Here is a 121,896-nt window from a genome sequence, read left to right on the forward strand (position 1 = left end):
TAACACAGGTAGTCATAACCTTTAGTTTAAGGAAGGTTAACACAGGTAGTCATAACCTTTAGTTTAAGGAAGGGTAAAACAGGTAGTCTTAACCTTTAGTTTAAGGAAGGTTAACACAGGTAGTCATAACCTTTAGTTTAAGGAAGGTTAACACAAGTAGTCTTAACCTTTAGTTTAAAGAAGGTTAACACAGGTAGTCTTAACCTTTAGTTTAAGGAAGGTTAACACAGGTAGTCTTAACCTTTAGTTTAAGGAAGGTTAACACAGGTAGTCTTAACCTTTAGTTTAAGGAAGGTTAACACAGGTAGTCATAACCTTTAGTTTAAGGAAGGTTAACACAGGTAGTCTTAACCTTTAGTTTAAGGAAGGTTAACACAGGTAGTCTTAACCTTTAGTTTAAGGAAGGTTAACACAGGTAGTCATAACCTTTAGTTTAAGGAAGGGTAAAACAGGTAGTCTTAACCTTTAGTTTAAGGAAGGTTAACACAGGTAGTCATAACCTTTAGTTTAAGGAAGGTTAACACAAGTAGTCTTAACCTTTAGTTTAAAGAAGGTTAACACAGGTAGTCTTAACCTTTAGTTTAAGGAAGGTTAACACAGGTAGTCTTAACCTTTAGTTTAAGGAAGGTTAACACAGGTAGTCTTAACCTTTAGTTTAAGGAAGGTTAACACAGGTAGTCATAACCTTTAGTTTAAGGAAGGTTAACACAGGTAGTCTTAACCTTTAGTTTAAGGAAGGTTAACACAGGTAGTCTTAACCTTTAGTTTAAGGAAGGTTAACACAGGTAGTCATAACCTTTAGTTTAAGGAAGGGTAAAACAGGTAGTCTTAACCTTTAGTTTAAGGAAGGTTAACACAGGTAGTCTTAACCTTTAGTTTAAGGAAGGTTAACACAGGTAATCTTAACCTTTAGTTTAAGGAAGGTTAACACAGGTAGTCATAACCTTTAGTTTAAGGAAGGTTAACACAGGTAGTCTTAACCTTTAGTTTAAGGAAGGTTAACACAGGTAGTCTTAACCTTTAGTTTAAGGAAGGTTAACACAGGTAGTCATAACCTTTAGTTTAAGGAAGGGTAAAACAGGTAGTCTTAACCTTTAGTTTAAGGAAGGTTAACACAGGTAGTCATAACCTTTAGTTTAAGGAAGGTTAACACAAGTAGTCTTAACCTTTAGTTTAAAGAAGGTTAACACAGGTAGTCTTAACCTTTAGTTTAAGGAAGGTTAACACAGGTAGTCTTAACCTTTAGTTTAAGGAAGGTTAACACAGGTAGTCTTAACCTTTAGTTTAAGGAAGGTTAACACAGGTAGTCATAACCTTTAGTTTAAGGAAGGTTAACACAGGTAGTCTTAACCTTTAGTTTAAGGAAGGTTAACACAGGTAGTCTTAACCTTTAGTTTAAGGAAGGTTAACACAGGTAGTCATAACCTTTAGTTTAAGGAAGGTTAACACAGGTAGTCTTAACCTTTAGTTTAAGGAAGGTTAACACAGGTAGTCATAACCTTTAGTTTAAGGAAGGTTAACACAGGTAGTCTTAACCTTTAGTTTAAGGAAGGGTAACACAGGTAGTCTTAACCTTCAGTTTAAGGAAGGGTAACACAGGTAGTCTTAACCTTCAGTTTAAGGAAGGGTAACACAGGTAGTCTTAACCTTTAGTTTAAGGAAGGGTAACACAGGTAGTCATAATTTTTAGTTTAAGGAAGGGTAACACAGGTAGTCTTAACCTTTAGTTTAAGGAAGGTTAACACAGGTAGTCATAATCTTTAGTTTAAGGAAGGTTAACACAGGTAGTCTTAACCTTTAGTTTAAGGAAGGTTAACACAGGTAGTCTTAACCTTTAGTTTAAGGAAGGTTAACACATGTAGTCTTAACCTTCAGTTAAGGAAGGTTAACACAGGTAGTCTTAACCTTTAGTTAAAAGGAAGGTTAGCATAGGTAGTCTTAACCTTTAGTTTAAAACGATTGATTATATTGGTTCAACCAATCTTAGTGTCGAAGCTTTCAATTAAATGGATTTTTTAAATATAAATTAGACAGTTCTGCAACAGTTAATCAATCGGGAAATAAGTAAGGGCATGTTTAGATGTAGAATCACGTGCAGTAGGACTAGCTGTCTACACACACTGCTGTATACAGGGGAAACTGGTAGACATTTAAGTACTAGAATAACAGAACATGAGATAAAAATAAAATGTTTAACATTATTTGTTAAGAACCTAATATTAATAAACATAAAATAAAAGAAGCTATTTTAATAAACGAATACAAACATCTTAATAAAATACCACAGAAGGAGTAGGTTCACACTCGCGCAAGCTCAAGGTTATATGGTTGACGTCACCAAAGTGTCGCATGCAATTGTATTGAACACCTCATGACGTCATGCTGTTGCGAAATGCTGTTTTTAAATGATGCATTTTTTCTATCCATTTGTAGCTGTTTTTGAATTTAAACTGTGAGTGTTGTCCAGTTAACTGATATACTATACTATGTACAGATTTATAACAACTAATTACTTAACGTATTTATAATTTGATTTTTCCTTAGTTAAGTTTGATACAATCTTATTTCACATTTAATCTTCATTAATAACTTAGAGTTATTATTATATACACTACTGTATATGTTATCTGTATACATACGCTACTGTATATGTTATCTGTATACATACACTGCTGGCCAAAATCTTAAGGCCAATGAACATAAAGAAAAAATATGCATTTTGTGTTGTTAGACTCAACCACTTATTTAAGTAGAGCTTCGAAAGATGAAAATAAGAAAAGGGAAACTAAAATTAAAAAAACATTTTTATCATTTAAATGGGAAAATGTGAACACTATGAAATTAGCCTAAATACTAGCTGGTCAAGAGTTTAAAACCATACTGAAACGAAGCGTTAATCGGTAAACACGCTACGAAATTTAGTCATTTGTGTTCAAGCATTAGCGTTGTCAACATCTCCCACTGACATCTCCTGTATTACATGACGTAAAACATGGCAAAGGCTAAAACGTTGACAGAGTTTGAACGTGGAAGAATTATCGAGCTGCAAAATCAAGGTCTCTCTCAACGTGCCATCGCTGGTGAGATTGGGCGTAGTATAACTGCTGTTGTAAATTTCTTAAAAGACCCTGAGGGATACGGAAGGATACTTTCAAATGGTCGGCCCAAGAAAATTTCGCCAGCGTTGAGCAGGAGGATTTGACGGGTTGTCCGGCAAGACATCAGCCGATCGTCGAACCATATTAAGGCCCTTACGGACGCAGAATGCAGCTTAAGAACAATAAGACGGCATATACGAGAGAAAGGCTTTAAAAACAGTAAACGTCTTCAAAGCCCACGCCTTTTTCCACAACACGAAACAACTTGATTAAACTTTGCTGAGGAGCACCAACAATGAGACGTGAAAAAATGGACGAAAGGTTTGTTTTCTGATGAGAAAAAATTTGGATGGTCCAAATGACTTCCAACGTTACTGGCACAATAAGGCTATCCCGGAGACATTTTCTACACGACACAGTGGAGGAGGTTCCATCATGATCTGGGGTGCTTTGTCCTTTCATGGGACAATGGCGCTTCGAGTTATACAGGGGCGTCATACAGCAGCTGACTACATTGGCATGTTGGAAAGAGTATTCTTACTGACTGAAGGCCCTCGCTTGTGTGGAAATAACTGGATCTTTTAGCAGGACAACGCTACAATCCACAATGCCCACAGGACAAAGGACTCTTTCATAGCAAATAACGTGATTCTTTAGGACCATCCAGCGTGTTCGTTCGAACTGAACCCCATTGAAAATGTTTGGGGGTGGATGGCAAAGGAATTCTATAGGAATGGACGCCAATTCCAAACAGTACATGATCTTCGTGAAGCCATCTTCACCACTTGGAATAACATTCCAGTCAGCTTTTTGCAAACGTTTATATCAACCATTCGAAAGCGAATGTTTGCAGTTATTCGCAATGATGGCCATGCAACTCACTACTGAGACCGCTTGTTGGGCATTTCCTACCCTGTTTAGGACTTCTTTTTGGTAAGGTCTTAAACTTTCGACCAGCTAGTATTCAGGCTAATTTCATAGTGTTCACAGTTTCACTATTAAATGCTGCAAAAGTTTTTTATTTTTAGTTTCCCTTTTCTTATTTTCATCTTTCGAAGCTCTACTTAAATAAGTGGTTGAGTCTAACAACACAAAATCCATATTTTTTCTTTATGTTCATTAGCCTTAAGATTTTGGCCAGCACTGTATGTATACAGATAACATATACAGTAGTGTATGTAAACACATAACATATACAGTAGCGTATGTATACAGATAACATATACAGCAGTGTATATAATAATAACTCTAAGTTATTAATGAAGATTAAATGTGAAATAAGATTGTATCAAACTTAACTAAGGAAAAATCAAATTATAAATACGTTAAGTAATTAGTTGTTATAAATCTGTACATAGTATAGTATATCAGTTAACTGGACAACACTCACAGTTTAAATTCAAAAACAGCTACAAATGGATAGAAAAAATGCATCATTTAAAAACAGCATTTCGCACAGCATGACGTCATGAGGTGTTCAATACAATTGCATGCGACACTTTGGTGACGTCAACCATATAACCTTGAGCTTGCGCAAGTGTGAACCTACTCCTGTGGTATTTTATTAAGATGTTTGTATTCGTTTATTAAAATAGCTTCTTTTATTTTATGTTTATTAATATTAGGTTCTTAACAAATAGTGTTAAAAATTTTATTTCTATCTCAGTGTTCTGTATCTTTAGAATCTTGGTATACATGTAACGGAGCGTGCTCGTGTTCTGTTATTCTAGTACTTAAATGTCTACTAGTTTCCCCTGTATACAGACTTACAATATACTACTTCCTTCTCAACAGTGATACTCTCTGCTGGGAGCGCGGCATGCACCCAACTCATAATATGAGGGTCGCGGGTCTGAGTCCCCGTCACATCAAACATGCTCGGCTCTTCAGCCGTGGGGGACATTGTAATGGGTCAATTTTACTCTTCGTTAGTAAAAGAGTAGCCCAAAAGCCCTCCCACTAGTCTTACACTGTTAAATTATGGACGGCTAGCGCAGATAACCCTCCAGATGCTTCGCGCGAAATTCAAAACAAACCAATTCTCTGTTGCAACAGCGTTAAGTCATCGCATTTATAACGCGTAAATCAGGCATTCGATCCCCCTCGGTGTACACAGCATACTGTTGTAGAAGAAAACAGACACGCTCAACAAGAGACGGTTTTATTTTTAAATATTACATTCCGCTTTTTTACCCCAATACAAAATACAAATCTTCCTACAACTGGAAGTTTACACATTATTTCGTATCGTATTTGACAGGCCTGGAATAACAAGATTATCTGATTTCTGTTAACTCGTCGTTTCTAATATATTTTTTAAGCACAGTAACTTTTCTCCACCAGCACATCTTGTTTTAAACTATTTTTAGCAATAGCTAATGACATTTGAGTAATCCATATATTTTATATATGTGATGAACTGACAAGTATAAATCAGTATACCAAATACTTTATAAAAACTATTAATAACCCAACTGATCATGACATTCAGAAAATACAACAGAACCTCATTCTTATGAGTAAATTAATACTATATTTTATATATGTGATGAACTGACAAGTATAAATCAGTATACCAAATACTTTATAAAAACTATTAATAACCCAACTGATCATGACATTGAGAAAATACAACAGAACCTCATTATTATGAGTAAATTGATACTATATTTTATATATGTGATGAACTGACAAGTATCAATCAGTATACCAAATACTTTATAAAAACTATTAATAACCCAACTGATCATGACATTGAGAAAATACAACAGAACCTCATTCTTATGAGTAAATTGATACTATATTTTATATATGTGATGAACTGACAAGTATCAATCAGTATACCAAATACTTTATAAAAACTATTAATAACCCAACTGATCATGACATTGAGAAAATACAACAGAACATCATTATTATGAGTAAATTGATACTATATTTTATACATGTGATGAACTGACAAGTATAAATCAGTATACCAAATACTTTATAAAAACTATTAATAACCCAACTGATCATGACATTGAGAAAATACAACAGAACATCATTATTATGAGTAAATTAATACTATATTTTATATATGTGATGAACTGACAAGTATAAATCAGTATACCAAATACTTTATAAAAACTATTAATAACCCAACTGATCATGACATTGAGAAAATACAACAGAACCTCATTCTTATGAGTAAATTGATACTATATTTTATATATGTGATGAGCTGACAAGTATAAATCAGTATACCAAATACTTTATAAAAACTATTAATAACCCAACTCATCATGACCTTGAGAAAATACAACAGAACATCATTATTATGAGTAAATTGATACTATATTTTATACATGTGATGAACTGACAAGTATAAATCAGTATACCAAATACTTTATAAAAACTATTAATAACCCAACTGATCATGACATTGAGAAAATACAACAGAACCTCATTCTTATGAGTAAATTAATACTATATTTTATATATGTGATGAACTGACAAGTATAAATCAGTATACCAAATACTTTATAAAAACTGTTAACAACCCAACTGATCATGACATTGAGAAAATACAACAGAACCTCATTCTCATGAGTAAATTAATACTATATTTTATATATGTGATGAACTGACAAGTATAAATCAGTATACCAAATACTTTATAAAAACTGTTAATAACCCAACTGATCATGACATTGAGAAAATACAACAGAACATCATTCTTATGAGTAAATTAATACTATATTTTATATATGTGATGAACTGACAAGTATAAATCAGTATACCAAATACTTTATAAAAACTATTAATAACCCAACTGATCATGACATTCAGAAAATACAACAGAACCTCATTCTTATGAGTAAATTAATACTATATTTTATATATGTGATGAACTGACAAGTATAAATCAGTATACCAAATACTTTATAAAAACTATTAATAACCCAACTGATCATGACATTGAGAAAATACAACAGAACCTCATTCTTATGAGTAAATTAATACTATATTTTATATATGTGATGAACTGACAAGTATAAATCAGTATACCAAATACTTTATAAAAACTATTAATAACCCAACTGATCATGACATTGAGAAAATACAACAGAACCTCATTCTTATGAGTAAATTGATACTATATTTTATATATGTGATGAACTGACAAGTATAAATCAGTATACCAAATACTTTATAAAAACTATTAATAACCCAACTGATCATGACATTAAGAAAATACAACAGAACCTCATTCTTATGAGAAAATTGATACTATATTTTATATATGTGATGAACTGACAAGTATAAATCAGTATACCAAATACTTTATAAAAACTATTAATAACCCAACTGATCATGACATTGAGAAAATACAACAGAACCTCATTCTTATGAGTAAATTGATACTATATTTTATATATGTGATGAACTGACAAGTATAAATCAGTATACCAAATACTTTATAAAAACTATTAATAACCCAACTGATCATGACATTGAGAAAATACAACAGAACCTCATTCTTATGAGTAAATTGATACTATATTTTATATATGTGATGAACTGACAAGTATAAATCAGTATACCAAATACTTTATAAAAACTATTAATAACCCAACTGATCATGACATTGAGAAAATACAACAGAACCTCATTCTTATGAGTAAATTAATACTATATTTTATATATGTGATGAACTGACAAGTATAAATCAGTATACCAAATACTTTATAAAAACTATTAATAACCCAACTGATCATGACATTGAGAAAATACAACAGAACCTCATTCTTATGAGTAAATTGATACTATATTTTATATATGTGATGAACTGACAAGTATAAATCAGTATACCAAATACTTTATAAAAACTATTAATAACCCAACTGATCATGACATTGAGAAAATACAACAGAACCTCATTCTTATGAGTAAATTGATACTATATTTTATATATGTGATGAACTGACAAGTATAAATCAGTATACCAAATACTTTATAAAAACTATTAATAACCCAACTGATCATGACATTGAGAAAATACAACAGAACCTCATTCTTATGAGTAAATTAATACTATATTTTATATATGTGATGAACTGACAAGTATAAATCAGTATACCAAATACTTTATAAAAACTATTAATAACCCAACTGATCATGACATTCAGAAAATACAACAGAACCTCATTCTTATGAGTAAATTAATACTATATTTTATATATGTGATGAACTGACAAGTATAAATCAGTATACCAAATACTTTATAAAAACTATTAATAACCCAACTGATCATGACATTGAGAAAATACAACAGAACCTCATTCTTATGAGTAAATTAATACTATATTTTATATATGTGATGAACTGACAAGTATAAATCAGTATACCAAATACTTTATAAAAACTATTAATAACCCAACTGATCATGACATTGAGAAAATACAACAGAACCTCATTCTTATGAGTAAATTAATACTATATTTTATATATGTGATGAACTGACAAGTATAAATCAGTATACCAAATACTTTATAAAAACTATTAATAACCCAACTGATCATGACATTGAGAAAATACAACAGAACCTCATTCTTATGAGTAAATTAATACTATATTTTATATATGTGATGAACTGACAAGTATAAATCAGTATACCAAATACTTTATAAAAACTATTAATAACCCAACTGATCATGACATTGAGAAAATACAACAGAACCTCATTCTTATGAGTAAATTGATACTATATTTTATATATGTGATGAACTGACAAGTATAAATCAGTATACCAAATACTTTATAAAAACTATTAATAACCCAACTGATCATGACATTGAGAAAATACAACAGAACCTCATTCTTATGAGTAAATTGATACTATATTTTATATATGTGATGAACTGACAAGTATAAATCAGTATACCAAATACTTTATAAAAACTATTAATAACCCAACTGATCATGACATTGAGAAAATACAACAGAACCTCATTCTTATGAGTAAATTAATACTATATTTTATATATGTGATGAACTGACAAGTATAAATCAGTATACCAAATACTTTATAAAAAACTATTAATAACCCAACTGATCATGACATTGAGAAAATACAACAGAACCTCATTCTTATGAGTAAATTGATACTATATTTTCTATATATGTGATGAGCTGACAAGTATAAATCAGTATACCAAATACTTTATAAAAACTATTAATAACCCAACTGATCATGACATTGAGAAAATACAACAGAACCTCATTCTTATGAGTAAATTGATACTATATTTTATATATGTGATGAACTGACAAGTATAAATCAGTATACCAAATACTTTATAAAAAACTATTAATAACCCAACTGATCATGACATTGAGAAAATACAACAGAACCTCATTCTTATGAGTAAATTAATACTATATTTTATATATGTGATGAACTGACAAGTATAAATCAGTATACCAAATACTTTATAAAAACTGTTAATAACCCAACTGATCATGACATTGAGAAAATACAACAGAACCTCATTCTTATGAGTAAATTAATACTATATTTTATATATGTGATGAACTGACAAGTATAAATCAGTATACCAAATACTTTATAAAAACTGTTAATAACCCAACTGATCATGACATTGAGAAAATACAACAGAACATCATTCTTATGAGTAAATTAATACTATATTTTATATATGTGATGAACTGACAAGTATAAATCAGTATACCAAATACTTTATAAAAACTATTAATAACCCAACTGATCATGACATTGAGAAAATACAACAGAACCTCATTCTTATGTGTAAATTAATACTATATTTTATATATGTGATGAACTGACAAGTATAAATCAGTATACCAAATACTTTATAAAAACTGTTAACAACCCAACTGATCATGACATTGAGAAAATACAACAGAACCTCATTCTCATGAGTAAATTAATACTATATTTTATATATGTGATGAACTGACAAGTATAAATCAGTATACCAAATACTTTATAAAAACTGTTAATAACCCAACTGATCATGACATTGAGAAAATACAACAGAACATCATTCTTATGAGTAAATTAATACTATATTTTATATATGTGATGAACTGACAAGTATAAATCAGTATACCAAATACTTTATAAAAACTGTTAATAACCCAACTGATCATGACATTGAGAAAATACAACAGAACCTCATTCTTATGAGTAAATTGATACTATATTTTCTATATATGTGATGAGCTGACAAGTATAAATCAGTATACCAAATACTTTATAAAAACTATTAATAACCCAACTGATCATGACATTGAGAAAATACAACAGAACCTCATTCTTATGAGTAAATTGATACTATATTTTATATATGTGATGAGCTGACAAGTATAAATCAGTATACCAAATACTTTATAAAACTATTAATAACCCAACTCATCATGACATTGAGAAAATACAACAGAACATCATTCTTATGAGTAAATTGATACTATATTTTATACATGTGATGAACTGACAAGTATAAATCAGTATACCAAATACTTTATAAAAACTATTAATAACCCAACTGATCATGACATTGAGAAAATACAACAGAACCTCATTCTTATGTGTAAATTAATACTATATTTTATATATGTGATGAACTGACAAGTATAAATCAGTATACCAAATACTTTATAAAAACTGTTAACAACCCAACTGATCATGACATTGAGAAAATACAACAGAACCTCATTCTTATGAGTAAATTAATACTATATTTTATATATGTGATGAACTGACAAGTATAAATCAGTATACCAAATACTTTATAAAAACTGTTAATAACCCAACTGATCATGACATTGAGAAAATACAACAGAACATCATTCTTATGAGTAAATTAATACTATATTTTATATATGTGATGAACTGACAAGTATAAATCAGTATACCAAATACTTTATAAAAACTATTAATAACCCAACTGATCATGACATTGAGAAAATACAACAGAACCTCATTCTTATGTGTAAATTAATACTATATTTTATATATGTGATGAACTGACAAGTATAAATCAGTATACCAAATACTTTATAAAACTGTTAACAACCCAACTGATCATGACATTGAGAAAATACAACAGAACCTCATTCTCATGAGTAAATTAATACTATATTTTATATATGTGATGAACTGACAAGTATAAATCAGTATACCAAATACTTTATAAAAACTGTTAATAACCCAACTGATCATGACATTGAGAAAATACAACAGAACATCATTCTTATGAGTAAATTAATACTATATTTTATATATGTGATGAACTGACAAGTATAAATCAGTATACCAAATACTTTATAAAACTATTAATAACCCAACTGATCATGACATTGAGAAAATACAACAGAACCTCATTCTTATGAGTAAATTAATACTATATTTTATATATGTGATGAACTGACAAGTATAAATCAGTATACCAAATACTTTATAAAAACTGTTAATAACCCAACTGATCATGACATTGAGAAAATACAACAGAACCTCATTCTTGTGAGTAAATTAATACTATATTTTATATATGTGATGAACTGACAAGTATAAATCAGTATACCAAATACTTTAGAAAAACTGTTAATAACCCAACTGATCATGACATTGAGAAAATACAACAGAACCTCATTCTTATGAGTAAATTGATACTATATTTTCTATATATGTGATGAGCTGACAAGTATAAATCAGTATACCAAATACTTTATAAAAACTATTAATAACCCAACTGATCATGACATTGAGAAAATACAACAGAACCTCATTTTTATGAGTAAATTAATACTATATTTTATATATGTGATGAATTGACAAGTATAAATCAGTATACCAAATACTTTATAAAAACTATTAATAACCCAACTGATCATGACATTGAGAAATTACAACAGAACATCATTCTTATGAGTAAATTAATACTATATTTTATATATGTGATGAACTGACAAGTATAAATCAGTATACCAAATACTTTATAAAAACTATTAATAACCCAACTGATCATGACATTGAGAAAATACAACAGAATCTCATTCTTATGAGTAAATTAATACTATATTTTATATGTGATGAACTGACAAGTATAAATCAGTATACCAAATACTTTATAAAAACTATTAATAACCCAACTGATCATGACATTGAGAAAATACAACAGAACATCATTCTTTTGAGTAAATTAATTAAGCAGTGAAATTAAAAATAGAAAAAACTGTTTAACAATTTGACTAGAAACAAACCCAACAAACGTATTGTGAACATATCTGACAAAAACATAATCTTAGTTTAACCATACTTTTCACTTTATAATCTGGCATATTCATAAAAATGTTATCTAGGACTGGTGCTAATGGACTGACCGTATTTATTCTATCAAACTGATCATGAAATTAACTTGAAATACATATATATGTAAAAACGAATCGTTTGGGTTGAGATTTATTTATTTTTTTTTTTACGTAGAGGAGTGAACAACATTTCGACTTTCTTCGGTCATCGTCAGGTTCACAAAGAAAGAAAGAGGTAACTGACCGGAACCTGACCACATGTTTGTAAGGGGTTGTGTAACTGAGCGTAGGAATGTAGAGGGCGTGCTTAGATGTTTGAATATATAATTTTATATTATTTTTATTTAAATTGTAATTGTAATTTAATTACAATCTAGGTAAATACATTAAAGGGGCATTCTCCAAATATGTAACATCAGCCAGCTCATTCATCAAAGCCTCTTTTAATTTCAAGTCTAATCTTAATCAACTTAATCATAAAGCCTTAATGGCCAGTTTCGATGTTATATCCCTCTTTACAGAAGTTCCAACCGCTGAAGCCTGCAAGATAGCCTTAGAACTCTATATCCGAGACCCTAACCCAACCATAGAAATTCCCAGCAACCAATTAGCAACCCTCATAGAATTCACCACTATGAAGACAAACTTCATGCTCAACAACGACAACTATATACAAACAAATGGCCTAAGCATGGGCAACCCAGTATCACCAGTTCTAGCCAATATTTTTATGACACAATTTGAAACACAAGCAATTAACACAGCATTACATCCACCACTATACTGGTACAGATATGTAGGTGACACGGTTGTGGGATTCACATCTACAGAACACACACTTAATTTTTTCAATCACATTAACTCTATACATCCCAACATTAACTTCACATGTGAACAGGAAGAAAGCAATCAAATATCATTTCTTAACCTCAAAATTACAAGAACCGATACACAATTCAAAACAGAAATCCACCGAAAAATCACCCATACTGGACTATACATTCCTTGGGTCTCAGCACATGAAACGAAACAAAAACTCAACATACTAAGAAACCAAATAAACACAGCCATAAAACTATGCTAACCGGATAAAATTAACGATGAATTAGACAAAATAAAACAATACTTCATCAACATAAATGAGTTTCCTCCACAAACCGTAGAAAACATTATACGTACACACTTAGAGAGAAAGCAAAATCAACCAACAAAAGTAAATATACCTCAAGAATAAAAAAAATCACGAAACCATATACTGCTGTATACCGTATATTCTCGACATCAGCAGAAAAATAACCAACAGTTGGCAAAAACTAGTAACAAAATATGACATTCCAGTTAATACCAAATTTATTCAAAAACCAGGCACAAAACTGAGGTCTATACTATGTAAAAACTACCCTGACAAACACCACACCAATATTATTTATAAAATACAATGTGATAACTGCCACGACTTCCATATTGAAGAAACAAGTAGAAAAATGGAAACCAGGTTCAAAGAACATAAAAAGTCACCTTCACACGTTTTCGAACACTACAAGTCAAATAAACACAACATAATCATAGAAAACACTCAAATACTAAATAAGGAAACAAACATAAACAAACGCAAAATTAAAGAAGCCTTACTTATACAACAACTAAAACCCAAAATAAACCGATACAAAGGAACACCTTTATACCTATATTAAAAATAATATAATAAATAATAATAATAAAATAAATAATATAAAATTATATATTCAAACATCTAAGCCCGGCCTCTACATTCCGACACTCAGTTACACAAGCCCTTTCAAACATGTGGTCAGCTTCCGGTCAGTTATCTCTTTCTTTCTTTGTGAACCTGACGATGACCGAAGAAGGTCGAAACGTTGTTCACTCCTCTACGTAAGAGTTTTCTCTATCCATGCTAGCCGTTTTTACATATATATTTTTCAATACAAGTGGGTTTTCTCGACATCACTGATAACTTGACATACAGTTTATGTTGTTATAAAAATTATCTTTCGTTTTTAACACTTCTGAAGAAAGTTGTGTTAGTGGATTTTTGTCTTGTATGAAACAAGAATCATTGATTGATGTAAATAATAAAAATAAAATCACAACAAAGAACAATAACTTCACAAAATGTATTTTTCATAATTCCTGTAATGTATTGTAATGTGTTATAATGTATTATAATGTATTGTAATGTATTATAATGTATTATAAGGTCTAAATATCCAGCTAAAAATATACCTAGGTTTTTTGTTAAACGTTCCTCTAGTGGATACGATAGGTCTGAGTCGTGTTTATATACCTTAGACAACCCCTAAATACAAGATGTTTTCATATTACTAGATCTCAAAAATATATAAAAAGAAACATTTAATAAGATTCTTTTTTTTAAACTAATAAAAACGGGTTCAGCTTATTTTCTCTGTTTTTGGTCGGGTTATTATTTAAAAATATATAATTATAAAAGTTTTAGTAATAAATATATGTATATATATATGTACGTGAGTCAATATTTATAAAGTTATTAAATACGGTAATGAACACATTTTTATCAGCACTGATGAAATTAATATAAGTTTAAACCTTTACAAAGACTCAAAAACAAACTTAATGTTTCCATTACCAGTCATTGTAGTCATCATCACAAAGACTCAAAAACAAACTTAACGTTTCCATTACCAGTCCTTGTAGTCATCATCACAAAGACTCAAAAATAAACTTAACGTTTCCATTACCAGTCCTTGTGGTCATCATCACAAAGACTCAAAAACAAACTTAATGTTTCCATTACCAGTCATTGTAGTCATCATCACAAAGACTCAAAAACAAACTTAACGTTTCCATTACCAGTCATTGTAGTCATCATCACAAAGACTCAAAAACAAACTTAACGTTTCCATTACCAGTCCTTGTAGTCATCATCACAAAGACTCAAAAATAAACTTAACGTTTCCATTACCAGTCCTTGTAGTCATCATCACAAAGACTCAAAAACAAACTTAATGTTTCCATTACCAGTCATTGTAGTCATCATCACAAAGACTCAAAAACAAACTTAATGTTTCCATTACCAGTCATTGTAGTCATCATCACAAAGACTCAAAAACAAACTTAACGTTTCCATTACCAGTCCTTGTAGTCATCATCACAAAGACTCAAAAATAAACTTAACGTTTCCATTACCAGTCCTTGTAGTCATCATCACAAGGACTCAAAAACAAACTTAACGTTTCCATTACCAGTCCTTGTGGTCATCATCACAAAGGCTCAAAAACAAACTTAACGTTTCCATTACCAGTTCTTGTAGTCATCATCACAAAGACTCAAAAACAAACTTAACGTTTCCATTACCAGTCCTTGTAGTCATCATCACAAAGACTCAAAAACAAACTTAACGTTTCCATTACCAGTCCTTGTAGTCATCATCACAAGGACTCAAAAACAAACTTAACGTTTCCATTACCAGTCCTTGTAGTCATCATCACAAAGACTCAAAAACAAACTTAACGTTTCCATTACCAGTCCTTGTAGTCATCATCACAAAGACTCAAAAACAAACTTAACGTTTCCATTACCAGTCCTTGTAGTCATCATCACAAGGACTCAAAAACAAACTTAACGTTTCCATTACCAGTCCTTGTAGTCATCATCACAAAGACTCAAAAACAAACTTAGCGTTTCCATTACCAGTCCTTGTAGTCATCATCACAAAGACTCAAAAACAAACTTAGCGTTTCCATTACCAGTCCTTGTAGTCATCATCAAAATTCATAACGGATAATGTCTGTAGTCATAACATATTTAAAGAATAAGAAACTGTGTCAGACTAGCGAGCGACTAAGAAAATTAGTTGAGGGTTACGAGATGGGTGCTTGAGCCCATGTGTCAACTTCTACAGCTTTTCGCTATCTGCAGCCAGTTATTGGAAGACAGTCACCCTTAAAAATTAGGTTCAACCACCCTTAGTTTCTACAACGTAAAACTCCCAAACCTCTCACTTTTAGTTAATAACTACAACAGTGTCCATGTACTTATATTTTTATAATCGTTAGAATAAAAAGTGTTCTTTTTATTCATTGTTGCAAAGTCCAGAGACTAGTTCCATAGGTATTTCTAACATTTGTTAATATTACGCTATTCGAGAGTGTTCACATAAATACCCTTTCACTGCTGTGGTAAAATAAAACTAACGTAGTTTTTCTTCTTCCGTCAGGTGGTCTTACCATATACTTACTCTAAACGTAAATATTAACTGGTGAGAAATACTTATTACGCACGGCATGGCCACGTGAGTTAAGGCGTTCGACTCGTAATCCGAGGGTCAAGGGTTCAAATCCCCGTCACACCAAACATGCTCGCCATTTCAGCCGTGGGGACGTTATAAGGATACGGTCAATCCCACTATTAGTTGGTAAAAAAGTAGCCCAAGAGCTGGCGGTGGGTGGTAATGACCAGCTGCCTTTCTACTAGTCTTATACTGCTAAATTAGGGACGTCTGGCATAGATAGCCCTGGTGTGGCTTTGTGCAAAATTCAAAACATTAACTGTTATAGCTACAAAATTGTTGTAGAAGTTAATAATAACAGTAATCAGTATCAGAGAACACTTAAGTTAAGTTGATTTATTAAGACGTTTCTAAAACTTGAAGAGTTGGGTTAATGTAACATTTAGCTTTTTACGTGTAATTATCTTGTGATGTTTGTTAAAACCTACCCTATAACTGATAACTAAACCCATTTACTGTTTGTTCTGTATGATTTTCCTGCATTAGTTATAGATGTATCATTTACTGTTTGTTCTGTATGATTTTCCTGCATTAGCTATAGATGTATCATTTACTGTTTGTTCTGTATGATTTTCCTGCATTAGCTATACATGTACCATTTACTGTTTGTTCTGTATGATTTTCCTGCATTAGTTATAGATGTATCATTTACTGTTTGTTCTGTATGATTTTCCTGCATTAGCTATACATGTACCATTTACTGTTTGTTCTGTATGATTTTCCTGCATTAGTTATAGATGTATCATTTACTGTTTGTTCTGTATGATTTTCCTGCATTAGCTATACATGTACCATTTACTGTTTGTTCTGTATGATTTTCCTGCATTAGTTATAGATGTACCATTTACTGTTTGTTCTGTATGATTTTCTTGCATTAGCTATACATGTACCATTTACTGTTTGTTCTGTATGATTTTCCTGCAATAGCTATACATGTACCATTTACTGTTTGTTCTGTATGATTTTCCTGCATTAGTTATAGACGTACCATTTACTGTTTGTTCTGTATGCTTTTCCTGCGTAAGCTATAGATGTACCATATACTGTTTGTTTTGTATGATTTTCCTGCATTAGCTATAGATGTACCATTTACTGTTTGTTCTTATGATTTTCCTGCATTAGCTATAGATGTACCATTTACTGTTTGTTCTGTATGATTTTCCTGCATTAGTTATAGATGTACCATTTACCGTTTGTTCTGTATAATTTTCCTGCATTAGTTATAGATGTATCATTTACTGTCTGTTCTGTATGATTTTCCTGCATTAGCTATAGATGTACCATTTACTGTTTGTTTTGTATGATTTTCCTGCATTAGCTATAGATGTACCATTTACTGTTTGTTCTGTATGATTTTCCTGCATTAGTTACAGATGTACCATTTACTGTTTGTTCTGTATGATTTTCCTGCATTAGTTATAGACGTACCATTTACTGTTTGTTCTGTATGATTTTCTTGCGTAAGCTATAGATGTACCATATGCTGTTTGTTTTGTATGATTTTCCTGCATTAGCTATAGATGTACCATTTACTGTTTGTTCTGTATGATTTTCCTGCATTAGCTATAGATGTACCATTTACTGTTTGTTATGTATGATTTTCCTGCAATAGCTATAGATGTACCATTTACTGTTTGTTCTGTATGATTTTCCTGCAATAGCTATAGATGTACCATTTACTGTTTGTTCTGTATGATTTTCCTGCAATAGCTATAGATGTACCATTTACTGTTTGTTCTGTATGATTTTCCTGCATTAGTTATAGACGTACCATTTACTGTTTGTTCTGTATGATTTTCCTGCGTAAGCTATAGATGTACCATATACTGTTTGTTTTGTATGATTTTCTTGCATTAGCTATAGATGTACCATTTATTGTTTGTTCTGTATGATTTTCCTGCATTAGCTATAGATGTACCATTTACTGTTTGTTCTGTATGATTTTCCTGCATTAGCTATAGATGTACCATTTACTGTTTGTTCTTATGATTTTCCTGCATTAGCTATAGATGTACCATTTGCTGTTTGTTCTGTATAATTTTCCTGCATTAGTTATAGATGTATCATTTACTGTTTGTTCTGTATGATTTTCTTGCATTAGCTATAGATGTACCATTTACTGTTTGTTCTTATGATTTTCCTGCATTAGTTATAGACGTACCATTTACTGTTTGTTCTGTATGCTTTTCCTGCGTAAGCTATAGATGTACCATATACTGTTTGTTTTGTATGATTTTCCTGCATTAGCTATAGATGTACCATTTACTGTTTGTTCTTATGATTTTCCTGCATTAGCTATAGATGTACCATTTACCGTTTGTTCTGTATAATTTTCCTGCATTAGTTATAGATGTATCATTTACTGTCTGTTCTGTATGATTTTCCTGCATTAGCTATAGATGTACCATTTACTGTTTGTTTTGTATGATTTTCCTGCATTAGCTATAGATGTACCATTTACTGTTTGTTCTGTATGATTTTCCTGCATTAGTTACAGATGTACCATTTACTGTTTGTTCTGTATGATTTTCCTGCATTAGTTATAGACGTACCATTTACTGTTTGTTCTGTATGATTTTCTTGCGTAAGCTATAGATGTACCATATGCTGTTTGTTTTGTATGATTTTCCTGCATTAGCTATAGATGTACCATTTACTGTTTGTTCTGTATGATTTTCCTGCATTAGTTATAGATGTACCATTTACTGTTTGTTATGTATGATTTTCCTGCAATAGCTATAGATGTACCATTTACTGTTTGTTCTGTATGATTTTCCTGCAATAGCTATAGATGTACCATTTACTGTTTGTTCTGTATGATTTTCCTGCAATAGCTATAGATGTACCATTTACTGTTTGTTCTGTATGATTTTCCTGCATTAGTTATAGACGTACCATTTACTGTTTGTTCTGTATGATTTTCCTGCGTAAGCTATAGATGTACCATATACTGTTTGTTTTGTATGATTTTCTTGCATTAGCTATAGATGTACCATTTATTGTTTGTTCTGTATGATTTTCCTGCATTAGCTATAGATGTACCATTTACTGTTTGTTCTGTATGATTTTCCTGCATTAGCTATAGATGTACCATTTACTGTTTGTTCTTATGATTTTCCTGCATTAGCTATAGATGTACCATTTGCTGTTTGTTCTGTATAATTTTCCTGCATTAGTTATAGATGTATCATTTACTGTTTGTTCTGTATGATTTTCTTGCATTAGCTATAGATGTACCATTTACTGTTTGTTCTTATGATTTTCCTGCATTAGCTATAGATGTATCATTTACTGTTTGTTCTGTATGATTTTCTTGCATTAGCTATAGATATACCATTTACTGTTTGTTCTTATGATTTTCCTGCATTAGCTATAGATGTATCATTTACTATTTGTTCTGTACGATTTTCCTGCAATAGCTATAGATCAGTGATGTCGAGAAACCCACTTGTTGAGAAATTTATATGCAAAAACGTTTGTTCTGTATGATTTTCCTGCATTAGTTATAGATGTACCATTTACTGTTTGTTCTGTATGATTTTCCTGCATTAGTTATAGATGTACCACTTCTTCCCCACGATTGCACGCTCGAACTAAAGAATCAAACATTGCTCGTTTTCATCAAAGAATAAACGTATTTTAAACTGTAAATTAACAGCAGCTGACGTACACATGGTAGAGACATGGGAATAGATTTTCAGGTCCTAAAGACAACAACCCTATTTAATTGTCAGGGATCTTTAGAGTTCGCTTGTTCAACGCTCAGGAAAACAGACATAAGGGCTCCCGAGGTGACATAGGGAGTTCTCATCAGAACTCTGCCCATCTGTATCCCTCCTCTTGGGGTCATAAAGGTACCTGATAAGTATGGTGACCATTGGTCTAGCAGTTTGTCAAGTAATGGTTTAGGTGCTAGAAATCTTATAATATTTGTGTATATTTCTCTGAATAAATAACTGTTGAAACGGCATTTAGATATATACTTCTCATTGTATTAGCAGTTATTTTGTTTTTACTAATTGTTTTTGTATGATAATGTAATAGATAAAATAAATTATTAGTTCCAAATCCATGATTCCTGTGTTGTTTTATAAATTTATCGTTAGAGAATGTGCATCTTGGTCTCTGAACATTAAAAATACATTTCGTACACTGGTTCCTTGTACATTTGGCTACAACACTTCGAATCTATCATCAACATTCTTTAGAAAAGTCTATTTGTTAAGACTGATCTGACTGGTGTAAGATGACTTTCCACATATTAATTACGTCATGAACAAACATATGTAACGTTTACATAGAAGGTCCATCCAAGTATTCCAGGACCTAAAGCAAACCACCTCCATCCTATGGATAATATTATCGAGACTTAGTAGGAAAAATGTTTCTCTATTTATGGCAAGTTTATATCAGCTGAATCCTGTAATAATTATCAAGGTTTGTATGACTCTATCACTAATCATCGAATTCACTATATGATTTTGTTTCTGTACTGTACATTCTCAGACCTGAACAAGATCTCTTGATTTACAAACCATTTATGACAAGAATACAATTTCAACTCCCATGTTAGTGACCAAATCCAACTTAAACCCCTTTACCTTTATGGAACAGAAGCTATAACTTGTCTTCAAACCTCCTGAACCCCTGTACACCCAGATATAACTGTACATATTACTTTAATACCCGTGATGGGTATAGAAAGTCCACCATGTAGGTTTGTGATTAATAACAAGCAACACAAAAACAACAAACTATTCTGTTAGCAGGTTGTTGTTTTAGATTCACAGTACTCGATGTATTATTGCATTCAACTTAGAAGGACCATTTCTTGTAAAGTCAGATATGATTTCTAGGGTTAGATGAGTCTTGACTGCTTTGGTCGACATGTTTTCTAGGGTTAGATGGGTCTTGACTGTTTTGGTCGACATGTTTTCTAGGGTTAGATGGGTCTTGACTGCTTTGGTCGACGTGTTTTCTAGGGTTAGATGGGTCTTGACTGCTTTGGTCGACATGTTTTCTAGGGTTAGATGGGTCTAGACTGCTTTGGTCGACATGTTTTCTAGGGTTAGATGGGTCTAGACTGCTTTGGTCGACATGTTTTCTAGGGTTAGATGGGTCTAGACTGCTTTGGTCGACATGTTTTCTAGGGTTAGATGGGTCTAGACTGCTTTGGTCGACATGTTTTCTAGGGTTAGATGGGTCTTGACTGCTTTGGTCGACACGGAAATGTTATTCACCATTCAACGGGTATAAATTTAAAATCTACAATCAGAGATCAAAAACAAGGGTGAGATAACCTTCCTTTAAAATAGGGCTATACATATTTAGTATTAATTCTGCTTTTAAAAATTGTCTAAAAATTTGTGTATGTTTGGGGTTTTAGTATTTTTTTTAAAGATAACTATTAGCAAAACTGTGCATCAAGATATCCGATGTGAATGAATAACTCAAAGTACTGCGTGATTTCCTTTATACAGTCATTGTTTCAAATTATATGTTCTGAAATCGAACCACGGATTTCTCAGACATTATGATTAATTTTGTTTATGATGATGATTGGGCCTAATATTTAATGTTTGATAACCCTAGATAGACGGTAAAACTATCCTCACGTGTACCCTCATTGATAACTCTTGATAGTCTGTAAAACTATCCTCACGTGTACCCTCATTGATAACCCTAGATAGACGGTAAAACTATTCTCACGTGTACCCTCATTGATAACCCTAGATAGACTGTTAAACTATCCTCACGTGTACCCTCATTGATAACCCTAGATAGTCTGTAAAACTATCCTCACGTGTACCCTCATTTATGTATGAAAGCAAAGGATAACTCATCGTCATATCCGTGTCATCTGGTCACTTTTATTCGTTTACTTTCTTTTGCGGCTTTCTCGGCCATTCTAAAAATTTATTTATTTTTTTGTACTGTTGGGTCAGACACCCATGTGCAAGTTTGAAGTTCACGGACATACAACACTAAACTGCAAGATTATATTCCCCAAGGTGGACAAAGCGCTGATAGCCAATTGCGTAGCTTTGTGTTAGAAACAGAGAAACTGAACTGTCGACGTTTGTTAACTTGTCCTTGTAAATAAAACAAAAGCAAAGAACGGTTGTTGTATGTAAAAATAAACTTGTGTTCATTAGTCATCGATATTCATCAGTGATGGTGTTACATCAGTGTTTCTGTTGCTTAGAAACGGAGACTTAGTTATTTTGAATTTCACGCAAAGCTACTCGAGGGCTATCTGTGCTAACCGTCCCTAATTTAGCAGTGTAAGACTAGAGGGAAGGCAGCTAGTCATTACTACCCACCGCCAACTCTTAGGCTATTCTTTTACCAGCGAGTAGTGGAATTGACCGTCATATAATAACGCCCTCACGGCTGGGAGGGCGAGCATGTTTGGTGCGATCGGGATTTGAACCCGCGACCCTCAGATTACGAGTCGAACGTCTTAACACACTTGGCCATGCCGGGCCTGAACGGAAACTTACATTTTTATACACCTGATTTAAAAGTACGGAGAAAATAAAACAAATCAGCAGACAAATTAAAACAAACAAATAAAAACTTCCCTATACCTTGGAATTTACTAGGACTAATAGTGGTACATTTAAGTAATAAGTTGTATTTGAACCTACAATATGATATATAACAATTCTTCACACAACCAGTTTGTAATACCGACAGTAAATACACCTCACTAGTCAGTATTTCAAACTGTATTAAACTGTTATGAACTCTTTGGTTCACAAATCAAAACACACGTTTATGAAAGTAAGATAATGTTATTCCCTGGTATATAACACTTTTGTGATGTCAAAATCAATCATTTAATATCATGATATCCTGATATATCAATATTTGAAGCTTCAGCCACTTATGAAGCAGTCTTTATGCCATAAATCACAACACAGGTCTTTAAAGTGTAGTAATCGATCTATCACGTGATAGAAAGTCTGTTTCACTGAAATCAGTCAATAGTGATCACGTGAACTTCATCAGTTAAAGTTTGTATTTCAATAGTGCCCAGTAGCTAGTACCATCCAGTATAGATCATCTGATATCTCTAAGTTAGAAACTATGTTTTGAAGTTATTGGATTTAGAGTTCTACTTTTATAGTTAGAAACAAAAACTAAACTTTGTACAAACATAGATTTTAGGTAGTTCAGAATTCTCCCCAAGACACATTATGTGATTCCAGCTTTAGATTCCCCTTCACAAACTGTGCTAGATGTTCACAGAAATTGTTTGTACAGCACAGTTTGAACGTTCATTGAATAAAGTTTATCAAAATAAAGGTAATAAATTAAAGTGTTTATTAGTGGGGGGTTTCCTTGAGATTCTTAATATTATCGATGTAATTCTCACAGTTTCTCCCTCTGGTGTTAGTAATCTGAAACAAACTTGATCGTTTATGTTCATAATAAATTTCAAAATGGTTAATAATTTTGTAGACCAGCGGTTCTCAAATTATTTTGGTCTCAGGACCCCTTCACATTCCTAAAAATAATTGAGGACTCCCCAAAGATATTTTTTACATGTGGATTGTATCTATCGATATTTATCTTATTAGTAATTAAAACTGAGAACTTTTTAAAGATTTATTTATTAATTCATTTTAAAATAACACTAATAAACCCATTACATGTTAAATATAACATATTTTTATGAAAAATAACTATATTTTCCAAAACAAAACAAAACATTTTCAGTGAGAAGAGTGGCATTGTTTTACATTTTTGCAAATCTCTTTAATGTCTGGTTTAATAGAAAACAGCTGGATTCTCATATCTGATGTATGGCTTAACAGAAGACAGCTGGATTCTCATATCTGATGTCTGGTTTAACAGAAGACAGCTGGATTCTCGTATTTGATGTCTGGCTTAACAAAAGACAGCTGGATTCTCGTATCTGATGTCTGGCTTAACAGAGGACAGCTGGATTCTCATGTCTGATGTCTGGCTTAACAGAAGACAGCTGGATTCTCATATCTGATGTCTGGCTTAACAGCAGACAGCTGGATTCTCATATCTGCTTTTGCATTCAATCTGTTGCGATATGTTGTTTTGGTTGAAGCATATGAAGAAAATCCAGCTTCACACAGATATGTATTTAGAAAAGTGAGGAGTATTTTAACAGTTTCTTCAGATAACTGTGGATATTCTTCTTTGATACTAAACCAAAACTAAACAAGTGATAGTTTCTTAAAGGTTAGTTGTAATGTGGAATCTGAAACCATATCAATAAACTTTTCGTACTCTGTTACATTAAAATTCATTGGTCTATCCTGCACTTTAAATGGATCTTTCACCCATGTATGATTTCGTAACACCACGCATTGGTCATTTGAAAAATGTTGTTTCATTGCAGATCTTCCAAATGTTAACAACTTTCATTATACAATATCAAAAAATTAAATCCGTCAATATCAGCACCAGTCATGTCAAAAAGCCTATAAGTATTGGAAAGCTGTCAAGCTCATGATGGCGGATGCAAGTTGTCCAAAATTTTAATTTTCGTTTAAAGGCTCGAAGTTTACCATTGGCAACAAATACTGTCAGTGGTTTTCCTTGAAGTGACAGGCTCACTTCGATCACTTTCGAGAAAATGTCTGCCAAACCTCACAACTCAAACAATCGCACGAGCTCTTTTTCTCGAGACAACAATCGATATGTAGCAGTATTACTTTATACGAACTTCCAATTTCATCACACAGAATATTAAAAAGGCGTGTACTCAAGTTTGGAGATTTAATAAAATTAATAATTTTTATTGCTTCATCAAAGACATTTTTAAATGAAATTAGCTGTTTTAAAAAATTTTACCGCGGTGCGTGGCTGCGAAGAATACAATAACTACTGGTACAGTTTGGTGCCTTGTTCGTGTCAAGGTGGCAGCAGTTTTACCCATCAGTGCTTGGTGCCACTGCCTGGTTCGTGCTAAGGCGCCAACAGTTTTACCCATCGGTGCTTGGTGCTACTGTCTTGTTCGTGCTAAGGCGCCAGCAGTTTTACCCATCGGTGCTTGGTGCTACTGCCTTGTTCGTGCTAAGGCGCCAACAGTTTTACCCATCAGTGCTTGGTGCTACTGCCTTGTTCGTGCTAAGGCGCCAACAGTTTTACCCATCAGTGCTTGGTGCCACTGTCTTGTTCGTGCTGAGGCGCCAGCAGTTCTACCCATCAGTGCTTGGTGCCACTGTCTTGTTCGTGCTGAGGCGCCAGCAGTTCTACCCATCAGTGCTTGGTGCCACTGTCTTGTTCGTGCTAAGGCGCCAGCAGTTCTACCCATCAGTGCACAAGTCAACACAGTTGTTCCATGAGATTCAGAAACGTTATTCAACATATTAAATATTCCAGCACCTGTTGTGTTTGTTGGCAAGATTTACATAAAAGATCTTCTTCGATGGTTAGTTGGTGATGATACCGGACGAAACAGCAAGTCCAACCACGTCTGTAGCTGCGTCCATTTGTAAGGCAAAAGTACAATTCTGTAGACGAGATACTAACTCAGTCTTCATGTTTGCAGCTAATTCTGTAATTCGATGAGTTACTTGTATCGATGGAAAGGTGGCGCTGCTGTTTCACTGAATTTTCATCCAGCAGGTATTCAACAATATCAATTGTACAAGGCTTTATTAGTATCAACTGTACACGGCTTTATTAGTATTAACTGTACACGGCTTTATTAGTATCAACTGTACACGGCTTTATTAGTATCAACTGTACAAGGCTTTATTAGTATCAACTGTACAAGGTTTTATTAGTATCAACTGTACACGGCTTTATTAGTATCAACTGTACACGGCTTTATTAGTATCAACTGTACACGGCTTTATTAGTATCAACTGTACAAGGCTTTATTAGTCTCTCAACTATTATGTGTGTTTCTCCAGCCTGTGAAATATGATAATTTACCCTGTAAGATGATACAGTGGTTTGTTTCATTTCTAGTTGGAAAAGCTGTAACAAATAATTTTTGGTTTTTAAATAGCTGATCACGTTTAAAATCTTCAGTCCATTTTCCCTTCAACTCTGAATGATTGGACTCAAAATGACGTCGCAACTTAACTGGCACCATAACACTATTTGAAAATGTTCTGTTTACAATACAATAAGGTAAATTACACTATGTAACAAAGTGTTTACTTTTTATTGTTCCTGAGCAGAAAGTGCTATTTCCCAATTGCTTATGCCTGAATTAAATGGAAAAGACCTATTTCTTTTCTTTTAGAATAAAATATAATTTAATTATAAAATAATAAAAGTTTTAGATAAAGTTTAAACATTTAGAAAAGTTTTGAAAACATAATTGTCTAATATTATTGTAAAATAAGACAACAAAGTGTGCTAACTTCTCAAACGTTTGAACAATTGTTTGCTGTCTGATTCCTCTCTGCACTTATACCTCCCCTTACAATTTTTTTTCTGTTAGAATGTTAGATTTCAAGTTATTCAAACTTAAGTATAATTTGTATTTATTTCTAGAATAGAGAAAAGTCCAAATTTATGGACCATACAGGTTAAAATTCATTTAAATCCTAAATAAATCCAATGAAAGTTTGATCCAAAATAATATCCTAACATACACGAAAGCCCCCCAGTGTCTCAGCGGTATGTCTGCGGACTTACAAAGCTAAAATCCGGGTTTTGATGCCCGTGGTGGGCAGAGCACAGATAGCTCATTGTGTAGCTTTGTGCTTAATTCAAAACAACTACATTCACAAAAATATGAGAACGAAATCCTAGGACACAACCTTCTTTCTCACAAAACGTACTAAGACATTATTTGCCTTTTTCTCTCTCATTCGCCCTCCGCTAGTACAACGGTAAGTTTGCTGATTTACAACGCTAAAATCAGGGGTTCGATTCCCCTCGGTGGGCTTAGCAGATAGCCCGATGTGGCTTTGCTGTAAAAAAGCGCACACTCATTCTCTCGTTCGGTTCAAAAAGTACAGAAACGTTTCATTGAAGAATTATATTATGAAATAGTTTTGACCTCGCGGACTCCCTGAAGAGGTCTTCAAGACCATCAAGGGTCCTCGGACGTCATTTTGAGAAACACTGTTGTGCACAATCCAAGCTCGAATAGGTTTTGACTGTGATATACCATAAGCAGAGTGACTACTTGTACACAGGATCAGTGTGTAGAAACAGACAAAAATGACACAATCAAGAGACGTTTTTAATGAGGAATGTTACTTGAAGCAAAAAAAGTAAAACTTCCACAGTCAGATACTGGTGAATGGATCTATACAGTAACACGTGCTCTAGAATCTAAGTAAACTATTGTTCTGATTCTTTTTTTAAATCACCACAAACAAAATCCAGAGACATGGTTTCACATTAGCTGGGAAGACAATAAGGTCACATTGAATGAAATTGTTTTCTACTTATTTAATAAAATACACTGTTTTCTGTCCACATTCAAGCCAATGTAAGTGACATAGAACTGATAAGTACTGACAACATTTTTATTACATTCAGTTGTACTGGACACGACAATAAGAAAAGTATCGATCAAAATATCAGTTATCCACTCTTCTGGTCAAAATGTATCCAAATCTTTAATGAAGACATCCATATTACAAACTACTGTAACAGGCTGTCAAGAACAAACACACAAAATATATTCTGTAAAAACCTCAGTATTTATATTTGGTTGAAAATAAGATAAAATATTGTCAATTTGATACTATTGAGAATATTCATACAGAAAATAGATAAATTTCGATAATTATTAATTCGACTGTATCAATCTAAAATAATGAATATGTTGTTATGGAATTATAAGTATATATATTTCATCTTTTCTATTTTGAAAATAATTTTATAACAAAATATACTCAGACTGTCTTAATCCATCGAAATAACATTCCTCATCGAAATAACATTCCTCATAACCTGGCCTGGCATGGCCAAGCGCGTAAAGCGTGCGACTCGTAATCCGAAGGTCGCGTGTTCGCGCCCGTGTCGCACTAAACATTCTCGCCCTCCCAGCCGTGGGGGTGTATAATGTTACGGTCAATCCCACTATTTGTTGGTAAAAGAATAGCCCAAGAGTTGGCAGTGGGTGGTGATGATTAGCTGCCTTCCCTCTAGTCTTACACTACTAAATTAGGGACGGCTAGCACAGATAGCCCTCGAGTAGCTTTGTGCGAAATACCAAAACAAACAAACAAACAAATCCTCATAACCTGAACGCTTTCGAAAGTACTGGAAAGATAGGTCAACCTCTTGAAGGCCCTACGGTTATGTAGTTTTGTTAACAATCGATTTTTTTTTTTTATTGTGTATCTTCCTAGTATGATAAACTGATATGTGGAAAGTAACATAGCGTGTCTTATAATTATGTTGTGAACGTGATGTTCTTGTATTCGTCATTTATTTAAAACAAGCACGTTCAACGAAAGAAGAGACTGAACAACTGAACTAGAAACACACAGATGATAAACAAATCATATTAGGTTATTGAACAGAACGTCAGCTTATTGTTGATCGTATTTGTTGTTTTACCTTATTATGTTAATCGGTGGTAGAGACTGGTTGTGTAGAGAAATGTTTCACATCATGAAAGACATCATTTAATGACCCAATTTGTGATGCGCGGAGTCGTATTAAAACTCACATTACAACGTATGAACTACAAGTTGCGAGCACCCAAACTACACACAAGTGATTATGTTAAAGGTACTTCATGTACGCTTTATTTATTAATACTTTTAAAACATACTCACTAGCATTCATTAAGAAGTTTTTAAATTCATGTTACTTGGGATAAGAAAATACGTTTTTTTTTTAAGTTATATTTATTAATATTTTTAAATCATATATTTATATGATAATAATTAGGTAAAATGCGACATCAAAAGTATGTTATAATGGCGCGTAGAAAATGGTTAAAATAAACAACGTTAATATTGCAGATTGGAAAAAAAAATGTAATTTTAACAAACCTTTCACTCATGTTGGTTATAGGAACATAACATTATAACACACTGATGTATTTTGAGATGTGCGTGGGTCTTCCGGTTCTATTGAGTGAATATATATCATTTTGAAAGGAAATACTTAACAATTATGAGTTTATATGTGTTTTTGTCCCAAATAGCATGTATTTAAAAACATCAGTCTGAACATTTGTGTTTCGATTTTAAAGATAGTACGAAGAAAGCTTATATATACAATTAACCACAGAAAGTGTTCGTACCCCTGCGTCCCGAGTGGTTTTTTGCTCATAACTTAAAAAGTATCACGATTAGGAAGAGAAGTAGATTACATTACAAATATTACACTAACACACATCTACATACATTTTTATGTAAATTAAACGACAAATAAACTATTTATAAACAAATAACCAAAAATAGGAGGAGCAGAAAGTGTTCGTACAGTTCAGAACGTGTGAAAAAACTGATATTCCCGTAAAAATTTTGTTTAGTTTGGTGAATAAACTACATTATACCATTACAGAACTAGACACTGGGTTTATAATTATTTGATAGCCAGCAAAATATGTACTTCCGGCAATTTAGCGACGTCTTCGTCTTTATCTGCTTGGTTATAATGGCGAACAGGAAACAACAGTCCAGTGATTTAAAAAACTGAATTATTGTAAAATACAAGTCTCGTGTATCTCTTTCCGGTATTGCTACATAATTTAATGTGCTGAAATCTACTGTTCAAACCATAATTGTCAAGTTTAAACTTACAGGATCAACTACTAATCTCCCTCGTTCCGGACGCCCCACTAACATTCCAGAGAGAACCAAGAGAAAGGTTCTCACACTAATATTCCAGAGAGAACCAAGAAAAAGGTTCTCAGAGAAGTTAGTAGGAGCCCTCGTTTAACACGTAATGACATACAGAAACTGGTAAGGGAAACTGGGGTTGAAGTAAGCACCTCTACAGTTACGAACATGTTTCGCTCTTCTGGGTTCAAAGCATGCCGTCCTTGTAGAACTCCATATATAAAGCCTGTTCATTTAGAAGCACGATTGAGGTATGCAAGAAAACATGTAGATAAACCCTTTACCTATTGGAAGAGTATTCTTTGGTCAGACGAGACTAAAATCGAGCTTTTCGGTTACAATAATGTTTACTATATTTTCCGTAAGAAGGAGGAACGAAATCTTCCAAAGAACACCGTCCCTACAGTTAAACACGGAGGTGGCTTGATCATGCTATGAGGTTCCTTCAGCTCTTCTGGTGTAGGCAGCCTTCACAGCATCAATGGAATCATGAAAAAAGAAGTGTACATTGATATATTAGGCACTTATATCAAGAATGATGCTCGGAACTTGCGGCTTGGGCGTCGTTGGATCTTCAAGCACGACAATGACCCTAAGCACACATCAAAACATGTGCAATCCTGGTTGCAGAGGAACCATATAAGCGTTTTGGAGTGGCCATCACAGTCACCCGATCTCAACCCAATTGAAAACGTTTGGCATGAGTTAAAGACCAAGGTTCATCAGTGTCATCCAAAAAACTTGCAAGAGTTGGAGGCCTTCTGTAAAGAAGAATGGAAGAAAATACCAGGCAAGTACTGTCAAACGATCATGGAGGGCTATGAGGAGAGATTGCGCCAAGTAATTCACCTGAAAGGCTTCACAACTGACCATTAAAGTCACGAACACTTTCTGCTCCTCCTATGTTTGGTTATTTGTTTATAAACAGTTTATTTGTCGTTCAATTTACATAAAAATTTATGTAGATGTGGGTTAGTATAATATTTATAACATAGCTTACTTTCATTATCCTAATTGTGATACTTTTTAAGTTATGAGGGAAAAACTACTCACGACGCAGGGGTAAAACACTTTCTGTTGTAACTGTATATACATTTGGAAGAGACTGGAAGACCTTTTCATACGCGCATCTCACAACACATCACTACCCAATAAACGTACGACCAACACCAACCACCCCAGCAGAACATCAAACACAGAAAACCGAAACCTGTATACATTTTCTGTTTTAAAGAGGTTGTTGTTTTGAATTAAGCACAAAATCTACACAATGGGCTATCTGTGCTCTGCCCACCACGGGCATCGAAACCCGGATTTTCGCGTGTAAGTCTACAGACATACTGCTGAGGTACTGGGGGGTCTTAAAGAGGTAAACAGACGTCACCTAAAACGTTGTGTCAAATTAAAGCTTCCTTAAATTTTATTACCTTATGTGTTAGTATAACTGTATAATCAGTGTTATAACTATATTAGAACAGTAACAATGATAGAAACAATGTCAAGGGTAATTTGTGGTGACGAAAAACCTACTTGAAGTAAAAATGAATCTCAAAACAGCTGGTATAGATGTTACAACTTTTATTAAAATAAAGTAGAGAAGAACATTTGGACCTTCTTAGGTCATTTTCAGGTTAACAAAGGGTGCAAACTCTCTCTGATACATTGTTTGGGGCACATTGCGGCAGATTGGAGACAAGTTTTTTAAAATATAACGAGCATTATAATATTAAACAGCAGCATGTAATATCATCACTGATGAAGGCAGAAAGTTATATATATATATATGTCATGTGGAGTTTAAAGTTTTTGTTTTTCCAGTCTCTTTTATCAAAATGTGTAAATACCTCCAGTATGCACTTCAAATGTTGGTCCCCCGCTGAGATAGCAGCTAGTCTAAGGATTTACAACGCTAAAATCAGGCGTTCGATTCCCCTCATTAGACACAGCAGATAGCCCAATGTGGCTTTGCTCTAAGAAGATACGCACACACATTTTTGGTTCGCCAGTATTGTTACATGTACAGATTATGAAAGACAACAATAAAGTTGAACGACAATTTGCAAAGTCTCACTACAGAGACGAGATATTAAAATAAAAACCGGACTGCGCGAAACAAGAATAAAAGTTTTTACCTAACGTTTCTCACCTTATATTCCACGGGTACTTCGATCAGTACAATTTGTAGTTAGGTATAAAGTATTGTATAAATATTTTAATTGTATATTCACATAAGGTCATTTTATAAATATGAAATACATTCTAGAAATTAGAAACACAAGTTAGACAACTAGTAAGTAACATTCACGTTACTTTAAAACCTGTGAGAGGCTTAGTAATTAGGGTCAGCAAACACTGGGCTGTTTGTGAGTAGTAATTACTAACTTTAGTACTGATTTGTTCTGGCAAAAAATCTGCAAGAAAAACATTACTATTGTGCTGATACAAATTGTTTTTATCTGATAAATGTGGCATCGCTTTATGAAAATACAACAATCGTTTAAGAGCTGTACTATTTTAAAACAATATTAACAAATTACACCAATAAAGATATAATGAAACCCTCAAGTGCAGTCATAGCGAGGCCCAGCATGGCCAGGTGGGTTAATGCATTCGACTCCTAATCTGAGGGTCGCGGGTTCGAGTCCCCGTCACACCAAACATGTTCGCCCTTTTAGCCGTGGGGGCGTTATAAAATGACGGTCAATCCCTACTATTCGTTGGCAAAAGAGTAGTCCAAGAGTTGGCGGTGAGTGGTGATGACTAGCTGCCTTCCCTCTAGTCTTACATTGCTAAATTAGGGACGGCTAGTGCAGATAGCCCTCGTGTAGCTTTGCGCGAAATCCCAAAACAAACAAACAAGCAGTCCTCGTGAAAGTTGCCTTCATTTTACGACAATAGTCCTTAAAATTCTCTTCTGTGGTAAACAAAGGATTGTTGCACGAATCATACGTATTTATTATTTCGGTCACATACATATATAGATGGATACAGATATACACACCACGTCCATTATATTAAGAATATATGATGTAATTACATTTTTATATTGGATTTACGAATAACGTTATCTTCAGCATTACACACCATATTGTTGTATTGTTAATTAACTTTGTTTTAGTTCGTTGTTTTAGTGAATGTTTGATAATTATATCTATATAACATACAGTAGCAACTTATATTGTGATGGTCTACCCGATGTCGTCTTATCACCAGTCAAATCTTTACGATACTTTTGTTTCTTAGTTTTTACTCACGTTAAATGGTAATCAACTTACCTGTTTTTTTAACTTTAAGTAAAAAACTAATTCTAAATATCTGTGAAGAGTTTCACTCAGGAATATTTTATAATTTATCACTTTGTAACATTTATTCGGTGTAAGTCACAAGTAAGAATGGTATCCTATCCAGACTTTCATGTTTGTTTACGTGTGAACTCTGACGAGTTAACATACAAATTACTCGTCTTGTTTTTTATCCAATCCTCTTAGTGGTTTACTCACTACAACCTTTTTATATTACTATTTTATGATATTACAGACTTCGATCTGAACAATAACCAATGAAGACCGACTTTAAAAGTAGTTGTAGACAATATTTGAATGTGATTGGACATTACGTACTACTTGTTTTATACATATCATGAACCGTGATGTCTGTCCATCAGTTCATCTGTTTTCTGTTTATAACAGCTACATCTCATGTTGAGTGTGAAAAGCTACGGATTAGGTCAAAGTTCAACATTAACCTTTACATAACGGTAGAACAGGTATGGATAATGTTGACAACAAACAGAATATTCTACACTAACTTGTTATGAATTAATAACACTATCATTCACACATCAACATGTGTATGTTATTGTTGAGTGGTTCTTAGCAGAACACTTTCTATACAAGCATAGAACATGAAATATAGGAAAACCCATTTAAAGTTTCTATTTTTAGGAAAATGAAAGATCTGAAAGAGATTAAGTATAGGAAAGCTATACTCATTAATAAAAGAAATCCCCGAACAGAGACAATGGGCGGTACACGTAATTAAACTGACGTTAAAAAAACAATACAGCATAACAATACACTTTGTCATTATAAGTTTTTGTTTAACACTTCCTTACTCTAGAGCAGTGATGGCTAAACTATGTCACGCGGCATGTAGTTCTGTCTCTTGATTCTTGAAACCCTAACCTTAACCGATAATAAATAAATATATATATAATGATTATCATTACTGTCAAATACAGCAGTGAATTATTTTTTCCAACCCGGGAGCAGTGAGAAATGTTCACGATCTTTGCGCCAGCTTTGCGGTTGCGGGAACATGTGACATCGAATGATACGTTTTGAATTCCTTGCAGACCCAGTGTACACATCAGCATTTGAGTAAAAATAAAAGTAAACTGTTGGTATTGGCTTAGTTCTGCTTATATTTGTTTCTATTGTTTGTGAGTGAATACCGGATATCTAGTGATAATAACGGTAAATGTGCGTTTGTTTTATAACTGTAAATACATGAATTATACTGTTAAAATTGATATTTGGCGTGGTATGCATATATTTTTGATCAGTTAGTTAATTATAGATTTATTTTTATGTCAATGACATACATTTTCACTTGCTGTTATGTTTCGGTAAGTTAAATTATAGTATTGAAGTTAATTGGTAAGGTATTTTTAAATTGTTATATACCCTTTTCAGCTTATCAGAATGTCAGTTCAACCAGCAAAAAACAAAAACATTCAAATGAAAGGAGCAGCAGCAGAGATTTTCAAGAATCGTGGACTGAAAAATTTGTGATGATCAAAAAAGTTGATAAAGCATTATGTATCTTATGTTGTGAAACAGTGGTGTGCAGGACTTCCTCTGTAAAGCAGCATTATGAAACTGTTCATAAATGGCTTTGTGACAAGAGTGGGCAAGAACACGAGAAGGTAGTAAAAACAATATACAGTCAAATGTTTTGATGGAATTTGTTTCAGGTAGTTTAAACTCAGTTACTGATAGTTTTTGAGATTTCAAAGACTATTGGTCAACATGGAAAACCACTTAGGAATGGAGAGTATATTAAATAATCATTGCTAGAATATGTTCCTTTTCTTTCTGATGGTTTTCCAGAAAGAGGAACATACTTCAGTATATTAAGGAATTGCCAGTGAGTAGAAACACAGTAAAAGATAGAATATTAAAAAAAATGGAAACAAACACAGCAGAAGAACTAATAAAAGGTGTGGATTCAAGTAAATTCATTTCCATTTGTCTTGATGAGAGCACTGATGATACATCATCAGCTGGACTAGCTATTACTGCTCGATTTTGTAGGGTGATGAAACCTGGAAGAATTGGTAACATTACCTGAACATACCACAGGGGTTGAAATTTGTAAGGCAATAGTAAACGAATTATTCAATCGACAGGTTAACATTTCAAAAATTGTTTCCATGACAACTGATGGTACACCCAGGATGATTGGTTAAGAAGCAGGTTTTGTAAATCTGATTGTAAAATATGTTGGACATATACTGGTAGGCTTTTATTGTATTATACATGAGAGGCTTTGTGTGCAGAAGCTGGCCTTAAGAAACAATGATGTAAATTGTAACCAAGGTAGTTAATTGTATTTCTATGCAAGCTTTGAAAAAAAAAAACAATTTTAGAATTTACTGAGAGAGGCGAATTTGGTGTACACAGGACTTTCTTTGTCCAACAATGTTCGTGAGCTAAGTAGAAGTTCTGTCCTTAAACAATTTGTTGAGTGTTTTGACGAAATTCATCTGTTTTTGACAAATGAAAAAAAAATTCTTGTCAAGAATTATCTGATGTTGTGTGGATCTGTAGATTGATGTTTTCTGCAGATATTTCCTCACATTTAAATGACTTGAACACCAAATTGCAGGGATCTGGCAAAACATTTGATGTTATATTTGATGACATAAAAGCTTTTGAAATCAAACTCAAAATTTTTAAACGTAATGTATAGAATGACACTTTTAAATATTTCCTAAACCTAAAAAAAACACAGGACAGGTCTTGAAATTCATGTGAAAATAATCATTCGTAGCTTGCAAGTACAATTATCAAGCATCATTAATTCAACTATTGAACAATTTTCTTTAAGGTTTAATAAGTTCAGGTTATTTGGAGAAATTGAAAAATTCATAAAGTATACAAAGAGCGTAACGTTACACAAAGTGAATTTGGAAATGTTGCAGAGGATTGACTTGGATAATTTTGAGATGCAACTAATTGATTTTCAAAACAGCTCAATTTGGAGGCAAAAATTTGTCAACTTAAGAGATGAACTAGAAAATATTGAAAGAGATCAGTTAGTGACTTGAATAACGCAAAAAATGAGGTTTTTAAACTCTGGAATTCTATTACTGAAACTTTGGACTGTGTGAAAAATGTTCCAATGGCAGTATTAACAGTACTTTCAGTGACGAACTTTGTAAAATATAATTTTATTTCTTGTGAATTACTATAGTTATTAATAATATGCTAATCCTAAAGATGTTTTCACTTAAAATCTTCTACTAAACATTACCATGGGCACGCCAGAGAATTGTTTAGAAGATTATCCCCAGTTTGGGCATACACTCTCAAAAATCACTGCTATTAAATTGTGTATCTTTTCAACTTTAAAATACATAAATACATACTGCTAAAAACAATCTAATTATAATATATTTTGTGGTTTTCTTTGTTTTTATATTTCATATAATACAAACATATAAGGTTAAAGCTGTGTATACAGAATAAATCTACAGATGACCAGTATGACTTGTCACATATCAAACTTGTTACTCTGAGATATACACCAACAAACTGTTATACACGTGATCGCGAAGAACGACTCTTTATTTATACTCTAGATACAATTTGTTAATTAGGTTTAGAGAAGAAATTTACGTTTTCATAACTCAAGTTTGAACATCTTCCGACTTTTCCCAGCGTTAACCCTCACTTATCAGTTATATATTCATGTCTTTCATTTTCCTTCTCTTTCTCTTACGTCATTTCTTTACAACAATTGATTCTTCAGTACTTTTATAAACTGTGAAAGACAACAATAAAACGGGACCACAATATTAGTGAATACGTATTTGCTTACAGTAACTAAGAAGACCAGATATTAAAATAAAAGCCAAAATGTTGTGCTTTCTCCCCACCGTTTTAATTGTATGTTCACATAAGGTCATTTTATAAATCTGATTAAATTATTGAAATGAGAAACAAAAGTTACGCAATTAGTAAGTAACATTTACGTTACTCTAAAACCTACGAGAGGCTTAGTAATTAGTGCTAGCCAACACTGGACTGTTTTAGATAGCGTCGTACTGAAAAATTTAGAAACAAATAACATTTTCTGAAATAAAATATTTTCCTGGCAAGTACTGAAGAGAAAAAGTGTTCGGATTGTGCTGGTAAAAACTAATGTTTTTATCTAGTAAAAGTGGTACCTTTTATTGAAAAAACAAGTTTCATTCTAAAAACTCCATTTTTAAAATAAAACTATATCTACAAATGACATAAATAACGATATAATCAAACCTCAGGTTCAGTCACTCTGAAAATCGGGTTATTGTTACAAGGAGAGAACTTACCATACCGTAGTTATTTTTATAGTTATTTGAATCTCAAATACCTAAAGTGGGATTTTTTTTATTGTTTTTGTCTTCATCTTCTTCTGAAGACTGTGAAGAGCAGTCTTCGTCTTCTTCTGAAGACTGTGAAGCACAGTCTTCGTCTTCTTTTGAAGACTGTGAAGAGCAGTCTTCGTCTTCTTCTGAAGACTGTGAACAGCTGTCTTCGTCTTCTTCTACACCTATACTTCAACTGATCATACTCCATTCTTTTTCAGACAAATCTTAAGAGCAAATGTCTCCCTTTTTATTCACAAAGGATTAGAGAAGTTTGTCTGCTCTCCCAAGTCAGTCAAGAAACTAAGTTTTGGAAACACCTTGGTGGAAATATCCACAACAAAACACGATAAACTCATTTTGCATCTCCATTGAGGATATACTTATTGAAGACACTGATTAAAACAAGTCCAAGATTTGTGAGATGGAGAAAAGTATTCTAATTTTAACATAAAATTCACTTTGCATGGAGACTGTTCAAAACAAATACTTGATATAATCACGGGAAAATCTTTAGTAAAGTATTCTATTTAAAATACTGCAAAATTTTGAGAAGACACATATATTGTATTAAAAGTTATAATATTAAACCTATATACAAGTAAAAATGGTCCTGTGGTTGGTCTCTTGAATTGACACAGTATGGAGAGTTAACTTTACTGACACTGCATTTGCCCATCGGACCTAACTCGTAACCATTTGTACTTGTTACAGTTTACATACTGGTAACTTCTAATATATTCAATGTATCTTCACAAAATTTGGTACACTTAGTAAATATTACAAGGCTTTTGCACACGAAAAGCCAGGTTTTTAATAAAGATTTTTTTGTAAATATTTTTTTCATGAAATTGTAGATTATTTTAATTAGTACGAGAGTAAAATGATTTTCGTTTTGAGATTAAAATTACTTTTATTTCTCTCAAGAATCTCATATTTCATTTGTATAACCTCTTAATCACAAGATTTCAATCTATAAGAGGGCTATCTGCACTAGCCGTCCCTAATTTAGCAGTGTAAGACTACAGGAAAGCAGCTAGTCATTGTCACCCACCGTCATCTCTTGGGCTACTCTTTTACCAACGAATAGTGGGAGTGACCAGAACATACTAACGCCCCACGCTTGAATGGGCGAGCATGTTTAAGAGTCGTGCGCCTTAACCAACTGGCCCTAGTATATGCTAAGACTTAATATTAATAAATATTCTTCCTTTAATATACATTTATTTAAGAATTTTGTGAAAATATATTTCAAATTTACTAGTACCAATAAATTCAACTCTCTATCATACTTACATATATATAAAAGTTTGGACATAAACAGCAAATCAAATTCTGTTTCTAAGTAATACTCAAAACATTCATTAGATGGCACTAACAGTCTATTCGCAATATTATCAAGCATACAACAAATCACCTAATTAAAATTAGTTTATGTTGTAATAAAGTCATATGAGACATCAAATTTATTAAAAACATAAATGGATCAACCACGTTAACAAATTAAATAATTAGTTATATTTTTTTCTTCAGAAATTAAAATTATTAAAAGAAAGTTATTTTTATTTTCCCTTTTCTTATTTTCATTTTTCGAAGCTCTACTCAAATAAGTGGTTGAGTCAAACAACGCAAAATGCATATTTTTTCTTTATGTTCATTGGCCTTAAGATTTTGGCCGGCAGTGTACTATACTTTCTCTAAAATATTTATCTTCATATTATTTTCGATAGGATATCTTACAGATTCTCACATAATAGTTCTTTTCAATCAGAGCTGCCCTCTATATACGAGAATTTTTTGTTCTTTATTTACCTTGAAATTCCCACCCACCCGAATTTCAAAGTGGTTCAGCTCCGTTGTAGAATGTAAATAAGCATGAGATAACACTCCATTAAAAGGAGGATAACACATTACTGTCGCAGCTGGCTCCTTGTAAAACACAATAATAAATTCAGTCACAAATCTATCTCGTTTAAGTAGTTTCATTCACCTTGCACATTTTTAACTATAGAGTACTTCCTTCCACTTACCTGGGAATTTACTGTCTGCCGACCCATCATTATAAGGTGAACTGACTATTATTAGCTCGATCCAAATACGTTGCTCATCTCAGATATCTAATCAAATTGAAAATACGCCTTTCTTTCGCGACATAATACCCTTAACACCTAGGAGTATATTGCAACTTCATTCCCCATTTGCCTAATTTTCTCACCTTTGTATAAGGTTGATCCTCTCCTTACTCTGTTTGTAAGTGAGATATTTTCTTTCAGAAGTCGTGGGCTTCCATGGAAGCCTTTATATCCTTGGGTTGTACTCACATTCACATCTTTGTCTGAGTATAGCACATTCGATGGAACCTTGCTGAGGACTCCCTGAAATACTTTATCCATCTCTCTCACGTCTAGACTGTTTCATATTGTGTTTCACAAGAGACAACACAGGCGTGATTGTTTAACCTTCAGTTACAGATGCTGCTCTTATTGATTGTACAGCAAGTATAGATTTCCAAAACATCTTATGTCGTGGATAAAGGTGACAGTTGCCTGAAGGCTGGTTGCATGCAAAACTCTAAGGAAAACAAACAGGGAAGATAGCTTGCACGTGTGAATAGTTTTGTGTTGTTTCAGAAAGAGATCTCCCATCCAAAGAATATAGATGTCGCTGAGAAACTCACATCATACCATCTCTTACAAGTTGATTCCTGGGAGATCTGGTAGAAAACGTTGATGGACTAGTGTAGATACATTATACTGGCTAGGATACCTCATCCTACCATTGGAAAGAAGGTGAACAGAGCCAACATACCTACAGTTAAGGATACCATCCTCGTTTAACACCCTGTTTAGTGACACATACTTCCGAGATAAGTGAAGAGTGTGCCTGGTTCATGTATGTTGCGTTCTCCCACGAGTGTGTTTTTCTAACAAGAGAAGTTACACTCCATTGGCCTTCTTTAAACACTTTCCGAAGGTTGATTATCTTGGTAAATTATGCACTGTTTTTTCCATCAATTCAATGTGAGATTCCAGCTATTATATGATTTTATGTAATATTTTTCTACAATGTTACCTCTATTCACACTTTCTTACCTTTCTTCTTACTTCTGGTGCTTTTCTGGGAACCAACTGCGATACAAGAGTGCATCGCTGGAGTGTTGTCGAATTCTGAACCACGTTAAAACATGGGGTAGATGAATGTAGAAACATTTTTTAAATATAGAAAGTAGCATCAAATGACAAAACTATCATATGAGAAGAAGTACCTATCGGAAGTATATTTTCAGTTTATAAATATATATCTATATCAACTTTTCATACACTCACAATTCCCCTACTACAGGCTTTTGGGTCAGATTCGTCAGATTAAGAAACATAGACACCACAAATGCAAGGCAAAAACTGAAAATGGACGTTAACAAAATTGTATTCAAAATGTACTTTTATAATCGTGTAAGTATATAAAACTAAAGATAAACTGTATATATTGATCATTACGTATGTAAGTTCCAAAGTAGAATTATTTGGCTTTCTTTATGTAAAACATTTACCATCCTAACATTTCTGTACGTTTTTTTTTTTCTGTAATGGTAGATCACAGATATAATGACACAAATACATAATGATATCACAACAATATGTATTTCAAAACATTAATTACGCTAAAAGTATAGCTTAAACCTTTTCTTCAAAGGGATTTTAGTCACATGTTTAGATTATATACTTAATATGCATAACTGAAAATTTTTATATGTTATTTACCATAAGATTTTGGTAAAAGTTTACGTATGCTGTATGCAGAAATTGTAAAAAACAACAACAACTAAAGATCGATTTCTTTAAACAGTTAGCATAAATGTCAAGTAAAATATTTTCATTACAATGGTTCTTGACCAATCTAAAACCAAAATGAGAACTACATTTAACTTATTTCAATTTAATTGTATCTGTGTACTAAATGTATAAAGTACTAAATAAATTGTGTTTGATCGTCTTTTTCTACAGTTCTGTTTTTAGGAAGATGCTAACAAAAAAGCTTTTAAATCTTTATAATATGTGAGATTCTACCTGATTCGTCGAATTTTAAATTATGATTTCACAAAACGTAAGCAAGAAAACATTTTTAAATAAGCAAATCAACAAGCCGTATGCAATCACAGCTGACCTAAGGTTACAAAGGTACAGTATGCATCAAACCTGCATTTTAACATTATTTGGTATTTAGTATGTAGTTTGGTGCCACCAAGACTTTGTCACATTTGAGAAACTATTTAATACAAAAAGAATCATACAGTCAGATTATGAAGATATGTTCAGTTTAACGGTTTTTTATGTCCTTAAACTTAGTTGAATTGAGAAACAAAGGAACATTCATCGAGAAAAAGACGCATAGAACTCCACCCTAACCATGGTAAGTAAAGTGCGACACTTTCTAACATAGTATTTTTAAAGAAGATTCTTCAAATACTGAGATAATTAGACTTACGAGCATTGTAAGAATCAAAAATTGAAATCGAAATATAACAATTTCGTCTGTACATAATAATATACATTACACACTACTGAGTAAATCATGTTTTATGTATTTTGTTCTTTAATTCAGTGATACAGTAAGTCAAAATAAATCCTAATGTATTTTGTATGTTATTGAATAAATATTTAAAGCATATTTTACTTCAAGTTTTGTTCTTCAAATAACAAAATAAGAAGCTAAATAAACAAGCATTTTCAGAGCATTAACAGAACTTCCACAATTATTTATAGCAAATTTTTGTTGTAGATGAAATGTGCAGGATGCAATTGTTAATCAATCTTCAATGTTGCTAAGTTGTGTACAGAAGCTTACATCGTAAATATATTACATATTGAAAGTGTAATTAAAACTAATTAACTCATTATTATTTATGAGCATTATTTGTTCCACATCAAGAATAATTATTGAAATGTGTCATTTTCCGTTTTCACATTTAATAAAAACATTATTTTTCCTACAAACAACAAAATATAAAATACGGTGTTTATGTAAAATAGACTAATTCTCATTGTTGTTCGTTTTTTAGTATCAGAACAAACAGAGCGAGCGCTGATACATAATAGAAACCAGAATTGCTTCAAAACTACATTCAACTAGTAAGTGAGCTACGTAACCTTACGTGATATAAATTTTATTAGATTTAATAATTATTATTTTCTACGGTCCTGTTCTTATTCTTTCTGTTGTTGGTCGATTTTTTTATTATTCACTATGAAGAATAATAAAAAAGTTTATTTCATAAAGTTCGATCGTTCACGTTAGGCTTAACTTCACAGTTAAACTACGTCTAACATGTTCTACCTGCCAGTTTCGTAGCCGAAACATTTAGTAGTCATAACAACTAACCGATTAACCTAATGACAGTAACAGACAGTTAATTTTATAAATCAGACACAGATTACAATTTTAATATTAACTGACTAACGTACTATTAAGTTTAAACTATAATTCACTTTATTAGTGCCTAAGTCATTTTACTATAAACGGTTCAAGTTGCTTTCTAAAAGTAGAAAAAGATAGACAAAAAGAACAAGCATGTTACGTTATGTTAGAGACTTTCCATCTAAACAACAATACAAATTTCGAAAAAAAAATCTATGGCTTAACAACATAAGCTATAACAGTATAACTGTGAAAGAAAAGTTAATATATAAAAGGACGGCCAGCAGGATAATTTTGAACTGGCCTAACACTAAATACTATGCTGTCTGTACTTCAGTAAACCAACATTTTTCATGCAAGCCTCATAAAATAATACTTGACATTAAACAGACTAAACTCGTGACAGCTCTTAAAATGTTTTAAAATTTTGATTATTTAATATCATATACAACCTTTTGTAGTTTCCAAGCAAACTGGGTACTTCAACTGTTTTTACTTTTAAATTGCAATACAGTTTTTTCACAATTATCATACATTTAGGTGTATGCTGTCTTAACAGGAGAACGTTGGTCATAGAAACTGGAGTTGTTTTTGCCCTAGTTTTTACCTTTTGTTGCTTTTAGTCATTTGTCTGTACATCACTTTCACCTGGTGGGAAGTGTTTTGGAAAAGCTAAAGATATTTTTATAAGATATCTTTGTTATTGTAAGTTATTTGTTACAGAGATTTGACATGACTTTTAATATCAAACTCTTTTATAACGTAGGCCTAAGATGTTTAAATTTTTGTTATATTTTTAGTGAATCAGAGTAGGTCATAAATACGAGATTCAGCGACGTATCAGAACGATTATAAATGAACTGTTTCTAGTCAGTGCAATGAATCAGTCAGTGTTTTGGTTTTCTTTACTGTACCGATCAACTGTGAAGTTGAACGGCTAGGGTTATTGTAATGTTGACACAGTACAGTTTATGTTGCCGTAAACAAAACTTAACGGGCTACCACAATATTAAGTTTGTACAAATTTCAAAGGTAAAAATAAACTAATTTATTATTGTTGCGTCGACCACACATTGATTTATTTCAACTAGATAATTTGAAAGAAATCGGGAACCAAAACCTAACGTTACAAGAATTATAATAGAAGTGCGGGTAATTTGATGAAAATATAATAAAACTTTGAATATACTTGAAGTTGAACTTTGCCTACTGGAGATTACAGCCACTATGTCAAAGTTCAAGAGTGGATTGCTTCTTACGAGATCAGGAAGAGCGACAGAGAACTTGTAAAAGAAAGCCAAGAAAAAAATTACAAAAAAAACCAAATAGAACCAAGGAAAGAGAGGTAGAGATGTACATATAAACCATGAAAAATGAAGTAAAAATTAGAAGAAAGATATAAAACATTTAAAAAGGCCACGAAGAAGATGGCGACAATTTAAATCAGAGGAGACGAATGAAATTAATAAATAAAACAGCCTAATGTGTTACACCAGTGAGAAAACAGCCTAATATGTTACACCAGTGAGAAAACAGCCTAATGTGTTACACCAGTGAGAAAACAGCCTAATGTGTTACACCAGTGACAAAACAGCCTAATGTGTTACACCAGTGACAAAACAGTCTAATATGTTACACCAGTGAGAAAACAGTCTAATGTGTTACACTGGAGAAGACATTTAAATACATGTGCTCAGTCTAACGACAAACACTAACTTGAAACACCAATCGGTGAGAAAACAGCCTAATGTGTTACACCACAAAAGACATTTTAAGATATGTGCTCAGTCTAACGACAAACACTAACTTGAAACGTCATTCTTTCAGAATAAAAATATTAAAAACAAAGTTGGCGATTAGTGATGTCGAGAAATATATATGCAAAAACGGCTCGTTTGGGTTGAGAAAATATTTTACGTAGAAGAGCGAAAAACGTTTCAACCTTCTTCGGTCGTTTAACTTATTCTTTGAGTTTTATATTTATTTTGTTGTTTTTTTGTTTAGAAAAGAACTTTTTAGAAGTGTGTTGATGAAATGTTTCTGGGGCTTTAAAACCATTATTCTAACAGAAGAAAACATAATAACCATGTAACCTGGATGATCATTACAAAGTTTGTTGATAAACGTTTAGTGCTAGTCACGAACTTGTTAGGGAGTACTGGATCCTGCTGATTGATATAATGGTCGTTTCTTTATGTTACAACACTTCGATACGCCAACATATATTTGGAAAACAAAACATTCTTAACAATTTTATCACCTGTTTATTCTCAGAAAGCAGTTTGAACGGTTGTAAATAAGAAACACCTAAGCATATAAGTACCAAATTCATAAAATGCAATAAAATAATGCCATTTATTTGTCACGGAGGTTATAGTAATTTATAACTTTAACGCGTAATAATTAATAAGTTGGTTGGTAAAGGTTCAGTGTCAGTCATAACTTACTGGGACGGTTATACTACCTTATAACCCTACTGGATGATCAATACTAAGTTGATAAACGTTTAGTGTTAGTCATGAACTTGTCAGGAGGATTCTGTTAGTTTATAACTTATTATTGAGTAATCAGTCATGTTGGATGATAAAGTTTCAGGCCTAGCCATAATTTCTAAGTAGGGCTATATTAGCTATTAACTTATTGAGTAATGGATACGTGCTGGATGATAAAGTTTCAGGCCTAGCCATAATTACTAAGTAGTGCTGTACTAGTTGATAACTTATTGAGTATTGTACACTTAAGTTCGTTGAACCAGTGTAACGACTATTTTCGTTACACTTGCTTTGACTGTCAGAAGTGTAACATCAAATTCTGTGAGATATTACATCATATAGTTACCAAAACTTTCTGAAGAATATTATAACGATATTCTGTTGTTTGTTTCATAAGTTAATATTTAGAATAAACAAAAGAACATTGGTAACCATAAGTTATTATAAATACTTGAGACGTTAACCACTATATACTTAAAATATAAGAAGACGTGTAATAGTAAGACATTTTACTTTTTCAGATATTAATCAACTGAACAATATTGGTTACCATGAGGTGTTTCAGTTTTCTTATTCTTTTTGGTGACAACACTGGAAATAACTGGAGGTAAATTAATGTTTTTATAATCTAATTTAGGTTTCAAAGACTACAATTCAAACCGCACAAATTTTAATTTATCAGTAAACGAACGAAATCGTTTAGCTCAACACTGATACTTGTTTTCTCTACTGATTATAACATGACGTCATTACTGTAAGTGATCAAATATTATTCAATACATTCGTCACGTAAAGTCTGTAAAATTTGGCTTCATACTTCAAACAATATTTTGTATTTATGATTTATCAAGCGTAAAAAATTCAAACATGAATAAATTATTTTATAGAAGACTGTATTTGTTTTTTCCCCTGCAGTATTTATATAAAGAAAGTTAACACACCTCGTTACTAGGTAAAGATATTACGTTAATAACTCAAAGTTTGTTGACTTCAGTGAATTTAAGCTAATATAAAATTTTATTGTTATTAATATGTTTGCAGAATAAAACCAAAAAAAAAATGTTTTCAACTTGTTCATAATCTATAGTATCACACTGAATGTAAAATATATACAGTCACACCTGATCAACTGAAAAGAAGAAAAATCACTTATTGTCTACAAGTTAAAATAATATGCACCTTAAAGTAGAAGTGAAACACAACTTAATTTGCACCTACAAGGTTTTGTATTTATAAGAGACATTACTTCACTTTTGCTTGGGCAAAGATTGATTTAACTTTTATAATTATAATGTCATGGGAATTTTAATTTGTATTTACTAAAAATAATATATGTCATCGGACGCCATCATGTTAGGCATTTCCACAAATATTTAACACTAAACGTTTTACACAAAGTGTAAATATACATTTTATTTATCCAACGGTTGATCTATAATTATATATTTAAAAACGGCTGGTATGGATAGAGAAAGCACTAATAGAGGAGCGAACAACGTTTCGACCTTCTTCGGTCATCGTCAGGTTCACAAAGGTTCTATCAGTGCCTTCTCTTCCATTTCCAGCCGTTTTCAAATATATAATTTTCTCTACAAGTGTTTTTTTTTGTCATCACGGTTGATCTATAATGTTATTTTATCAAATTAATTTTGTACTTTGAATTCAAAATTTATGTTTTCAGTCTTGTTACACGTAATTTTACAGCAACAAATGAATAAGTAAATAATACTAATAGTAGCTACTATTCGTCTGTAGATGTCGCTAGAACTGAAAATATGAATGGCTACATCGACAAACTTCTGCTACACCTTAAACAAAGATCTGAATACATTTCAAGAATAGATCCACTTGTTATTGGAACTGTAGTTAATGAAGAAAAATTCCGAGTTACTGATGTTGTTGTCAGAGGTCTCTCAGGTATTGAACGGCGAGCTGACGTAACACTGACAAACGACGAAGCTAAAAGAGTGGTTTTGAATGCAAACATGGGAGTTGATGTGGTTAATGTTGCGGGCACGTACAGATATAGACATAATAGATTTATTAAGCTAAACGGAAGTTTCCAAGCAAGAATGAATGACATAGATGTACAAATCATTCTATCGGCTCCTTTAGACGGTGGTCACGTGACCTTGATTTCTGCAAAAGTTACGAAGTTTGGCGGATTTAAAATAACGAAGGTGTCTGGATCGTCTCTCTTTTTTCGACCAGATTCTAAAATGTGCTGCCAATACAATTTCACAGAAATCCAAAGATGAAATTATTTCTGGTACTGAGTGTTCCCTACAGAGGTATATTAAAGATACCTTAATGAAAATTACCTTTCCAGAAACTGTGTAACTCAATAGTTATTTTAAAACACATATTTGTTTCTGATTTTATGCACATATTAAATACAAATGAATTTATAGAGATTTTTGTACAAATTTAAACTAAAAATTTCACAATTGACTATGTAGCGTTTTACTTCCAAGTGACCTCTTTAAACGTTTTTGATTACTTCAGTGAAAGACCAAAGAATAAAATTATTCATAAAAAACTTTGTCTGAACTTACAAGTTTGTATGTTTCCATTTTTTAGTTCAAATGTAATTTTACAGAACGGTATTGTAAAGTTGTTTAAAATGGTTTAATTTTCTCAACAATTTTGAATCGATATCATAAGATAATGTATTCTTATTTACATCTGCGTACATAATAATATATTTGTGCTTATATTAATATCATCTCGTTTTATGATTTTCCATGACTAGCGTAAATATTCACACATATTCAGGTTCTCATGAAGGCTATGTGCACTTAATTAGCGTACTTACATTACACCAGAGGTACGAAGTCTATAAACATACTGTAATCTGTCGTAAGTAAAGGTAAAATACTACAGGGTGTTCGGAAAGTCACTGTGCACTTATATATTTATTAACAGACATGTTTCAATATAGAATACAAGAGGTAAATATGAATGACAATTATAAACAATGTTGAAAGTGAACCCCGTTGGCATCAATACAGGCCTGGATCCTTCTTATTTTGTTTCTAAACACCACTATCAGCTGTTGGCTTGAAATAGACTGAATGAAAGCTGTTATCACTGCTTTCAAAACTGCACAGTGACTTTCTCCTATAAGGAGATTGTATCACCTTGAACCTTTCTCTGTACCTATTTTCATATTAGGAGTTGGGGAAGCCGATTTCAAGACATGACATAGATATTTGTGGAAGTTAGCTTCAATTAGGACGTTCTCTCCTTCCAGTAAATTATTCTAAATAGTCTTTCATTTAGAGACTCTAAGAATTGTGGGATACCACACTAAGACCTCGACCTGACATAAAAGTGAGATATGTCTATGATTTTTCTGTCTCATCCCATACTGTGCTTTCCTCTTCTTCTGGTGAATAATTTCTCACCACTCCAGTAACTAGTTACAGCTGTATTGTAAGAACCAGATACAAATGTGTTACAGATGCGTGGCTTCATCTGTCAGGCACCAGTGTACCTGAATACCACATTTTTATATGAGCCACAGCTCCATCTGTCAGGCACCAGTGTACCTGAATACCACATTTTTATATGAGCCACACTGGATTTCAACACCTAGAAAACAAAACATAATTTAGGTAGTGTTTTCAACCCGCAGATTTCGGTTTGCATGAACTTCATCTGTTATTTTTATTAGTTTAGAAAAAAAAACATTTTGGTCTTCTTATGTGATGAGAGATTCGACATGGGCCTGAAACTTCTAAAAAATTCTGGAGTTCAAGAAAACTCATTTCAAAAGATCTCCAAGTTTGTTGAATTTATTGTTGTTTTGCAGTAATTATCCCTTTATTTTACCTTCATTACTCACTGTGGGTAAGTAGTTTTTTTAAAGACCTAAATTGTTAAACTCCGGGGTTCAATTTCTTGTGATGGACAGAGCATATATCACCTGTTGTGTAGCTTTGCACCAGAACTGTAGCAAGAACAAAGTCACTTCAGATCTTAAAATATACACCAGTTATTTTTATTTCTGGTACTTCTGTGTCAAGACCATTACCATTACTTAATATTGATAAAACATCCTGATCTGTGGCTGTTATCAAAGGTTTCTACTCACATACTTCTGGTCAAAACCTTAAGACTCTAATACCATTACTTAATATTGATAAAACATCCTGATCTGTGGGTGTTATCAAAGGTTTCTACTCACATACTTCTGGTCAAAACCTTAAGACTCTATTACCATTACTTAATATTGATAAAACATCCTGATCTGTGGCTGTTATCAAAGGTTTCTACTCACATACTTCTGGTCAAAACCTTAAGACTTTATTACCATTACTTAATATTGATAAAACATCCTGATCTGTGGCTGTTATCAAAGGTTTCTACTCACATACTTCTGGTCAAAACCTTAAGACTCTATTACCATTACTTAATATTGATAAAACATCCTGATCTGTTATCAAAGGTTTCTACTCACATACTTCTGGTCAAAACCTTAAGACTCTATTACCATTACTTAATATTGATAAAACATCCTAATCTGTGGCTGTTATCAAAGGTTTCTACTCACATGCTTCTGGTCAAAACCTTAAGACTCTATTACCATTACTTAATATTGCTAAAACATCCTAATCTGTGGCTGTTATCAAAGGTTTCTACTCACATACTTTTGGTCAAAACCTTAAGACTCTATTACCATTACTTAATATTGATAAAACATCCTGATCTGTTATCAAAGGTTTCTACTCACATGCTTCTGGTCAAAACCTTAAGACTCTATTACCATTACTTAATATTGATAAAACATCCTGATCTGTTATCAAAGGTTTCTACTCACATGCTTCTGGTCAAAACCTTAAGACTCTATTACCATTACTTAATATTGATAAAACATCCTGATCTGTGGCTGTTATCAAAGGTTTCTACTCACATACTTCTGGTCAAAACCTTAAGACTCTATTACCATTACTTAATATTGATAAAACATCCTGATCTGTGGCTGTTATCAAAGGTTTCTACTCACATACTTCTGGTCAAAACCTTAAGACTCTATTACCATTACTTAATATTGATAAAACATCCTGATCTGTGGGTGTTATCAAAGGTTTCTACTCACATACTTCTGGTCAAAACCTTAAGACTTTATTACCATTACTTAATATTGATAAAACATCCTGATCTGTTATCAAAGGTTTCTACTCACATGCTTCTGGTCAAAACCTTAAGACTCTATTACCATTACTTAATATTGATAAAACATCCTGATCTGTGGCTGTTATCAAAGGTTTCTACTCACATACTTCTGGTCAAAACCTTAAGACTCTATTACCATTACTTAATATTGATAAAACATCCTGATCTGTTATCAAAGGTTTCTACTGACATACGTCTGGTCAAAACCTTAAGACTCTATTACCATTACGTAATATTGAAAAAACATCCTGATCTGTGGCTGTTATCAAAGGTTTCTACTCACATACTTCTGGTCAAAACCTTAAGACTCTATTATCATTACTTAATATTGCTAAAACATCCTAATCTGTGGCTGTTATCAAAGGTTTCTACTCACATGCTTCTGGTCAAAACCTTAAGACTCTATTACCATTACTTAATATTGATAAAACATCCTGATCTGTTATCAAAGGTTTCTACTCACATGCTTCTGGTCAAAACCTTAAGACTCTATTACCATTACTTAATATTGATAAAACATCATGATCTGTTATCAAAGGTTTCTACTCACATACTTCTGGTCAAAACCTTAAGACTCTATTACCATTACTTAATATTGATAAAACATCCTGATCTGTGGGTGTTATCAAAGGTTTCTACTCACATACTTCTGGTCAAAACCTTAAGACTCTATTACCATTACTTAATATTGATAAAACATCCTGATCTGTGGCTGTTATCAAAGGTTTCTACTCACATACTTCTGGTCAAAACCTTAAGACTCTATTACCATTACTTAATATTGATAAAACATCCTGATCTGTGGCTGTTATCAAAGGTTTCTACTCACATACTTCTGGTCAAAACCTTAAGACTTTATTACCATTACTTAATATTGATAAAACATCCTGATCTGTTATCAAAGGTTTCTACTCACATGCTTCTGGTCAAAACCTTAAGACTCTATTACCATTACTTAATATTGATAAAACATCCTGATCTGTGGCTGTTATCAAAGGTTTCTACTCACATACTTCTGGTCAAAACCTTAAGACTCTATTACCATTACTTAATATTGATAAAACATCCTGATCTGTTATCAAAGGTTTCTACTCACATACATCTGGTCAAAACCTTAAGACTCTATTACCATTACGTAATATTGAAAAAACATCCTGATCTGTGGCTGTTATCAAAGATTTCTACTCACATACTTCTGGTCAAAACCTTAAGACTCTCAATAATTACTTAATATTGCTAAAACATCCTAATCTGTGGCTGTTATCAAAGGTTTCTACTCACATGCTTCTGGTCAAAACCTTAAGACTCTATTACCATTACTTAATATTGATAAAACATCCTGATCTGTGGCTGTTATCAAAGGTTTCTACTCACATACTTCTGGTCAAAACCTTAAGACTCTATTACCATTACTTAATATTGATAAAACATCCTGATCTGTGGGTGTTATCAAAGGTTTCTACTCACATACTTCTGGTCAAAACCTTAAGACTCTATTACCATTACTTAATATTGATAAAACATCCTGATCTGTGGCTGTTATCAAAGGTTTCTACTCACATACTTCTGGTCAAAACCTTAAGACTTTATTACCATTACTTAATATTGATAAAACATCCTGATCTGTTATCAAAGGTTTCTACTCACATGCTTCTGGTCAAAACCTTAAGACTCTATTACCATTACTTAATATTGATAAAACATCCTGATCTGTGGCTGTTATCAAAGGTTTCTACTCACATACTTCTGGTCAAAACCTTAAGACTCTATTACCATTACTTAATATTGATAAAACATCCTGATCTGTTATCAAAGGTTTCTACTCACATACATCTGGTCAAAACCTTAAGACTCTATTACCATTACTTAATATTGAAAAAACATCCTGATCTGTGGCTGTTATCAAAGATTTCTACTCACATACTTCTGGTCAAAACCTTAAGACTCTCAATAATTACTTAATATTGCTAAAACATCCTAATCTGTGGCTGTTATCAAAGGTTTCTACTCACATGCTTCTGGTCAAAACCTTAAGACTCTATTACCATTACTTAATATTGATAAAACATCCTGATCTGTTATCAAAGGTTTCTACTCACATGCTTCTGGTCAAAACCTTAAGACTCTATTACCATTACTTAATATTGATAAAACATCCTGATCTGTTATCAAAGGTTTCTACTCACATGCTTCTGGTCAAAACCTTAAGACTCTATTACCATTACTTAATATTGATAAAACATCCTGATCTGTTATCAAAGGTTTCTACTCACATGCTTCTGGTCAAAACCTTAAGACTCTATTACCATTACTTAATATTGATAAAACATCCTGATCTGTTATCAAAGGTTTCTACTGACATACTTCTGGTAAAAACCTTAAGACTCTATTACCATTACTTAATATTGATAAAACATCCTGATCTGTTATCAAAGGTTTCTACTTGCATACTTCTGGTAAAAACCTTAAGACTTTATTACCATTACTTAATATTGATAAAACATCCTGATCTGTTATCAAAGGTTTCTAGTCGCATACTTCTGGTAAAAACCTTAAGACTTTATTACCATTACTTAATATTGATAAAACATCCTGATCTGTTATCAAAGGTTTCTACTTACATACTTCTGGTAAAAACCTTATAAAGTTTATATTTAAAATACTTCTTATTTAAAGCTTTTCTATCAATATTTTATTTTAATTGTGAGATAAAGCTCTGATTAAAATTTCCAGTCATCGAATATGTTCACCCTTTCAGCCGTAGGGGCATTATAATGTCAATGTCACTCCCACTTTTCTTGGCAAAATAATTGAGTAGTGAGTGATGTTGACTTGCTGGTGTTGGGTGTAATAATAAAAAGGAAACTGATAAATATGTTGTACACAGTACTTCAGCATTAAATCACTATCTTAAATTTTCCAGCCAGAATGTCTTGTGATTAAAATCCGTCATTAAGTACGTATATCTTTCAGCCACAAATATTATATGTGACAGTCAATATCACTACTTGTTAGTAAAGATTTAGTGGTGTGTGATGGTGACTAGTTCTCTTACCACTAGTCTCTCACTTCCAATTGAGAGACTGTTTGTGCATACAACTTGCGTGCAATTTTGTGCAAGTGATCAAATGAATATTGAGGTTAATCTGTTTCTTAGAATTTGTCATAAGGTTTCAACTTATTATAGTCCTGATTTAAGATTTTATTATGAAGTTTCAATTCAAAATAGACCTGTTCTAAGACTTAGTTACAAATTTTCTATCCAAGACTTTCTTATAAAGTATGTATTAAAGTTATTGCTGATATGAAATTCTTTGAGTCTCCTTTTTGTGAACCTGACGATGACCGAAGAAGGTCGAAACGTTGTTCGCTCTTCTACGTAAAATATTTTCTCAACACAAACAAGCCGTTTTTGCATACATATTTCTCTACAAGTGGGTTTTCTCGACATCACTGATAGATTTGTTTTTAATATCATACAAACTAATGTTTATTTTTTTATATAAATATTAGGCTGTATTGTAAACTTAAAAAACAACAACATAGAACCAGCATATCGTCTTAATTTCTAGTTCTGGAAGATATAATGAAATTTATTGTTTAAATAAATGATGAAATAAAGTTTTAACCAACAGTGTGCTCTTCTTCCAAGATATAATAAATATTACATATGCAAGGTTTCTTTACAGTTAGTTAGATAATTTTAACGTCCATAATTAAAAAACTAATAAAAAGTGACAGCTAAAATATTAAAATAATGGAAGCCTAATCACAAAAGAAGCAAACTTATTGGGTTCTAGTGAGATTTTGTTTGTTTTTGTAATTTCGTGCAAGGATACACGAGGGCTATCTGTGCTAGCCGTCCCTAATTTAGTAGTGTAAAACTTGAGGGAAAGCAGCTCTTCATCACCTCCCACCGCCAACTTTTTACCAACAAATAGTTGGATTGATCATCACAGTATAATGCCCCCACGGTTGAAAGGGTGAGCATGTTTGATGTGACGAGGACTCAAGCCCGAGACCCTCAGATTACCTTAACCACCTGGCCTCCAAATAAAAGGAATTAGAAATAATTTTTCATCTTTCTAGCGGCAGAGACAAATTTTTTCGTCTCTTGGGTTCCCGTATTTCTTAAACTTATGGTCTTCCAAACCCGATTTCCCCTTCCGTCCTATTATTTAGACACACAAAACCAACAATTACAATCTAGGAAAATTCTTCGCTTGAATGTTTTAAAAATATGTTTCCAGAGTTTCCCCGTTCTTCAAAGTTCTCAATCTTTATTAAAAACTCAGAATTTAATCACTTTATTCAATTAATCACAGTTGAAGTGAAACAAAAAAAATGTACTCACTCAAGTCCCTATTCTTGAAGCAATAAATACTGTCCTAGAAAGCCATCAATAAGATTCAAATTCTTGTTTTCGCTTAAACATAAACCCTATAAGAAAATTGTTTCTTCCTGCCACTAAATCTTCCAAACATGGACAACATTAAACATTTTAATTATTACCAGAAGGTACAGACTGTGAAGTTCCAACAGCTTGGATGTTAACAATATTTAGTGTGTTATTTCAGCACTGTTTTCAATCATCAGACACAGTGACAAATAGTTGAATGATTGTGTCCATCTTCCAAGAGCTGCACTTTACTTGAGGGTTCATGTTGTTTCAGGTCTGTTAAAGCAGATGTTTCAATGTAAAACTGAAAGACAAGGCGTGACTTCTTTACCAAAATTCAATAATATTCTGATCCCATGACAGTACTGGTTTTCGGTGTGATTTTCCGTCTGATTATTACATCCTTAAAAGTACCTCCAAGTAAGTTATGGCAATGTGGGGTAGAATCTGTTTCATTCAAAGCTTTTCTTCAGAAAAATGTTTCAAAGTAAAGCAACAACTGATCTTTGTTCAAACATCCCACAAGCCTCACTGCTGCATTTTCCTCTTTGTTTCTGTTTTCATGGAGATATTACCTTAACATTGCATTACCATGGCTATAAAAATGTTTTATTGGAACAATAAGAGAGTCAGAAACTGCCAAACATCCTTTCTATTATAAGAACAAATAGTGAAATATTTGATTTATTTTTAAATACAGAAATCGGTATATAATTGCACAATACCACCTTCTCTTTACAATTAATTTTTGATAATAGAGCTAATTTCTTCATCATATTGCTACTCACTGACCAAATAATATAGATCTGTTATAACTAATCTGAGTTATTGAAGGTAGAAATAAACCATTTGAAGTCAAAATTTATCAAAACCACTTTTTAAGTGTAACAGTTATAGACAGGGAAGTATCAATTGAATATATATGTAATTGTTCCTAACAATACCAAAATTCAACAGCAGAGCTTGTTACATCATTTTATGTTTGATGTTCTAAGTCAAAATTTGGGTTAATAAGGCCATTCCAAGGGGTTAAAAATATTAAAATAAAAACCTTATATATAAAGTAGCACACAAATACTGTGGTGGAACAGCTTCCAAAACAATCCAAATAATGGCACACTTTTTGTTCTTGGAGAACAGCTTGACAGCTGGTTCAACCAAAGTGTCACTAGAATGTCAGATTGAATGCTGAATGGTTCCCAGATAAATGTCATTAGATGACAGGAAATGTGCTCTTTTGTGTGCAGGTACTGTGGAAGTAATATGACAATGAAGCTGTCACATTAGCATTTATCATACATACAAAATACACTAAATAACAGAAATGGATTGTTTGCCTCAACTCCATACTACTGTTAGAATGTTGATCTATAAATGTTGTTATGGAGTAATTTTTAATAATGTTTAATTTAAATGTCTCTTGTTGGGGTGTATGCCTTTAACCCTTTCAGCACTGAATAACAACTTTTAATGTAACTTCAACTAATTACGGTATCAGTACTAAAAGCATAATACCTCGGCAATAACTCAACAAAAGTCCCTGAAATGTTCAGTGGTTGTACCCAATACTATATATGTTAAATTCAATACATAAGAATAACAGAAATAAAGGAAGGTCGCAAACTGCGCCAAAAGGGTTAAAGCAGATATATGTTTTTTTTTTTTTTTGCATATTAAATATTTTCAAAGGAAATGATCACTACTATGATCTATCACCTACTGTAACCAATAACTAAATTTACAGCTTGACATAATTCATATATCATGCCTCTCACAATACATGTACACTTAAATAATTTCCAATTGTGCTTTAGACTACGAAACTGTTGTTTTATTTATTAAGAGACAATTTTAAATGGCCACGTTCAGTCTGAGCAGCAAGTCCCGAATTGTGTGTATATGATATGTAAATGATATTAGTTGTATCACGTTTAAAGAAAAATGAAATACATCATTACCTTATAAAACAATTTAAGAAACAGTAACCACTTACTACAGTGTCCTGGCACTTACTCATCTGGAAGTGTTAACACTATTGTATATACAGGTCTGTAATGATACTAAACAATGGAAAGGGATTGATGGACCAGACCATGTAATGATAATTATTTTGACATCAAACAGATTATTATTTATCTATAATGTACAGCTCTGTAATTATACTAAACAATGGAAAGGGATTGATGGACCAGACCAGGTAATGATAATTATTTTGACATCAAACATATTATTATTTATCTATAATGTACAGCTCTGTAATAATACTAAACAATGGAAAGGGATTGATGGACCAGACCATGTAATGATAATTATTTTGACATCAAACATGTTATTATTTATCTATAATGTCAAGACAATGCATGATCTGTTAATAAATAACACATGCAACATTAAATTATATCCACAGCAAAGTTACTGATAATATACTTTTTTATCCTTCTGACTAGGGTATTACCAACCGTGAATGAAGAAATGGACTTTCTGGGCTGAAGCTCGGGACCTCACAATAAATAGGGAGTCTCAAGCTATGATTATAAATGTATCGCACTTAGAGGTTGTGTCTCAAGTGGGCCTCTACAAGTTGAAAATGCCCAAGGCTAACAAAACCCTTAATTTGGCCTTGGGTGTTACAGTAAATGTGTGTAACAGCATCTTAAACACCCTAAATCTGTTGTACCTCATGGAACATTTCATCAGAACCAGAGCTCATCAGGTTATAACATATACTGAGTTGAAATGTTTAAGAAAGTAAAGAGTAACATTATGAATATTATTGACAAATTTGTTGTTATATAAAATAAATTTATGTTGGATGCTAATTAAAGTATGTCTGTTATCAACTCTCCAGGAAAACTGAACAAAACAAAATGCATTGTACTTTATTACATAATACTGGTTTGTTGTGAAGTCATCTTTACATGTGTTACAACCATGAGTAAAAAACCAGTCTCCTATCCAGTAGTTACCTCAAGAGCAAATAATGAGAAAAATGAAACAGGATTGTGGAAGATTTACTTAAATAAACATTACAGAAATTTCTCAAGCTAAAGAAAACTGTCATTTTTCTTGTGATAAAGAGAAACACAAGTTTGAAACTTAATGAAAACAGTATTCAATGACTAAAATCCAGACATATACTTGTAAGCTTACTGTGGTCCATGTAAGCTGAAACCTCTAGAATAATTTTCCCAAAAGACATAAATAAAAACCAAAACTGCTACAAATAACTGACTCTCACTCTGTCATTTGTAGAGGATTTTGTCACATTGTTCCCAATACAATATCTCACACTTATTAATGTCATTATTTCTGTGCAACATGATCCTAAATACACATATACACTTTGTTACAGTGTAACTGTAATTTAAATCAATAAAGCTACTTCTTGTTGCAGTATCCTATAATTACATGTTACCTGTGACCAGTAGTATCATGTAATCACATGCCTTATTTCTATGTAACAATCCTAGACTGACATTAATTATTTCTAACAGCAACCTTAGTTGGCACTTTGTTACACCAGGATAACACTATACTATATTCACATTTCTTATCTCTGTGTAACAATATCATAAATTCACATTATCCAGCTGACTTCACTCCTTCATTGTTCTCAAGTCAATAACATGTTCTATACCATTGCTGATACCACACTTTGTACAAGGATGTCAACAGTATTGAACTGCAGTTCATGTGATATCCAGAGGTTACAGCATCACCTATGTTTGAACGACCACTTACCTATGTAGCACAGGGTACTCTGGATAACTACAATGCTTCTTGAAAAGTAAGAAATACTGGATTTAATCAGTCTGGTATATCAATGGAGTGCTTGTGTATGAAAACACATTTTTGTTAATATAATGGTAAACTGACAAACAACAATATACAAGCTTTGTGCTTATGAATCACTGCTTGCCAGTTTACTGTTATATGGATTGAGCTTATTTTGTGTACTGTCTTATTTCATCCATTCTTATGATTCAGTTTCTCAGAGATATAGTACTACTCAACAATAGATATCTCAACTGAACTTCCTGTTATTAAAGAATCAACTACTGCTCTAGAGTTAAGATCAGTTTTACCTGGTTATACTTAATATTGTCACTCCTTACTGAAGAGTTAAGATCAGTTTTACCTGGTTATACTAATTATCGTCACTCCATACTGTGGAGTTAAGATCAGTTTTACCTGGTTATACTAAATATTGTCACTCCTTACTGAAGAGTTAAGATCAGTTTCACCTGGTTATACTAATTATTGTCACTCCTTACTGAAGAGTTAAGATCAGTTTCACCTGGTTATACTAATTATTGTCACTCCTTACTGAAGAGTTAAGATCAGTTTTACCTGGTTATACTAATTATTGTCACTCCTTACTGAAGAGTTAAGATCAGTTTCACCTGGTTATACTAATTATTGTCACTCCTTACTGAAGAGTTAAGATCAGTTTTACCTGGTTATACTAAATATTGTCACTCCTTACTGTGGAGTTAAGATCAGTTTTACCTGGTTATACTAAATATTGTCACTCCTTACTGAAGAGTTAAGATCAGTTTTACCTGGTTATACTAATTATTGTCACTCCTTACTGAAGAGTTAAGATCAGTTTTACCTGGTTATACTAATTATTGTCACTCCTTACTGAAGAGTTAAGATCAGTTTCACCTGGTTATACTAATTATTGTCACTCCTTACTGAAGAGTTAAGATCAGTTTTACCTGGTTATACTAATTATTGTCACTCCTTACTGAAGAGTTAAGATCAGTTTTACCTGGTTATACTAAATATTGTCACTCCTTACTGAAGAGTTAAGATCAGTTTTACCTGGTTATACTAATTATTGTCACTCCTTACTGAAGAGTTAAGATCAGTTTTACCTGGTTATACTAATTATCTCACTTACTGAGTTAAGATCAGTTTTACCTGGTTATACTAAATATTGTCACTGAAGAGTTAAGATCAGTTTTACCTGGTTATACTAATTATTGTCACTTACTGAAGAGTTAAGATCAGTTTTACCTGGTTATACTAATTATTGTCACTCCTTACTGAAGAGTTAAGATCAGTTTTACCTGGTTATACTAAATATTGTCACTCCTTAAAGAGTTATCAGTTTTACCTGGTTATACACACTCCTTACTGAAGAGTTAAGATCAGTTTTACCTGGTTATACTAATTATCGTCACTCCATACTGTGGGTTAAGATCAGTTTTACCTGGTTATACTAAATATTGTCACTTACTGAAGAGTTAAGATCAGTTTTACCTGGTTATACTAAATATTGTCATTTACTGAAGAGTTAAGATCAGTTTCACCTGGTTATACTAATTATTGTCACTCCTTACTGAAGAGTTAAGATCAGTTTTACCTGGTTATACTAATTATCGTCACTCCATACTGTGGAGTTAAGATCAGTTTTACCTGGTTATACTAAACCTCCTTACAGAAGAGTTAAGATCAGTTTTACCTGGTTATACTAAATATTGTCACTCCTTACTAATTATTGACTCCTTACTGAGTTAAGATCAGTTTTACCTGGTTATACTAATTATTGTCACTCCATACTGTGGAGTTAAGATCAGTTTTAATATTGAAAGTTCAGTTTTACCTGGTTATACTAATTATTGTACTAAACTGTAACAGTACCTGGCTATAATTTGTCACTCCTTACTGAAGTTATATCTGTTTTATCTGGTATCCTAAATATTGTTTATATTTATTATTTAAGATCATAACCTGGTTATACTAAATATTTCACTCCTTACTGTAGAGTTAAGATCAGTTTTACCTGGTTATACCAAATATTGTCACTCCTTACTGTAGAGTTAAGATCAGTTTTACCTGGTTATACTAAATATTGTCACTCCTTACCTCTGAGTAACAATATTGAAAGTTCACACTAATTATTTATAAAGTAACAGTATATTCACATTATGTGTATCCTAAGTCTGTATATAACAATATTTTGTAAGCACAACAATTATCACTGTGTTATAGCAACAACACCCTAAACTCTAACACATTATACCTAAGTAACAGTATTCTATATTCCTCTGTATAACAACTGACACTTGTTACCTCTGTATAACAGCATCCTTAAAACTACACTGGACATTTTTAAAACCAAATCACTTAGCATCACATCTTATAGAAACCCAGAATTTAAGTGTTATAATGTTTTAAACTCATGCTATCCATGTAAGTAATTACAGTATTCAAAAACTGCCACAAGTTATTTCATTGTCTCTTTCCACAATCACAAATTAAAATATTTAACCTCTCTATAATATAATAAAATACACTGAATGTCTACAAATGGGAACCTCTTGAGTAATTTGATTCTAGACTCATGTAAGGATTCACCTAGGGTCCAGTAATTTCAGGGTCAGGAAAGTAGGTAATTAACCAGGGTAACAAAATAAAGGGGCTATAAAGTAACTTTACTGACCAATTCACTACCAAATTGTGTTGAGTCTGGCTGTTGTAGATTACTAACAAGAGTGTCTGTGTTTTGAATTTCATGCAAATCTACACAAGGGCTATCTGAATTAGCTGTCCCTAATTTAGCAGTGTAAGACTAGAAGTAAGGCTGTTCATCACCACCCACCTCCAACTTTTGGGTTGCTCGTTTACCAAAGAATAGTGGAATTGACCATTATATATAATGAATGCCCCCCATTGTTGAAAGGGCAAGTGAGTTTGGTATGATAGGGATTCACACCTGTGACCCTCAGATTTCGAGTTGAGCACCTTAACCACCGGGCTACGCCTGGCTTAACGAGTGAGAGACATTCAGGATTCCTCACTATACTCTTTAACTTTTTTTTTTCTCAAAAAGTGCCCTGAATATTGAGAAAGTGTGCAACTAGAAATTTCTAAAAATATAAAAAAATTAGACCACTACAACAGTATATAAATTAAATACAACAAGAGATGGAAATCAGAAAATATTTGCTCATATAAAAAAGAAAAAACACTGGAACACATTAGTGATGTAGCTATTGTTAAAACAGTCACTGAATCAGTAGAACAGAGGTTTTAGTAGCTACCCAACCACAGCTCATGTTTCATTTTCTTGGACTACACTATTCACTTGTACAAAATTAGCTCAAAAGAATTAAAATATTCTGAGAATGTTATAACTGTCTTATCAGATGCCAAGACAACTGTATCAGTGGAACAAAACTGTGTGATAAGTTTCTTCTGTAGAGTAACAAAAATGGCTAAAAACATTTTTAGATGTATGAAAGAATGTATTACTGTTGTACTGACAATTCTGATGATTATCTAGCACCATTGTTACTAAGGATGTATTACTGTTGTACTGATGATTATCTAGCACCATTGTTACTAAGGATGTATTACTGTTGTACTGATGATTATCTAGCACCATTGTTACTAAGGATGTATTACTGTTGTACTGATGATTATCTAGCACCATTGTTACTAAGGATGTATTACTGTTGTACTGACAATTCTGATGATTATCTAGCACCATTGTTACTAAGAATGTATTACTGTTGTACTGACAATTCTGATGATTATCTGGAACCATTGTTACTAAGGATGTATTACTGTTGTACTGATGATTATCTAGCACCATTGTTACTAAGAATGTATTACTGTTGTACTGATGATTATCTAGCACCATTGTTACTAAGGATGTATTACTGTTGCACTGAAGAATATCTAGCACCATTGTTACTAAGGATGTATTACTGTTGCACTGATGATTATCTAGCACCATTGTTACTAAGAATGTATTACTGTTGTACTGATGATTATCTAGCACCATTGTTACTAAGGATGTATTACTGTTGCACTGAAGATTATCTAGCACCATTGTTACTAAGGATGTATTACTGTTGCACTGATGATTATCTAGCACCATTGTTAATAAGGATGTATTACTGTTGCACTGATGATTATCTAGCACCATTGTTAATAAGGATGTATTACTGTTGCACTGATGATTATCTAGCACCATTGTTACTAAGGATGTATTACTGTTGTACTGATGATTATCTAGCACCATTGTTACTAAGAATGTATTACTGTTGTACTGATGATTATCTAGCACCATTGTTACTAAGGATGTATTACTGTTGCACTGAAGAATATCTAGCACCATTGTTACTAAGGATGTATTACTGTTGCACTGATGATTATCTAGCACCATTGTTACTAAGAATGTATTACTGTTGTACTGATGATTATCTAGCACCATTGTTACTAAGGATGTATTACTGTTGCACTGAAGATTATCTAGCACCATTGTTACTAAGGATGTATTACTGTTGCACTGATGATTATCTAGCACCATTGTTACTAAGGATGTATTACTGTTGCACTGATGATTATCTAGCACCATTGTTACTAAGGATGTATTACTGTTGTACTGACAATTCTGATGATTATCTGGAACCATTGTTACTAAGGATGTATTACTGTTGTACTGATGATTATCTAGCACCATTGTTACTAAGAATGTATTACTGTTGTACTGATGATTATCTAGCACCATTGTTACTAAGGATGTATTACTGTTGCACTGAAGAATATCTAGCACCATTGTTACTAAGGATGTATTACTGTTGCACTGATGATTATCTAGCACCATTGTTACTAAGAATGTATTACTGTTGTACTGATGATTATCTAGCACCATTGTTACTAAGGATGTATTACTGTTGCACTGAAGATTATCTAGCACCATTGTTACTAAGGATGTATTACTGTTGCACTGATGATTATCTAGCACCATTGTTACTAAGGATGTATTACTGTTGCACTGATGATTATCTAGCACCATTGTTAATAAGGATGTATTACTGTTGCACTGATGATTATCTAGCACCATTGTTACTAAGGATGTATTACTGTTGCACTGATGATTATCTAGCACCATTGTTACTAAGAATGTATTACTGTTGTACTGATGATTATCTAGCACCATTGTTACTAAGGATGTATTACTGTTGCACTGAAGAATATCTAGCACCATTGTTACTAAGGATGTATTACTGTTGCACTGATGATTATCTAGCACCATTGTTACTAAGAATGTATTACTGTTGTACTGATGATTATCTAGCACCATTGTTACTAAGGATGTATTACTGTTGCACTGAAGATTATCTAGCACCATTGTTACTAAGGATGTATTACTGTTGCACTGATGATTATCTAGCACCATTGTTACTAAGGATGTATTACTGTTGTACTGATGATTATCTAGCACCATTGTTACTAAGGATGTATTACTGTTGTACTGATGATTATCTAGCACCATTGTTACTAAGGATGTATTACTGTTGCACTGATGATTATCTAGCACCATTGTTACTAAGGATGTATTACTGTTGTACTGATGATTATCTAGCACCATTGTTACTAAGGATGTATTACTGTTGTACTGATGATTATCTAGCACCATTGTTACTAAGGATGTATTACTGTTGTACTGATGATTATCTAGCACCATTGTTACTAAGGATGTATTACTGTTGCACTGATGATTATCTAGCACCATTGTTACTAAGGATGTATTACTGTTGTACTGATGATTATCTAGCACCATTGTTACTAAGGATGTATTACTGTTGTACTGATGATTATCTAGCACCATTGTTACTAAGGATGTATTACTGTTGTACTGATGATTATCTAGCACCATTGTTACTAAGGATGTATTACTGTTGTACTGATGATTATCTAGCACCATTGTTACTAAGGATGTATTACTGTTGTACTGATGATTATCTAGCACCATTGTTACTAAGGATGTATTACTGTTGCACTGATGATTATCTAGCACCATTGTTACTAAGGATGTATTACTGTTGCACTGATGATTATCTAGCACCATTGTTACTAAGGATGTATTACTGTTGTACTGATGATTATCTAGCACCATTGTTACTAAGGATGTATTACTGTTGTACTGATGATTATCTAGCACCATTGTTACTAAGGATGTATTACTGTTGTACTGATGATTATCTAGCACCATTGTTACTAAGGATGTATTACTGTTGTACTGATGATTATCTAGCACTATTGTTACTAAGGATGTATTACTGTTGCACTGATGATTATCTAGCACCATTGTTAATAAGGATGTATTACTGTTGCACTGATGATTATCTAGCACCATTGTTACTAAGGATGTATTACTGTTGCACTGATGATTATCTAGCACCATTGTTACTATGGATGTATTACTGTTGCACTGATGATTATCTAGCACCATTGTTAATGAAGAAACTAGCTTTTCAAAAGTTCAAACTGATTCAAATCTATATGAACTAAACCAACACACAAAAAATAATGGAGAAACTGGTAACAGGTTGATATACAAGTGTCACTTATCTTTTATTGAGGCAAAATTACACTTAGTCTAACTACAAAATTTTGAAATGCCATGTCAATCACTTTTATTTCTTACAGTAAAATTTCTTCATCTACAAAGAATAAATATAAAACCAAAAAATGTAATTTGTAGTCAAAGTAAAACTTAGAGGAAGGGGGGGGTGAAATCTTTCCTTGAGGTGGTGGCACAATAATTATTACTGGGTCCAAGTATCCTAATCTCTCGGAAGTCAATCACATCATGGTATCTCATTATGATGCAAGTCACTTCTTATTGACAATACCAAATAAAACTCACAATTAGCTTCACTCAACTGAAGTATTTAAAACTTTCAAAATCAACAAATCACAAACTGGTTCAATTAATAGATTACTTATGAAATTACAAGATGATACCTGCAGATATAAAAAAAATAGATATGGCATATAAATATAATTACAACTCATCTCAAAAATTTAAGAGCTGGGAATATTATATCATTTTACTATGTAATACCTGTCAGAATAATCTCAATTTTACAGTTTGATACCAAAGATAAATAATAGAATGGTTTAATGTATGATGTGATAATTTTATGATTTATAATAGTTAATATCTAAAAATAATAATCATTGAAAACCTGGGACGTAATTTTGTAATGAATAATGTTCAACTTCTGAAAATAATAACCTTTGAAAACCCGATGTAATAAAAATAATATTTAGACACTTGGGACGATGAGTTTAACACCTGTGAATATCCATAGTCTCAAAACAAAGTTACTCATAAGTCAATGTGAACATTTCTAATATTCCTCACAAGAAAATTATTAAAACTTCATCACTGAGTAAACTTTAGACACAGATATAACGTAGAATGAGAACAGTTTCTTCTAGATTGAACTTTATTACCAAAACTGTCGTAGCTAATATAGTTCTACATAAGAGGTTCAGAGAGAAATATAACTGTGAAACATGATCGAGTCATTACTTTTTATAATAAGTTGAATTAATTTATCATCATTTGCAAACTATTTAATAAACAGTTCAAGATTTATACCTTGATATCATTACAACAGGAAGTATATTTATGGTTTAGGAGACAAATTATTTTTGTGAATATTTTACATAGTAATCTTTTAAAGGTTTTTTTAATTACAAACTTGTTACAAACTATAATGAACTTGACATTCAAGTAAAATGTTACAAATATTTAATTTTAAAATGCAGTGAAAATACAAACACTCATCTCTTTAATTTCATATTCAGGTTCCAAACTTTTTCTGTTTAAGCAATGGAGGAAGTTTGTCTAAGATCTGAGAAGGTGTTATCTCAACAGCAACAAATTCATCATTTTCCAAGTTGTTGAATGATAACAAGTGCTGCATTAAAAAAAAAAAAGTTTTATTTTGATGCATAAACTTTTGAAGATATTAGATATTGTAACTTCAGTAAAAGTACTGTTGTACAAGAAACAATCATTGTTTAGTATGGTGGGCACATTTTGATTCAGTGAGTTATAATGACTAATTAAATATTAGTACTTTTTCCACAAATTAGTAATGTATTAAATTCAAATAATCAAGTGAAACATATGTAAATTATTTTGCAACATAAATATCTAAAATTCCCCAATTTAGTATGACAAAATTAATAAGTCATACAATAGTGTCATATTACATTTATAAATGAACAGCACAGAACTGTTTTGACAATTTGATATCAACAATGTAATACAAACAGGTCCATTTCATAGAATGTTACTAGGGTAACACTGACTTACTAAACAAACAGTAGGGCACTGACAAGCATCACTGACTTACTAAAGAAACAGTAGGGCACTGACGAGCATCACTGACTTACTAAACAAACAGTAGGGCACTGACGAGCATCACTGACTTACTAAACAAACAGTAGAGCACTGACGAGCATCACTGACTTACTAAACAAACAGTAGAGCACTGACGAGCATCACTGACTTACTAAACAAACAGTAGAGCACTGACGAGCATCACTGACTTACTAAACAAACAGTAGAGCACTGACGAGCATCCCTGACTTACTAAACAAACAGTAGAGCACTGACGAGCATCACTGACTTACTAAACAAACAGTAGAGCACTGACGAGCATCACTGACTTACTAAACAAACAGTAGAGCACTGACGAGCATCACTGACTTACTAAACAAACAGTAGATCACTGACGAGCATCACTGACTTACTAAACAAACAGTAGAGCACTGACGAGCATCACTGACTTACTAAACAAACAGTAGAGCACTGACGAGCATCACTGACTTACTAAACAAACAGTAGAGCACTGACGAGCATCACTGACTTACTAAACAAACAGTAGAGCACTGACGAGCATCACTGACTTACTAAACAAACAGTAGAGCACTGACGAGCATCCCTGACTTACTAAACAAATAGTAGAGCACTGACGAGCATCACTGACTTACTAAACAAATAGTAGAGCACTGACGAGCATCACTGACTTACTAAACAAACAGTAGAGCACTGACGAGCATCACTGACTTACTAAACAAACAGTAGATCACTGACGAGCATCACTGACTTACTAAACAAACAGAGCACTGACGAGCATCACTGACTTACTAAACAAACAGTAGAGCACTGACGAGCATCACTGACTTACTAAACAAACAGTAGAGCACTGACGAGCATCACTGACTTACTAAACAAACAGTAGAGCACTGACGAGCATCACTGACTTACTAAACAAACAGAGCACTGACGAGCATCACTGACTTACTAAACAAACAGTAGAGCACTGACGAGCATCACTGACTAACTAAACAATCAGTAGAGCACAAACGAGCATCATTGACTTACTAAACAAACAGTAGAGTACTGATGAGCATCACTGAATTACTAAACAAACAGTAGAGCACTGACAAGCATCACTAACATACTTAATGGTGGAATACAGTATTACTGTCTTACTAACATAGCTCCCACGTAGTACGAATGCACAGATACAAACACGTAAGAGAATGAACAATTTGAGCTGGTAACCTAAAAATGATCACATATAATGTGTATATGTGTACTTATAGATATGTAAATATACACAGAGTGTGGTGGATAAAATAACGAAAACACTTATATGTTGCTAATCACACAAAGCACCATGAAATCTAAGTCACAGATGTGTGTGTGTCTCCCTTTTAAAATATCCATATATACATCATTTTTCTCTCTCTTTCTTCTCTTATAAGGTGTATATATTATAAATATTATTTTTAAAACATATACGTACAAATATTAGCCATTCTTGAAACAGTTTAGTTTTAAACCTTATGGTTTCTAGAAACGATAAAAAAAAATAAGTAATATACACATTCTAACTGGCAGATTTAGAATATGTCAGAAGAAATGGTATCTTAAGTGACTTAAACTAGAAAACTTTAAATACAATAAGGATCAGTAGCAGGTACATTATACAGGATGACAACTCTGAATTAATTACACAGATATGAGTGTCAGACATTTGTGCAAGATATGGAGTGCTACTTGTGATTTCAGACATAGTAGAAAAAATAGTCAACTATTACATGAGGAACAGGATGACGACATGTTACTTTACACATGCTAAATATGTTGTAATTTGAGTGAGAAAGATACTGCACCTATTCAGAAATGTAAAGTTGTTACTGGGTGGGTCTCTATACAAAAGGAAATCATTTATTCACCAACTCTGGCTTCAAACAATCATCACATCTGAGATCCAACACCACTAAAGATACTTAGAAGGATTCTTGTTCAGGTATGGTGTACTACTATGCTAAAATCTTCCACTTTATCATTACCACTGATGGTACTCAGGGTAGTTCTCAATGAGAAGTGGTGTTCTTCTTTATTGAAACCTTCTACACTTTGTACCTGCAACAACCCAGAAAGTACTAAGGATGGTTCTCATTGTGTAATGCTGTACTGTACCTTCTAACTTTGTTGCTTCAACACCCCAGAAAGTACTAAGGATGGTTCTTATTGTGTAATGCTGTACTGAAACCTTCTAACTTTGTTGCTTCAACACCCCAGAAAGTACTAAGGATGGTTTTCATTGTGTAATGCTGTACTGAAACCTTCTACACTTTGTTGCTTCAACACCCCAGAAGATAGTAAGGATGGTTCTCATTGTGTAATGCTGTACTGAAACCTTCTAACTTTGTTGCTTCAACACTCCAGAAGATAATAAAGATGGTTCTTATTGTGGAATGCTGTACTGAAACCTTCTACACTTTGTTGCTGCATCAAACCAGAAAGTACTAAGGATGGTTCTCATTGTGTAATGCTTTATTGAATCCTTCTGCATTTCTCTTTGCTTCATTATAAACAATTTTTGAAGACTTATAGTGGTTTCAGACCTTAATACGTTTTTAATACAAGTGTTTTTACTTTCTTTTAAAATCCTGTGGGCATTACATACCATGCAACGTGTTTGATTTGTTGAATTTTGTGCGAAAATACTCCAGGGCTTCGTTTAGTAGCTGTACATAACTTTGAAATAACAGAGGGAAGGCATCTAGAGTTAATGGACTACATTTTATCAACAAATATTAAAATTAAACATTACATTATAATGCCCCATGGCTAAAAGGGCAAGCATGTTTGGTGATACAGTTTGAACCTAGAACTTATAGCTTGAGAATCAAGTACTCTAATCACCAGGATATGGTAGGACATAATGTTAATGAGATATATCAAACTGTATTCAAATCTTTAGGTACCATGTAACTGGATAGAAAATCAAGGAATTTCTCTGTTTATTTAATATTGATATTTTGTATAAATAATAAGGAACTTCACGTACCTTAAACTTTGTGCATTTACGAACAAGCTTATTGACCCTTCCTTTAACCTCTGGTGATATCTGATGGTTGATGTCCTTTTCATGTACAGAGCGTGTTTGTTTTGTGTGTTTTTCAACCAGCTGTAAGATTTAATTTAGTTTTTTCATTTAAAATTTTAATATGAAATTCTTTGAACAAAATTAAGGGTTACTGACTGGAAAAATTATTATTTAATTATACATAGAGTTAATGCTATATCAACTAAATATGAAAAAACTCTTCTTGAGTTAACATAAATAAATACTGAAGAATTTCACTGATTAATAAAAAAATTAAATTTCCATGTATTCACATACACATTTCTGACTCTACTACAGACTAAAAATTTGGTGCACACATTAATTTAAATGAAATCTTATAATTTAACTATTTTGACCCACAAATGGAATATATGTGGTCACATTAAAATTACCGTTTTTATTCAAGTCACACTATCTCTTTGTGTTTTAAGGATGAACAGATGGGCTGGTTAGACTTGTGGGATCAGACTAGTAGAAGAAAGGAGCTTTTGGAAATGAATGCTATTTACATTTAAACAGAGAAAGGTTTGGCTTGTCTGGAAAACCTATTAACTCAGTTGTACAAGAAAATGTATACTAGCATTACACAGTGGTGAGAGCCAGGATTTAAATGCAAAATAAATAAGGTGTACAGAAATGTTTAGCCTAGAAAACAAGTATAGAAGTAGTTCTAAGGATAGACTTAATTGTTACTATTGTAATGCTACAAGTATAAGAAAGAAAATAGGTGACTTTAGGGTATTTTTTGGAATGGAGGATTTAAATATAATGAGAATAACTGTTTTTGATAACATAAATTTCTTTGGAATACAGGGTTAAAGGTTTTTTAATAAGGATACAGTATTAAAGAGTAAGAGTGGCTTTATATATAAAATGTGAGTTACATCCTGTTTAATTCAGGATAATAAATATAAAAGCAAGGAGATTGATTCAATTTGGGTTTCTGTTAATAGATATAAAAGGAAAAGGCTTTTAGTGGGAATTTGTTTTAGACCACAAAATATTTATAAAATTAATGGAAAACTTTACAGTGAGATTAAGACTTAATGTTGTCATAATTATGGGTAATTTTAATTTCAGGCATACAGATCAGGAAATGTTAAGAGTCAAATCATCAGGAAGAAATATTTATGGAAACTGTTCAGGATGGATTTCTTCACCAAGGAATCCACTAGAAACAATGCTATTTTACATTTATTGTTAACTTTAATTACAGAAATGATTGAGATGGTTGAAACAGAAGAACATCTAAGTGCAAGTGATCACTATCCTATTATATTTGATGTTTTGCTATCTACGAAGATAAGGAATAATGATATTTTGATTACAAGTTTCAAAAAAACAAATTCTGAAGGGATATGAAAAAATTATCTGTTGTGAATGGGCAGCTGAGTTATTTGTAGAGATTGATAAGATGTGGAAAATATTTCAATATTCATGGTAAACATTTTCCTCATTAAAAGAAAAGAGTGGTTCCAAGTAAAGAGACAGGTTAGCTCAATGTGAATACAGCAGAGGAAAAAAACAATCATTACAAATTTAAGTTAACTGGTATGACAAGAGATTTAGAAGATCAAAAAAGTTGATCAAACAGGAAAGTAGGACAAGGCTTAAACACTTGATATGTGAGTTACCACTTACTACTGTTGTTTGTAAGTCCTCGATGTTGATGCGTTATACTTTTTCATACTTAACAGCAACGATAATAGAACTACGAGATACAAATATAATTTTTGGTAAGTTAGGAGTCATGTTCAGCTGAGATAGTTTTATTTTTTTAACAGGGTGGTTGGTCTTTGGAATTGGTTGTCTTTAGTGGATGTAATAAATTTGTGTGAGTTTAAGAGAAAACCCGATAACTATATGAACAAGAAATGGCTAAAAGTTGTTATGGTTATAACAAGTACATGAGCACTAAAGGTTGTTAAGGTTTTAACAACTACATGAGCACTAAAAGTTGTTAGGGTTATAGCAAGTACATGAGCACTAAAGGTTGTTAAGGTTTTAACAACTACATGAGCACTGAAAGTTGTTAGGGCTATAGCAAGTACATGAGCACTAAAAGTTCTTAAGGTTTTAACAACTACATGAGCACTAAACGTTGTTAAGGTTTTAACAACTATATGAACACTAAAATTTGTTAAGGTTATAACAGGTACATGAACACTAAAATTTGAGGATCTATTGCCCATGTTTACTGATAAAACTATTCAATTGGTTTGTCACAAGGTTTAGCTCAGGTCATCAGAAGGTCCAATGACACAAACAGGAGGTTTACTACTTCTATACTTGTACAGAATATTTGCATATTTCTATGAAGATTCTTTCTCTATAAAGTATACAAATGTAATTTTGAATAATCTTCAACCACAACTTCTATTTTTCACTTTTTCTAAGTTTTATTTTTTAATTAATGATGTTCCTCAATTCTTTTTTGACATGTTTTAAATACTAATGTTACAAACTGATAACTTTAAAAGCAAAATTAAAAAAAGAAAAAATGAGTGATGAAATTTTAACCAACAAAATATATTTTCTAAAAGTGTTGAACATATAGTGTATTTTTGTTACTTGATTTAACTTGTTCAGAATACCAGTTACAGACATCATGAATTATAATATAATTGTTCATGCTAGATCAAAATGTATTGTTCTTCAAAATAAAGACTAAATTATCATCATGAGAAATTATGAAATATTTAAATTTAATAAATAATTTATTTAATATGCTTGTTCTAGGACAAGGATTAAATTGTCATCATGAACAATAAGTTGTTTGTACATATTAAACCTTTTATTTAATATGATTGTTCTAGGACAAGGATTAAATGGTCATCATGAACAATGATAAGTTTTTGTACATATTAAACCTTTTATTTAATATGACTGGTCTATGACAAGGATTAAATGGTCATCATGAACAATGATAAGTTGTTTGTACATATTTAACCTTTTATTTAATATGACTGGTCTATGACAAGGATTAAATGGTCATCATGAACAATGATAAGTTGTTTGTACATATTAAACCTTTTATTTAATATGATTGTTCTAGGACAAGGATTAAATGGTCATCATGAACAATGATAAGTTGTTTGTACATATGATTATTCATTATGATTGTTCTAGGACAAGGATTAAATGGTCATCATGAACAATGATAAGTTGTTTGTACATATGATTATTCATTATGATAGTTCAACCCTTGTCCTAGACCAATCATAATGAATAATCATGGGTTCTTTGTGTCTAGAAAATAATGTATTTACCATACATGATTTGTCCAATAGAAAAACTGAACTGTCATCATGAAGGATGATGAGACTTTTGTTGTTAGGATCAAAGGATACTTCTGTGATGGGAGAATAACGTGATAGTCCTAACGACACTCGATCTTTCTGCATTTGTCGCATCCATGCTGTGTACTCCTGTTTCTCCAGACTATACTCCACCAACTAATAATAATAACCATAAAGTATTAAAATACTTGTTTTACTAAAGATAAATTATTTTTACAGAAACCAAAGTCACCTTACTCAAGCAATAAGTTATTAAGGTAGATTAACCCTTATTAAAGACAATAACATTCACATCGAATCAGCAGATGCACTACAGTATTTACGTCATTACATAAATTTAGGGTGTAAGTGGGATTAGATAGCTGACTCACTTATAGGAATTTTTACATAGATCTTAGATGATATATAAAGGCCAGTAGTAGTTCTTAGTGAATGTTCCAGCTTGTTTACATTATAAACAATTACGTAGGAGATTCATCTGAAATAAGTCTTGTCATTAAAAATGATATCCTTATATAGATTAACTGTAAAATTCCACTTTCAGAATGTAAAATTATTTGACGTGTTCATCCTTTGCTATGCAACTCTTAAATGAAGATAAAATTCAATTGAATATCCTCTAGATGCCAATCAATTTACTATTAATAATATTTAGTTAGTTTCTTAGCAATATGCAAATTTAATAATAAATACAAAAATTTACATATCCACAGAGAGACATTTCTTAGTACTCTTATATATTTTCTCTCACAATACATTAAAATACCACAGTTTTTCTTTACCCTTTGATCACTGTAAATTACTACAATATTCTTCATCAATGAGTTCACTCCTAGGGCAGTAGGTGGACACACATAGTGAGGGAGGGAGTACAGAAACTAGAAGGAAAAGTGTTGATTACTGTCTCATCACTGGTGGTCTCACACACAGTTATTCACAAACTTGTTTTTATGACAAATCCAAACAAATTGTACAACTCCTTTTTCAGAATAAAATAAAATTACTTATTTCTCTGATATGTACAAGAACTCAAACTACGGATTTCAAAATTTTTAGTTTGTGCTGTAATTATTTACACATAATAATAAAGAATACATTAACATTTTAACCAGTATCAATGACTTGACACACGTAAATACATTACCTTATATTCCTTAAGATTATATACATTTATATAACCAGCAATGTTTGCTGTCACTAGATGGCGACCACTTGTGGTAATAGTCATGATGTGTATTACTGATGAGTTATGTTCTGTAAAGACAATAGTTTATGCATTCATTACTGCTTTCCAAACTTCTATTGTTTTAATTAATTTCTATAAGTTTTCAAAACTATAGTATAATGTACATTTGTTTTATCATTTCTTAAAAAAGTGATAACTATTACTTAGTTTTATTAAAATGTTCTTTAGCTACAACAGATTGTTGCTAATGGTGAGCAGTAAAATGAAATATTGCATTTTGATTTATTTATAACAGAATACTTAATGCAGCCTGGGATATCATTAGCTATGCTTTAGTTAATGTTAAAATACACCAATAATTATCGTTGCTAAACAGCACAAGTCTGTAGGTATGCTTCAGTTAATGTTAAAATACACCAATAATTAACATGGCTAAACAGCACAAGTCTGTAGGTATGCTTCAGTTAATGTTAAAATGCACCAATAATTAACATGGCTAAACAGCACAAGTCTGTAGGAATGCTTCAGTTAATATTAAAATACACCAATAATTAACATGGCTAAACAGCACAAGTCTGTAGGAATGCTTCAGTTAATATTAAAATACACCATTAATTAACATGGCTAAACAGCACAAGTCTGTAAGTATGCTTCAGTTAATGTTAAAATGCACCAATAATTAACGTCGCTAAACAGCACAAGTCTGTAAGTATGCTTCAGTTAATGTTAAAATACACCAATAATTAACATGGCTAAACAGCACAAGTCTGCAAGTATGCTTCAGTTAATGTTAAAATACACCAATAATTAACATGGCTAAACAGCACAAGTCTGTAAGTATGCTTCAGTTAATGTTAAAATGCACCAATAATTTACATGGCTAAACAGCACAAGTCTGTAGGTATGCTTCAGTTAATGTTAAAATGCACCAATAATTTACATGGCTAAACAGCACAAGTCTGTAGGTATGCTTCAGTTAATGTTAAAATACACCAATAATTAACATGGCTAAACAGCACAAGTCTGTAGGTATGCTTCAGTTAATGTTAAAATACACCAATAATTAACGTTGCTAAACAGCACAAGTCTGTAGGTATGCTTCAGTTAATGTTAAAATACACCAATAATTAACATGGCTAAACAGCACAAGTCTGTAGGTATGCTTCAGTTAATGTTAAAATACACCAATAATTAACATGGCTAAACAGCACAAGTCTGTAGGAATGCTTCAGTTAATATTAAAATACACCATTAATTAACATGGCTAAACTGCACAAGTCTGTAGGAATGCTTCAGTTAATATTAAAATACACCATTAATTAACATGGCTAAACAGCACAAGTCTGTAAGTATGCTTCAGTTAATGTTAAAATGCACCAATAATTTACATGGCTAAACAGCACAAGTCTGTAAGTATGCTTCAGTTAATGTTAAAATACACCAATAATTAACATGGCTAAACAGCACAAGTCTGTAGGTTCTGACATTAAGAAAAAGGGAAGAAACACAATCCTCTGTCACTTTTCCAGGTGTGAGATGCAATTCTTAATTTCTCTCAACTTTTAACTAATTTCTTTTTAAATTCCTCAACTTTCTTAAGGTTTGTGGGTTCTCTGTGTAAGAATAATTACTCTGTACATGCAAATACAGAAGTCTTTCACCAAACCTTTAGGTATAGGCATAGAGTGACACATTATAGATTCAGTATGATGCAGTTCTAGAACTTGCAGAGAGCCTTCTTGGGTTGCAGCCACCAAGATATCTCCATCTGGACCAAATACTAATTGATGTGCCGGCAGACATATACTGGGCAAAGAACGGATTTTCTTTAAAGATGGAGAATTGGGTTCCTCCTAGAGTGAACCACACAGGTTTAATCTAAATATTACTGATTCTTTTGAGAATAAAATATCAGATCACAAAACACTGTGCAGGATAGTGGATGAAATCAAGACTTAATACAGAAATTAAAGTTTATTTATCAAACATTATTAAAAATTGATGTATAAGACATTAAAGCACAAAACTGTTATTATACTATACTGGATAAATTGTTTTATATACTTCCTTTTTTTCAGCAAACTTAGGACTTTCACTGAATACAGACAATTTTTATTATATTATTAATTAACAATGGATGTTTATAATACAGTTAGAATATGCTAAAACCTAACATTGTCATAGATCACAAGTACAAATTAAAATATTATCAAACTTAAGGTGAAGGTTTCCACACTCATTCAGTGGATAAACAGGATAGATCTAAATACCTACTAAACATATTCTAAAGAGTCTTAGCTGTTCCGTTGTAGAATACGCAAGCCATTTAGCAGTCGATGATATTGCACAACATACAAGAATGTCACTTTCCTTTATCTTTAACTCAATTAGTTTCTTTACGTTTGATGACAACGGAAGCACATCCCCATCTTCTCCTAAGATGCAAATAATACAAAAACATCACTATAGCATTAGGTTTTAGAAATAATTGTGTTGTTCCTGCTCAGAAAGTATGTTACAAACATACAAGTTCATTTAGGATGATTTAAAAAGTTCATTCACCTACAGTACTTTGTAAATAATTCTTCAAACTGCTAGCATAAACCTTCACCAAGTCATTGCTGGTTAAAAGTTGTTGCACAATTTTATATCATGGAAAATTCACGGTTGTTGTAATTACACTACCAATAACTTTATGACAAATAACCTATATAGTACTAGCCACATCATTAACACAAACACCAGTATTATTTACAATATTAACCCTTTCTGTTGTGCTATTTACTTGTCATTATCATTTATATTACTATTTCCTGTAGTATTACACAATTAATAGCCCTTTATCAACCCCAACATCCTGATGTGTAATTAACTTACCACTTTACCCCAGCATCCTGACGTGTAATTAACTTACTACTTTACCCCAACATCCTGATGTGTAATTAACTTACTACTTTACCCCAACATCCTGACGTGTAATTAACTTACTACTTTACCCCAACATCCTGACGTGTAATTAACTTACTACTTTACCCCAACATCCTGACGTGTAATTAACTTACTACTTTATCCAAACATCCTGATGTGTAATTAACTTACTACTTTACCCCAACATCCTGATGTGTAATTAGCTTACTACTTTACCCCAACATCCTGATGTGTAATTAGCTTACTACTTTATCCCAACATCCTGATGTGTAATTAACTTACTACTTTATCCCAACATCCTGATGTGTAATTAACTTACTACTTTACCCCAACATCCTGATGTGTAATTAACTTACTACTTTACCCCAACATCCTGACGTGTAATTAACTTACTACTTTACCCCAACATCCTGATGTGTAATTAACTTACTACTTTACCCCAACATCCTGATGTGTAATTAACTTACTACTTTACCCTAACATCCTGACGTGTAATTAACTTACTACTTTACCCCAACATCCTGATGTGTAATTAACTTATTACTTTATCCCAACATCCTGATGTGTAATTAACTTACTACTTTACCCTAACATCCTGACGTGTAATTAACTTACTACTTTATCCCAACATCCTGATGTGTAATTAACTTATTACTTTATCCCAACATCCTGATGCGAATTAACTTACAACTTTACCTTTTTATTGTTGAACATTCCGGTCCTAGTTAATCAACTAATTTCCCCAATACTTAAAATCCTGTTAATTAATGTTAAAATTTTCCTACACTGAAAATGTATTTCTAATAGTTTTCGATGTCCTCTCAAGTAACAGCAAAAGCATTCTTGTACTGCCCTCTATATGCACAAGTATTTGCCTACTGGTAGCCTTTATACTCCCACCTATTCTCATGTTTTCACAAGAGGCAGCTGCATCATAAAAAGAAGCATGCATCATCTCTCCACATATAGGAGTGCAACACAACTCCTATATGAAGGGACCCCTGGTGTAGAGTCACAAGGATGCAACAGACCACATTGGGGAGTTCTATCTCAATCAATGCCAATTGTACCACGATATGAATAAGAAGCCCTTAGCAGAAGAACGGTACTCTACCATTCACTTTGGTCACAGGAACTAGAAGGGAAAAAAACTCTTCCAAAACAGGAGGATCAACATGTGGAAAGTACCATATTGGAATCATAATTTTCTCCCTTAATTAACATACCAGATCATTAGGCATAGTTCTATGTCTCATCTGACCTCCATAATTACCAGTTTCTCCTATTGTTTCATCTAACTTCTAAACTCAAATTTAACATACTATATTTTTGGTGTAACAATTGTAAGAAACGTACCAAGTTCTCTTGTGCCATTACACATTCATAGCTGTAAGAAAGTTATTAATTCCTCCTGTATCATTTAATCTTTCTACTTTATAAGAAGTGAAACAGATTATGTCACTTAACCCCACTACTACCAACAAAAATGACATTTTATGTTTTATAATTTAAAAAAAATTGAATTTTTTGCTCTTAAAAAACAGTTGTGTTAAACACACACAGACACAGTTTTAAGGTAAATAAAATGTTTACATTATATTCTTTTTCTATCCGTGTCCGTAGAGGAGCAGTAAGTTCCTCGAGTAATTCAGTAAGATAATCCTAATTAATTTACCATTTTCTCCTGTTGTGTCCCCTAACCTCCAAAGTTCCAGTTTACGTGAATACTGAAGGAGTATGCATCTGGCTGCATGAGCTATGTGGGTCAGCTGAGACTAGGATAAATAAACAATGTCCAGTAAATGAATCAAAATGGTAGCAATATAGAATGTCAACTTACTGAACTTGTTGAGGCATCAAATAAATAATGGGACATAAATCAGGTTTTACTGTAAGATTACACAGTGGTTACAGCACAGGCTTATTAAACAGGTAGTAATTGTATACTGAACTGATTGGGTTAATTAGAGTTTCTGCTTAAGAGTAGTGTAATCTCTCTTTTATATGGAAGCTTTGTTAACCAGTGGTTTTACTATTTTGCTATTTATTAGTTAAAGTATCATGTAAATTATAAACAACTGTATATCCTACTTCAAAAATCATACCTGCATACATAAGATTTACTTTTAAACCAGGATGTCATCCACATACATTTCTTTAGATAAAGACAGACTATTTCCAGTAAAAACATCAAATATAGTTCATGGATTTATTCACCCTTCCTATAAGTAAAGTTATATCAGATCCATGATACGCTTGCTGTGTACAAGTGAAAAATGTGCAAGTTAAGAACGCTGAATAAATTAAGCATATTAGAGCACCTCTTGGTTGAGTGTGAAATGGTGTCCAAATTATTTTAGAATCTTACCTAAAGCAGATAACTGAACAGTCTCATTACAAAGGACAAGTTATTCATACATAGGGTTACGTTAACTAAGTCAATTTAACTTATGTTACTTATGTTATCAAAATAAGCTAATATTTATGTCTAGTTATTTCTTTATAGTCTTATCATATAAAAACTAATGATAACCAACACATTTTTGTTTAAGATACTGAAGCAACTCCTGCAGACAAGATAGGCAACGTATGAAATATTTATCTGATTATATAATACTACAGCATAAAAGTTCCTCGATTATGTAACACTAGAGCATAAAACTTCCTCGATTATGTAATACTAGAGCATAAAACTTCCTCGAATATGTAATACTACAGCATAAAACTTCCTCGAATATGTAATACTACAGCATAAAACATCCTCGAATATGTAATACTACAGCATAAAACTTCCTCGAATATGTAATACTACAGCACAAAACTTCTTCGATTATATAATACTACAGCACAAAACTTCTTCGATTATGTAATACTACAGCACAAAACTTCCTCGATTATGTAATACTACAGCATAAAACTTCCTTGATTATATAATACTACAGCATAAAACTTCCTTGATTATATAATACTACAGCATAAAACTTCCTTGATTATATAATATTACAGCATAAACCTTCGTTGATTACACAATACTACAGCATAAACCTTCCTCGAATATGTAATACTACAGCATAAAACTTCTTAGCTTATGTAATACTACAGCATAAAACTTCCTCGAATATGTAATACTACAGCATAAAACTTCCTTGAATATGTAATACTACAGCATAAAACTTCCTCGATTATGTAATACTACAGCATAAACCTTCCTTGATTAGATAATACTACAGCATAAAACATCCTTAAATATGTAATACTACAGCATAAAACTTCCTTGATTAGATAATACTACAGCATAAAACTTTCTTGATTATATAATTCTACAGCATAAAACTTCCTTGATTATATAATACTACAGCATAACCATTCCTTGATTAGATAATACTACAGCATAAAACTTCCTTGATTATATAATACTACAGCATAACCATTCCTTGATTAGATAATACTACAGCATAAAACTTCCTTGATTATATAATACTATAGCATAACCATTCCTTGATTATATAATACTACAGCATAAAACTTCCTTGAGGTCTATTTCTTGAAAAATGTTCAGCAAGCAATAAAGATTCAACTTGGAAGGAAAGCGTTTGAATAAAATTAATCAACTTACATTTTATATGACAGTAAGTGACATTCTTAACATTGGTTACCAGATTTTCACCTATCTTAAATATTAATTTCAAAAAATTGCTTTCTCTCACTTTAGTACCTGACAACAGACTGAAAATGATATACACTTTTTTCCTGAGCTTCTTCATGTAAAAAGACAAAAAGTAGGGACTAGTTTAGAATTATATTCTATTATTCTTTAACTCAGTGAAGCTTCAAAATATTCAAGGCAGGAGTTTTTTACAATGAAACAAATATTGTTTTGTAATTAAACTGAAAATACATATTTAAATTAAGATGTGAATACAATACATAAAACTAATGAATAAAAAGCATAATAAACTTTGATAGTTCTGCAGGGCCTGTGATAGGCAGAAATAAAATTACTTTGCAAAATATATGTTTAAATATACAGTAGTTTTTCTTTTAGGATTACACTTCATTTCCACATAACTTTACCCTTGCAATTATTGGTAAAAAAAATCTATTGTTTTTTTCCAGTTGCAGAGAAAAAATATTTACATTTTACTTCAGCTAAAAATGCCATTTAACTTGTAGTAACACTAGCTTAGGAAATCAGTAAAGAAGTTTACTGAAAGACTTATCACAGTAACACTAGCTTAGGAAATCAGTAAAGAAGTTTACTGAAAGACTTATCATAGTGACACTAGCTTGAGAAACCAGTAAAGAAGTTTACTGAAAGACTTATCATAGTAACACTAGCTTGAGAAATCAGTAAAGAAGTTTACTGAAAGACTTATCATAGTAACACTAGCTTGAGAAATCAGTAAAGAAGTTTACTGAAAGACTTATCATAGTAACACTAGCTTAGGAAATCAGTAAAGAAGTTTACTGAAAGACTTATAGTAACACTAGCTTGAGAAATCAGTAAAGAAGTTTACTGAAAGACTTATCACAGTAACACTAGCTTAGGAAATCAGTAAAGAAGTTTACTGAAAGACTTATAGTAACACTAGCTTGAGAAATCAGTAAAGAAGTTTACTGAAAGACTTATAGTAACACTAGCTTGAGAAATCAGTAAAGAAGTTTACTGAAAGACTTATCATATTAACACTAGCTGGAGAAATCAGTAAAGAAGTTTACTGAAAGACTTATCACAGTAACACTAGCTTGAGAAATCAGTAAATAAGTTTACTGAAAGACATATCATAGTAACACTAGCTTGAGAAATCAGTAAAGAAGTTTACTGAAAGACTTATCATACTAACACTAGCTTGAGAAATCAGTAAAGAAGTTTACTGAAAGACTTATAGTAACACTAGCTTAGGAAATCAGTAAAGAAGTTTACTGAAAGACTTATAGTAACACTAGCTTGAGAAATCAGTAAAGAAGTTTACTGAAAGACTTATCATAGTAACACTAGCTTGAGAAATCAGTAAAGAAGTTTACTGAATGACTTATCATAGTAACACTAGCTTGAGAAATCAGTAAAGAAGTTTACTGAAAGACTTATCATAGTAACACTAGCTTGAGAAATCAGTAAAGAAGTTTACTGAAAGACTTATCATAGTAACACTAGCTTGAGAAATCAGTAAAAAGTTTACTGAAAGACTTATAGTAACACTAGCTTGAGAAATCAGTAAAGAAGTTTACTGAAAGACTTATAGTAACACTAGCTTGAGAAATCAGTAAAGAAGTTTACTGAAAGACTTATAGTAACACTAGCTTAGGAAATCAGTAAAGAAGTTTACTGAAAGACTTATCATAGTAACACTAGCTTGAGAAATCAGTAAAAAGTTTACTGAAAGACTTATAGTAACACTAACTTGAGAAATCAGTAAAGAAGTTTACTGAAAGACTTATAGTAACACTAGCTTGAGAAATCAGTAAAAAGTTTACTGAAAGACTTATAGTAACACTAGCTTAGGAAATCAGTAAAGAAGTTTACTGAAAGACTTATAGTAACACTAGCTTGAGAAATCAGTAAAGAAGTTTACTGAAAGACTTATAGTAACACTAGCTTAGGAAATCAGTAAAGAAGTTTACTAAAAGACTTATCAACACAAACAAGATTAGATAACAATAAATTTAAGGCTAATAAAACGTAAGTCTGTACCTACCTGAATAAATGGAGGATACTTCAAACATATCTTTGGTGGATATTTACTAAGGACCAAGTTTGTATCTACACCTACAAATTCAAACAAAGTTTCATTTGATTAAAAGTATTTATACTGCTAGCGACAGCTTGATAATAAAATTCATTTATTTTGTATGTGAGTTAGTATAACATGACTGACTTGCACACTACAAAATGGCAAATTACACTTTATTAAAAGAAAAAGAATACTTTAACAAAATATAGTAGAAAGAAACATCCTTACAATTTACAGCTGAATATGAAGATAATAGACTGAAATTCTTAACTACTGTGCATTTTGAGATTCATTAAAGATGTCATTTGTACAATGGCATTACATTTACTTAGGTCTTATTAAAATATGTTCCTTTGTGTGAGTAAACAGTCATCGACCAGTAAAAACTATGTATTTTTCCAAAGAGCAAAGATCACATAAATTTGTGAACTACATCCTTAAATTGGAAAAAGTTTATTCTTCAAAAACTAGATTTCAGACACAAAATTTGTATTTGTTTATATACTCTAATTACAAGTCACTGATTAATTTCCTGAATGTTATATGTACAAAGTGTATTGTTGCTTTTTATTCACTGCAGTCATCGGAGGTGCTTACCTTTACAATCATGGAGGTGTTATGTGATGGTCAATCCAAGTATTTGTTAATAAAAGAGTTGAAAGTGGGTTATGTTAACTAGCTGCCTTCCTTTTAAACTATCACTTCTAAATTAGGGATGGCAAATGCAGATAGCCCTAAAGTAGGCTTTACACTTATGATGCAAATGTTTTCTTGTGAAGTATTCAGTAGACAAGCTTTTTAAAAATATTAACAATAAATATAGATCTCAATGTGTTATTTGAAACCCTAATTGTCACTGAGTTACCCAAGTTTCAGGGAATTCCATTTCTCTTAATTCTGAATGAAATAACAGCCTCATTGCTACATATTCTTCAAACTTCATACAAAATATATCCAATTGGGTAAATAAAGGGCAATTATAAATACTATATAGGGGTGGCCAAACCGTGACTCGCGAGTCACATGCAACTCTCCAACATATAATGTGTGGCTTGCAGACGTTTGTTGGATGAGCTCCTTTTGCATCACAATTAATATAAAATTAAATAAAAAATTTCAAGCTTTATAATTATTTACCGGGTATAAACTGAGAACCCAGTGGATTAAAACATAACTTTAATGTTAATGGTGAGTAAATATATTGAAGAATTTAAATAAATATATTGAAGAGTTTAAATCCTAATTTTAATCCTAGATTTGAGTCAGAGATTAAAGGAATTTTGGATCAGCAACTATTACAGAGGAATTATGCTAGAGAATCAGTAATCGTACAAGCCGGTGCTGACAATGATAGTTTTAATGGGTGTGACTTGCAATCGTATAATTGTGGCATGTGTTGCTGTGTTGCTGGCAGTGAAATTAGCAGAGTGTTAGTGCAATATTGGGTGCTAAAAAGTTTGCTTGCTTTGTACATTTTGGAGCTCAGTGTTTCTTTTCACTTTAATTTTTTTAGAAATATCTGTGAAAATTTTATGAAGGAAGATGGTGTCATCAGATTGTAAGAAGTAAAAGTATGAAGATGAAAACAGAAATTTTAAAGATGGGAGGAATATTTTGTATTCACCATTAAAGGAGATAAACCTTTGTGTCTTATCTGTAATGTGTTACTCAGTCATTACAAGAAGGTAAACCTTTGTGTCTTATCTGTAATGTGTTACTCAGTCATTACAAGAAGGTAAACCTTTGTGTCTTATCTGTAATGTGTTACTCAGTCATTACAAGAAGGTAAACCTTTGTCTTATCTGTAATGTGTTACTCAGTCATTACAAGAAGGTAAACCTTTGTGTCTTATCTGTAATGTGTTACTCAGTCATTACAAGAAGGTAAACCTTTGTGTCTTATCTGTACTGTGTTACTCAGTCATTACAAGAAGGTAAACCTTTGTGTCTTATCTGTAATGTGTTACTCAGTCATTACAAGAAGGTAAACCTTTGTGTCTTATCTGTAATGTGTTACTCAGTCATTACAAGAAGGTAAACCTTTGTGTCTTATCTGTAATGTGTTACTCAGTCATTACAAGAAGGTAAACCTTTGTGTCTTATCTGTAATGTGTTACTCAGTCATTACAAGAAGGTAAACCTTTGTGTCTTATCTGTAATGTGTTACTCAGTCATTACAAGAAGGTAAACCTTTGTGTCTTATCTGTAATGTGTTACTCAGTCATTACAAGAAGGTAAACCTTTGTGTCTTATCTGTAATGTGTTACTCAGTCATTACAAGAAGGTAAACCTTTGTGTCTTATCTGTAATGTGTTACTCAGTCATTACAAGAAGGTAAACCTTTGTGTCTTATCTGTAATGTGTTACTCAGTCATTACAAGAAGGTAAACCTTTGTGTCTTATCTGTAATGTGTTACTCAGTCATTACAAGAAGGTAAACCTTTGTGTCTTATCTGTAATGTGTTACTCAGTCATTACAAGAAGGTAAACCTTTGTGTCTTATCTGTCATGTGTTACTCAGTCATTACAAGAAGGTAAACCTTTGTGTCTTATCTGTCATGTGTTACTCAGTCATTACAAGAAGGTAAACCTTTGTGTCTTATCTGTCATGTGTTACTCAGTCATTACAAGAAGGTAAACCTTTGTCTTATCTGTAATGTGTTACTCAGTTATTACAAGAAGGTAAACCTTTGTGTCTTATCTGTAATGTGTTACTCAGTCATTACAAGAAGGTAAACCTTTGTGTCTTATCTGTAATGTGTTACTCAGTCATTACAAGAAGGTAAACCTTTGTGTCTTATCTGTAATGTGTTACTCAGTCATTACAAGAAGGTAAACCTTTGTGTCTTATCTGTCATGTGTTACTCAGTTATTACAAGAAGGTAAACCTTTGTGTCTTATCTGTAATGTGTTACTCAGTCATTACAAGAAGGTAAACCTTTGTGTCTTATCTGTAATGTGTTACTCAGTCATTACAAGAAGGTAAACTTTTGTGTCTTATCTGTAATGTGTTACTCAGTCATTACAAGAAGGTAAACCTTTGTGTCTTATCTGTAATGTGTTACTCAGTCATTACAAAGCCAGTAACATGAAATGCCACTATGAAAGAACTTACAAAAACGTATCGTCTGATTATCCACCTAAATCAGAATTACAGAAAAACAAGTTAACTGTGTTAAAATCATCACTAAATAGCCAGCAGACACTGTTGAAAACATTCAGTAAGGAAGTTGATACAATGACTGAAGCTAATTTTGTTATATCATGGAATATTGCTTGTGCATGTCACCCATATTCTGATGGTGCATTTGTTAAGAACAATATAGCTGAAGTTGTTGCAGTGTTAGATCCAAATAACACAAAACTTCAGTGACTAACAGCACAAACGCCAGCTTCACGTCACACTAAAGAGAGACGTATCTCCCAGATCAGCGTTGATGTTGCAGGCAAAATGCAAAATAGTTTAAAGAATTCTCTTGCATTCAGTTCAGCCCTTGACAAATCTAGACGTACAAGACAACCCATAACTGGTGTTACTTGTTCATTATGTTTCCTCTGATGTAAGTGTAAAAGAAGAAATGTTAGTCTTGGTGACACTAAAAGAAACAACTCGTGGTGTTGACATTAAAAATGCGCTTCACAGAGTCTTAACATATGCTGATATTCCACTGGATAAACTGGTCAGTGTTACAACAGATGGGGCACCTGCAGTAGTGGGGAAAAATTCAGGATTAATTACACTTATGAAAAGTGATCCCAGCTTTCTTGAGTTTCTCCCTGTTCATTACATTATTCATCATGAACATCTGGCAGCCAGAAACTTCAAGTATGAATGTGTTACGAAATTTGTTTTTGAAATTGCCAATTTCATACGTTTAAATGGAAAGACCCACCGACAGTTCAAAAATTTTATTGAAGAACTGGAGCTTGAAGATAAATCCAGTGATGTCTCTTTCTACTGCATTGTAAGATGGCTGTCAACCAGCAATGTTTTAAATAGGTTTGTGGATCTGTTGAAGCCTATTACTACTTTTCTTGAAGGAAAGAAAATATTCTATCCTCAACATGTAAATGATGAATGGATGCAAGGTCTAATGTTTCTTACTGATATAATGAATCATATACAAACTCACAACTTGGCACTCCAGGGGAAGGATAAGATTATTTCTAACCTTACTCAGACAATTTTCAATTTTCAGAATAAAATAAGAATTTTTTTAGAGAGACATATTGTGAATAAACCTGAATTACTTTCCCAATCTCAAAAGGAGAGTAAACACATTCCTTGATACTGAAATAAAAAATCCATAAATTGGAAGAATACAAAGATAAATTACAAGGACTGCTTGATAATACTCTACACAGGTTTGAGGACTTGCAGAAGCTGAAGCCCTGCTTCACCTTTCTTGTAAATCCATTCATGGTTGATGTGTTCAATGATGGTTGTCCAATTCTCGAACCTCTGGTTACAGAATCATCTGTTGTGGAAAATGGAACTAATAGGACTACAGGAGGACCTGGGTCTAAAGATGATCCATAAATCCCATTCTATGACTGAGTTCTGTAGAAGTAAGTTCCAGATAGAAAATATCCTGAGCTGAAGAAAACCAATGTGCAACTCATCTCAATTTTCAGCACAACATACTGCTGTGAATCACTGTACACTGTAATGAAGTTTGTGAAGTCGAAGCATCGTGCAATCCTTATAAACCAACACCTGATGGAGCTAATTCGCATAGCTTTGACAACATATCAGCCGAAATTTCAATGACTCACAACCAAGATGGAAACTCACAAGATTTATACTAGCAGTGACTAGCCTGATAATTGTATCAATTATTGGTTTGTGTCAGAAAAATATTATGACAAGACTAAAATTTTGTAAGGTGGTATCTGATTAAAATAACTTTAATTTTATTGTTCTACATATTTTCCTTTATTTTGACCAGATACTTACAAAGACAAATATCATTAAAAATATCTGTTTTTAACCCTTTTATTTTTAGTTTTGGTTGTCTCATTTAATGTCATTGAAATGCAAATTTTCATATTTTTCTTAGATGTTCCTCAGTTCATAACTGTATTAAATATGCTCAATATAGTTTAAACAATAATCAGCCAGGATTTTAAAAACATTTGGTATATATATGTATGTACTTTGTGATTATTGAAATACAAATTAACAGTTTAAAAACTACATACATGAATAAATATTATTACGTACATGTATTTCTTAATATTTATATAAAATTCATGTAACAATAAAAATGTGTGTGAATATTTGTTTATGCTTTATGGCTCTCAAACATCTGAAGTTTATCGTATGTGGTGGGTTTTATGTTAAGCAAGTTTGGCTACCCCTGTAATAGATAGTTTAGCACTGTAATAAGCCCAGTTTCATCCTTTTGAATTCCTTTGTCCATAGTTACAAATTATGGGTGAAAATAGAGAAATCAATGATATATTGGACTTCATTTTTGAGCTACTTGTGTTGTGCTTACCACAGATATAAAAACCAAGTTTTTAGTGTTATGAGCTTTCAGGCTTACTGCTTTTCCACTGAAGGGTGATTGGGGTTTATATATTTAATTTTTTAAGGTAAACTGACAGAACAGTTATTTCTTTGGGAACAATAAACTTTAGAATTTTAAAAGTGATCTTTGGTTTTGTATATCACAAATAATATTGTTAAAAATGCTGTTATTTGAATTTATTAAGTAAACTAAATTTCTTCCTGTAACAAATTGCAAATTATTAAATTCATTACCAAATTGACTTTCACTTCATTACAGTTGGTATTCTAATGACATTTTTACCAGTCTTAAAATCTTCCAAATCTTTTAATAATTATATATCTGAAAAACAAAATTTCACATTCTACTGTAAGTAAATGTTGAATATAAACCTAAATAACTGTTTCTGGATAATCTGGTTCATAATCAGTAACATTACTGTACCCCCCCCCAAATCTTTACTACTAATGTTCTTTACCCCTCCCTCCTCTTTCAGCTTGAGTCTCAAAACTTTTATTACTAAAGTATCTACTAAACATATAGTAGAACTTAGGACTAATATATAACATAACATAACATAACATATAATAGGACTTAGTAGAGCACCACTACATTTCCAGTAAAGAACTTGGACTTAAATTCACTTTTCTGAAGTAACAATTACAATCTGTTTTTACTAGACCCATTCATCCATTGAAGGTTGTAGCTATCAACTAAATAGTTAACATAATGGTAGCACATTACTAGGAAACAAGAAGACAAACTTGCATAACAATGAGCTTACACTTCATTGGATTGAGGTATTAGAAAGAGCCTCTATTATTTTGTGTTTGGTACCTTCTTTCATTACAAGACTTCACATTGTTAGTTTACTATATTAACTCAGGACTAACCTAAACCTAAGCTGGTTGAACCTCATGAGATATTACTGGGATTATCACAAACAAGGTCACCCAACTGATAAATCATTATAAGTAAGGACTGTAAGTTAGAGTTGCTATAACTGAGTTAGAATAATGATTATTTAAGACTCATTTTGTTGGTAGCTTGTTTTAATCATAATGTAATGATAACTTTAGCACAACATGTTATTATCACCATTTCATATTTACAGTTTTAATATTAATTCAAGGCATGACAATAAGTTTCATTATATTACTTAGCCCCTGTCTGATGATTTGGAAAATGAACAATAAATTTAGCCAGGTCAGATAATGATATTGAGATGGATCTTATGGAAAAAGTCTACCATTTCTTCATTAGGTTGAACAAAACTATCCATAGCATTTATGTCAATATTATTTGGCAACATAATAATATATAATCATAGCTTTTGTATATTTTTTTGCTAAAGGCAATTACTTAACATTTGCTCACTTTTACACAAACAAACTTAGTTTTAAAAATATAACTAACATTCGTACTGTCAGTTGCAATGTCCTTATTATTTTATAAATAGAGACAAAATAATGAAGTTACAATTACACTTTCTCACATATTACAATCAGGTTTTATCGAAAGCACTTAACCAACCTCCAGTAACAAGAAACTCGCCAGCAACAGCCAGTGATCGTACATCATGTGTATGTAAGACCCGCTGCATTGACCTGACCCACTGAAGCCGACCTTCTCTCTGTACTCGTTGTGTTGGAACTCTTGTAAACTGAATGACTATGGGATCAACTCCACTTGTGTAAACACTGTTTTCATCCTGGTTATTATAAATATAATATTAAAACATGCATAAAAACAATAATTCTCTTTACAGGAAATGAACACATAATAGTATTATCAATATCACAAAAATTCACTAATACTTGTAAGTTCAATAAGGTTAATTTTACTGTAGTATTGAAACTTAATTGTAAATGATAGATAAAAAACTGAGCACAGAGAGCAACCTGCAGAAATAAACTTAGCTAATCCATTTGTATGAGTATCTTACCTCAGTCAGACACAATGCCAACACATCTGCTTTGTGGCTTCTAACACCCTAGAAAATAAAACACACGAAGAGCAGCTTTAGAAATTCTGACAATGACAATTCACAAAGTTTCTTCTTACTTTTTAAAATTTAATTGTTAATTATTACTAATAATGAAAACTATCATTTTAAAGAAGGAACCAAAATTTACCATTTCTAAAGTTCCAGTTTCTGCATCCCAGAAAGATGTTCTACCCCAGGAATCTCCACTGATTATAGTCAAGTCACTAAGGAATAGGAGAAATAGAAAAAAATGTCAACATGTTTACCATGGTTTCTTTTCTAGTATTAATTACAGAGATATAGGGTTCAGATGTCAGTCATTGTCATAAAAGGTACCCTATACAATCATCTATGTCAAATTATTAACCCTTTCTAGTGCAACATTTTGTTTTTAAAATGGGCAAGTAACTTCACTCGCATTTAAATAAATTCTGTCATCAAAATAAAACTACAACTGAAATTTTCATTGTGAGCATTTTATTTGATGAATATTATTTTGAATAATAATATTTTGTGAACAAAATAATAAAAAAAAACAAAACAAAACTGCTAACCCTAATTTCAATGTTTCCTCTTCCTATACCAATTCTTATCTTGAGAATATAAATATTTAACTTTTCCTCCTGTGTTGATAAAACTTAACACAAATCTTTCTACATGTTTGTTGCTTTTTTTCTAGCTCAACTTATTAAAAACAATGAATTTGTGAAGGTGGTAGTACTAAATACAAATACAACTGACTTCATTTTCCATTTTATAGCTTTCAGGGTTTTAAAATTAGCAAAATTTATATCACCTGCAAAATTGGACTATTTTCTTCCTTGCAATGCCCAAGAACTTCATTTTTTTTTCTTATGAAAGGTACATGTTAAAGTTTCAGCTATTAAGTCAGAGACCTTTACTAACTGCTTGCCTTCATGTGAAGAAACTCAAGAAATATCTTGAATATATTGTGAAATGTACTGTAATTTACCACAACATTATAATGCTCCTGCAGTTAAAATGGTAAGAACATTCAATGACAGCATTTAAACCTTTGACTCACAGATTACAATTTGAATACTGTAACCACCTGGTCATTTTATGTTCAGCACTATCATATTGCATAAAGGTAATAGACTAATTTACTGGTTACCCAGCTTGTTTGCAATTATTTTATTGCTTTACAAAAATCCTACTCATAGGTTTACAGTAGTCTTGGTCATGCGTGAACTTCAAGGCTAAGAAGGGATTTTTCTGAATCAGTTGTACACAATATCTAAATGGAGTTCAAAGGTTATTTTAATAATTAAGATGTAGTGAGACAAAATTAATGTATAATAATTATAAGAATATACAAGTTCTTTCATTATCTGTCAAAAAGGTGTTAGCATCACCATTAAACTTGCCAACATATAATTCTAGTAGCTATCTTAGGTCGGCAGTAGTGAGCGTATTTCATAACATGCCATATAACTGTGATATGTAGCAGATTTTACTTCATTTTAAATTAAACATTTACAACAACAAAAATTTTGGGTTCTAAGAAATTTAATGGTTTCCGTGTTTTATACTTAAAGTATATGTGTTATAGTTATTGTAGTTTTGTAAATGAGTTATTACTGTTCATGAATTTAAACTCAGAAGAGAACCTGGCTGCAAAGTAATTAAGTTACTAACAACTTTATTACCAAATAGAGAACCTGGCTGCAAAGTAATTAATTTACTAACAACTTTATTACCAAATAGAAAACCTGACTGCAAAGTAATTAAGTTACTAATAACTTTATTACCAAATAGAGAACCTGACTGCAAAGTAATTAAGTTACTAACAACTTTATTACCAAATAGAGAACCTGGCTGCAAAGTAATTAAGTTACTAACAACTTTATTACCAAAGAAAGAACCTGACTGCAAAGTAATTAAGTTACTAACAACTTTATTACCAAATAGAGAACCTGACTGCAAAGTAATTAAGTTACTAACAACTTTATTACCAAATAGAGAACCTGGCTGCAAAGTAATTAAGCTACTGATAACTTTATTACCAAATAGAGAACCTGGCTGCAAAGTAATTAAGTTACTAACAACTTTATTACCAAATAATAATTACTGAGTGGCTAACATCATATATATGATACCATCTTCAGAGATATTCTGAGAAGAATTGTGTTAATAGCCAGAATATTCTTCTTGAAATAAATTGATTCAACAAGGGGAAGGGATATGACTGAATAGCATACCTGCCTTTCTAACAAGAGCTTACTGTATTGAATATGGCAACTCCCATCACACACACACTTTCTCAGAACTTACCTTAATCCTATCTCATTGAGTCTTACTATGGTCATGGATTATGTTTTCAAAACTTGCATGCTAGTGTGAGTTTACATACAACAAACAATGGCAGCAGATAAGTAAGTGAAACAATGTGATACAATTTATATAATATAGTAGATAAATAATATAAAGGAAAAAAAACAAATAATAAAGAAAAGGAAAAGCTGTATATATTTATTATAACAGTTTAAATTATGTACACTGATATTTAAATTATTTAATTTCAAAAAATATACAAATAAAGAAGCTTATCCAAAGAAAAAGATACTTTATCATTATTACAGGAATGCAAAGAATTATGATTAAACCAGCCAACCAGGGAGATACTCTCTTCGTATAGAAAAGTGAAGTATATATTGAAGAAAGAGGTAAATAATAGTTTATTCTAACAATGATATACATCCAATATCCTAAAATGTCATTATTTTATATAAGATATATAAACCTCATAATGAGGGACTTTGATTTTCAGGGGAAACATTTTTTCTAAATTTGAATTTTTAAAATCATGTAAAATATTTTAATCAACACACAGAACAAAACTGGGTGAAATACTTTGGGTATAATCATGAAAGAGTTGTGATTACGTGTTATACAGAAAATAAATAAAAAAATGCTTGAAACACAGCTGATAAGTCTCTCTGTCTGAAGAAAGTTACAAGTTGGATACAAAATATCTTCTGGTATTTTGTAACAGTTTTATCTTTGGTCATAAAAACCATTCTTAACCTTACTAGCACGATCAACAGTCATATCCTAACATTTGTTGACTTGCATTCAAAATTTTATTTAACTACTACTTTATGAATGTGTGTAAGTTTGGTACCAAATTGTAGATTATAATTTAAGTTTTACTATTATAAATTACTTAATTTCTAAGTTTAAAAAAGTATATATTTAAAAAATCTTAAATATCAATTTTTGTATATCACTTGATATGCTAAAAGCAGCTTTGGATCAAATTAGATTATTGTGATTTCCAGATACAAAGTCTGCAATTTCTTACGAATTAGGTACTCAAATTAACAATATTGACAAGCTAGAATGTAAAATATATCTTTTATATATTCTGAAATATCATTCATGAACTGAATAAATGCAATGACTCTGTCAACTTCTGTTCATTTTGGAAAGATTTGATTACATACACCTAAATAACCAATCAAAAACTCAGAATGTCCCCCTAGTAGCTTTCTCAGTATTTTCCAAAATATTTAGGCTACAAACTCATTTTTGTTGCTTGATTTGAAATGTTTCAGTGAGCTCAAAACTTCACGCATTTTTAGACCCAAATACAGATTATGTACAAAATTTGATATAGTGGAATACCATGGTACTTGTATAGTAATTATAGTGGGATACTATGGTACTTATATAGTAATTTATGATTTTATGGTATTTCAAAATATATATACAAAACTTTAAAACAATTTCTTTTTTCACATATTCCACGTGTAAAATTTGATAAACTTTATCAGCCTATGGCAAGCAACAAACAAGTTCAAATTTCATAACTAGAAGAAATAAATGTTTATAACTCTTTAATGTTCTATATTTTAAGAAAAATTTATGAAAATTAAGAACTTATTTTTATTTTAAGAACATACATAATACATTAAACTGATTATATTTTATGAAATGCTAGTCCACTAAAATACAGCCAATAGAGATCTCTCTGTAAAGGCCACTTATAAAATCTTGGATACAGTAACATGAATGCACGTGTTCTGCATTACTGCAACTTCTATAATGATACTGTTAGCCATGCAAACAAATATATACAAATGTATATTGTTATGAAATTTAAGCTCTTTAGACAAAATGTTTGTGTTGTCAAGTTACAATTTGTAGTCATTCTAGAAGTAAAAAAAGCAGTAATCAAAATAGCAGACAGAATATAAAGTTTTTCTAAAAAAACTTTGATAATTATCAGGAGATGTAAATATTTCATATGTGAAATATGAGAATTTTCTGATACATAAAAGTATTTTTAATCTTAAAATCAAATTTACTTTGCACATTAGATAGTCAACATTCTAAAATAAAAACATTTACAAGCAAGTCTTGGAATAAAAAAAATCTTAATACTGTATTTACAAATCTGATATTTTGTGTGCAAAAAGTTTTGCATTGTTTATCAATATCCACCAACATTCTGGACGGATATGTGTATATTATTAAAAATCATTGTATAATTACTCTAATGGATACTTTCATGGTTATGAGCTGGATGGATACAAACCAGCTTGTGACAGAAAGGTTAAAATAGCAGCAAATGACCCGTCCAAACACAGAATATATACAATAATTAGTAATCAACAGAGTGAAATGCAAAAAATGAAATACATAATTAGATTTAGGCAGTCTTATAGGCTATCAACTGTGGCATCTAATTCTTTTTCAAATAAAATATCTATTGATATGCAAATGGTTTAACTCCTCAGCTTTACATTATCAGTTTTTCAATAATGCTGTTTTGCATAAAATTAATTACAAATTCATAAGACTTCAAAACTGTGTTCAACCCAAACAATTCAGTGAAAGATAGGTTTAGTATTGAAGACAGTTTGGTACAGCTTAAAAGTTTAGGATTAGTCTATTGTTCTTCAATCAGTAATTTTGCTATGTTTAATGTTTAAAAGCAGTTCCAGTTATGTATTGTAATTTGTGACAAAAAAGTGAACACACATGCACTAACTATTAAAAATTCATGCACAAGTGAATAACTCAATAGCTTTACAAAATTTACAGAAATAAAATAAAAATCAAACCAAACATTAGACACAGCTTTTATCATAGAGAAGTGCAAATTTCACATTTCTAAATAAATATAGCACAAGATGAAGGAATGAAATGATCACCCTCAACTAAAGTGTTTATATTTCAATGATTTGGTCATTAAGCAAGAAACTTGCTAACAAAGACAGTAATAAGCTTTAAAAATAAGTTTTAAAACAATTAGTGAGGTAGTTTCATAAAAAAATTTATGATGAATGTAGGTGTGGTTCAATAAAACTTAAACATGTAACTGATTTTGTATACCTTTGATATGACAACAGTATGTTCAAAAGCCACATTTTAAAGATTCAGACATAAATTACTTTGAAACTAAAAACATTAAGACATCAGATTTACAAGAACTAAATTATCATCACTTGTTCAAATGAGGAATTATTGAAGTAACTCACCTGGTCACCGCCAAACACCAAACAATTGTCTCTGTGTTACGTTCAAGTCTTCCTACAATGATTCTATCTTTAGCATGACCAGTGTGTACATTCCAAATCCTAATTGTATCTATAGATCCAGTAACCAAAATATCTCCTGACTTATGCCATGCCAGACAAAGAATACGTCCTGCAAAAACAGAAATATGACTTCCAAATACAAAGGACAAAATAATTCTTACAAAAAATACAAATTGCAAGAAAAAACAGCTTTTAAGTTCTAAGAAAAGTTAACAAAACAGAACAATCCTTGACAAAAAAAAATTGTGGATAATTTCATGAAAGCTAAGATTTTTTAAATTGTACTTCAGATAGATATTCCCCAAGCAGCTACTACCTAGTGTCTACTTTTATGTAATTTCATACACATCACAAGGTTTGAACAAAGCTCCCATACCCCTACCCAAGCCAAAGTGTATTGTGCCAGCCTATGATTAAAATAACAAGAGAGTGACACATCCTCCATGTAGAGTTATTCCCAAAATAAACAGAGAAATACTGCCTGCCAGGATCCTACAGTAGTAAACTGCAGTAGACATAAACAACAACAGGTAAAGTAGGAATATATAAACAAAACTGTGGTAGCAGCAAAAAATATTGTAGATATTACAATGATGGTAACTGACCTTGAAAAGTGGACAGAGAATGATTCGGGCTCAAAAACCTAAAGAGATAAGAGAGGAAGTTGCCCAAATTTTAGGAAAAGAAAGCAACAAGGATGCTTTCCTGGAGAGATATGAAAGTTTTGCCCAAAGTCAGAAGTGGTACAAAGGTGACTGGCCAGTCTATCTCAGCCCACTTCTCACAGGAAAAGGCCTAGAAACGTATGTTGGCATGACATCAGAATATGTCATGTTTTACGACAAGCTACAAATGGCCTTGTTAAAATGCTATGATCTTACTGAGGAAAGTTAAACCTGACATCAGAGAAACTGTATTCAGTTTGTGGCATATCTATGGCAATAATGAACTCCAACTGACATGGCCAAGTGTGAAAATAGTTTTGAAAGATTAGCAGATCTATTAATATGTGAATAGTTCATAATCACAAGCTCAAATAATGTGGCACTGTTTCTGAAATTACAAAAATACATGGATGAAAGGATTAATCTTACAGGGAATAACCAGTTAAAGTCAAATCAGGGGTGGCTGACTAAGAGTAGTACGCAAGTAAAGGTTATAAGAGGTTAATAGTAGTAAGCAAGTAAAGGTTGCAAGAGGTTAACAGTAGTAAGCAAGTAAAGGTTGCAAGAGGTTAACAGTAGTAAGCAAGTAAAGGTTACAAGAGGTTAACAGTAGTATGCAAGTAAAGGTTACAAGAGGTTAACAGTAGTATGCAAGTAAAGGTTACAAGAGGTTAACAGTAGTATGCAAGTAAAGATTACAAGAGGTTAACAGTAGTATGCAAGTAAAGGTTACAAGAGGTTAACAGTAGTATGCAAGTAAAGGTTACAAGAGGTTAACAGTAGTATGCAAGTAAAGGTTACAAGAGGTTAACAGTAGTATGCAAGTAAAGGTTACAAGAGGTTAACAGATGAGAGATACTACACTTATAAAATAAGTATGTTGCAGATTCTGCAAGTCTATGACCAACAAACTTCCCAGTGCTGGCAAGAAACAACTAAAGAGTAACTGTCACCATGGATACTCTACCATAAGAAACAGAAAAGAGACAACCTATGAGCTCCAATACAAGAAGAAATTACCATTTCCATGGTTGATCAGTGCACAACTAATGCCAATGGATCAACAGTGCTAGCAGTGACAAGAGCACAGGAAATGTGCTGACAAACCACAACATGCTAGTAGGTGAAGGCCATGCCAGGTACAAGAAATTGATAGTCCTGTGAGACACTGGTTGAAGCAGTACAACAGTAAGAACTAGTCTAGTATATGATGACCAGATGACAGACAAAGTTCATCTGTATGTACTGACTGAGAGAACAGTGAGAAACTTTCCCATGGCAACAATAAAGGGAGACTTTGAGGCTATGTGTGGTAAGGAACTCTTCTACAACTTGGTGACTGGCAATATACCAAGCAGTAGAAGTTTGGAGGAACCAAACAGAAAGAAACCTTATGAAGCATCTGCAGTCACTACAAGAGCTCAAGAAGAGAACAGCAAGCAAGATACAAATCCCCTTCAAATTATTGAAAAGTGAGGCAACCCAAGTATAGGTGTATGGAAACTGAAGGAAGCAAAGAAGAAAGATCATCCACTGCAGAAACTGTGGAGCAGAGTCTGGGAGAAAGTAGACCAACAGACAAAAGAGAAAAAGACTGAGACAATAGAAGTCCAGAAGAGAGTGTTGGATCTATCAAGGTAGTTATAATGATGAAATTAAATTGATCATTATAACAACAAAATACCAAATTCATGCAATGAAGTTAACTCATGATTTAATTGTGAGAGGATATTTAGGAGCAAAACTAATGGCAGACGAAATCACAGTAATTTCCATTTGAGATGTGACCACATTTTGCAGGACATGTAAAATCCAACAAAGCATTGTACCTAGAGGGAAAGAAGCCCATTTGCCACTGGGTGAGGTGCCTCTTCATAGTAGAATCATTCAATAGAGTAGCTTTGAATTTGATCAGACCACTAGCAACAAGAGCAACCAGTAGGTGCTGACAATGTGACATGTTACCTGGAAGCAATGAGTATAGCCACAAAAGGCATATAGTGGTGATTTCTAAAGTAAAATTGTTACAGATTGTATTGTAACAATAGAGAAAAGAATAAATAATTTGTCTTGTCACTTGCATTCTAAAGTAACCGAACCAACCTCTAGGTACAACTGTGGTAATTAACCGTGTAATGAACATTTGTATACATATCTGATTTGTCTTAATATATATTATTTTAATATATGCTATTAATTTATTGTGAAAATGTATTCCCACCAAGTCACAGATACTTACTGTAAAGAACTCCAGCCCACAAACACATAAAACCTGACAGCTTACTTACTGATCGGTTCAATTTTACACAAACCATGAGTAAAAAAAACCATACTTTACTTGAAGATATTATCTACAATATTTATCCCATAACTGCAAATTGAATTGTAACTTGATAATTAAAAACTATATTCCAAAAATACAATAAACCATTTTTTGTTTACTAATTGTTTAGTTAGTTTATTAATAAAGCATCTTCGATACCTCAATTAAAGTTGAATATGATTTTCTCCAGACTTTATAAAAGAAGATATAAAAACAGACAAAATCATGAAAGTACAAAGAAACTTGATTAAAAACTTAAATTACCCATAACTAGTGCATACTATTAATCAACTAGAAATTACAGTTATAAAATTACACAGCCCTTAACAACTAGCCACAGTCTTCAACTAAAACCAATCAAAGAAAAATTGAGAAATGGACAATTCTAAACAACCAGATGGAAGTAAGAATCACATAACACCTGAAAAGTGAAAGATTATGAAGGATAACACTACAACAGGTATTCTCAAATAGAAATAATGTACAACAGTAACTTGCTTTTTCAAAGACAAAAACTCACCCTCTTGGCGATCAAATGTTTTTTCAAAGTCAACTCCATCATCTTGAACATGAAATAAACACACATAACCATCTTCAGTTCCTACCTACCAGAAAGGAAGAAAAGAACAAAAAGATAAGAGAAAATATAGTAATATATATTAACTTTGGTTCTGTGAACTATGTTACAAATTTATACAAATTAATTACTTACTTATTAATTATTTACTTATCCACAATGAACAACACAGATTTGTCAGTCTACCACAGTTTTGGTGTTTAAAATTTTTTTAAAAATCAGTATACAAACAAACTTGTACAAAATTATTATATAAGATCTCACATATTGATGTAATCTATTTTTTGTTTAAATTTATTCTCAATATTTTGTAGCATGATACTGAGAGCTAGGGATGTGCTAACATATTGGTGTTATGTTTTGTTTATTCTCTATATTTTGCAGCATGATACTGAGAGCTAGGGATGTGCTGACATATTGGTGTTATGTTTTGCCAAGTTGCCAATATTTTAGTGTTGGCTACTACTTAGAATATATCAATCAACACTAAGATAATGAATCTTATCTGAATCTCATGACTTGAGTTCAGTGAACATATGAAAAAAAAAATTATTTGAAAATATTAATTTCTTTTGCTAAAACAACAGGACTTTGAAAGTGCTTACAAAAACTTATTTTAGTGCAAGACAAACATAAAATATGTATTGAAAATACAATGTAGAACTTTGTTATCCAACATTTTTGCCTCCTCCAACACAGAAGCCCCAGTCTCTTAAGAGGTTTTTTTTTCCTTTTCACACACGACAAGTTTCTTTCCATGTTATTAACTATATAAACTATGGGTATAATTACCATATACAATTTTTTTTTGAGTTATGTTTTTGATAATTGAAACATGAAAAAATTACAGTGCAAATTATTTTAAAAATTATAAAAATATACAAAATAATTGGAATATGTCAACATTGAAAAAGAAACAGGTTTATTTTATTTAATAATAGTAGTTCAGGCAACTACTTGTCAACAGGCTTAATATGAAATGAATGAGTTGTATCTTTTCAGGACTTGCATGCTCGTATGAAACTATGACTTAAGAGAAACTGTATGCTAAATCAAACAACATAATAAAAGTCAAACAATACAGTAAGTAAATAAGATAAAATAAATAACAACAATAAAAGGGTTGTGCACTTTTGATGAGTGTCAACATTGTTAAACTATCTAAGAAACAGTCATTTGAATTAATACGTGTAGGTATTGGAAAGCCAACATTTTTATTTCTGATTTGATTATCATAATATTGTTTTCATCATGTGTGAAGTTTTATCACTATAATCTACTGCATCTCGAGCAAATTAAGCAATAAATGACACATGTCAGCATGAACTTAAATTGTTTTGGAATTTGAAAAGTGAGATTAGGTCCTGATACCCATGCTTTGAACTCAATCAATGAAATTAAAAATTATGTGGGTAGGTTGCTACAACATTTATTGTTTATATGCTGTGTTGATATGCATTCATTACTTTCTAATACTAAGTGAACTAGTAAATCTGACATTTTTGTTCCCATAAGAACAGTTTGGGTTGAATTTTGCAAAAAGCAACTCAAGAGTTATGCATGCTATCCATCCCTACTATAGCAGTGATAGACTGAATGGGAATTAGCATTATCCACCAATTACTCTTGGAATACTCTTTTATCAATAAACAGTAGGACTGACCATCACATTACAGCATCCCCATGGCTAAATGGGTGAACATTTGAATCTATGTTTTGTAAATTGCCAGTCAATTGCCCTAACCAAGGTTTCCAACTGAAACAGGTCAGGGTTTTTATGGAAAACGTGTTTGAGGTGATGGTGTCATTGAGCTGAATATTTGATTTTTTGTGATTTGTGTGACATATGTGATGATTAACTGAGCAATAAGTCATAAATAAAGACACATCATCTCTAGTTCTTGTTGTAAGTGTGACTTATATAATACCGTCCTTATAGGAAGTGTACAAAGATTCTGATTTGGCTTTGGACAAGACTCTTTTAAAAGGAAATACCATTCTGTAAACAAATAACAAATAGTTTAGTTTTTCAACATGACAAACTCCAGATAAATGTTTATTCTACCCAACATCATGGCTTATGTCTTTATCAGGGGTCTATAAATTTCACAGGTTACAAAACAGATTTAAAATTATAGTAACTATAATGTGAAAGTACAACACAAAGCTTGGTGAAGCATACCAAAATTATTCTTGAATGCATTAAAATAACTGATCTTAAAATTAAGTATAAAAATAATATATAATAAAATAAATAACTAAAATAAAAGCACAAAAATAATAATAATATTGTTAAAAGGAGCAGGCATTGTATCTGCTAATGCAAGGGCATTTGGATTGAATGAAAATATATTCTTTATGTGTTCTGTAAAGAAAGTTGTTACAAAACCCTAAAATTTTGATTCAATAAGATGTCTCATTAATTACATCACATTATTTGATGTAATTTTCAACAGCGGCTTCTTTGTTGTCAAAATTCCCAGTGCCACAAATGTGTTCTTTGAAATGATCACATATTGGACAGCTAGATTGAATTATGCATGAACACTATTGTACTTACTGTTTCATAAATGGTGTGCAGAATTTCTCTAAGCCATTGGTTTTATCCAAGCACTTTTTGGAGTTGAATGGACTGTTCTTATTGAAGGCTGAAGGAAAAATATATTCCTCCAGTTTTTAACCAAAATTTTGTATAATGTGGAAATTCAAACCAGATCTTTTAATGTCTGGATAAGTAGTTAAAGGTTTATCTACAAGATTTGTTGAGACGGTTTCTTTTTAATGTCTTGATAAGTAGTTAAAGGTTTATCTTCAAGATTTGTTGATATGGTTTCTTTTTAATGTCTGGATAAGTAGTTAAAGGTTTATCTACAAGATTTGTTGAGACGGTTTCTTTTTAATGTCTTGATAAGTAGTTAAAGGTTTATCTGATTTGTTGATATGGTTTCCTGGATAAGTAGTTAAAGGTTTATCTACAAGATTTGTTGAGACGGTTTCTTTTAATGTCTTGAAAGTAATTAAAGGTATGAAAAGAGATGGTTTCCAATTTTTAGAACCTTGTGTGTGTCAAAATTGTTGAATGATTTAATTGGACAGCTGTAGCTTTTAAAGTTTTATCCTGACTTGAGTCCATCCAATTGATCATGGTGTTGTAGATTTTTTCAAACCTAGCAAGTTGCATAAGAAGAGATATAGTGCAGTTGTCTTGGCTCTTTCAGAAAATTGAGGCAGAAACCAAAGAGCAAAAGTTAATAAGATAAGTAAAGATAGAGAACAAAATAAAACAGAGAAAAGCACAGCAATGTGGTAAAATTGACAGATCCAGTGTAGTAGGTAAAATACTATGTCTCATTGTTGATGAGTCCTCAAATGAGCTTTGAAAGGCTACACTCAGTACACTGATGTCATATTACAGAATGGTTAAAAAGAGATCATAAAGTTGTACTAGTAGATGTTGCTGACTCAGCATTGCTATTGAATGGTTAAAAAGAGATCACTAGTAGGCAAAATCATTACAGCAATATGAAAAAAAGTGGTTTGGCATTATTACCAATGAATAGATTCTACACAATACTAGCAAAAGATGGTGAATGAAACACATGTTGATAAAGGTGTCAATAAACCCCAGCATGTCAAAAATATGGCACATTTAGTTCATGCTTCTGTTGACACTGCCCTTAGTTGCTCTACAATGTCAGATTTTAGAAAAGTTATCATCAACTTTGATGCCTTGTTTAAATTTGTCTACAAATTATAACACCGATATAGTGAAGAGTGTTCTGAACTTTGAATTGAAAATGTATTGAAAATTCCAGCTGTTGTTCCTACTGCATGGTTCTGTTACTTTCTGAATCTACAATACATGCAAGTGGGCTGGCCTGACAAGTTTCTTGAAGAGAGAGAATGTCCTGAACAAAAGATGTTTGACATGAAAGAAATCATTCCTATTCACCTACAGCAATAGGCTTGTGTTTCTAAAGGAAAAGCATGAACCAATTTTAACTGTTCAGAAGACAGAGATGGTGCTATACTACACAAGATGCACCACATTATGGAAGTTAACCTATCCGTTTGCTTGGAACGGAGCATGTGGTTTGTCGTTTATGAGAGAAAATCCATTAATTACTTCTGTAAACTCTAAGCAAAAAATGAAAGGTAACAACTGAAAGAAATTAGTTTACCACTATAAAGAAGCTGAGGATACAAGTAAGAGTGTTGGATCCTTCTGTGAAGTCAGCTCAAAGTTATGAGTTTAAAAGGAAATGTTTTCCTTTGTGGCAGATGTAACTGAACACTGCACATAACAGAAACCTCTCCAGACAATCTAGAACTTGTAGCAGTGAGATTCTGGAAGAATGCTACATCCAGATTCCCATCTCTGTCAGAGACAGCATTAATTCAACTCTGAATTCTGGCTGGAATTACAGCAGTTGTGTGCTTTCAGTAAATTGCATTATATTTAAAGACCATACCACAGTAAAATGTTTGAAAATTAACAATTCTTCTTACACTGAATATTTTATTTCTGATACTTAACTCTCCTCACACAAAGCTACCTCAATCTTCTTTCTACCCTCTAAACATTGGTAAAGAATATTCATGCTAAGTGCACAATTTTACACACTCCAGCAATTTGGAACATGCAGACAATGAGCAATTAAAATATTGGAAGTAGTCCACATTCAAGCATGAACAACCTATTTCAACAGATGGTAAAGGCAAACAGCCAAAAACATGGTGGTGCAACAAATTTGTTGAAAAGAAATGTTGTGGAGACTGTGATCTTTCATATCCACCAGCCTAACAAGTGTAAAAAATAACCAATTAGCATAACAGTGGATCTTGGGAAACAAAGGTTCCAGGGAATAAAGTTTGGGAACATAATCTCCAAAAGGAGGCAGTATAATAGACAGCATAACATCCTAAGGAGCAAACTGGACAAAGAAACCAATCAGGATCAGAATGGGAGTACATATGAGAAATGGAAGGCAAGGAAATGGGTGTGAAAGACAAACTGCCTTCAGCAGCAGCATAGGTCTTATGAAGGAAGAACCAGTTGGAATATAGGATGATACAAGAGAAATGGTAGAAAATGTGGATAATATGATTAACAGAAATATCCGAACAACAACATCTACAAGCAAGGAGAAGGAAATAAGTTATAAGAGGGGAGATGGTACAAAGATTATGTAGACAGAGGGTGAGGTAAAGGGAAAGAGCATAAGGGACAACTCTGAGACTCCAGTCAGGCAAAGAAAAAAAAATGTGGATGACACATGACTCAAAATGAGTAGAAAAGGAGGAAAACAACAGGGAAAGACAAAACGTTAGAAAACGGAAGGTGTTTGACAAAGCCACATGATAGCTAGACATTACCAAAGTGGACAACCCTTTGTCAAACAACCAACAAAAAAATTGGGAAAGATAAGGAACAAAAATGTAGGAAGGGAAGACACCACATCAAAGAGACCAAAAGTATAAGGCAGACTACCACCTTTGGTAAACAGACATGGATAAAAGTCTGATGAATCATGAAAGAAAAGATACATATATATGCAAAAACGGCTCGTTTGGGTTGAGAAAATATTTTACATAGAAGAGCGAACAAGGTTTCGACCTTCTTCGGTCATCGTCAGGTTCATAAAGAAAGAGATAACTGACCGGAAGCTGATCACATGTTTGAAAGGGGTTGTGTGACTGAGTGTCGGAATGTAGAGGGCGTTGTTAGATGTTTGAATATATAATTTATTTATTTTATTATATTAATATAGGTACAAAGGCGTTCCTTTATATTGGTTTATTTTGGGTTTCAGTTGTTCTATAAGTAAGGCTTCTTTAATTTTGCATTTGTTTATATTTGTTTCTTTGTTTAGTATTTGAGTGTTTCCTATGGTTATGTTGTGTTTATTTGACTTGCAGTGTTCGAAAACGTGTGAAGGTGACTTTTTATGTTCTTTGAATCTGGTTTCCATTTTTTCTACTCGTTTCTCCAATATAGAAATCGTCGCAGTTATCACATTGTATTTTATAAATAATGTTGGTGTGGTGTTTGTAAGTGTAGTTTTTTACATAGTATAGACCTCAGTTTTGTGCCTGGTTTTTGAATAAATTTGGTATTAACTGGAATGTCATATTTTATTACTAGTTTTTGCCAAATGTTGGTTATTTTTCTGCTGATGTCAGGAATATATGGTATACAGCAGTATATGGTTTCATGATTTTTTGATTCGTGAGATATATTTACTTTTGTTGGTTGATTTTGCTTTCTGTCTAGGTGTGTGCATATAATGTTTTCTATGGTTTGTGGAGGAAACTTATTGATGTTGATGAAGTATTGTTTTATTTTGTCTAATTCATCGTTAATTTTATCTGGTGAGCATAGGTTTATGGCTGTGTTTATTTGTTTCTTAGTATGTTGAGTTTTTGTTTTGTTTCATGTGCTGAGTCCCAAGGAATGTATAGTCCAGTATGGGTGATTTTTCGGTGGATTTCTGTTTTGAATTGTGTATCGGTTCTTGTAATTTTGAGGTTAAGAAATGATATTTGATTGCTTTCTTCCTGTTCACATGTGAAGTTAATGTTGGGATGTATAGAGTTAATGTGATTGAATAAATTAAGTATGTGTTCTGTTGATGTGAATCCCACAACCGTGTCATCTACATATCTGTACCAGTATAGTGGTGGATGTAATGCTGTGTTAATTGCTTGTGTTTCAACTTGTGTCATAAAAATATTGGCTAGAACTGGTGATACTTGGTTGCCCATGCTTAGGCCATTTGTTTGTATATAAGTTTTGGTTGTTGAACATGAAGTTTGTCTTTATCGTGGTGAATTCTATGAGGGTTGCTAATTGGTTACTGGGAATGCCTATAGTTGGGTTAGGGTCTCGGATATAGAGTTCTAAGGCTATCTTGCAGGCTTCAGTGGTGGGAACTTTTTTGTAAAGAGGGATATAACATCGAAACTGGCCATTAAGGCTTTATGATTAAGTTGATTTAGATTAGACTTGAAATTAAAAGAGTCTTTGATGAATGAGCTGGCTGATGTTACATATTTGGAGAATGCCCATGCTATGTATTTACCAAGATTGTAATTAAATGATTCATATGTGGACATTATTGGTCGTAATGGACAAACTGGTTTATGAGGTTTGGGGATGCCGTATATTTGTGGTGTGCGTGAGTCAGTTTTACGTAGGTAGGAATAAAGTGTTTGTGAAATTGTGTTGGCTTTTTTCATTTGTAGTAGTAATTTGTTCAGTTGCATCTCGTGTGTCTTTGTTGGATTTGTGTGTGTTGGTTTAAATTTGTTCGTGTCTGATAGGATGTCCTTCATTTTTTGGGTGTATTCATTCGTGTTCATTATGACTATAGCGTTACCTTTATCTGCTTTTAGAATTTTTATGTTTTTGTCTTGTTTTAGGTTTTTAATGGAATTAATGTCTCTTTTTGGAAGGTTGTTTTTTAGTTTTCTGTTTTGTGAAATTATGTTGATGGTTTTGTGAGAAAATTCTTTGAAAAAACCGTTTAAGATGTTTAGGTGTTACTGGAAAATATAAATTTGTAATTTTACCTGGGAAGTTTGGCTGTTGGATGTCAATAAAATTATCTAAGTTGTCTTCTTTCTGTTGGTTGTTTTGGTTGTTTCCTTGTTTTTCTTCTCTGTAGAAAGTATCACAAGTCTCCTGGCTAGGTCTTCTAAACATGTTTTGATTTCTATGGTTGGAATGTACCTAGGTGCTATTGCGAAGTTGAGTGCTTTGTTAAGTAGATGTATGTCGTCTGTGTTTAATTGTCTGTCGGATCTGTTAATTATGAGGTTAGTCAACGGTTTGTCGTTTTGGTGTCTTTTCTGTTGTTTGCATCTTAATTTTTCTAGTTTTTGTTGTGGCAGATCTTTTTATCTCTGTCGTTCTTAGTGTTGATTTGGTTTATGTTTCGTTGTATAAGTCCGTAAATCTCTGGTTTAATGCAGCATGCCAGTTGATGGTCTAGGTTCATTTTTTGTAAGTCATGTAATTCTTTGTATTTTTTGTTCAACGTGGCTTTAAGTAGTTTTTTCTGTAAATTATGGATAATGTTTGTGTATTTATTAAAATTTTTTGAAAGTTTTACATTTACAAAATTAGGGATTAATTGTTCCTTTCTACATTGTTGAATAAAATAGATGTCATTTCTTCTATTGATAATTCATTGGTTTAAATTTCTTAGTTTCTTAACGATCGTGTGACCGTGTACTGTTAATAGTGGTGTACGGTATGCTAGTTCAGACATAATGGTAACAGGTAAGTACAAATACACTGAGAAAAACACAAAGACTTACACTTCTCAGAATAATAAAATTATTCACATCTGGAATAGAGAGCAAAACCAGAATGTGCACTAACCAACAAGTTATATAAAATATAGAAAAGAAAAACTCATGAAGAAGTGTAGTATGTAAAAGACCAAAATTGAAAGATGCCTGGAAAGTGGAGCCCAAATAGTCTTCCTCAGAAGTTTTGAGAAGTTGAAAAAAAAAGATATCACTAGACAAGCATATGAATCTAGATCCATATTTACTATTTGTCACCAAGTATCATTTACTGCACATAGCAGAAAGTTTTAATGTCTTACGTCTAAAGTTTTATTAAACTTATCTTTTTTTATATTGTACCAATTAATAAAGAATAAAATATTTGTTAATATTGCACACTTTAATTCCATACAACTTTTAAATTCCTAATTCTTCAATAAAATATTTCTAAAAGCCTGAATTTGCCCCAGTATGAAATACATATTTTATCAAAATATCTTGTCTTCTCTGTGTTTTTTCAACCACCCATTGAAGCAGTAAGAACATAACTGTAAATTATTCACTTCAGAAAAATCATTGCTCAGACAAACTAATTTCTATAGCCTTCAATTTTGCTTGGTTACAGAGTTGTCAAAGGAAAATCAGATCTTTCCTGCCACATCCACCTTTCATGTGTTCATTATTTTCTCTTACACTTAATTATATATTATACACAACCAATAGAAAGTCAAGTTTTTCATCTATCAAATGACATATTCCATGACATTCTGAACAGATAATGGTTGATGATCAAGCAACATTCCGACAAGATACTTACGACCAGTTTGGATGAATATGCAATCGCTTTTGTCATATGGTTACACAGCCAGAAAAATTATGAAATTTAAGGGAAATTGTACACTTTTTCATGTTATTAGTCTATGTTCAATGGTGCATTATTTAATTAAATAAAACTTTAGTGCATTACTACCATTAACATAAAACATCTTGAACAACTGATGGCAAGAATAAAAATCATTGTGCACACAAAGTATTCAAAACAAATCTTTTTTTTTGGTTTGTATAAAAATATTTCACCAAAGAATATAATTTTTGTATAGGGAAATGTATAATGTTTAGTGAAAGGCCACCAAATTTCAGAGAGATATACACACTATATTAAAAGTTAATAGTATCAAATCTATAAAGACTTTGAATGAGTAGAAAGAGGTCATATGGTCAGTCATACTGACTGAGCCAATAGTAAGAGAATTAATATTGTTTCAGTTTAGTTTTTTTTTTTTTATAAAGCTACATTGGTTATCTGTGCTAGCTGTCCTTAATTTAGTAGTGAAAGACTAGAGGAAAGGCAGCAAGTCATCACTGCCCACCATCAAATCTTGTGCTACACTTTTACCAATGAATAGTGGGATTGACTAACATTATAATACCATCATGGCTGAAAAGGTGACCATGCTTGGTGGTATGAAGATTGAAACCCACAACGGCAAATTGAGAGTTTAATGTCCTAACTACATGTTCTCTGTCTTTAATTACGACAAAGTATCTCTGTACAAGACTGAAATAACGAATGCCTATACTTACAGCAAGTAGTGACTTCCTCTCATTAAATCCCTGACACCATGCTGGTCCTGATGTGACTGGAACAGAGTACTGAAATACACATTTTGAATAAAACAACTTAACTATATTTAAATACAAAAGTTTTTAACTTAATTTGCATTGATGGCAATATTTTTAGTTAAGTTTCTAACAAATGGAAACACAAATTAATTTTGAAAACTTATCAAGTAACTCATTAGGGTTTGATTTTTTTCTATGTCCAAACTTCAGGAACAATAAAATTTCAGAGTGAAAAAAGGATGAATAAAATTACCACTTCCAACATAAACAACTGAACAAAACGAAAAACTATCATTTTCTTAGATGCAAATATATTAAACATAAGTTTAGACATATTTAAATGAGTAATACAAAATACACCATCATTAAAACTAACAAGCATTTTATCTGCACCAAACATCCAGTAAAAAGGTAAATTAAAGTAAAATTATTAAAATACATAAAAGGAAATTAAGGTAAAACAGAATAAAATTGAATTTTTGAATTGAAAACATAAATAGCACTAAATCCAATTTCTATATCTAGTATATAGAAATGAGAGAAAAACTACGGTAATACAAGTTGTAGAGGACTTTCTGTAGCATAACTGTAGTTATCATAATTCACCAAGAAGACTCAAGTAGGTTTAAAACTACCATTAGTCACCTGATGTTGGCCTTTCCAGGCCTAGTTTCAAGTTATATGATGTTATGGCCATTTTCAAAAAGTAAAGTAATACAAGTTTTGAAAGACTTGAAGCAAAATTTTAATTATTTTAAGTCACCAAGATGACTAACAGGTAGTTCAAAGAGCAGGGATAGACCTTTGAAGTTGGCCTTTCCAGTTCTCATTTGGAATTATTTGATGTTACAACCATTTTCTAATTTCAAATCGAACTAGACATAATGTTATTCTTATAAAGGAACCACATTAAAAAAGGTGTAATGTATAAATTGAAAAACTTAAATGGTATTAAAAAGATTAACTGCCTTGTAAAAAACTAAAAACATTTCCAAGGTGGACAGTGTCACCATCACCAATAACACTGTCTAACGTTATGGACAAACCTTGGGACAGTAAAATGTGGCTTATTGTGACCTGAGTGTCACACAGACAACTCACTGGTACATCACTCCCAGATAAAAGAAAACAATGAATTAAAAAACTATGACCAATGCGTAGTCTAGTTAGGACAACTTCCTCTTTCTGATCCTTATGGAAGTAAGATGGCCAAAGTCCAATAGAGGGTTTTATTTGTAAAAGTTTATTTTCATGTTGCTCACTCCAAGTCAACTGCAACTGACATAGAGCCGAGCCTTGAATACAGGACCACAGTCCATGTACAGAACAGGCACAGCAGTGATACTGCGACAGTGAGCCCATTCCCATGAACACCAACGTAAGCTGGTATCCAGAAAAACTGGATAGAAGTAGATGTTGAAGAGAAATCGGTCAGTCAGTTTTGAATATTGGTGAGAGGAGGGTGAGAACTGAGGTGAAGCAATTCCAGGGCCAGCAAAGAAATATGAGAGTCAGTATAAATAGTGCAGTTTGAGTACTGCTTAGCTTCTATGTGATCCAAGGCAAGAGAAATGGCATACAGTTCAGCAGTGAACATAGAAGTTGTAGAGGGGATTCTGTGTGCAACCACCAAACCATGGCAGAGCCCACACAGTCACCTGATTTTGAACCATCTGTATAAACAGGAACGGAAGGATGGTTCGAAAGATGTTCAGCAAATAACAGACAGTATTTCCAATCAGGAGTGTCTGTTTTTCTCAGATGACTTAAAGACAGGTCACATTTGGAGACTGTAAGAAGCCATGGTGGGACAGGCTGACCAGTGGATACAGCAATGTTATCCAAGAACACACCCAATTTATCCAACTGCACCTGGATACGAAGGCCAAAAGAAGTAATGGCAGAATGTCTGTTCTGAAAAAGCATGGCCCACTGAGGAAGGAAAACACAACCCCAGGTGGGATGCTTTGGTAAGGAATGAAGTTTTGAAGTATACGGTAAAGACTGTTGCAAACAGCAGAGATAAAAAGGAAGTTCATGAGACTCTGTGTATAAACTCTGAACTGGAGAAGTGCAGAAAACCCTGGTGGAGAGCCAAAGTCCTTGATGATGAACAGGATCTAGAATTTTTAAGGCCAAAGTCCTGGCAGAGCCATAAACCAGTGATCTATAGTCTAGTTTCAATCAAATAAGAGCATGATATATCTTTAGCATAGAAAACTGATCTGCTCTTCAAGTGGTGGAAGAGAGGGCATGTAAGATGTTCATTGCTTTTGTACATTTGACCCATAGCTGCTTGATGTGTGGTATAAAAGTCAACTTACAGTCAAAGATAAACCCCAAGAACTTTGTCTCGGGGACCATAGGTAGCACAACTTTACCAATATGATGTTCAGGATCAGGATCAGCAAAAGTGCATGCAAATGGTTTTAGAGAAAGAGAAGTTAAAACTGTTTGCTGTAGTCCACTTTAGTAAAGTACTGAGGGCAGTTTGTAGCTGCTGCTCAATATACCTCATATTTGACAACTGACACGAAATGTAAAAGTCGTTGACATAGAGCACATTTGCAACATTAAAAGAGAGTTAGTCAGTGATGGCAATAATTTTTATACTGAAAAGTGTGACACTCAAAACATAGCCCTGAGTGTTCATCATGAGGTCCAACTGATGTACTGCCAGATCAATGAAGGGCCAGGTCAAATTCCATCAGATCAAGAGGAGGACAGAATTATATTGCCCATTGAACTTTTGAAAGTTGCCCTATATGACTTTGGAAATGGTGATAGAAGATATGCTGGTTGTGAACTTAATTAAAGAGTCCTTCTGGCTTCGTTGTTTTACCCACTAAGCACGTGCCTGCTGGAAAGTGATAAGGCTCGAGAGTGTGGGATACCTATGAAAAGTATCCCAAGCCCATCTTTGAGACTTCCATGCCATGTGGCAGGCAGGATTCTACCACGGATGAGAATATTGTTGAAAGGTGTCGAGGTTTTAGAAATACATTTAGCAGCTGCCTGTATAATACAGTCAGTTACTGCTGCCACACCATCGTCTGTTGATGGGCTAGAGACAATGGCAGGATCATGTTCTGCGAGAGCAGCGAAAGAGGTCAATTTTGCTTGATCCAACTTCCATCTGGGGAACTTGGGTTGGGTGGCATCAACCACAGCCAGTATCTATCAAAGTTATTGGAAAATTATCATTGCCTCCATGAAAAGTGGGAGAATAGTGAAGAGGAGCAAACTGAGAGATGATCAGCAGTAAAGGACTGACTAGGAGCATGAAAATAAGTAGAAGAACAAGTATTGAAAAGAGAAAGGTTGTGATCAGAGAACATACGCTCTATGGAGTGGCCCCTCCCATCAATATCAGCACTTCCCCAGAGGAGATGATGTCCATTAAAGTCTCCCAGGATTGAAAAAAAAGAGAAACAGCAACTATTGAATGAGAGCATCAAGAGTTGACTGATCATAAGTCTCTCCAGGCTACAGGTAAAGAGAACAAACTGTGATGACACGACCCTAGAAAACATGCATGGCTAAAACCTCCAAGGGTGTGTCGAGTGGCAAAGGCAGGGTGGGCACATGCTGATCAACAATAGCGCCACCCCTCCATGCACTCGTCCATCACATAGCTTGTAATTTCTGTACAGAGAAAGCTGCTAAAAGGTGACTGTATCAGCAGGTTTCAGAAATGTTTCCTGTTAGGTAGACATACAGGATGGTAGTTAGCAATCAGTGCTTTGATATCATACAGATTAGAAGCTAAACCTCAACAGTTTCATTGTATCAAGATGGCCATTTTTATTTATGTGTAGGTGAACTGGGAGGAGAGCCCTTCTGTTTACAACCATATTTTTCTATTTGAGGGAGATCTGTCGACCTCCATGGGTCCTGCTCCAAGTCACTTGGGCAGGTCTTTATTGTTGGAAGAGGATCCCAGTGACTGAGAACATGAATGAATGATTGCTTTGCATCTTTAGGTGAGAGAAGAAGATGTACCTGAGGAAATACCCATATCAGGAATGAAAGGAAGTGGATCTTGGGGTTTTTTGGAATGTATGCTAGGTACAGAGATGGGTGTTGACGTTGATTCATCAGCTTTTATAAACATGGAACTCAAAAGACTTCATTTGGTTTGAGAATGATTCTTTTGGAGGCACAGAGAGATCTGTCTGCACTCCCACTATAGTAATGGAACGAAGTGCAGCAGTCTACACCTGATATAAAGTAGCAACTTTTGAGCCTCATGTTTTCAATCTTCTTCAAATGCTGCACCTCTTTTTCATCCAACCATTCAGGTCAAGAACGAAAGTGGTCCTTGCCACAGAAATGAGTACATGTCAAGAAACCATAACATGATGTTTTCAAGTGATCAAACTGCTGACACTGAAAATATCTGACAGAGTGTGGATTGTATGGCTGTGCCTTGCATTTAAGATAGCTGCCTTAATGGTGGAAGGTGGACACGGTGATGTAAATGTTAAAATGAGGACATTGGTTGGCATCATAATTTCATCTTTGTGAGTGGAGATACACCTTGGCTGGAGAAACCAGCAAGAATCTCTGACTCAGGGATATTCATCAAATCCCTCTCAACAGTAACTCCTCATGAGGAATTCAAAGTAGCATGAGGCATAACCTCAATAGGTATATCAAGAGGAGTTCACTGTGTTTAGAGGTGGATGTTTCCACCAATATGTCACTAGAGCAAAGCTTTTTTGACTGACTTTGGAGAGCTAGTAAGTCCCTCTAGTCTCTTCTGAATTAAAAAGGGAGGCATGTGCCCTAAAGGTTTGTCTGAAAGATAATGTATTATAAGAAAATGAGGTATAGGTGTTACAGATGTTGAAGATTGCTGCTCAGAATCTTCAAGATGTGGTCGTTACCTTTGGTCTGTTTTTTCAGTATTGTATTTAAGGTTTTATTTGGAGGATCCATAAAAAAAAAAAAAAATTCAGTACCCACTGACCTCACCCACCATGGAGCTCTATGAAAGGACACACTACAATGCCAAACATGGACACTGCAGTAATGCCAAATGCCAGGGTTTTGTGAGCACGATACCCAAACACCAGCATCATGTACAATGTCCACAACACCTATTGAGAACATCTAACACTGGTACTTGGTTGACCCTAGCCCAAGTGGACCAGCCAATTGACCCTAGGGGCCACCAAAGACCCCTGTCTACAGGAATTGAAGCCCAAAGTGGTGTGATAGGGCTGGACCCCTCAACCATCAGGATACTCTCCTCCTTTTCACAAGCCACCATGCATGGCAAACACATGGGTGGATGTTTAGATCCCAGAGGAGGTAAACTGAAAGAATAGAACCTTCCCTGGAAGGTCCCCTCACCATGTACAGGAATCCACACCAAGGGGTTCCAACATTTATATTTACAATTTCTAAACGTCACTTTAATTACCAATTTATAGACCATTCACTGTTGCTGGAGCCCATGTTGTTCTTATCGAGTAATTTCATATATTCCACATTATATTTTTTGGTTAGTTTTTTTTAAAGTGAATGCTATCAATATATTTTTTCCTGTTATAAACTGCAAAGAACATGAAATAACTAGTGGGATTAACTGCAATATTTTGGTTTTATGTGTGACTCGTATACTCATCGTAATCAACATCACAGCACATAAAAGGTTTGGTGACAGAAAGCAGAAGTTATATCCAGTCTAAGTGTAATAGATGAATAGATCAACTTGGTCGATGGCAGAAAGCAAAAGGTTGTAAGATATAAATGTATTTTATATAAAGGAACCTGTTGTAATGTTGATGGTTTGGATTGCTCCTTTGATTTAAAAACGAGATACTATTAATAAATTTTACTTCAAGATGGGCTTGCACAATTATGCTTTAAGATAAAGGTAACTGATAAATATTAATAATCCGTTGTATGGCTTATCAAAGTTTTTTACAAAACAAAAAATAAGCTAACTATCAGGTTGCCCTACCTTTCAAGTACACAAACTATACAGGGAAACTGTAACAAAAAAAAACTCAAACAACTTTATTAGAAAGTAATACATCTTACTGCAACTGATAAGATAAATGATAATTAATTTTTTTAGAGTTTAAAAAGCTTATTCCATTTCCCATTTAGTTCATCCCAAATTGTAACTATCTTGAGGCTAGAAGCAACATTCACAGAATGTTTCCATATTTTCTTCAGCAAAAACAAAATTTAATGAGATGTAAAATCTCTATTTCTTCCTTTGTCTACAAAGTGCTGGAAAACAGTTATTTACACTTCAGTCATTTTCTTCACTTTATCATAAAACACTCATCACAAAATTCAATATTCTGGAGTTATGAGATGTTAAGAATTTTTAGCATCTTTTATTTTTTCTTTGGTAAAACCCAGCATCCTTTACTTTACTAGTAAACTTCAACTTCTAGTGGGCTTTGATTTTTTTTAAATTTATTTATATCTCTGGACTTTCCATCACTCTAGCAATGAGCCAGATATGCTCCAAGTTCACCACACAGGTTTGAACAGAATATTTGTATTGATATTCACATACAAATTAAACATTTTTTTTTGTTTTAACTACGAGGGTTAGGCTTAGTGAACTCTACCCTTCCAGTGTTTTCTCATTGATTCAGGTTCTATGTTGTGACTAAGTGCTAAGTCAGGATGGCAAGGCATGTTGAGCTACTAGACCATTTTTGTTGAGTGAAAATGTCCAAACTTATTCTTTGTCCTACCAGACCATTTTTGTTGAGTCAGTTTGGCTAGACTTTGTGAACTTAAAAGTGCCAATCTGTTTTCATTGAATAAAGATGGCCAAGCTGTCCTGTTTTTCTTCAGTCTATAAAACTTGAAAATGCATATCCAGTCAATGAAAAAACAAAAAAACTGAAAAATAAAGAACTTTAGAAGATTTATATCTAGTGAAATATTGGCCAGAATAAAAACTTTTCTTGGCTTTTACTCAGTTTGTTCATATGTGAGAACATGTTTGTATCATAACCTATGATTTTTCAATATTAAAAACATTATCAATCAGCCCTTTACATACCTTATGGAAAAGTGACAGTATTTTTTAACAAAATTTCACATTCTATAGCAGTTTCTTTGTGTTGTTTTTTTTCAGAAAGATAATTGTAAAATATCAACTTCAATACTACTTTACTTATTCATAAACACAAGTATTTAGCTTACCTTTGGGACAAGACATAAGAGATCATATTCAGAAATATACCCCTTTTTCAACTTCAATACTACTTTACTTATTCATAAAACAAGTATTTAGCTTACCTTTGGGACAAGACATAAGAGATCATATTCAGAAATATACCCCTTTTTCAACTTCAATACTACTTTACTTATTCATAAAAACAAGTATTTAGCTTACCTTTGGGACAAGACATAAGAGATCATATTCAGAAATATACCCCTTTTTCAACTTCAATACTACTTTACTTATTCATAAACACAAGTATTTAGCTTACCTTTGGGACAAGACATAAGAGATCATATTCAGAAATATACCCCTTTTTCAACTTCAATACTACTTTACTTATTCATAAACACAAGTATTTAGCTTACCTTTGGGACAAGACATAAGAGATCATATTCAGAAATATACCCCTTTTTCAACTTCAATACTACTTTACTTATTCATAAACACAAGTATTTAGCTTACCTTTGGGACAAGACGTAAGAGGTCATATTCAGAAATATACCCCTGAAGTCCACAAGAAAAAAGTCTACCATTACACCACACTACAGCTTCTACTGAACTGCTTGGGTCACCTGGTATCACCTAAATGGTACAAGACACACAAACAGTTTCTGATAACTAGATGTACTTCTGCTAGATCCCTGAAAGCATTCTGTTTCAAGAGTAAATAAAACCAAAATTGAGAGTAACAAATATTTTTATTTGTTTTTGAAATTCATATTTTATTCTGTGTTATAACCTATAGAGTGCATAATTATTCTCACGATTCACAACATGCACAAGTTCTACTGACGTCACAACAGTACAAACTGCAAAGTTAAGCATTCCTTATGTGAAGTCATTTACGTGACTGACTGACAGACAACACATTACTGTGGCGAGAATTGTTTAAACAAGTGACCCTTCCAGGTGACCTTCAGACCACTTTCAGGGAAAATAAATCTTCTTACTTAAATAACATTTGCTTATTACACATACATGATACATCATAGTTTTGGTTGTCTTTTCCATAACATTTAATTGAAACATGATTTTATCATGTACCATACTGACTAAATTACAAAAAGACACAGATACAAAACAAAGTAATAAAATTTTAAATAATTATAACAACTTTCAAGGATACATAAGTCATTTAATCTCCTAATAATTATTCAATCTTTGTGAAAGAAAAGGAGTGAGTTATTTATGAACATTCAACATGTAAATCTTGTAAAAGTAAAAAGCTTAGTAAGATGAAATTTAATTAAAATAAATACTTAGTTCTAATTTGTATATAAAACAATGTGAATACTAGATATTAAAACAATGTTGTTTTAAAGAAAAGAAGGCATTGTATATAAAACATTCAATAGATGTATATGAACACACTGTCACCTTAAAAAACAAAGAAATTATTTATTCTGTCAGAATACAGTATTATCACAATATCTGAAACATGTTACACAGGTCTGTAATCTAGAATGATCAATAAGTGTTTCACACAATCTTTAGTTCATATAATAATGTCTAGTTTTGACTACTGAATATAAATAGAAAATACTAAAACTTACACTTTCTAGGAAATGAGTATTGGAAAGATTCCATATCTCTATAGAAAAATCTGACCTAAAAAACAAAACAAAAAATGCTAATCACACTAATTAGGTACAAAAAAAAATTATCAAGTTATTTTATGTGTTTTCTTTTGAATTTCAACTATTAATTTAAAAATACACACAAGAAAGTTCTTATGAAAATTTGTTGGTTAGCCACATTAATGTAAAGGTTGTGCTTCAGATGAAAATATCTTGTAAGTATACGTAATTAAAGTTTGATCTCAATAGGAAAAGTTCCATCATATTGCTTTTTTCCTTACAATTATTTTAAAAAGTCATTTCCAGTTTCATATATATCTTCATATTGTATAAATACTATAAAATTTAGCATGTATCATCTGCAGATTGTAAAATATAAGGTCTTAAAAATTAGTACTTAAATAACTAAACAAATTCAACATCTTGTAGCCCAACTCCAACTGCTTTATTGTCATGTATCTTTCACTCCAGTGATTAGTGTTATCTGTAAACTGACAACAGTGCAAGAAAAGGCTCATTTCATTTTGTGGGTTGCAAAGATCAAATCAGTGACTGTGGTACAGCATAAATACAGATGTCACTATAGGACAGAGCCACCACAGAAACCAACTGTCTAAGGAAAGATGAAGTTTTGGAGACAGGCAGTGTGTTACAGCAATCTAGTACTGGAAGGCCCTCTGTCAGTGATGATTGTATCAAACAAGTACACAAATCATTTCAGTGTCACTTATGAAAATCAACAAATGTATACTAAGTACAGCAATGCTTTCTCCATTTTAAAATCTTTGAAAACTGTTTGAAAAACTTTTTTATGATCAAAATTATTACCTAAAGAATCTAAATACATCATGAAAATAACTGATTTCCTTATGCATGAGAAAAAAAAACATAACTGCACAGCACATATGATTGAATGTTACTTAAAGTTTTGTTAACTGTTTAACAATGTGTATCATACCTTCTTACAACTGTAATATGTGATCATTATTGGTGAAATAAAGTTTGAATTTTAAAATATTTATTGTACATGTCATGTACCAAAATTATGAAATTGTGGCACATTCTTATTGTGATTAGTGAAAAATAAGTTACTAACAACTTGTTAGAACCTGATGTGTATATAACAGTCTTAGTGCTAAAACTACTGTAATAAGCTTAAAAGATGAATATATATGTAAAAACGGTTGGTATGGGCTGAGAAAATTCAATGTACTGGAAACTTAAAAGATCAATTGGACTAGTTATAATTTACACTTGATAGTTCTATTTCTTATCTGCATTTTTCATTCACTTAATTACATATTTTAACAAAAATATCTTACGTAAACTTAACATTTAATTTACTTGCTGCTAAAGAAGTCATAATTTTATATATTTATTTACCACCACTATATGTCATAGTTAAACTTGTTATACATCTCGTACAATACACTAAACCTATGATAAAATAATACAAAGGTAGGTACATATTTTCCAATATTTATTAAATTTTAAAATTTGGATACAAAGCAAATGCTCAGTTCATTTAAAAAATAAAATTATAATGGTTATTTTCATTTTCAAATCAATAAAAATATATTAAAATTATTCTTTATTTTTATAACTTAAATAGTTTATGTCAAGATGCATGCGTATTTATGTTTAACTTTGCTTCTAAACATAACTAGCTTGATGAGTAAGGAAGCTCTCTTAATTTCGAATTCATAAAATTAGGCCTAAAAGTAATACTGAATAGTATTAACATAAAGAAAAATAAGATTCATTCTACAATGCTTACCTCGCAACAGCAAGTTTCTTTGTGTTGTTTTCAAAAGCAACACAATGAATTGATTTTGCTTCAGGTTGAAAAAAATTAATATGATGTATTCGAAATTTTTGTTTATTCATCTTAAGCTAAAATTGTAATAAGAAATAACACATCGGTTCTTCGACACAAAACACATGGCATACACGAAATGAACACTGCTGACATCTATAATATACAAAGCAGCAGTTTTGAGTCACATAATAACTCATAATTAACAAATGAATATAGATATAATACAGAAATAAGAGACACAATAACATTAAATTTAGTTTTTATTTTTACCAAATTGGACACTCAGTATTACAAGTTTAAGCTTCAGAAGCGTTCCCATAAAATACAAACAGTACAAAGTTTTAGTTGATCTATGTAAGAAATTATAACTATTCTATATTTTGCGAGTGTTTGATACCATACATGGTCCGACATGGCCTGGTGGGTTGAGGCGTTAGACTCGTAATCTGAGGGGCTCAGATTCGAATTCCAGTCGCACCAAACATGCTTGCCTTTTCAACCGTGTGGGCGTTATAATATGACGGTCAATCCCACTATTATTTGGTAAAAGAGTAGTCTAAGAGTTGGCGGTGGGTGGTGATGACTAGCTGCCTTCTCTCTAGTTTTACACTGCTAAATTAGGGACGGCTAGCACAGATAGCCCTCGACTAGCTTTGTGCGAAATTCCAAAACAAACAAACAAACTAGACGTTTTATGTAAGACACTTAGCTTTGTTCCACCAAATAAGAGAAAAAAAAAATAATGAATTTTC

The 121,896-nt window shown here is 32.4% G+C and overlaps 2 protein-coding genes across 4 annotated transcripts; one reads left to right on the forward strand and one right to left on the reverse strand.

Moving 5' to 3' along the window:
• Positions 1-42,445: 42,445 nt before the first annotated feature.
• LOC143231432 (uncharacterized) lies at positions 42,446-48,483 on the forward strand. Its single transcript, XM_076465973.1, has 4 exons — positions 42,446-42,525; positions 43,175-43,244; positions 46,544-46,629; positions 47,778-48,483. The coding sequence occupies exon 4, from the start codon at positions 47,798-47,800 to the stop codon at positions 48,278-48,280; it is 483 nt and encodes a 160-aa protein (XP_076322088.1). The 5' UTR covers positions 42,446-42,525; positions 43,175-43,244; positions 46,544-46,629; positions 47,778-47,797; the 3' UTR covers positions 48,281-48,483.
• Positions 48,484-65,957: 17,474 nt separating this feature from the next.
• On the reverse strand, positions 65,958-121,312 carry LOC143231723 (U3 small nucleolar RNA-associated protein 4 homolog). 3 transcript variants are annotated; one of them, XM_076466337.1, is made up of 18 exons: positions 121,103-121,312; positions 119,302-119,356; positions 118,211-118,330; positions 110,506-110,574; positions 100,570-100,654; positions 97,002-97,170; positions 91,643-91,718; positions 91,453-91,500; positions 91,041-91,218; positions 83,960-84,030; positions 79,939-80,038; positions 77,610-77,770; positions 77,002-77,188; positions 75,294-75,403; positions 74,932-75,027; positions 74,120-74,305; positions 70,791-70,910; positions 65,958-67,334 (listed from the first exon to the last, which is right to left on the reverse strand). In XM_076466337.1, exons 1-18 carry the CDS (start codon positions 121,210-121,212, stop codon positions 67,218-67,220), a joined length of 2,058 nt encoding a protein of 685 aa, XP_076322452.1. In that variant the 5' UTR covers positions 121,213-121,312; the 3' UTR covers positions 65,958-67,217. The 3 variants fall into 3 exon arrangements, with proteins under 3 accessions (XP_076322452.1, XP_076322453.1, XP_076322454.1); XM_076466338.1 differs by lacking the exon at positions 91,453-91,500; XM_076466339.1 differs by lacking the exons at positions 77,002-77,188; positions 77,610-77,770.
• Between the last annotated feature and the right edge of the window lie 584 nt (positions 121,313-121,896).

Source organism: Tachypleus tridentatus, chromosome 11 (assembly GCF_004210375.1).
Source record: "Tachypleus tridentatus isolate NWPU-2018 chromosome 11, ASM421037v1, whole genome shotgun sequence".
Taxonomy (NCBI): Eukaryota; Metazoa; Arthropoda; class Merostomata; order Xiphosura; family Limulidae; genus Tachypleus; species Tachypleus tridentatus.

Bases quoted from the DNA above. Each gene is read 5' to 3' on its own strand.
- LOC143231723 (XM_076466337.1), bottom strand. From the start codon at position 121,212: ATGAATAAACAAAAATTTCGAATACATCATATTAATTTTTTTCAACCT. The intron at 100,655-110,505 runs GTAAGTATAGGC...CCTTTCTGGTAG, and splicing joins AGAGGAAGTCACTACTTGCT to GTAGGAACTGAAGATGGTTA. The intron at 74,306-74,931 runs GTAAAGAAAAAC...TATTATTATTAG, and splicing joins TAATTTACAGTGATCAAAGG to TTGGTGGAGTATAGTCTGGA.
- LOC143231432 (XM_076465973.1), top strand. From the start codon at position 47,798: ATGAATGGCTACATCGACAAACTTCTGCTACACCTTAAACAAAGATCT.